Raw genomic sequence first — 144,179 nt, forward strand, 5'->3', positions numbered from 1 at the left:
ATCTCGGTTCTAGTCATTCAATTTTTTCATAAAACTATGTATGTTAACCGAGTCAATGATCATTCTGTCATATATATATATATATATATATATATATAACAGGACTAGAGCTAGCGTTCTCTCTAGCCACGTTCTCTTTTCAGCTGACTCAGACGAAGGCCGCCAGCACATTGTAAACTGGACTCAAACTGCTAACATCCATGTGTGCTACGATGAACTCGAAAGAAAGATTGTTGAATCTAGGGAAATTTCTCTAGATTCCTCTCATATCAACAACAGCCTGAGTTACAATCTCTCTGACGCACACGTTGCTTCTGTTCAGTACTGGCGCACTCGCGACAGCGCGTAGTATTCGTTTGTTTGGAACTCATACTTGCATTTTTTTCAAACACGCTACTGTTTTTTATACTTGTTCTGTTAGTACAATTTTAAATCTCTGTAATTTTTTTATATACTTCTTTGATTATGATACCTGAGGATGTTCATGTAACGAAACTGGTAAACTAGTAGTATCTTGTTAAATATATCTTGTCATCTTTTCTCTCGGTAATAGTCATTAAACCTTTTTTTATACATATATATATATTATATATATATATATGTATGTATGTTTATATATATATGTATGTGTGTATTTGGTGGTGTCTTTGGTGCAGTTAAATTGATATCACTGATATTATAAAAAGCGAATTACAAGTGCATAACAGAAACTAGTGAAAGTGCTTTGGTCTAAAAGTGTTGTCTTTTACTGGTCAAACCGCTTTCGCAATTAACTTTGTTCAATCTCGAAATGGACGGAGAGAACGGTTTCAATTTTGTGCCCAGCATCCATGTTTTCAGGTGTCTTAGTCATCCATCTTCAATTATTGATAAAATTTCAAACTATTATGTTATGCATTTACTTTATTCTTGGCAGAATTATATGGCAAAAGAAGTTCCTTTCATTAGACAGAAAATTTGTTGGGTGCTCGCTATACAGAGTAGCACAGATGCTGGGCCACATCATTAAATTAATGAAACGTAAACGCATCCCATCATTTTCTTCGGGGATGTGTTTTCCAATAATGTCCTGTGTAAAACATCGGAGATAAATTGGGGCTTATATGTTAAGTTGCCCTCGTGGTGCAAGGAAATGTTGGATGAACACGACGGTGTCAATAAACATAAATGTTTCTTTGAAATCACAGCCAGGCTGGGCTTTAAAATGATTCCTGCTGATTATGATTTGTGTATTTTCTTCTAATTCAGAATCCTCTACTTGCGATACACTAACAGTGCATTAATGTTGAACAAATCGGTTAAATGTACAGACTACTAAAATTGTAGAGTTTTACAGAGATGAAATTCCTTTAAGTAATGAATTTGGTTAACTAATCCTAAATATTCATTTGTAGTGCTAAGTGCTGCTCTCTGATATCAGAGCGTACTCTAAAAGCATAAATGAATAAAATAAAAAATAACGTGAATGATTTTATCTTTTGTATAAATAATAAACGTAAATTTGATTACAATTTTAGTTCTTTGAAATATCTTTAAGAAATAAAAGATTCATAGCTGCCAATGCTACTTGCAAATACACATTTTAATTAGCAATAGTTTTTATGCTTTGTTTTCTATTTTCAATAGCACATAGACAGGCATACAACTTAGTTCATTCAAATAGCAACCTGCGATCTTTTAAGAGATTCTGCATTTTAATGTTTCTTTACAATCCTTGAAGTATTTTAAGCCTTCTTTCTCCACTATTTTCTCACGTTCGGCCTTGTGATCGCAATACGTTTATATTAGATTTGTAAGAAGTATAGTTTTCAGTGTTCTATAATTAATAAGTAGAAGAATTCTCTCCTCTAACTGGCCTGTGCCGCTTCATTCTTCGAAGAACTTAATCGATAAAGTAATGAGAACTGTTTCGTTGCAATTATACCGAAATCCAGGATCGATTCTTTTTGTCTAACACATATCTTCTGCTGACATAAACTGGAGTCTACTATAATTCAAATTCCTTACATAATTCGTTAAAATGTCTCATTAATCAGTTGGACCACTCGTTGGTTTGAAATGTTATTTTTCAAAATTCTTCTCAAAATCTTCAAAGCCACCTTGTCAATAGTATTGTCCTCAATATCATTTCTGTTCATTTATTTGAAATTGGCAGAATAGTAGGTTTTGACTGTTACTAATTTGTTAATTTAAATTAAGTGAACTGCCTTCAGTTTACTTTTACCTCAGTAATTCTTATACTGCTAAAATCACACTAGATCTCGTGTCAGTATATTTTAGACGTGGCTATTATGATAGACATTTCTTTTCAGTTGAACTTACAAGATTTACAAACTGTTTTGCAGCTTGTACAAGAGAGTTATCCACTGTTGATTTGCAGAGGTATTTTGAGGGGTTCAATAGAATTCAATTTTTTCTTTAAGACGCCTGATTAGATCAGGTTAACGAAATCAGGATATGCTCTTAGGATCTGCGGACTTGTGATATACTAAAATGTTTCCATTTATTTATACAGTCACTTTTATTATCTCATTTCTTCATATATTCTTCAGTGCCTTGAAAATCCTGTAAAAAATCCTTGAAAATTAAGTAAAAAAAACATATTTTATGGTTATCTTAATACCCGGAAATAAAGACAACTAGGAAAATTTACTGACATTGGATTGTTTGAATTGTGTCCCAAGATAGTTATTCTGTCTTGGAAATTACTGAAGAAAAGATGAGAAAGTTGCTGTAGGAAAAAAGGAATATAAAGAAATGTTCAGAAATAAAAGACATTGGACGGTTGGCTGGTTGCCAGGCTACTGCAGCTGTTTCAGTGGGTTTATAGGAACGAATTAATCTAATTCAAAATGGCAATACTTACGGGAATATTGAAAAGGTATGCAATAGACATTTGTAGTAAGAAAACCAGTTTAAATAAATCTGATGGCCGTTTTGTGATTACTTGAAGATGTCTGGGAGGATTTAAAAGAGTCGACCTGAGACAATTAAAAAAAAAAAGCGAGAGCAGCACTGTGACAGGTAATGGGTTAGCCAATAAGCAGCATGTCAAGATCAGAATAGAAATTATCATTTTCCTTACGGCGGTGTGTGTCTGGGTAGATCAAAATGCCTAAAATGTTAATGTAAGTGTACTAAAGAAAACATCTGTTTTGTTAAAGCAAAATTAGACACGATTTTTTACAATAATGTATAAAATTACTGCTTTCAGATTTTATTTAGGGCGTTATCGTTGTTCCTGGCTAGGTTCGATTCCCGTCGGAGACGTGAGGAGCTGAAGGATCTTCCTCAGTCATAGCCAAGTTAGCCGGTCTTGGGCGTGGATAGCAGGGTTTTTTCCGCCAGTTTATCTGGTGTTTTTCATCCCGCAAACAGGCAAACCGGCCCCTTGAACACACAGGGATACAGCCAAGAATACCTTGAGGCATAGGAGTGACCATTCTATCCTCGTATTTCGGTTACGAAATCCAAGCATGCTTGGAAGGTTATGGGCCTTAAAGGCCTGTTAAAGCCATTGGGATGGATGGATGGATGGTTATCGTTGTTCCGACTTGTAAACGGGATTGTCTTGTATGATTCCTGAAGTGGATCGATAATGTTCTGCACTTTTGAGAACTACCCTGTGTTGCTCGTGCTAATTTTGAGGAAATACATAATATTGCTATGTCGCAGATCTCAACATTCGAACCCAGTTATCAATGCCATGAAACTTATTTGTGTATTGCTATTCTATTGGCAAGAAACATGGAAGAACTGAGAACCAGTCTAAGATGCATCTTAGACTGGTTCTCAGTTCAGTTGATTCTTTAGAGAGAAGCGAACAGTTCGATGCTGCTTCTCTTCAACATAAAGGTTGTCTTGGACTTTGAAAATCTGCGTTTCTACTAGGGTGTAGCAGGTTCATATTAAAATTAAGCTGCATTAATTTCCCAAAAAAAGACGGCTTTTCTAGAACTCTCCAAATCCCTACTACAGTATGTCTTAAAACCATAATAATACGTAGATGTACCCTGATAAAAAAAAATAGAAGACTTAACTCTGTCCGGCCTCTCAAAATTAAATAACCACTTTATTCCATTAATTATATTTTATGGTCTTCATACACTTAATGACTTCTATTCTTATCACTTTATCCTGATCTGTAAAAAAAAAACAAAAAAAAAACATACGCACAATAATAACAGCCACCATCCATTGATGGTTTGGTTCATTTGGTTAATTACTAGTCTTTAATTAGATCGACACGTGAATTTCCAATATGTAAATTCTTTCCAACCATCACATCTTCCAAATGCATTTAGTACTAGCGGTTATCTAAATTCTTTTTTTACAAGCAATGGTCAAGTGGATTCTGAACATTGCATTGTTATAGTTTGAATTTTTATAATGGATTCGTCATAGAATAAAATTAACAAACGTTACACTCAGAAATTAAGTAAAGGGAGTTCTATCACGTATGAAAAATATTTAATAAAGGAAAAATAATTCTTAGGATATAGGGAAAATGATATATGCAAAAGATGTTTTGCATATTTTAATTAATTTTTTTTCATTTTTTGTATTTTCTATTTATGCTTTACATTATCCATAAATCCTGCGCTAGAGACAAAACATAATACTTTTTCAAGCTAATTCCGGCCTCCAAAACGTAGAGCGGTAATCTCGCATCGTCCTGTGAAAGTTATCTAACACTAAACGTATTCACAAAACCCAATGCGCACTGAGGGATTCGAACCAGCAGCCTGTTGGATGAAGCGCAGCCACGCTACCTGCTCGGCCAACCAAGCTGATTAAGTAATCTTAAATACTTCTACAAGCCGGATTAAGTAATTATGATTATATAATTGTGATATTGCTTATGACACGTGCTATTATCTATTTGGACTGAGATTAATCTGAGAGGTAACTACTTGAATTACTCGAGTTTTCTTAATTTATTTATTTCGAATATTTCTTACATAAGTTCTTCTTCCTCCAACATCTTCATGAGAAATCCGTTTCGCTTTAAAGGATCTTTCAGAGAAAATAGATCTTGTAATAGACATAAGCGTTGACTATAAAAGACCGATGAGGAAAAGGACCCATCTTAAAGATCCGAATTTAAGAAATGAAAGTACCAACTTCTGTCTTCCCCCTTCAATGTGTACAAAGAAATTAACCCTTAGTTCCATATCAAACTATTTGGTGTGCTCTTATGTTACCTGCTAGGATAACATGGGAAGAATTGCTATATTTATTATTCAGCTTACATTTCATTTATTTATGTTTTTGAACACGGAGGCTGATGTTGTAATTTCCTTATTAATTACATTCTGTATATTTTACATTGCCTTTCTAAATTGGATTCATGTCCGAACTCTTTTCCGTTTTAAAACTGTATTTATTGCTGAAAACACAAACAGAACACTTAACTCAATTAACCTTCACAATGTTCGCATCCTACTCAAATAATATTTTTCTTGCATAAACAGAAAACGAAACTTTCAGCGCTGACATAATCGCACAAATAAAATGTGCATTTCTTCATGTTTCGTGTTTTAATGCACGAGTCCGTAGAGGTTTCTCTTTTTAATTTCCACGATACTTTTCATAGCCTTGCGGTTAATATTTCAAACGTTTTTATCGCAAACATCTCCGAATAACAGTGGAGAAAAATAACATAAAAAGAAAACGTTGAATTTTCTCAGAGAGGTCTCAGGTGGCCAATTTTTCTCTCTTGTAACGGTCCGCCTGAGACCACTTTCCCTGCGAAATATTTGCTGATTTGTTAAGAGGCAGTTCGTATTTGCAGGTCCCCAAAAAAAACTGCACATGCTGATAGCTGAATAACACATTATACGTTCTTCTAAATAAAGAGACCGATTTCGTTCGTTTCCTTTTTGTAACATGAACATTACGGTGAATTACGACAAGCAGAAACAAAAAAAAACATATGACTGGTCATTGACTATAATCCTTAACTGCTGTTTCGAATCCATAAACTGTTTCATATTCTTTTAAACATAAGAATGTCCACTTTCTGTAATACAGTGCGTTTAAATAATTATGGATTTCTCAAATAACTTCAGGTTTATATATCTAACAATGAACCAACCCATAATACAGCCATGATTGTTGATCTAAGTTATCAAGAAAATCTCATACAGGAAGAAGAATATTTGTTGCTTGGTGTGTATATGAATGTGAATGTTGGATCTCAGCAATCAACTTCTGTCGTTTCTGTTTAATCACAAAAAATAGGGCGGAAATAATTGGACGCACTATTCCTTGGAGTAAGTTATTTCATTTCATTAATTGCTGAATCTGAGCAGTTTAAAGCGGGGGGGAGGATTTAACCACGATCCTTATTATAAAGCGACATTTCCTTTGTGTGCCGATTTTGTTATAGTTAAAGTACAGCCAGATGGACAATTCCGCTCGTTGTGTGGCACTGTTTTATGGGTTAAAAATGTTGATAATGTTATGGTTACTGTTACTTAATTAGGAAAAAGACTTAAATACTGAATGTCAATCAGAATGAGAAAAACGATATACGAGAAAATAGTGCTATGAATAGGAGCTAATAGTAGATATCCAAAAATACGAAAGAAAGTGATTTGTACTTTACAAGCAAAGCTTTTCTGAGGAATAATGAGATACCATAAAAATAAAAATATCTTTTGATAGATGCTACTAAATAAAATTCCGTGTGATGATACAGCGTTCCACCTTTTTACGGGAGTTCACGGTACCATCTAGTTCCCCCCGCCAAAAAAAAAAAAAAAATTTTATCCTGGCTCCAAAACCGGCATAGGTTGACGAATCATACCTATGGCTGGGTTAGTATTCCTGACTGTAATCCGTCTGTGTTCACTGGTCCGATTTTCCTGCTTGCGGGATGAAAAACACCAGACAAACTGGCGGAAAAAACTCTGCTGTCCACGCCCAAGACCGGCTAACTTGGCTAAGGCGCTCCTTATGTAGTTGACGGGAATCGAACCTAGGAAACTCCTTCCCCCGGCATATGGTTGCGATGCGCATAGCCACTAGGCTAACCGCGCGGACTAAATGCTACTGAAACAGACACTCTAGTTATCACGAAATAATGTTCTTTGAATACTGGAAAATTATAAGACCTTTAAAAAAAATTACACCGAGTTAATTCATTTCTCTAAGAAAATCGGCCCAGAATACAGAGAGATTTAGTTGTATGGACGATGCTAATAAGAATCAATAGATTTGAATCAATAGATTTGAATCAATCCTCATCGTCCTTACAGCCAGACGACACTCGAAGTAGGAACATAATACGAGCGCAATGCGGAGAACTATAAATGTGCGAGCAAACCTTTCCAGTGTAATGAATGGAAGTTGAAAAAGTTCGTGCCTGTCAGGAAATGACGCAAGAATTCACATAATTAAGCAGGTGCATATAACAGTAATAAATTTTAAAAAATGTTTTTATAATACCTATTAATGAGAGTCTAGTGTGCGTGTGTGTGTGTGCGCGCCCGCGCGCTAGGCAGTCGTTTAGAGGTTGCACTACTAGTTAATAGCATTCGTGCATTTCAGTTATGCATGAATGCTATAATTTATTTAGCGTATAGCTCACACATGAAAAGTTACATTACATTAATCTTTAATATATATATAAACATAATAATAGACATATGTACTATAATAATACATAATACAGTCATAAAGAGACACTCAGCAATAGACTACAACTATATGTCTAGGTTGATTATCTAGTCAACTGCGCTTGGTGTAGCGTGGATGAAGTCCGACAGGTTTTCGCTGTATGCGCGTTAGGCACGCACGTTGTACTGTAATATGAATAAAGTAATTAAAATCTTAACTAGAAACAAATATAAGGATACTGCAATATGTAATAAATACACCATACTAAACATACTACCCCTTAGATATATATACGTCTATAGGGTACTATTATTCATAAAAAACAACAACGAATACGTAAATATTAAACAAGATACTTTCCTTAGTAGACATGAGGGCCTAAAATATTTAGTTCCAAAAGCAAATAAACAAGCAATACACAAACATTATATTTATTTAGCGCCAAAAGTATTGATCACACTACCTTTAACAATAAGAAATGAAACTAACCCCAACAAATACAAAACTCTAATCAAATAGTATTTATTATCCCACAAAAATAAGGAAGCTCTGTCTGTTCAAAATAACTGCATAAATTATTGGTTTTTAGCATTTTGTATTCAAAATCTTATGTGTAAAATATAAAATGTAAATGCTATTTAACTGCTTTGTTTTATTTTGTTCCTAATTAATTGTTATTCAACTTTCTCTGTATGATGAAATTTTACTTTATCTGCGATTTTATTATGTAATTATATTATAATAATATGTAGTATGTATATTATATGAATGTACATATGTGTATATAATGAAAATGCATTACATAAATTTTTGTAACTTTATGCATATCGTAACCTGGATGAGCTGTTGCTCTTAGGCTACACATATTATGATTCTTCAACATGTTGTACTATAGGAAGCTTACAAATAAACATGATTTTTTGATTTGAAAAAAAAAATAAAATAAAGATTAATTGTCTGACAGGGTGATCCACAGTGAAACCTAGGTAATGCAATCATGCCCCATTTGTGAAGGGGGTCTGCACATCTGCCATGATTGCGGATTCTGTTAAGGATTGACCAAGTTTTCCGAGGTAGGTCAAAACCCGAAGGCATCTGTATTGGATCTACTAATTCACGGAAGTCCCCTGTTGAAGTGTTACACGGACTCTTTCCACTTCTCCTTCATGTTGAAACCTGTCTCCGCAAGATTTTTCGCTTTTAAGATTTGGGGGTGCCTTGACTTTAGCCTATTTATTTCTAGGGGTGGGATGCCTTCGTGGATCGGAGATCTTGGATTTCCATGATTTTGCTGTATTCATGTAGAAGAAAATTGCATCTGCGGATGTGTGAAGGTGGGATGTTACTTAGCTGGGAGCCAGTAGGTTTGGGTTGATTCGCAAAAATAAGGCGCATAGTGGTGTTAAGCTGAGCAACAACTAAGTACACATGGTCGCTGTTCAGCCATACGGGTGAGCAATAGTCAGCTGCAGAATAAAGGGACCAAGATAATTTATAAAATTCATACTGATGTAACGAGATGTTCTTCTCGTATCAACTCAAAATCCGTTTGTTCCACGGACTGTTCAATTCGCGCCATCGTTTGTGCTCTACGAAGTTTTATTAGTGGACGTTTTCTGATTGTGATATCCTTCTGTTAGCACAGTGTTCATCGATCTTCATTAAGAACACGTAGATGTTTGTACGATTTTCACTTCCATTCCCGTATTTCGATGGCTTTTGTGTCATGTCGTCGAAAGATTTTCGATGATGCAAAACATTTCTGCATCGGAGGATTAAAATTTCTGTTAAACGAAAGCATTTCTTCAGCTGAGATCTTTTCCCTCGAAATTCCTTTGGTATTAGCAGCTTAGTGCATCTCTTTATCATTCGTTCTTCTTCGGTATGAAATGGTTATACTTAAGATGACGAAATGGTTTAAGGGATTCTTGAAAAAAACAGACCTACCTACCTGCAATTAAGTTCACAAAGTAATTCACATATAAGTTTATAAATGGAATCTAAACCTTCCATCGCTCCAGTTCGTTCTCTTTTGACTCGGGATGTCTCCTGACAGCCAATAAGCATTTTACACAGACACTCAAGACATGCGCATTTTAAATTTAAAGGTGCGTTACTTCTATTCACATAAACAGGAGTGTAGAAGTTCTTGGAAGATTTCAGTAATAGAAAAGGATCTCCCCTCTCACTCGCATATTGACTTCTCACTCAGAGCATCGATGGCATTTTTATTCATGGGTTGAGAGTGTATTCTGCATTCAGCAAAAGAAATTAATAAAAATAATGTTAAAATCCTTCAATAACTAGAATCTAGGTGCTTCGAGTTAAGTTGGAAAGGGCTATTACTCATCACGCAAAGGACACCTTTGCTTTTTACAAAACGTTATCTAGTAGAATGGAGGGTAGGTGTTCGTAGAAATCACTTGCATTACGAATTGCAATGCAATCGCTTTTCAAATGCTGGCTAAACAGATTATAAAAGATGATGCACTCAAGACTCAACACATCAACATAAACATTACGCATTTTTCTATGCTTAGAGAATGAGCTTAATTCGTATGTTCGTGAATAAACAGCACGAAAAGCAAAGAACTCAAAGACATGAACAAATCAGCGAAACTGACAAACTGTTAGGTAAGAAACTTCAATTATGTATCTATTCAATAATGTTATATGTGATTACTAAGTAAACACATAATATTATTGAATAAGGTAAATATAGTCATAGAAATTAGTGTTTATTAAAAACTCCAAAATATATATTTGTTTCAATGCAACATTGACAACGTATTAGTGGAAGAGATGATTCGCTAACATTTGAAAACTGAAACGCAAGATAGTCACGTATCATATGCTTCCTAGCTCGTATCTCAGTCAACCACATTTGAGTTATCAGTAGAGATCACCACGACCGAGAAAAAAGCTAGTAAAGCACATGCTACGTAGTTCATATTTTGAGTGCGGTTAATTCTTCTGTCCTTGACGATGCCCATATAACACTGAAACTTTTTTGTGAACTTTGTTTTTCATCTTTTCCGTGTGATAGCTTAATATCTAATATCATAAGGAGAGATTTTTTTCCTTGGGGAAGTAAAGTTAGCTTATTGCTAAGATTTGAGAGACTCCTTAGTTCATTTATCTTGTTTATTTAGCTGGAATTATTTTAACCAATAGAGTGTACTGAAAATTAAAGCGCAACCAGGTGATAAAAATTGTTCTCATACTGCATGACATTAAAAAATAAATAAAAAAAAACATAAATAAAATTAAAAATAATCATTATCATCATCATCATACGTATTATCAAGGATTTAGGCCTAGTATGGCCTGTTCCGGCCTTAGAAGTCATCGTTGAATCGTTTAAGAGGAAGTCCTGGTTTTCTTTTTCCTAATGGCTTGTACTTTAAGGCTTGTTTTGGTAATCTTTCTGTTTTCATTCTTTGAACGTGTTCCATCCATCTATGTTTATATTTTTTAATTTTTTCAATTACTGGTTCTTGGTTTAATTCTTTCATAATATCTTCGTTTCTTTTGCGATCAAATAGGGTATACTTTGCAGTTTTTCTCATAAACTTCATTTCTGCTGTTGTTAATCTTTGTTTGTCTTTTTGTTTTATTGTCCAGATTTCGCTTCCATACATTAAGACCGGTAGGGCTAATGTATTGTATGCTTTTAGCCTGGTTTGTTTTTGAACTAGGTTTGGTTTAAATATAGAGTTAATTACTCCTGTTATTTTTAAATATTTTGCAATTTTTACGTTTATATCTTTTTCATTTTCATAAGTGATCATACATCCTAGGTAGTTAAATGAATTCACCTGTTCTAAGATCTTGTTATCTAATACTATTTTAGTTCTTGTTGGATCTTGTCCTTTAAAGGCCATAGTTTTTGATTTTTCCGTTGATATTATCATACTATAATCTTTGGATATCTCATTTAGATTTAAAATAGCTTTCTGTAAGTTATCTTCAGAATTTGTAATTATTATTTGGTTGTCTGCAAAGAGGAGAGTTTAAGTTAACTGTAGGTGTAAATGTCTTCAGAGAATAATGCCTTCAGAATATGATATTATGTTTCCTTTTGTTCAATCTCTGCAAACGTCAAACATTAAAGTGTCGGCGGAAAAGAACATGATAAAAAATAAATGCGAGAAAATGTAAAACTCTTTCAAATTGAATAGGTTTCATTATACGGAACTAAAAAAAAAAAATTAAAAATATTCGAAATGGTAAGAAGCATCACTACCACTAGAAGAATATCTCATCTCATCTTCCTTTTCCCTCTTTTACCTTGCGGTGTGGAGGGTTTATTAATCATCGGACCTCAAACCGTTCACAAAATAAGGTGGTCAGCCTTACGCCCCAGTGTATCCTATGTCCTACGTGTTGAGTTCTCAAAGCCGGTTTGACTGCTTTGCGGATGAAAAACCACAATTTTAAGACATAACTAGTAAATCTCCTTTGATTGTCTATTTCCGACTAGTCTACCGGTTTTAAGGAGTGAAAAAGAAAGAAAAAAATTATTCGCCTTTAGTCGAAATGCAAAACGAAGAAATATAAGACATTCGAAGCAATGTGTTTCCAACCCAGGTGAGATCTCTTAAGGAAGACAAGAAGATGCGATAAGATTAGTGGCCTGGAAAGGTGTGAGCACTATTTCTCAGGAAACCAACTTTCTAAACCAAAATGTGTTTGTTGATTGCTCTGTTAACTAATTGCTAGACTGATATAAACTGCGCAAATAAAATGATTTCTAAAGATCAGAAATTAAATTATCATAAAATGAGCGACAGTCGTTCTTCGAAAATCGTTCTCTGCAAAATCATTTTAAAAGAAATCCCACAAAGCAAAATGAAGCAAAGAAAGGCTGGTATAATCGTATATACAATCGTTGACACGTTTCGCCAGCTAAGTCTGATTGGCTTCTTCAGGACAAGAAATGGGTACACTAACGTTAAATGCTAAAATCGAATGGAGTAACAACAGTTAAATTAATTAAAATTGAATTGACGCGTAGCATCAAGAGCATGGAGCGTGGAGACTTGGGCATTGTTTGTTGATCGCGTTTTATAGTTTTTCGAGAAGTTCAGTTCTGCTAAGCATAGTGAATTTATTAAACTTTTCCAAATGTCTTTTAGTGTCATGCCTTGATTTCTGTTGAGATTGTCTCCTGTCCGGAGTATCACTGCAGCTTCTTTAAAGTTTCTACATCTGAAATCTTCTTCAACGTACGGCATGGAGCTGTTGTCCCAATCGATTTCGAACCACTCCATCGATTGGGACAACAGCTCCATGCCGTACATTGAAGAAGATTTCAGATGTAGAAACTTTAGAAATCAAGTCATGATACTAAAAGACATTTGGAAAAGCTTAATAAACTCACTATGCTTAACATAACTTCGCGAAAAACTATAAAACGCGATCAACAAACAATGACTAAGACTCCACGCTCCACTCTCTTGATTAAAATTGAAATGACGCGTAACACCAAGAGTGTAACATCACGCTCTTGATGTTACGCGTCATTAAATTTTAATTAATTTAACTATTGTTACTCCAATCGTTTTTAGCATTTAACGTTAGTGTATCCATTTCTTGTCCTGAAAAAGCCAGACAGACTCAGCTGGAAAAACTTGTCGACGATTATATATATTTATAAAGAACTATAGTCCACTAATAAATCCAAAAAGAAAATTTCTGATACTTATTTTCCGTTCTTGTTCAAAATTGCCGAAACACACTTCGAGCGCAGATGTTCTGTAATAATGGGATATCTCCTCCCCTTGAGTATTCTAATCCTGAGATCTCAGATGATTCCGAAAAAAAAAATAAACATTTTTCCAATTCTTTCATTTCCTGACATTGATCTCCTCTCACAATCTGTATGGGCTATTTTCACTGCGTTCATACATATATGCTACTTTTTTGCCAATACCAACATGCTTTTTACAATCATAAAACGTAAAAATCAGTAAATCAGTAAATAGTTAGGTCTATTTTTTCATTACAGCACTAGCGTAGCTTTAATTCTCCAGTACGTCATCTGCATTGCCGTAAAAATAAATATGGGACTGCTTTTATTATATCCACCCCAAAGACCCATGAGTTGAGAAGACCTACAACACAACACTGCAGTGTGTAGCAAAGTGGGTAAAGAGGAAAACTTAATAGATTTTTTTTCTATCAGCTGGGGATTGTATTGGGTGAAAACGGTAGGAAAATTAATTTCAATGAAGAGAGATGAACGGCACGAAAGAAGAAGGTACATAGGGAATATTCCCAAGTGCATTATCCCAAATGATTATTTTGATTGCTGTTGTGTAATACGCTACAGAACTGTTTGTTCAGATACGAACTGACCTGTGGTTGAAGTGCCTGGAAGGATGAACCAACAAATAATGTAACATATCTGTATAATGTAAAATGTTTTCCATACTGTAATAGATTTACATAACAGACCCATGTCTGTTTCAATCGCAAAATGGTGTACAACAATCCTAGATTTATCAGGAGTTAACATTAGCCAAAGAAGGGACAATATAGAGGTGTATGTGTGTGATATAAGATAGCCCCAGCCCTTATCTGCTGCGGATTTCCTTCTTGAATACAGGAGATCATGTTCTGCAATGTTCTTGCCTCAATTGCATACGAAATGAGTGGCACGTTAGTAAAGAAAGAATATATTTTCTTTGAAACACTGATGAAAGCAATCAGATTAGCATGTTTATCCTTGGATTTAAATATTGTATTCGTTGCTACCTTATAATTGATTTAGGACGCCTACTTTTACAATAGCTGTTAAGATTTCTTAAGCATGAAAATACGTTTAAGGAGATACTTTCTTTCTATATACTGAGAGAGAGCGATCTTCACCGGAAAGTCTAAAATGCTTGTGTGGGGGTGGCGGACTTAAAACACAGATGAGTTAACTGTGCATAAATGAACTACTTAAAATAATTAAATAAATCTCGTCGACATTGAAGAAAACAATTTGTTAATTTGTTGTGTAAGGGTTAGATGGCAGGAGAATCCAGCAAGAGAATCGCTAAGAAAACAAGGATTGTAAGGTTTATCACTGATAATTTCTTTTCCCCTCGTGTTACTGATTTCTGTTTACCGTAGAAAACTGCTGCATAAGAAACCCATTTTCTCTTTACTTCCCACTTTATTTTTTCTCCCCTAACTTGGTTTTCCTGTGAAATGAAAAATGTTTTTCACAAACAAGATTCGACGCCTTTCCCACGATGTTATACCTACTTTATTCACTTTTGCATAACATTATAACCTCGCCCTACATATGTATAAGGATTGTTTTATTTCCTTTCGCAAAGAAAAACATGTATTTCAAAAAACAAAATCTCTCATGTTAGAGTTACAGGCGGCTGCTTTAATCTGTCAACAAAGATCAAAGAAATCTGTTTTGTTTTTTCTGGTGTAAACATCCCAATGGTTTCTTCTTCGACAGCTACAAGGGAACAACTGAATTGCTGTAGGATCTGGTGGGATTTTTTAAAGTGTTAATTAGAATGATAGACCAAATTTTCAACTTGGCCCAATTAGTCCACGTGCTTCCATAATGCATGTAGAGTAAGTGTTACTGGTTTTGCGTATTTCATTTTATTTTATTTATTCTTTCCTACACCGCAATATCAATGCGTTCTGAAACTTGATTGATTTTGAATCAAATTACTTACTGTCCAAAGTTCTGTCGAAAGAGAGTCGTTCAGAGCAGAATTATCATTTTGAACAGGTGCCACCGAAGAAAAAAAGAGGAAAATGAGAGTGATTGTGAAGCGACCAAGTTTTATTACTTTCCATCCATTGCCAATGAAAATTCCAAAATTTAAAGGAATCAATGAGAAAGATATGGTCACGAAATAATTTTTGAATATCTGAATTAAAGTTATATTGGGGGGTGCTAGGTACAATAAATTATTTTTCTGGTACTTTTATTACCATAAAACAAATTCGACAGATATCTCTAATTAATACGTCAAAATACGGTTTATTTATATCAATAATCTTTTTTTTTTTCTCCAAAAACCTACACTCATGTTTTACTAAGACTGTCATATTTTGCAAAAATAATGTAAAAAATGCCAATATGCTGTCTAAGTTGGAACAAAATGTCTTCTAAACAAAATGTTTGTTCTTGACCAGAGTGTTTTTTACGGGTTTATGTAAATATTTACAAACATAAGATGAACATATGTGATGAACATATTTCTAGAGGCAAGAAAGTATGCATTTTCAGCTCACTATATCTATCTATCTATCCTTCTCATCCGTCCCTTAGTACGGGTTGATTTCCCCCCCCCCCATGTGAGGGCATACGATGAATTAATGCAACCGGTTCGTCACTTCTCTGCTGCATTCCCATAAGGATATTATTCATGACTGTAATCCGTGAGTGTTCACTGGGCCGGTTTGCTTGTCCTGGGAGAGAAAAAACCCGAGTTTCCAGTGAATGCTGCGTTATCCCTGTATGAGACTGGCTAAAACCTTAAGTCGAAAGAGACTATATAAAGGTTCCTCATGACGGTAATCAAACCCAGCTCTTTTCGACCAAAGGACTTCGACTATATCGACTAATCTACGGAAGCTCGCTCAATCTATAGACAATTATAAAGACCATCTGAACGAGGAGTTATAAGAAGTAGAAAAAAAACAGCATGTGGCTATTTAAGTCACTATGTTTGAACTTCCTTGATAAGGAGAAGCCTTCCGTTTACGTCTATATTTTAAACGAGATGTTAAAGCAAAAAATCTATCGCTTCCATTCATTCATTACAAGTGCATTTTCTTGATTGAAATCTCGATTTCTTTCCCAACTCGATTCGGTGCATTTAAGGATTAGCAAGGCAAGAGGATCCATGAGAACCCAAAAACATGGGAAACATTTCCAGTGGATAGAATTCTGATATTCTAACAGATTCCAATTTGCTGGGTTTTTTTTTTTTTTTTTGGAAGCAGAAAGAGTAGAAGATGATGAAGAAAAACAGCAATAAAAGTTGTTAATTCTTATGCTTAAGTTTTGTTAAAATGTTTCATATATACTATTTATTTGGCTATTTCGCTTTTAAAAGTTTTAAATCTATTCTGGTGTTGTTCTTATATAACGGTGCAGTTGTTTGATTTTTATTGTACTGGGATAGTGCAATAAAGATATCCATAGAAACCCAAACTATTCCATGAGTTTCGTTACTTTTTTTTCCGAGAACGCAAATACAGCATTCTACTTTAAACGAACAAAAAAAAAGAAAGAAAAAGGAACAATTCCCTCCCTCTCATGTACATGTCCACTGTGATGGACGGCTACTATTGGCTTTTTAATCACCATTTCAGAAATTCCTGCATGAGAGGGTTAAGTAGAAACTATAACGTCTTCGATTGCTTCTTAAGAGCTTTGTGATTACTTACTTTAAAAGTCGAATGACAAAATAATGTTCCTGTTTTGAATTTGCCTTCACTGTGATAAAATAATTCCTCTTCGTTCTTGCAAAAAACACCGAAAGAAGAAATTCAAATGGAATCGAAAAGCTATTAATCTTAGTATGTGGGCACATTCGGAAACAATTTTGGCCTCTACGGCTGTCAGAATCGGCGTCCGTATATCTAGGACGATAATATTTGTCTTGCAGTTTACTTAATAATGATCTTGAACGTCAATAAAACCAAGGACGTGCATTTTCTTTCTTATTTTTGTGTAAGACACAGTAGTCATTCGAAGAAGGAAATGATTTATGAAGGATTTTATTCGATAAATAATCATTATCGAATGAAAGCAATCGTGTCAATAAGAATGCAAATTGATGTGCACACTTCACTGTGAAGTAAAATTTATTATTTTTCTTTTAATGCAGCCATTAGCGCATTACGTTAAAGTATAAAAATTCGACAACAACAAAAGGAAATATTTTCCATTAGTATGATATGGACATAAACTGATATTTAAGTGACAGAATAGCCATCTCCAACTACAGGAATTTTTACTATTACGGGTTCGTCACGGTTGGCGAAATCTGTGGTTAACATCCTATGTAATAATTCAAAAACTTAAGATTCTTTTATCCCTGTACAAATAAAATAAATTCGAATGCTTTGCTGAAGTACTAATTTAAAAGTACATACATTTGAACTGCAAGAAAGATGGAAAAACACATTCATGAGGGTTGAAATTCCATTCACTGGTTTATTGGCGTATCAGCAGCATTTATAGTTATAATGAGCCATTGCCAATCTTAAAAGGTATCAAATGCATAATATAAAAACATGCATTTTTCCAATGTATATACAGGATAAAATACTCTAAATATTAATATACTAATGTAAACTCGTCTTTGTTATCTATAACCTTTTGCATTCGTATGAACAAACACTGGATGAGATATCGATTTTCGTCCACGAGGTTTAGATTCATTAAATCCTTATTTCTAGATTCATTAACTCTAGGCTAACCGCATGGGTATCCTTTGGAGTACGAGTGCTTATGCAAAAGATGGGATATCTCGAAAAAAAATTATCATTCCAACAATTTTTTATATTTATTACTGAAGCAGCAGCAGGTGGAGGATTCATGGATAACAGTTATCTATTCTTCCTTCGTTCCTCTTATAAACATAAACATGCGCTAATGTCAGAAGTTTCAGATTTCTTAACTATCATCACATGCTTATCAGACTGGCGGTATAAACTAGTACACAAAGAGCTAAATCGGATGTATTATACATAATTATGGTGTTGAATTACCCTGGTTGAAATCAGAGTAAGTACCATCCTTTTAAGGCGTATACTCAATAGCAATTGCACAACGCGTGCCACTTTTTTTTTCTGAAAATTTCTGGAAAGACTGGCCTCTTTGGACAAAGGTCAGTTAGCCGGTATTATATGGAAGCAGAGGGTTTTTCGTTACTCAGAACAGGCAAATCGGCACTTGAACACACACACTCGGATCTACAGTCAAAAATGCATACCTGGAAATCTTTCATTGGAGGACACAACCTCAACCGATCCTAAGAGGACGGATGAGGAAAATTAGGGGAGGGGATCCCCGCACCACAACAACAACCAGAAACCAGAATTCAAATGACACTTTAGCTATAACCAGGTCCGTCATAACCTGCTAAGTTAATGCGTAAGAACTGCAAGTTTGGAGGAAGGTATAAAACTTGAAAAAAATTCTCCATTATATAAACACAATCTTTTTTTAGGAAGGGGGAAGGTATTTCACCTATTTTCTTAAATTTAGGAGCCTAAAATAGTACTTGCCTAGGAACGCCATATACCCGAATAATTCAAAGTAAATTATAGTTCTTGACTATAATTTACTTTCTTCAGCAAGCAGACAAAGTTCTTTTCAGAAATTTCCTGCTTAGAATTTAAATGTATTTATTCTCTTATAAAAACCCATTTGTTGCTTATAAATAGATTACGAATGCAGTCAGCCAACTGGAACCCATCCCTGCACATTTACTCTGGACTTATGGCATTTTTCTTTTTCGATTCAAATATTTAATGCTGCTCATCATCCTTAATAATTTAAGACTTGCTTTCATGAAAATCTCAGAACAAGTAACTTTTGAATAACTTTGTTAAACTATTGAAATGGTAAATGTTGGTGAGGGAAACGAAATACGCTCAGTGCCAAGGTATATTAACATAGAATGGCTTCTGTTTATATTCAGAGAAAATAAGACGCTTTAATCTTAGTGAAAGACTCAGTTTTCTAAATATTTCATATGCCACTAGATGGCGCTGCCATCGTTGAAAGCGCATCAAACAAAGCGGTCGTTTTGTAATAACCATGCGTCATGCTGCACGACTTGGGTTTCTGTAATCACGAAAAATGAGCGCATTTAAAAATGATACTCGACACCTTCGAATGAAACAGTCGCGCGTATCTAAGAGTCCCTAAAATAAATGAAATACATCATTGTTTTGAGCAGTGTAGGTTAAAGCCAAAAATGTGAAATGGCGCTGCAGGATAATTTTTTTCGTCTGAGGTACCTTGAAATGTAGACCACCCTCCCTGAGGTTACGGTGCTGGTCACTGAAACCAATGCAATTTTTATTTTGATGTAAGAAGATAAGTATGCTATGAAGGTAAATATGCCTGACGTTCAGGCGGATTAAGTTAGTGTTTTTAACTGCAGTGAGATTAGGACTGGAGATGTTTAATATTTTGTTGTGTAGACTGTGTAATTTGCCAATTATATGTTCATAGGTTTCCCCCAAGTTACAAATTCCATAGTGAATCCCATTTTTGAATATACCCGTGCGTAATATAGAGTCTGTAAAAAGGCGATACTATGTGTTTACGGTTATGCATTCTACGTAATGGGTACCTTTGTTTATTTGCAATTACCCGGATATGGGATTCCCCATTTTAGATTATGATCTACGTGTATGACCATATACTGGGCATACATTTATCACATAAACGCATTCTGATCATTGGTGCATAAGACCAATTGGGACCAATAATAACATACAATTACAAAAAAACGAATACAAACTCATGCCAAAAGTTGAAATTCACTAAGGAAATGAGGGCTTTAGGAAGAATTTCCTTTTTTTTTTTTTTAATCTAGATAGACACTGAGTCTGGTGCTATCTTGAAAAACGCTTTATAAAATAAACTGTTATTTAAGTGAGCAGACAGAAGCAGAAGATGGTCTTGCAAGGCATCGAAGAGGTAGTCTACAATATGGCAAAACAAGAAAAGAAAATTAACGCGGACTTACATATAAAATATGAACAAAAATAAAGAAAATAGTAATGAAAGCAGTTGGCTGTTATTTCCTTCTTATTCTTTCTTTATTCATTATTATTATTTCGTGACATCTCCAAGGAGTCAAGAATTACTACTAGAAGAATACTTCTAGTAGTAATGTGAATAAAATTGTATCTCCTCCCTTTTCCCTCCACGAAATATGAAATAACGAAACTGGCCGCCTATCTTGTGCAATTCCTGCGAGTCTGAACTTTTAGGAAAGAAACACTGAACAAATCTAGCTTTTAAAGACGGTTATATTGGTGTCTCATTCACAAGTATTGGTAATTCGTCGTTGTGATATATTATCGGTTGAAGCGTAATACGAACAGAAGGAAGAGGCATCCATTTCGAGCAACGTGTTTCTCATTGTTGTTGCTGGTTTGGAAGCATCCGTGGTGCATTGTTCTTGAAACTGATCGTGTAAGGTTCACACAGAAAGTCCCATTCGCAGCGCATGATCAACATACAGATATATTGAAGATTAGCTTGATTCCAATTTATATCCTGAGAGGAATTTGTCTTTGCTAATTGCGCTGCATTAATAATTCTTTCGTCTGTCAGCTGCGAAATTCCATTATGCAATACTCACTAAACTAAGGCCACGCGACGAGTCTTTTACACGAAAACAAGCCATAAGCAATGCACAAAAGCATTTATTGATTCATCATCATCATTATTATTATATTCCCTCCTCCATCCAACTAGGACGGGTTTAGTCTCCCTCCCTACCGAGGAGGGCTTACAGCTAATTAATGCAGCCGGTTCGCCACTCTTGCTACATCCCCTAATGGCAGTATTTCTGACTGTAATCCGTGTATATTCAAGGGGAAGGTTTGCCTGTTTTCTGGGAGACGAAAATCCCGAGTTTCCGGGGAAGGAAATAACCCTACCCCCGTATGAGACCGGCTAACTACCCGTTGTCATAAGACACCAGATAAAGATTCCTCAGGTCTTAGACGGAATCGAGCCCAGGTCTTTCCGACTTCGTCTATACTGCTAAGGAGGCTCTATTGCTTCTTACAAGTGGGTTATCTTATCACGATTCTTTAAGACGTGTGATTTGCCATAAAAGCAAAACGTCCCCTTAAAAAATTCGACTCATTAAGCGAAAAAAAACTGCATGCGGCGGTGAATATTACAATTTTAATATCTTTCTATTATGATAAGATGTTTACTCATCATTCACTAAGACGTGGTAAGCTGTATCGAGTGAGTACTTCGGTGACAAGCTCAGTAAATATAATTATCTATCTTTCAGATCACTGCCTTAATGTTTGGAAGCGGTGGTGTCTATCGCATTTGCGGAATCAGTATGAAAAATATAAACTGAAAAAAAGGAAATCAGAGCATTGAAATTTTAACCTGTTCTTTTAACTTCTCTGAAGTTTCATAAAGCTTAGGGAAAAATTAAAATTTCTTGGAAATTAAATGAACAGGCAAATATAAATGCAATACGTCTTTCCATTGGCAAGACCAGATTTCAATTCTCCTCATGCGGGAAGGTAATTCTTTATAAACACTCAACTAAAGCTGAATTAGCCAATATTCTTTTGTCTACCAACTACAGAGGGGGCTATTAATGTATAATTAAGATGTTAATTAAACCAGTAATAGGGTTTGGTTTTATCACTTGTGGAGCATTTTATTGCAAATGTCCCTAACACGTTCAGGCGTGTTCAGGTTTGTTTTATACCAGCGTATCTTTCTTGCTGGAAGTAAAAGAGCAGTGAATGTTTTCTTTTTATTAATTTATTTTTATAGCAAATCCATCATTATAGAGATGAGGCTGCATAAATATTAATAAGAGTTTGACCTCCCCCCTCAGAATACCGCTGGATTACCTGAGGTTGCTCAGGTGTTCGCGCTGATATGTATAACAAATTTAAAATTCCGAAGTCGACCGCCATTTGTTTTCTTTCGAGTGCACACAAAATGAACGACGCAAAATCCGTACGGAGGCATATTTTATCGAAATAACTTTTCTTTGAACATATTTCAGTGTTTACGGAATTCAATGTATGCACCATGTTTGGTTAATGTCTCATATTTCATGTGCGTAGCGCTCCATTCCATTAGAGGATGAAAGCTTTACAATATCGAAAAACAAAACGAAATTCTAAGCTTTGTTTCATTGTTTTCTCCCTCGGTATACTTTTAATGCAAATTACTTTGATTTAAAATTCAATTTTTATTATTTAATTTAATTTTTCACTGCAATTTATCAGGAGAATCTTAAACCATAAAACATATACCTTTTTTTTATAGCTAATCATACTTAATCATACTAATCATACTTAATCCTCTTCCCCCGATACAAAGTAGAACATACTGAGAAAAATAATTTTGGAAGATCGCCTGTCTAGAAGACTTTCATGTGATTTAAATTTGATACAATTAGAGGAGTTAAAAGTCATCTGAACAATACAAAGTCGACTGATGGATGTGTGAATATTATTTAACTTGCAATTAGTGAACAACTAAAAAACAGAAGCTTAATTGGAAAAATCTGTCGAACGAACTGTGAAAATATGCACTGATTACTTTCCAACAGTAAATTGTGGCTATATTAACTACCGTATATTGTAGAATAAAAGACAAAAGGCTTTTATTCTACAATTTGTATCCCCTTCATTATTACCGTATATTGTATGAACTGCTATACAGAGTTCGACTTGTGTAATTCCAGATACAAGCTGTGCTTCAATATTTCTGCAAAATTGAAGAATCATTTATTAGTCGTTTAATTCAAGAATTAAATTTACACACACACACACACACACACACACACACACACACACACACACACACACACACACACACACACACACACACACACACAGAATGTACGATCTGTTTGCCAGTATGCAGTTCTGAAATATTTAGTCCTACTACAATAATCACGCTTTTTTTTTAACATGGCTAATCTAATAAATTTTACACATTTGCATTAAAAAAGCAAATTACAGGAGAACACCAACAGCTATTGGGTGTCCTCACTTATAATTTGATTGCATCATCTCCGTCAGCACTGTTTTTTAAATTGAAGTTTCAAACAGCTCTGGGAAACTGCTTACCATTTGAACCGTATTATTTGGAGAGATCTCATTCAGAACATTTAGAAGTTAACTCCTCTAATCTTATGACTCATCATGGATAATTCGTTTAACTTCAGTAAACTGTTCTGACAATTGGATTGACGGATGAAGAACCAATGATCAGAGCTTCGAAATGCGAATATTATTCATAAAGAAGATTCATATGATCCTCTCTTGTTTGCTTTTAAAATGAGAGAAATCCTCTAGAATATTTTCATTCTTCCAAGAGAATAGCAGCACTCTTTTAGTCCAGGAAATGTGAAGGCAGCCAATCTCTGCCTTTCACCTTCACTCTAGCTAAAAGTAATTTTGCAACTTAAGTTGGGATAAAGACAATGCTCGTAATCCTAACTTGTACTTATATGCATATATTCACGAATGTGTGGTATACAGTAGAGGAAAACCCTACTTACTCCAAAGTAACTCTAGAATCACCTGTGAGACTTTCTTCTTCAGACCTAAGGTATGCAACCATTTATAATCAGCTGATTGAACCCTCAATCGATCTTGCGTTATAATTACGGTAACTATACGTCCTTTATTTAAGAGGATAGTCCTATATTTCATTGCTTCCTTTAGATTTTTTTTTCTAAAATGGCCATTTTGTCCTTTATTTTGTGAATTGAAATAGTAAATTGAATATTAGGGCGCAGGACACGGCCCATAGAAACACGAAATGTCATTTCACCGGAACGCGCTAGTGGCGCGGCATATATATGGCTGCGTACACATTCACACACACAGTGTGCGTAGTGTAGAAGCTGTGGTAGGAGTAAGTGGATGTAAACACATATCTTTTAAAAACATTTTAAAAATTGTTGATTTATGCTTATGTCTCCCTAGATCTAATGCCCCCATTGAACAGATATTTTCATTAGTGAACAATATGTGGACTAGTGGAAAAAAACAATTAATAATCGAAACATTGAAAACATGCATTTATACCAAATGGAACTTTGACATGAATTCTATACAGTTTTATGAATTTTTAAGACACAAACCTGATTTAAAAAAAGTTCATTCTTGTGAAAAGTATCAATTAATTTTTAAGTAATAATATGATTGTTTAAAATGCTTATATATATGCTTATATTTTATAATAAATGTTATAAAGCTTTTTAGTTTTAGTGAAACAAATAAAGGCAACCTGCTTTTTTTTTATTATGAAACAATTTCTGATTTGTCCTTTATTTTCTCCAAAAAAATATGGTCGCTGTAGTTATAATCAACAATGTTTTCAATAAACGTGTATCAAGTACCATATGTCCTTCAGTTTATAAACATCAACTTTTGTTTTAATGTGCTGGTGAATGCAAGAAAACGTTTTATCACATAAGTCAATTGAATATACCATAATTTATACAAAATTCGATCAGTCCTGGTGTCTCTTCGTACTTTAAGCATTATCACATCATTGAACTTGTTTAACCTCAGAAAAAAATTGATATAACGTAGCATTCAGCGTTCTCAATACAAATTAAGCAAATCATATATTGGTTAAGAAAACTAAGGTAACTGGGCTTTAAGCAATGCTATTACGAATGTAAATTTCATGTCTTTTCTGACAAGCTATTTTACAGGAGGACATAAGCCATGACATTGTCTTAACACGAATCTCTCCTCAACTCGAAAGGTTGTGATAAATGCTCCGAACTGAGGTTTTTCTAATCGAAGGCCAAATGTTGCGCCCCACTCAGGAGGATATTATGCAGTTATTATCGTTGTTGTTAATCACGGTACTCTCTGGTTTTCTGTACTCTTGAGGTTTTCCCTTGATCCTGTTATTTTATTGATGCTTATCCTTTTTGTCCATTCATGTAAAAGATAAAATATTACCTCGAACAGAGTGCAGTAACGTAAATGAAGTTATTTCATCAAAATCGGATTCACAACAAATAATTAAAATTTAAGACCTGCACATTTTTGCTCGTGATGGTAAAAATGTGTATTTCATCCACCACTGTTCCCTCTCCTTTTTTTTTTCTCTTTAAAACGTGAATTTTTCTTGAATAAAAGAATGATGTACGAAAATTGAGCCGTGTAGCTTTGTGAAGCTTGTATTCATGCATGACCATCCACCCTGCTCCTGATGTCAGGAACTTAACAGTATCGCTGCACGGCTGAGAAGTTAATTACTGCTTGCACTTCTTTGTCCACAAAATAAGTAAGTATTTTTATAGCGAAGTGAATAGATTTAATGAAGGTGTGTCAAAATGTAAGTTAAGTTCGCTGCCAGAGGATTCAAGTCCTCCGAGCGCTATCAGTCCTCAACGAACAAAAATTGTTCCAGTCAGTTCACAGCGATATTATAACACTGAGATGTAGTCAGCGCCAGGGAAGATCCCGATTCCATGAGTACAGAACTTCAGTAGAATCCATACGGATGGAAAACAATGCTCTTGTGGTGCTCTATGGCAGAATGTAATCGTTTTGCGCATTTTCTTGTCACCCGGTTGTATTATACTCTGATTATCTGAAGTGTAATAAAGTGCACATTTTTCACAGCAATAGTTTAGATGTTAATTACAGAGAAGTTAACTGGAGTGCAAAGGAAAGGATGAACTCAAAACTCATTTTATTTTTAAAATGATAGCAGAACAAGATTTAACTATTAGTTTGAACGAGCAGGGGATGACTGCTCGTTCAAACTAATTTATTTGTAAAAACTGCATTATTTGTAAAAACTCTTTTCTCAAAGTGCAAACTGTAATAAACTTAGCATCACATAAACTGTGCCTAGTACCTTAGCAAAACTAAATTAGTTAATGATACATTAAATTAAATATTCTTCTATTAAGGGGATAATAAATCCCTCATTATTTTTCAAGCCGAATAACGAAACTCGAAATCTACGATCTAAGAGTTTCATGCCGAAGAACTATCGGCGAATCCCAAGCGTAAGTCATCACTTACGCTTCATGTCTTCATGAAACCTACTAACGAATTGCCAGAGCGGTGTACCCATGTATTATTATTTTTACTAAGATAAAGAACCAAAGCAGGGGTATATGTAAGTTCGGTTCACTTGAACCCTTGGTATTCCAGGTCTACCTACTCACTGATGAGACCTCAATAAAGGTCGAAACCTGTCTAGGTAGTGATCTCTCCTCATAATGTAAAACAGTAATACATCTCCTAGGAGCTGCGTTTTGCATTATGACAAAATATTAAGGATAGTGACGGAGCTTGCTCAACCTTTGACACGAGTTGCCCTAGTGTTGTATTACCCAAGTGATGACTTACGCTTGGGAATCGCCGATAGTTCTTCGGCATGAAACTCTTAGATCGTTGATTTTGATCTCCGAGTTTCGTTATTCGGCTTGAAAAATAATAAGGGATTTATTATCCTCTTAACTTAATTTACGCCGCCGAAAAAATAGCCTCTTGGCTCTTTATCATAAATATTCTTCTCTGAAATGTTTAATTCTGAATAAAGCAAAAAAAAAAAAAGATAAGGACAAATCATTAAGTCTGTTTAGGCAAATACTTTTACAATAATTAATACCTTTTTATTTTAATCCTAGCTATGACAAGTTCAAATCTTTTTATTATATTAATATTAAGATTGTCAAGATTCAAATAAATCGTCAATCCCTCCAATGAAATTATAACCTGCTTTTTTGCTATTTACATCTCCAACAGGCGAGAAGTATTAGAATCTTCTACTATTAGGGTTAAAGTATTATTGATATCTGACTATTTTTTGCTTTATGGTAATCAAAGACGTTCCCGGCTAAGAGAAACGGCTTTCTTTGCCCCCCCCACCACCACACGCACACCCTCTAGAATCAACAAAATCATAAGTGGCCTAAAGATAACCACCGCACACCGCATGTCAAAACTTTTCTAGCTTTCAAGTACCTGTTTTTGAACTGTCCTTAATTTTCTTCTAAGAGGGCAGGTCTTGCTGGTGAAAGTGATGGTCGACTAATTACTTCACGGGTACTCAGAATGGAGCTAATCAAACACATTAAAGGGTAGATCCTCTTTCTCCACACACCAAGCTGTCATTTTTGAACTGACAGCCACGTTAAAAAGACGCAAGTAAACAAAACCTTAATTAAGCGATCCAAGAAAGCAATTTCTTCACGCTATATTTTCATTGTAGCTTTAAGTAATGTCTTGTGCAACAACAGAATATGGAGTATGCTCCATAAAGAGACCACTGACAGATGGTGTGTCATCAGCGCAGTTTATAAATTAAATGCAAACTTTTCGGTCAACGAGATTAATTCTTTCAGTAATAAATGAACTCAGACCGGGCGATGACGATAATAATGTGCATATTAGTGTGGCAAAAATTTCCCCATTCCAGCTATTAAAACTCCCATTCACAATTTTAACAACGCCAGAGATTCCGCGAATTTTCCATACACATTTAATAGCTGTGAGTTACAATAATTCTCTCGTTTTAACCCAATACAGAAATTACATTGTTAGTCACTTGAAAGTGACTGACCGACCGCCATATCAATGATAGTTCATAACAAAAACGCCTTGAACTTGATATTATTAGCATTTAGGAGTGTGTGTGTGAGTTTGGTATCCTAAACAGATTGGAAGAGAGAAGGTTAGGAAAACAATTTTTTTTTTTTTTTTTCAGGACCTGAAGCAAGGCCAAGATGCACTGATATTGAAGTCCTGACATAAGATTAATTTGGAGGAAAATCGTTGATAGTAATATGCAAATTTTTACTTCGGGTTGTAATAATATCCTATATATTTCTTCAGGATACATATCAGGGGAATAATGAAGCGCCTAGAAGACAATGAGGAAAGAAACAGTTTCCTTGTTATATGAGTTATTAGTTTGAGGCAAGAATTAAAAATCGAATACTAATTAAATTATGTTTCACTAAATTCTAAAATTGGTTTGTTCGCTGGCTGACTTTTTTTTTTACTGAAATACGAATCTTGTTTATATTAGAAGCGTGAAGCTACTTTAAAATATTGTTATACCAACAGTCGCGTTATCCATAGGATTTACTGGAAAATGTCCATTTTATTTATTCCTGAGTTTAACCTTAAGTGACCTTCTTTGGTAATTCGGTTGTACTTCGATATATCCAAAATGCCCAGGATCGATTTGTCTTTCTTCCTTTTCTTTCAGCTCTTCACAATGGTAGAGATGAATTTTTGCGAACAACCGTCCATTCTTGAATAAGCCCCTCCCTTTCGTGATCTGCTCTAAGAAGAGGTGTTCATCCGAAATCCTACTCCGATAAGAGAGCGTCTATGATGAAGGAATATTTCAGTTTTATCGGCTATCGAACTTTTATATCCAATTTTACTCTTACTATAACAGATAGTCGAAAAATATTGAACGATATTTGAATTCAACTGACAATGAGTTTGTTCCCGTAGGTGCACTGTTCACGGTTTTTCATGGTTTCCTGACGATATTAGCAGAATCTTTGTTGACCCAGGCCCAGCCGCAAGCAATTTCCTCATGTTTTACCATCATGATTGCTTCTAATTCACTTGGTCATGAATGTCTGAGTAGCAAACTCCGCTTTTTGACTTTCCAACACTGTTCGGATAAACTTTTCAACTAAAACTTTTGTACTGGAGTTGTAGCCATAGCTTGAACCGAAGTAATATAAATATAATGGAAATGCTTTGAAACAGAGAAAGGTTTTTGTTGGAATGAAGATTAAACTGCAAATCACTCATACTGTTCGGTTAATAGGGGGGAAATAAAGGGCTTTGAAATCAGCATCAGAATAATATAAGAAACTATTTTATCTGTTAAAGAAAATCGCTATTACTTAATTGAAAATCCATGGATTAAATTCCAACAATATTTTTCAACTTTACATAAATAGAAATGGGATTTGAAGGCAAAGGCAATTACTTGGTTTATAAGGACGAATTCATTTGGGATATTCTTTACCAACTTAAAGTGTATGAATTACTTAAATCTGATTTCCTGAAATGAATAAATATCTCTCTCTCAATAAAGTTTTAAGAGGAAAAAATGAACGTATAATCTATCCTGCGGTATTTGAATGTAAGCGCATTCATAAAGAAATCACGTGAATTTCGTGATTTCTTTACGAGCAGAATGGAATCAAGCACACCAGGAAAGCAACGCTGTGCATTCGTTTGCAAATTGAAATCCATTCAAATGTTAGAAATTTGAAGACGTTGTAAAGAAGGCAATAGGCAATCAGCCTGGAATCAATGTCAATGGTTTAAACATAAATAATATCAAATATGTGGAGGATCTTGTCCTTATTGCAAGATCCCCGAATGAACTACAAATGTTGATAAACAAGCTGAACGAAACCTGTAAACATATGACATGACAATAAATATACAAAAGACAAAAATGATGAAAATAGGGAGAAACAGAACTACCATCTCAACCACCCTAAATGGAGAACAAACAGAACAAGAAGACAACTTCATATATCTTGGATCAAAACTTTGATCCAATGCTTTGAAACAGAGAAAGGTTTTTGTTGGAATGAAGATTAAACTGCAAATCACTCATACTGTTCGGTTAATAGGGGGGAAATAAAGGGCTTTGAAATCAGCATCAGAATAATATAAGAAACTATTTTATCTGTTAAAGAAAATCGCTATTACTTAATTGAAAATCCATGGATTAAATTCCAACAATATTTTTCAACTTTACATAAATAGAAATGGGATTTGAAGGCAAAGGCAATTACTTGGTTTATAAGGACGAATTCATTTGGGATATTCTTTACCAACTTAAAGTGTATGAATTACTTAAATCTGATTTCCTGAAATGAATAAATATCTCTCTCTCAATAAAGTTTTAAGAGGAAAAAATGAACGTATAATCTATCCTGCGGTATTTGAATGTAAGCGCATTCATAAAGAAATCACGTGAATTTCGTGATTTCTTTACGAGCAGAATGGAATCAAGCACACCAGGAAAGCAACGCTGTGCATTCGTTTGCAAATTGAAATCCATTCAAATGTTAGAAATTTGAAGACGTTGTAAAGAAGGCAATAGGCAATCAGCCTGGAATCAATGTCAATGGTTTAAACATAAATAATATCAAATATGTGGAGGATCTTGTCCTTATTGCAAGATCCCCGAATGAACTACAAATGTTGATAAACAAGCTGAACGAAACCTGTAAACATATGACATGACAATAAATATACAAAAGACAAAAATGATGAAAATAGGGAGAAACAGAACTACCATCTCAACCACCCTAAATGGAGAACAAACAGAACAAGAAGACAACTTCATATATCTTGGATCAAAACTAACAGAAACAATAGATGAACCCGAAACCATCAAACACAGAATAGCGATAGGATGGATCACCATGGGAAAATTAAAGAAAATCTGGAAAACAAACAAGATCTCTAAGCAAGCTAAAATCAAATTATATGAATCAATAATTATTGCAACAATCATGTATGGAGCAGAAGCGTGGACAGTTAAGAAAAGAGAGGAGAAAAACTGCTAGCATTTGAAATGAAATGTTTAAGAAAAATAAATAGAACAAGTTGGAGAGAAAGAAAATAAACAGCACAGTCAGACAATAATTAGTTATAAGACAATACTAAAAAATATTAGAAAACAACAACTGAGATCGTTTCGCCACAATGGACGCAGGCATTCCCAACGTCCTATTCAGTACTTTTCCAGTTGATAAAAGAAGACCTGGAAGACCAAGAATTACCTGGCTGAAATTAATAAAGAACATTTCGGGATGCAGGATATATAAGGAACTTTCGCAAACAGCAAGGAATAGAGAAGACCGGAAGATCCTGCTAAAGGGAAGACTGAACCAGTCTTAGACGGAAGAGAAGAGCGAATATCCTCTCGTTAAGAATATTTCTTTCTTTATTTTTTTTCTGTAGTTCCTAAATCAGTGAGCCTTTTATGGTACTGAAGAAGGAGTAAAGATTTGGTGTTTTGTGTAGTTTAAGCGCCATATTTTATTGATTTATTGTAGGTGATAGTTAACTTTAAAAAAAATGGGTTTTCCATCATCCTGGAAAGAGCTAAGTTTTTTCAAACGCTGTTTTATTTTGTTCTCTGTTCGCTGCTCTGTTAGAAATATGCCAAAGAAAAATCCACGAAGAAAGTGGAATTATGTGCGTAAATTATGCACTATTGTTAGCTGATACGAGTCCCTTTTATTAGGAAAGTATGGATAATATGCGCGAAATAGTTTTGTCTGTAGGCGAATGGCTATCTATCATAATTGTAATCATAATTGGTGGTGGTGGTGGTGGTGGTGATCTCACGGCCGGGAGTAAATCTCTACTACTCAAAGAAGTACCGTAAATAGGAGCGGATATCATCTCTATTCTCCAATCTTCTAAACATACTACAAATGCTATTAATGTTCCAATAATTCTCACTTTAACTGCAAATGTAATTGTATGATTTAAAATTAATTTAAATAATAAAAAAATGATTTAAAGATTTTGCACGTAATGCCGTGTTCATTCTTCACAGTGGACAATCAATTTAGAGAAAAATCTATTCATCCCTCAGAGTTATAACAATGTCTTTCAGTATTCTTCATCCACAGTTTGATCTATAAAGGTAAGCAAAATACTTGTATCTAATCAAATCTTAGTGGTAGTTTAATTTACGACTTCATTTACCAGTCTGAATATCGCTCTATAATTGTATACAGAGTGGTTCAAAAGCCCACCTACGAACTTTGAAGGAAGGTAGAGAACATCAAAATCATCCATATTCACATAGGAAAGCATGACCGGAAAAGTCACCCGAAAGTGATAGGTGGGGCTGTTCGCTAGCTCTCCAGGTGAGCAGTTGGGGACTTCCTCATTCAAGTTTTCACGTCGTACGAAGAACATGCGTCGTTTAACGAACGCTGAGATGGCAGACATGACCTCGTTTACCATATTATGTCTCCAACTACTAGTGAACTGTTCAGTTATGCCTAATCAAGTTTTTTACACTACTTACTGCCTTGTGTTATTTCTGTATCTTTGTGTCCTTGTTAGTGCCTTCCGGTGGCGTTTCCGGTCATGCATTCCTATGTGAATATGGTTGATTATATGTTCTCTACCTCCCCTCAAAGTTTGTACGTGGAATTTTGAACCACCTTGTGTGTGCAAACTATAAGTTGTCAAAAAATCTTTAGTGGAATCGGGAATCGATGCAACTGAGTTATGTCTTTATTGCAAAATTTGATTGAAGTATTTGATTGAACTATTTGATTGAAGTATTTAATAAGAGGACTGGTGTCCATCCTTAGGTTATATAAACGATAGCAGACATTTCTTCATTAAACTGATCACATGACAACAAAATTATATTTATTCTTCTTGGAATCAAAATGCAGTCTCCGCATGTTGAATATTTTTTGTAGTTTTCTTCTTATTTAAAATCCATCGTGTAAAGCTTCTCCCCACTGAATATTAAGCTTCTTCTTCAAAAAATTATGTTTTATTCAAATTGAACTTTTATACCCTTTCTCCGAGGAATGGAAGGGAACTGGAAGTCTTTTTTTCTTCATCCATCATTCTTACTGACACAAAAGTCTTTACTTTTAACGAACCACGTTCAACAGAGGTCTGTTTTTATCGCGCAACTACCGTGACAAGAGCGTGCTGTTTATCTGCAGCGTCAACAATCGATATATCACGTGTGTCGATATCAACCGTGCCAAAGAAAGAAGAGAAAAATCTACATTCAGCCTGGTGTTTGCAGAACACTTCTGTTTCTTGCTATTCGTTTCCTAAAATTTAATAACTCGTATTACAGATTGCACGAAGTTTATAAACTGCGGCATTCGCATCGGTACGTACATCGGTAAAGTTGTTCAGCACAGATTAAACCCGTCACCGAAATGGAAAGAAGAAGTTAAAGAATCAAAGATAAGGCGAAGTGTGCGAGATGCAAGCAGAGAAATGGGAACGGATGCTTCTTTTCGGCTCAATATGGAAAAAACACAACTGGAACCAAATTACTTGAGTAATATTTCGTGAAATGTGAAATGATTCGATATCACCCATTATCATTGTCAGTACTAAGTAGAGGAAACTGAGAGCAATTTCATTCTTTATTCCATTTTTGTTACATTTATTAATTCTTCTATGAAGAATGCGTGAAAGTGAGAATGTTATACTTAAAAAATAAACCAATACTGGCACTTTGTTCAAAATCCGTTCAGAGCTGACTCAGTATTCACTACACGTTTCCATTACAAAAACTACTTTAATAATTTCGCATTAAAACGAAGAGCCGATTGGACAAAGATAAGCGCCAGATGAGTCAACAAATTATATGCATAAAATATATCCTCCATACGTTAAATTGCATAAAATTTACTTTTCTTAAACGCAATTTACATTTTGTGGCTCCTACTTATGGAAGGTTGTAAACCTTAATAAATGGGACAGAGTTGTGTCGCACTGGATGATGAAATTCATCTACCTGAAAACATTCACAAACTTCGATAACCAATAAATAAATAATTTATTGGCAATATCTTTCGCACAAACCCAAGCTAAAAGCAACAAATGCTGCCTAAAGAAGCCATCCACTGGGGAATTTCCAATCCATGGAATTAAATGGATTACTATCTACCTCGGCATTTTACTATTATGCCAACATCCACGCTTTGTATGTTCGCTGTTCACACAAAATAATTATCATTAAGGTAAATTATTTTGCCTGTGATTAGTTTAAATCGACTCTCATTGTTTCTTCTTCGAAATAGTTTTATCGCAAAGATAGTGAGATAGCATCTAAGTTTTAAGAATAAATACGAATTTTATGGAATAAGAAGTGGGGAAGGTTCAGTGACAAGAATCCCTGTAAGCCGAATGCAGTGTTTAAAATTATTTCTCCGTATAAAAGTTCTTAATATTTCTAATGAGGAAGTGAGTGGACAGACGCAATCAAGATCATGTTTTTTTTTTGTTATTGTTGCTTGCAAAACTTAACGATGGTTACGTTTTGCAAGCAACAGACCTCGTGTGCGTAAAATTAAGCAAGATTATCAAGGATGCTACTTAACTGATCTTAGCTTATAATGGTAGTAACTGGCCTTATTTTCACAGCGATATTCCATAGTGCTTCGACAACCAATTATTAAAATGTACATATTTTTAGGATACGTGGCAATAGAATCACCAGTGAAGTCAACTTGTTTCATGACAGCTTTTATGTTGAATTTTGCCTTCTCCTCCCCATATTTTAGATAGTTATATTTCTTGGATTAGAACAGAATAGTATTGATGAAGTACTGTTGAAAAACGCAATGCCCTATGTCTACACTAGTATTGAGTTTACGTGATGCTTGGTTTGTCTTAATTAAAATGACACGAAGTTAGAAACTGGTAACATAAGGAACTTTGTAACCAAAGTTGCCAGTTCACTTTTTTTTTAGTTTTTTAAATTTCTGTTGTATTCTGATGAGTAGAATATTATTGGTATTGTCCTTAAAATGTGCCATAGAAGAATACATAGAAACTAATTTTTGACCAGCTTCTTAACGCCTTCTGTTTGCCGTCTAAAAACAGTTTTCAGCCACCATAGGAATGCTTGCACTAGCTTGTGTATGAAAGACCCGCTAGGAAATCCCTTATTGCATCCAACCCTACCACAGAATTCGTTGTCCGCATGGAAGACCCTAATTTTCGAAATAGGAAAAGAAAAAAGGGTTTCCTCTCTGACTCAGCGACATCATAACTGCATTCGAAATTACGAGCATACTATATCGTAGTGAATATGTAGACGTAAAGATCAAAATTATCATACACACACTTTTTTAATTATCGTTTTATTTTATTTAAATTGTTTGTTTAAATTATTATTTTATAGAAAAATATTACTTTTCCCAAAGCATTTTGGAATTTGTTTTATATTTTATTTATTTATTTATTTTTAATAAAAACTATGTTAGAAACAGTTGAATTTATAATATATTTTCTTGAAGTTTCTAAATACATACATACATACATCTTCAAGGCCCACTTTTCGTAATTGGGTTGTGGGGGCAACAGCTGCAAGAGGAACTTCCAATGGTCATGATCCTCTGCCACCAAGATCAGGTGTTCTGGTGGGATTCCCAAACATGTCCACCCAAGGTTTTGGATACAATCTATCCAGCGAATCCTTGGCCTTCCACGTGGCCTCCCACCCCCTGGCTTGGCAAAGAGGGCCTGCTGAGGGAGCCTCTCTTATGGTATTCTGACCAGGTGCCAGTACCAAAGTAACTGTGATCTCTCAACACAGAGAAGCAGCGGTTGAGTATTGAGGGTTTCCCGAATTGCAGAGCTTCTGACTCTATCGAGTCTTGTCAGCCCCGCAACCCATCGAAGGAACCTCATTTCAGTTTATGCGGACACAAATCGCTTGGATTTGTGTCCGCATTCTTTCTGTCATTACCCAACTCTCATGACTACAGGTGAGGATGGGGACATAGACTATATTGAAGACAGCCAGCTTTGCCTTCTGGCCTAACTACCTCTTCAGTACTACCAAACGGCCAAGCTCCCACAATATTAAGTTTGCTAAGCCAATTAGAGTATCTAGCTCTACGTCCCAATTTCCAGCATTCGTGAATATGGACCCAAGGTATTTAAACTTCTCCACCTGCCTCATTGGGACTCCACTTACATGTAGAGTGCACTGGGATGGCTGTCTTGAGACCACAAATGTTTCAGTTTTGGCCACACTGATCTTCATTCCGGCGTCTGCACAAACATATCCAGGGTCCGCTGGAGGTCATCTGTGGAAGAGTTAAGCAACTAGGTCATCTGCAAAAAGCAGACGTCCAATGCTACATCTTCCAATTCTAACATACTCACTGCTTCGGATGTGCCTATCAATCGGGTCCATAAATATTATTAAAAGGAGGGGTGACAAAACACACCCTTGGCGGAGGCCAACGGAGACTGTGAAAGGTTCAGATTTTGTGCTGTATATCCTGACACAAAACTCTGGGCATTCATACAGGGACTTGATGGCAGTTAATAGTTGGCCATCCACTCCATACTCCTGTACTACTTGCCAAAGCTTATCCCGAGGAACCCGGTCATATGCCTTCTCCAAGTCCACAAAACATGTGTAGACATTCTTGGCATATTCCCAAGATTTCTCAACGACTTGCCTTAAAGTGAAGATTTGGTCAATTGTGCTTTTACCAGGACGAAAGCCACGTTGTTCTTCCTGGAACTTTGACTCAACTATGCTCCTGCACTGTCTTTCCAAGCACCTAGTATACACTTTCCCAGGCAGGCTGAGCAGAGAGATGCCACGATAGTTACTGCAATCCTTCTGGTCTCCCTTCTTGAAGTCTGGTATTATTATGCCTGTCTGCCATTGCATTGGTGCTCGCCCAGATATCCAAGCAGCCTGACACACTCGAGTCACCCAGAGAACACCGTCTCGATTTAAGGCTTTAGCATTGCGGGCCGAATTTCATTCACCAGCAGCCTTGCCCGATTTTAGCGATTTTATTGCTAAAATCGGGCAAGGCTGCTGGCGATGATGGAAAAAAACTTTCTAAATTTATAAACAAAACTTTAAATGTTATATATATTCCTGTTGTACTAATTGGCCTTTATATATAAAGAGACATTATGTGACAATAAAATCTGCCATCTCTAACTCCTGATAATTTCTTTCAAGCTAACAGAGAAGATGAGTATGGGTCAATCCAGGCTTAAAATCATTTTGCACTTATTTCTTTCATTAAAAGAACCAAAAAATACAAAGTTTTCGAAACTCTGAAAAGAGAAATATTCTTTCCAATCTAATCAGAAGTGAAGTTTTATTTTTCCGTTTATGGAGAAGTGTTGTGTAATTTTTGAAAGCCAGCATTTACTAGCTCTCTTTTGTTTGGAAAATTTCCCTTTCACCTTCTCACAAAGATTATCAGATATCTCGCGTTGCTCCTCAAGTTTCACCCCCGATGTCTACTCTAAATTTTATGAACGTACAATCCCTGAACGAATATATGTAAAAGCTGGTACCATGTTTACGGCGCACAACCTGATTCATTCTCGCCAGGCATAATAAGAAGCAAAGTCCCCTCAAAGTTCTCTCAAAAAAAAAAAAAAAACTAAAACACTTCTCTTCATGCTGCAAGTTCCATGCCTTCTTTCTCTTTTATTATAGAAAAAGCTATCTGTTGAACGAAAACACGGCAACAGCAATTGTGCTCAGATAATAAGATATTTATGTGATACCAGCTACATGGTGACCTTACGTTACTACGTCGTTACTTTTAAAGATTTTATTTTTCTTTGGGGATTGAATGAGATTGAATAAATGAGAAATGGGATTGAATAAATGTTCGGCTAGTATGTCGAACAGAACATTTCAATGTGCTTCTCCTTTTCGGTGGCAATCTGTCAGAAATGAAGATCCATTTCTCTAACATAAGAAAAGAAAATGATCCGTGCATTAAAAAGAATATCTACTACCGGTTCAGGATTCAAAGTCTTTCACTGTAGTCCATTTCATTCAGAAATTACACATCGGTCGGGGAGAAATTTTGGCTTCAGAATATTGCGAATAAACTTTATTGCGCATATCAAAGTACATTTAATCATGGCATAACACTAGAACTCGTCAGTTAGTAATTAAAATGATCACAAAGGAGGACAACTATTGGACGGTGTAGATATCTGAAATACTGAACTCCACTCATTCTTCTTAGAATAATAATAAATCTAATGTAAAACAACCTAACAACTATTGAAGGATAGGATTTCAAAATACTGAATGTTAGGAACTTTTATGCTACATATTCCTCTTGAGAATTTATCATTGCAAAATAAAATTCGTACTTTTAGTTTCTTCTTGTTAATGCAAAACTATTCTCTTAACCATAGACAATAGAAATTCAGATAATGACTAATGGTTCATTAACGGCTTACATGGATTGATATTTAAATGATGGAGTGAATGAGTGCCTCACTTATCGTGCCTCACATAGTCCTTAACAAGTGGCAACTAATCGATAATCTTTCATTCTATGCTTCTTCCTTAAGGGCGTTAATTATATCTTGGAACATTCACGTTTCCTAAAGTGAACGAAGGTTGTAATGGAAAAATTAATTAGGCGTAATTCGCTTAAAACGGATGCAACACGGAAAGGATATAATCACGAGAGGTGTGTGCTTCCTTTTATGGATTTGTACGAGTAGATTGCTATCAATGAACTTCCAGGTAAGATATAAAGACAACACTATCTATCCATATGTATGCATGCGGGATTCATTATTTACATGATACAGTGCGATCCTGCCACCTACCTTTGGAGGGACAGTTGTAGCTCTACATTCATCCCTAACAAGACAGTAAATGTTAAAGTAATAAAGATTATCTATTAATAGTTCTGGATTGTTTTAGAATTAAGGCGGCGATACAAAAGTGTCTAACTAATTAACTATTTCTATGCAAATGAATTTTGTACCAAAGATTCTTTAATGGTCACTACCATAGTAGTCAATCCCATCCTTTACGATAATTGAGTTTAATGAGAGGATTCAAATTACTCGTTTCCAAAGCCTTGCCAGCAGACAGAGTTCGGGTCTCGTACCACCATTGAGAGAATCCACACAAACTCTTATATTTCAATCATTGCTGTGTGTTTAGCAGGCATTGTCTAAAAACATTTCTTTAAGATGCCTTGACGGGTTTCCCTCCCTTAGGAAAATTTTTGGAGAAATAACATTGAACCAACTGGTTGGACTTTATTAAATATTTTAATGATAAATTTGAGGAAGTCTAAGAATTCTTCTTACATCAATTTTATAAAACTCAAAACTACCGATTATGTAAAACATGTTTGCATTCTTTTAATACTTAAAAGTATGCTTTTCGCCCCAAACCACTTTTCGAACTGAAATAAGCTTCAAATGTGGAAATTCCCTAGAAATAATTTTAAGCAGATTAAGAGAAGTCATTTTTATATTTTTGCATTTAATCAAAGAAAAATTTCTAACGCAACGCCAGACGATTCATCCTATTTCGAAGGTGAAAGAACTTTCATTCAAATCTTTTCTGAGCACACTGAATATAGACTTCACAAGTTTATTGTTACTCTTATAAACGCTATCAATTCTTTTTTGGTTAAGGCCATTCACTCTTAAGAAACCACGTGGAGCAAATATTTTCAGTAAAACGGACGTATGTAGTCAATACTCCAAGGAACTGCGAAAATAAAAGAAACCCACAGGACATTCTTCAAAGAAATACTTCATACGAAAAACTCAATACAAAATTCTTTCTCATTGAGAGAATTTTTTATTGAGTTTTATATATCAGTTAACCGTATTTTGTAGTTTGTTTTTTCATTTTTCTTTTCTTTAAACAGTTACAGATTACATATAATTTGCCTAATTCCAGTCTCGTGAACAATGCGATTAGATTCTGATAATAATATGGTGCGTTTAAGCTGCATGGGACGGATTCTCTAATGAGTCAATAAATACTATTCAATACTAAAACCAGGGAATTCTGTAACTTTAGTGTTTCTGTTCTTCTATTTATTATAATAATTTGAATCCTAGGAAATAGAATGTGAATGCACATTACTTTTAAGTAATGTGCATTCAAAATCTTGGTTACAACAGAAAAGATAATAAGAAAAATCAGTTTTCGTTTTACAAGTCTGTGACCAAGAAAAGCAATTAGCCAAAATGCGTATCAAAGTTTCTTAAATAACTTGCTTAAATATCAAGCACGTTGCTTAATTATTAAGTATCCTCGTATACTCAGAAACGATGGAAAATATTATAAATCTAGAAAAAATAAAGAAAAACTTAAAATACGCACATTCGCAGTATGTTGGAATTATGCAATGGTCCGAGTATTTATAAGAAATAGCAGCACACTTCCTTTTTGAACAAAACGCGGGGCAAGATATATAGTTCTCATGGGGGGGGGGGGTTGAGACAGCCTTCCCGTGCCCTCCCCGCCAGTAGTGTTGCCTTGTGGCACATTGTTGGTGCTTCAGACAAAAGACCAGAGATGAATCACAGGCAACATGAAGCTAATGTCTCAAACAAGGCGTCCAAAGGTTTCCAAACCTCCTGGAATACTTACATTATGATGAATACAAAAGTTATAAAGTTCCATGCTGGCTCGATCGTCGCCCGGAAAAACAAGGATCGCGTCGCTTGTTTAGGTGGAGGGCAAGCTTCGAAAAATATGTTACAGTCCCCCAATCAACACTACCTCAAGATATGTTCCCTAAACATAGAAGGGATATCTAAATCCAAAATCGAAGTCATCGGAAAAATAGCCAAAGATAAAGCAATTGATGTTTTGACCCTCGGGGAAACACATGTGCTTGACACAGCCCTCAATAGACTAAAGATCCCAGGACTCATTCTAGTGTCTTATAACTGCCACCTCAAGCATGACCTAGCAACCTATATCCAGGCTGGTCTCAAGGATATAATCCAAAGTGTTCCTAATACAGAATCTCCATAGGCATTAAAGTTCAATATTTCACCATCTACAATGTCTACAAACCTCCATCGCAATCCTGGCCTGATGAGATGGACCGACCTCCTCTTCACCCTGCTATCTATGTTGATGACTTCAATTCCCATCACACCATGTGGTGCTATTCCTATTACAACCGGGATGGTTATAATCTAGCTAACTGGATGGACACATATAATTTTTATTTGAATTATGATGCCAAGCAAGATGGCACTTTTTACTCAACCACATGGAACAGACCTACACCCCAGATCTGTGCATAGGCACTAAAGACTCCGAAGACCACCCTCTTCCATCAACCCAAACCATCCTTAACAGATTCCCTAATAGTCAACATCGTCCTACATTAATCGAGATAGGAACATCAATCCCAGTCATCAGCGGAACACCAATCGTTAGATGGAATCTCCGCAGATCCAACTGGTCTGCATTTCAGAAACAAATCGAGCAAACCATTAGAGCAATTGCATCCACTCCTAATTGCTATCCTAGATTTGTAAAACTACTCAAATCTGCAGCAAAACCCTATCCCTAGAGGCTGAAAAAAACAATTTATCCAATGTTGGAGTAAAGAAAGAGGAACTCCTAGCCAAATATGAGGAAACTGAAGATCCAGCTATTGCTCAGGAGCTCATATCAACCCGGGATAAAAACAGAAAGGAAAGATGGAGCTCAACGATCAATGAACTCGATTTCGTCACATCTATTCAGAGAAGTTGGTCACTTCTGAGAAAACTAGGTGGATTAGAGCCAGCGACACACAAAACAACAGAGATAACTTGTGATCAAATTGCTAACTATTTATTGAAAACCTCCAAGATTCATCTCAGCTCCACCAGGAAAATTTCTGTACAAGCTTTCATTAGACAAAACCTGAAGACGGAACCCGAGCTTCCTGAACCCATACACCCAATATCTCGGGAAGAGGTATAAATAGTCTTAAAACTTACCAAGAATGGCAAAGCTGCAGGTGTGGATGGTATATTCGCTGAGTTCCAAAAACATCTTGGTCAACATGGCCAAACATGGCTAGCTGCCATTTTCTAAGAAATCATCATGACTGGAAAATTACCAAAGCTGTGGTGGGAAGTCAAAATAATTGTTGTGCCCAAACCAGGGGAAGATCGAAATGAAGTGAAATACCAACGACCTATCTCTTTGTTTTGCACCACCTTTAAGCTCTTTGAAAGAATTCTCCTTAAAAGAATTTCACCACTCCTTGAAAGAGCACTCCTGGCTGAACAAGTTGGCTTCAAGCCAGGAAGATGTTGCTGTGACCAGGTCCTGGCCTGACAACTCAAATTGAAGCAGGCTTCCAGAAGAAACTTAAATCGGGAGCAACTTTCATTAACCTAACATCTGCTTATGACACTGTCTGGATCAGCGGCCTTCTCCTAAAACTATGATATATTATAAAATGTAAAAAACTCTACAACTTTTTGAATCTATTCTCTCCAACAGAAAGATCCGGATCCATATTGCTGGAAAAAGAGCAGGTCCAGATTCCTTCACAACGGTCTTTCTTAGGGGTCTGTGTTATCCCCTATACTTTTTAACATCTATGTGTATGATAAACCTCATACCAGATCAAGAAAGTTTATGTACACCGATGACCTAGAGATCTTACATGAATCCACCTTCTTTACCAACTTAGAATCAACATTGAATACAGACCTGAACACTCTGGAAGAGTACTTCAAGCAGTGGTACTTGAAGCCAAATCCAACGAAAACAGTTCCCTGTACAATGTAGAGGAGTGAGCCTGGACAGAAGCCTAATCTAGAAAAGGCATATCATCAACCTCTCCAATAAAATTAAAACCAGAAATATCATAATTTAAAGGCTTGCTGGAACAACCTGGGGTTGTGGTCCAGAAGTCCTAAGGTCGTCTGCGCTAGCCCTCGCATTCTCTGTAGCAGAATACTGTGCCCCTGTCTAGGAATAACGTACACACACACACACACACACACACACACACACACACACACACACACACACACACACACACACACACACACACACACACACACACACACACACACATTATCGACACCCAGCTGAACTCTACCATGCACACAATTAGTGGGACAGTGAGAAGCACCCCTCTCTCCTGGCTGCCTGTTCTATCTAACATTGCACCACCACACATACGGAGAAGACAAGCCTCGATGAAGGAATTTAATAAAGCAATGAGCAACCTTCTCCTACCCTACACCAGACTCTCATAAATCCACCTAGTCTTTGCCTAAACTCTAGAAAGCCTCTCTGGTACATGGACCAACTCTCTTTAGCTGCACTGCCATCAATATCTGTCATATCGAGAGAATACTGGTCCAACAATCTCCCAACAAACGGCTTCCTGGTAGAAGATCCCTGTGCTCCGCAGACTGGTTTTGGTCTTCCTAGGAAGATTTGGTCATCCATAAACAGAATCAAACTAGTCAGGGCAGATGTGGCTATCTTCTACATAAATGGCGGCTGTCAGGTCACCCTGATCTCACCACGTCTCACCACGGAGACGATATTCTAGTAGTCACTCTCATAGTCCTCGTCATAGTATCAGCAGAACTCCTCATTTTCGAAGATGATGATACAGTGTGAAATGGTCCTCCTCTAATGGATCAAGTTTTCTTTCACAAGACACAACTGCTTTCTACTTAAACCTCGGATACAGCCACTTTTATGTTGTAAAGTCTTGTGAGAACATACAGTCTTGTCATACTTGGTGCACCAGGCTGATAATTGTCCCTAGCTTAATTATGACAAGTTACGTTTGCTTTATATTTACAAAAAAAAGAGAAATGCTTAGTAAGCAGGTTGTGCCTTTTATGTAATGAACTTTTATATTTTAAGATTTTCAACATTTGTTTCTGGAAACTGTGATTGTATTTTCACTTACCAGTTTCATGTAGCCATAAGCATAAATAAATAAATAAAATTACTTGTCGAGTTGTAATGTTTGGATCATTTATTAAATGAAATATTTGAATCCTTTACAAAATGTTCATCATTGTCGAAGTAATTAAATTTAATTGCTGAAATCAAGAGGATATTAAATCCCACGTTATCTCAAAGCCGAAAAAGAAATTCAAAGATAGGACTCAAAGAGTTTCATGCCGAATATAGCAAACTATAAAAGTTTCGGCGAATTGTAGCCTAAGCTAAAGCACATAGTTTAACACTAGGGCAACTCGTTGCAAAGGAAGAGAAACTTGTGATCACTATTCTCAATAAAAGTTCACTAACTGGTCCGGGTAGTAAGCTTTTACCATAACAGTAGTATACAAGGCACTTCTGACAAGATCAAGATCAACATAAGATAAGGAATCCTGACATCATTGGTTGATAAGATGCTGATGTCATGGTGTGCGTGACATCATGAGTTTGGAATGTTTCGGATTTCCCTGGGGACATATGTCTCAATGGCTTCAGTTCCGGTGTTTTGGTTTGTGTATGGAATTATCGGCGATGGTAGAGATAAGGATACGTGTTGTGATTGGCAGGGCACTTCTGACCAGATCAAGATCAAGATAAGATAAGGAATCGTGTTGGGGTTGAGTGTTGTTATCAGATGCAGATAAGTGACATCTTTGTTAGTTGTATATAAGTGACGTTATTGTATTGAATGGAAAGGAAGATATATTAGTGGATAAGGATTCGTGTTATGATTGGTGGGACACTTTTAACCAGATCAAGAACAAAATAAGATAAGAAATCCTGTCGCGGGTGCGCGTTGCTATCAGATGTAGATAACTGATGGCATTTGTTAGTTGAAAGTAAGTGATGTAATCTGTTAGTTGTAAATAAGTGATGTAATTTGTTAGTTGTAAATAAGTGACATTATTGTTTTGAATGGAAAAGGGAGATATATAAGTGGATAAGGGATCATGTTGTGATTGGTGGGACACTATGAACAAAATAGGGGTAGGGTGAAAGGGGAAGGGACATCAGTGTCCTGGATGTGTGTTGTTGTTGTGAGATGTAGATAAGTAAATTGTTTGCATATGGCATTATGGGTGATGAATAGTGATAAGATAAAGATTGGAATGTTTGAAATTTCGCTGGGGGCAACCCTTCTGTCAGCGACATCATGGGGTATGTTTGGTTTGCGTAAAGCATTGTAGATGATGTTTAGAGATAAGGAATCATGATGTTAAGTGTTTGGAAATTTCAGGGGAACATATATCACTGTGATATCACATGGTGTTTTGGTTTGCCTATGGAATTGTAGGTGATGTTTTTGAGATAAGATATCTTGTAATTTTCCCAGGGTGACAGACATCCATCACTGTTGTCATGTTTTCTCTTTGGTTGTCTATAGATGGCAGAACTAATTTTCCAATACAGTTTGGAGTATTTCTTACCTGTTAAAAGACTATATGAATTCTTATAGTGTAGTAGTCTAGTAGAGGCAGCAGTTAGGCTTTTCTGAATAATTTAATTATATGCTGGTGTCCCACAAACACACACTTTTTTTTCTCATATACATAACTTAACTTAACCCGAATATTTTGATTTGTGTACATTTAAGATAATAAACTTCATTACTTTTCTAATTAACCTTATCTTTTTAAAAAAATGTTTGGCTATAGGTATTTTTCACTTTACAGTCAAGAGAAAAACTAAATGGAATTTAAAAAATAAATTAAAATTAACAGACAGTTAAATGGATTTCAAAATCTTTTGTACGTATTCTAGAAATTCTAATGAAAATGTAAATTACTTACAGTCTTTCCAGAATGGCTCTTCTAAATTCGATTATTCAAAAAAAGATATTCCAAAATAGTTGAATTTTATATCCACAGCACAACACAAACACCCACACATGAGTTGACAGAACAATATTTCTGTAAATATCCAGAAAATCTAGTTGTCTACTTCCTTTAGATTTCAAACGTTTGGTTCTGTTCGTTAATTCCTTCCCACAGTTCTCATGCTAGGTTTTTCCCAACCTATCTGTCCCCAATGACATCATATTGTTGATCTTACTACCGACTTCCTGTTTTTGGAATTCTGGTAGTTTGTTATTAAGACTCGAAATTTTTTTCTCTCTATTTTACTTTAAAATCAGTTAACTACATTTTTTTATCCAGAATAATTGACCAATAAATAAATAAATAAATAACTGTGTGTGAATTTTTTCCCCACAGTGTTTATGTTTTCATTAGTCTTTCTTGAAGATCATTAATTTCTGCTCTTAGTTTTCGATTCTCTTTCAGTTCCCATGGTGCCTCATGAGTTCTATAGTAGAGGCAACAATTATCCATTAACTCAACATACTTTTCCTGACTAATGCGGTTCGTTTATTTCCTACACTCATGGTGGCTCAATATATGTTTTTTTTACACGGTAGCTCAATGTGTCTTGTCATGGGTAAAATCAGCCAGCAACTGTATTTGCCAAATTGTTGTGTAGACGTTTGAACTTTTCTGACCGGTGGGGATTATAATTCTCCTGGTCTTACTTGAGGGTTGATAATACACCCACACAACAATCCAAATGTCACCTTTTTCTTGACTCATATCCTCCCTTTGATGTTTTGCATGATATTATCAGTTCATGGTTTGAATATGTGAACGAAATGTTTACAGATAACTCAAACATTGTCAATAGTTAGCATTATACAATTTTCTAAAATAATTAATTATAGGATATCAGAGCCCCCAGTTTTTTTCTTCTTTTCTACACCAACCTTTTTTAAGAGTTTGTTATTGTGATGGGTTAGAATATCAACAGTCTCTCTCTGTAAAATAACCAATTTCTAACAGTCACACTTAAAGTACGACTGTTTCTTCTAGTCAGTTGGAGGATCAACAGATATAATAAATAAATTTACACTTTTAAGGTGAAATATCCTCCACTAAAATTCTGACAGTTAATTTAATATGTGATTCCTTTTGCTTTCCAAGAGTTGACACAGTTTCTTGAAATATTTGAGAGTATTCATGAACAAATAAAACTTTTAATTCACTGAGTGGATTTTCAAAAAAAATGCCTCCGGTTAGTTTGTTAAATTTCACAAGAAAAAAATATATTTGTACTTCATTCATTGCAAAAAACACAATTATATTATTAGCTAAGACATCTGTCTTTATTTTTTTTTCTTTTTTTGTTCTCCTAATGGAATAGCATGTGTTGTCAAGTTTTGAAAAAAAAAGTTTCAACTGCCGGTCATATGTCTTTAAACGTTTATCATGTACAAATGTTTAAATCAAATATTACTCGCCAAAGGAAGAGAAAAATCAAAAACATTAACAAGTTTAATAAGGAAGCCTGTTCTTGATTTAAATGTAATTGGATGCCCAAAACGCCAAAAGATAATGTGTGCTTTTGGAAACATAGCGAACGTTTCTGTGCTTTTAATAGTGCTCAAAAATATATGTATTGGTTTCAAAAAAATAAAAATGTGACCCTTAATTTTACAACAGTAATAAATTCCCAACGATCACAAATGTCAAAAACTACATGATTGCAATTCCTCAACCATGGGAAGACCTTTTGAACAAAAACACAAAATTAACAATAAGCAGTTTAAGGACCAAAAAATATGATTGTATTTTTCACTTTATTTATTTTCTGTATGTTAGATTCACTAAATACGATTGTAAGTAATATTTCATTCAAATAAAATGTGTAAATTAAAATGAACAAAATGGTCTCGTTGATGTGTTATGCAATTTTAAGTAAGACCATATATATATATATATATATATATATATATATATATATATATATGTATATGGTCTTACTTAAATTATTTTCTTTCCTTGTGAAATTTCTTGCCACAAATTAACCAGAGACTTTTCTTTCTTTCTTTCTTGTTTTCTTTTTTTTTCCTCTTGTAAAATTTCTTGCCATGAACTAACCAGACCCTTTTTTCTTGAAAATCCACTCAGTGAATTAAAAGCCTTATTTGTTCATGCAAGACCTCAAATATTTCAAGAAACTGTGTCATTTCTTGGAAGCAAAAGGAATCAGGTATTAAATTAATAGCCAGAATTTCAGTGGAGAATATTTCACCTGAAAAGTGACAATTTATTTATTATATATGTAGATACCTCCAACCGAGTTCGACTGTTTTTTCTAGTCGATTAGAGTAACATAACCAAATTCTAACCAAACTGTTAGAATTTGGTTATGTTACAGAGAGATACTGTAGATATTTTAACCCATCACATTATCAAACTCTTAAAAAAGGTTGGAGTAGAAAAGAAGAACAAAAACTGGGGAAACTGACATCCTGTCATTAATTATTTTAGAAAATTTTCTAATGCTACCTATTGACAATGTTTGAGTTATCTGTAAACATTGGGTTCGCATATTCAAACCCTGAACTGATAAACCATGCGAAACATCAAAGGGAGGATATGAGTCATGAAAAAGGTGACGTTTGGATTGTCGTGTGGGAAGTATTATCAAACCCTCAAATAAGACCTGGAGAATTCCAATCCCCCCCACTCACAAAAGTTCACAAGTAGACACAACAATTTGCAAATATGGTCGCTGGCTGATATGACAAGACACATTGAGCTACCGTGTAAAAAAAACATATATTGAGCCACCATGAGTGTAGTTAATAAACGAACCGCATTAGTCAGGAAAAGACATGTTGAGTTAATCGATAATTGTTGCCTCTACTGTAAAACTCAAGAGTCACCATGGGAACCGAAAGACGATCAAAAACTAAGAGCGGAAATTAATGACTAATCTTCAGGAAAGACTAATGGAAATATAAACTCTGTGGGGAAAAAAATTCACACACAGTTATTTATTTATTTATTTGTTTATTTATTTATTGATCAATTATTCTGAGTAGAAAATATGTAGTTAACTGATTTTAAAGCAAAATAGAGAGAGAAAAAAATTTTGAGTCTTAATAACAAACTACCAGAATTCCTAAAACAGGAAGTCGGTAATAAGATCAACAATATGATGTCATTGGGGACAGATTGGTTGGGAAAAGCATAGCATGAGAACTGTGGGAAGGAATTAACGAACAGAAGCAAATGGTTTGAAATCTAAAGGAAGTAGATATTATTGTTCATGCAAGACCTCAAATATTTCAAGAAACTGTGTCATTTCTTGGAAGCAAAAGGAATCGGGTATTAAATTAATAGCCAGAATTTCAGTGGAGAATATTTCACCTGAAAAGTGACAGTAGATACAGAAATATTGTTCTGTCAACTCAGGTGTGGGTGTTTGTGTTGTGCTGTGGATATAAAATTCAACTATTTTGGAATATCTTTTTTTGAATAATCGAATTTAGAAGAGCCATGTAAGTAATTTAAATTATCCTTAGAATTTCTAGAATACATACAAGAGGTTTTAAAATCCATTTAATTGTCTGTTGATTTTAATTTATTTTTTAAATGCCGTTTAGTATTTCTCTTGATTGTAAAGTGAAAAATACCTATAGCCAAACATTTTGTAAAAAAGATAAGGTTAATTAGAAAAGTAATGAAGTTTATTATCTTAAATGTACACAAATCAAAATATTCGGATAAGTTATGTATATGAGGAAAAAAAGTGTGTGTTTGAAGGACACCAGCATATAATTAAATTATTCAAAAAAGCCTAACTGCTGCCACCACTAGACTCTACTATACTCTGAGAATTCCGATAGTCTTTTAACAGGTAAGAAATACCCCAAACTGTATTGGAAAATTAGTACTGCCATCTATAGACAACCAAAGACAAAACATGACAATAGTGTTGGATGTCTGCCACCCTAGGAAAATTCCAAGATATCTTATGTCAAAAACATCGCCTACAATTCCATAGGCAAACCAAAACACCATGATATCACAGTGACATATGTTCCCCCCATAATTTCCAAACACATAACGTCACGATTCCTTTTCTCAAAACGCATGTACAATGTTATACGCGAACCAACCACACCATGTGATGTCTCTGACATAAGGGGATTCCCCCAATGAAATGCCAGACATTCCAAAGTTAATCTTATCACTTTCCATCACCCATAATGCCATACGCAAACCATTTACCTATCTACATCTCACAACAACACACATCCAGGACACTGATGTTGCTTCCCCTTTTACCCTACCCTTATTTAGTTCATAGTGTCCCACCAATTACAACATGATCCCTTATCCACTTATATATCTCCCTTTTCCATTCAAAACAATAACGTCACTTATTTACGACTAACAAATTACATCACTTATTTATAACTAACAGATTACTTCACTTAATTACAACTAGCAAATGACATCACTTATCTGCATCTGATAACAACACTCACTCCCAACACGATTCCTTATCTTATCTTGATCTCGATCTGGTTAGAAGTGCCCCACCAATCACGACATGAATCCTTATCCACTAATATATCTTCCTTTCCATTCAATACAATAACGTCACTTATATGCAACTAACAAATGATGTCACTTATCTGCATCTGATAACAACACTCAACCCCAACACGATTCCTTATCTTATATTGATCTTGATCTGGTTAGAAGTGCCCCACCAATCACAACACGAATCCTAATCTCTGCCATCACCCATAATTCCATACGCGAACCAAAACACAGGAACTGAAGCCATTGAGACATATGATCCCCAGGTTAATTCCAAACATTCCAAACTTATGACGTCACGAACACCATAACGTCATCAGGTTATCAACGAATGACGTCACGATTCCTTATCTTATCTTGATCTTCTCAGAAGTGCCTGGTATACTACTCATTACGTATAACATCATACATATTCTAGGAGATGTGTTTTACATTATGGGGAATACTAAGAATAGTGATCAGAACTCTCTCCACCTTTGAACGATTTACCCTAGTGTTGAACTATGTGCTTTAGCTTACGCTAGGATTCGCCGAAACTTTTATACTTTGCTATATTCGGCATGAAACTCTTTGATTCCTATCTTTGAGTTTCTTATTCGGCTTTGAAATAATTTGGGATTTAATATCTCCTTAATATAAATAATTGTTATATCGCCGAAGTGAAGCCTATTGGCTCTTTATTTTAAGTAAGTTAATGGCTGATTTATTTCTCCATTTAAAACTACGCAACTATTTTGGCATTCGGTTAGATTAGTTTCTTCATTCTTTAAATTTACAACTTCTATTATTAGCGCGATACCAGTGCATTGAGTATCACTGTATTTGATTACTTACTATTGAGATTCTTTGCAATCTTTTTTATTATTGATAAACTACTATTATTTGAGATCTTCTAAAAAAAAAAGTCTCTGCCTCTTTAAAATATACGGTTTATAGTTTGTATTGTGATTGAATAAGTTCAATTTTATCCTTTCACACCCCTTAATATTAAACGCAATACCGTTGCATTGTGAAGCATTAAGTTGAGCTATTTTCTTGACATTTTAATAATCTCGAACACGTGAAATCTTAATTCCTAAAGCTTCTTTTATTCGAATCATCCTGAGTTGTTCGATAACCTGGCTTGCACATCAGACCTCTCTGTCTCTCTCAATGCAAGTTTCCTGGTCGATATTAAGAAAAGTTTGAAAAGCGCTATGAATTGTCGTTTTTTTGTAAACGTTCAACTCATATATCGGCACGGCGCTCAAATTTAGTCTCGAAATATTATATATTGCGAAAAAATTAGAGGCAGAAACGACCGTAATGAAACGGAGTGCTCCGGAATAAGGGGATGCATTTTCGTTTCCCCCGTACCAGGCTTTCATCCGTGAACGAGCGGGCGATGATTGCCGCCAACCTATTAATGGTCACATTTTAACTTTCTCGCCTGCAGAATTCGGAAAGCATTAAATACAACGATAGTGAAAAAAATACGAAGCGGTGGGCACGAGAAGGAATGAATAAATAGAATGGTAATTATCTCGTGCAGTTTTTTTATTCGTGTAGCTGTTTCATCACAGCTAAATGTGTGGATCGATGTGATAACCCGTAAAAGCTGTGCTGTAACGTCCGCACGGTTAGCTTAGTGGCTTTGCGCCTCGCAACTATGTGCCTTGGGAAGGAGTATCTTGCGTTCGAATCCCGTCGCCGACGTGAGGAGCTTAAGGATTTTCCTCAGCCATAGCCAAGTTAGCCGTTCTTGGGCGTGAACAGCAGGGATTTTTCCGCCAGTTTATCTGGGGGTTTCATCCCGCAAGCAGGCAAACCGGCCCCATGAACACACGGATCTACAGCCATAAATACTTAACCCTCCATGAGGGGGCTCAACTCGCCCCAATAGGGACGAGGGAGAAAAGGGAGGAAACTCCATATGAATAAATAAATAAAGTGCCGTAACGAGGTCTTGGCGAAAGAGTTGCTGGCGCAACTAGGCTTGGGGCTCAAAACGTTAAAAATAAATAAATAGATACAAAAGTGTTATTTTATATTGTATTTTTAAATTTCGGCAATATGCCGCTTTAGATACACAAATTCTGCAACTCATTTGCATGGGGTTAATAGTAAGTATTTAACATATTGCTTTTAGTAAAATTTAGCTTGTTACATTTAAATTTTTCGAACTTTTTGTCATTTTTGGGTTAGGGAAAGCAAGTTAGACACTTTTGGGTTGGGGGGGGCGCAAGTTAGACACTTGCCACACGCGCTTCATACTCTCTTTATTGAACTGGGTAAAAGTGCCGATGTTTTAGGATAAACTGTTCAATCAACAATCAGAGCTGCCTCGTCAGCTTTGCTGAAAATTTTCTGATTGCGCCTCAGAGGGGACGGGGGGTTAAAGAGACTTACATGATTTCAACACGTCTACTCTCAGCGTATGTATATTATCGTATTTACTGTTGTGTTTTGTTTCATTCGCAAATGTTTCCCAAAGAGCAGTTATCGCCATGAATAAAACACCCACCGAAATACTTCCTCCTTTATCTCCCGAAATATTACAAGAATCACCTAAAACCATATATTTTACTTCTATTTTACAAAGACAGATGAACTTCACATTGCTAAGAAAGATGCAACTAAATCAGCTTCAATTTGAACGGACTTAGCAACTCTCGAACCCAAGTTGCAGACAAACATACCTACCTCATTAAAATCAACGAATTTTCAATAGGCCGATTTTCTCATATACCACATTCTTATCATGTGCGTAAATTTAAAATATTGCTAATATATAGAAAATTATTGTTCGGTTTCAAAGTCTTTATTAATAATTCACGATTTATAGAAAGGAATGCTCCGTACAATAATAATTATTCGATTTAAATCTGCGATTTATTTATATATTTAAACTTGATTCAGAAACATATTTGTATTTAAATTCTTACGTACTAAATTTCATGAAAGTAGATATCGGTATGAATAAATCTGGAAATGGTCCAAATGTATTTTTGATATTTACAAAATCCACTGCAGAATTATTCAGATGACATTTTATTTAATATTGAATTTTTAAAATTTATTAAACGATTATCAACAGAAGCGATTTTTCATAACGTAATTAGGCAAAATCACCGCGTACCTAACATCAAGAATTCTTTCACCCACAACCAGAAGCCGCGCAGATTTATCCCGTAATTTTAGAATATTTCTTCGTCGTGTTGGATTTTTCCTCACCTGTTTCTTGTGTTTAAATTCTTCTACAGCCAAAGATTATTTTAATTGCGATTACTCAATTTGCTCTACTTTAAAAAATAAATAAAACATCTACGCAATCCGCTTGTTAATATCCAACTTACATTGTAAGTTGGTTTTTTGTTTGTTTTCGCGATTAAAGAATTTCAAAATTTCTCATTAGTTCTTCTGCATGCATAAAGCAGGCGACGTACTTAACAAAAGTTGAAGGTTCTAAATCAAGGGCCTGCGATCAAATTTCACATCTAAACAAGCTTCTTAAAATCGGATTGCTGCTATACGGAACAGGAAATAAAATGATACATCTTGATGACAACCAAAAGGTTCCCATTCAGAATCAGGACTCATGTCCTGAAGATCCTTATTACTATCACACCTTCTGGAGATAAACCTGTTCAGAGTCTAGAAATAAAATTACAACAGAAAGAAATAATTGCTTGGTTTGATTTATTCAAATTTCAACAATGATCATCAGTGTTCCGCTTATGAGCCAACCAATTCTATTGAGATGGATTAAGAAATTGTTGAAATTAAAAACTTGTAGGGGTCTCTACAGAGGCAGTCATGTGGGAGACAACGTGCTCAGCAGATTTACGAAGGCTTGTATTTAAACCCTGATTGTGCAACAGATTTTTAACTCAGACTAAAATATTAATAGAAATATCTGTCATTACTACTGACTTGATTTTGTAGAGGAGCAAATTATTCATGGGACCTCAGTAACTTTTGGAAAAAACTGGATATGAAAGTGGGGAGTGATTTATAACAATGGAAATATGCATAATCTGGAGAGAAGATGAATGTAAATGAATACAAAATGAATGGAAAGGCATTAAGAGTTAATGAATATAACGATCTGAGTATTGTGTTCCACAAAGAAAATCTCAGCACAGCAAGCAGACAATCAAAGGATCAACTGCTTTTGATTTGATTCCAAGAACCTTCATTTCTAAGAAGAACGATTTTTATAAAATCCTTATGTAAGTCTAGTGTTGGATTACAATTAAACTGCTGGATTACATATTTGCAATGGATGCCGAGAATTAAAAAAGGTATTTCGAAGAAGATTTAGAAAGCGCTTTAAAGCACTGTATCACGGATTACATATTGTCGATGCCAGACTTTATTATATTTTGCAAAAAAAAAATAAATAAATAAATAAATAAAAAGTAGAATAGTAAGTTAGAGTAAATTATTAGAACTCAAACACTAAAAATTTAGGTCAATTAATTAGTATTAAAAATGTATTAGATAAATGGTGTAAATGGAAGGTAGATAGATGACAAATAACATCTACTGATGCGTAGATGATTAGCATACTCAGAAATTATACAGCAGTTAATTAATATCGGATTAACTCAAGAAATTTAGTATACACATTTAGTTTGTAAATGAACTTAATTTTGAACACGCAATGGTTTATTAATTCTGTCGTGGATTATAACTTAATGACAATTGCATAGATATTAATTAGTGGAACTGATTACTAACTAATAGTGGGTGTTATTCTTAAAGTGGTTACCGTTAAATTCCAGTTCGTAAGATAATTAGCATGCAACCGGTTCCTGTTTAAATAGTTGCATTATTAGTGATCAAGCTGCGAAAGTGCATTTCCTACCTACACAACACTAAAACACGATTATGATAAATGATACCAGTACGATTTGGACATGACTAACAGGACACTGCCCACCTCCGAATCCAACAGCATACTCCATAGAGAACACTTAAATTAAGCAACTGACACGTTCAATGGATGAATACATTGTAACCAAGAAAGTATTCGCATAAAAACTATTTTTTTTCTTCATGAAACTTTATTCTAACTGCGAAGGCAGCGGGTTTATACTGCCAAATAATCTAAAAATCTCATTTATTATCCAGCACTAAATAATGGCTTAGAACATTTTTCGCACAGCGCGCTGATTTTAAAATTACATGAAAAAAATAAAATTAAAAAATTAAAAAAATGCTATTTGCTCTTTTTCTCTGAAATTATAAGATTTACCCTGCGAGGTGAAAAAAAAAATACTAAAATGTGTTAATATTATCGTGAAACTTAACTTTATTATACTGATATTAAATGCCAACAGTAATTATTGATAACAGTTAAATATGATAGGAGTTGGGATGGTCTGGGAAGTTCAGATGAACACCGGGAACAAAAATGATATTAAAGCAACTGATATAACCACAAGGAAGAACTATTAAATAATTAATTAGTTATTAGAAAAATTAATAAAAGATTTCTTCAAGTGCTCCGGCTTTCCCTTCAATCGTAGCATTAAATTTACTTCAGCAGCAGGCTCGTGGAGTTTATGCTTGTTGCCATCCTGGAATAAAATAATAATATTGTATTTTAATGTGAGAATATTTTATGCACCTGCGTCCATTCCATGTGAACACCTGGAGGAGACACGCGTATTATCAAGGAGAACAAATGATTTGTAACACCACTACCCTAAAAGAAAAAAAAAAAAAAAGAAAAGAAAAAAACGTGATATAAATCTCAGTAAGGAAGAAAGATTAAACATTCTACATCAACTTCTACCTTGCAAACTGCCAATTTATTTATGTTACGCATGAAATGTAATTGTCTGAAAAGGACGATGACGATATTGAATTTTTAGACCACCCACGACAATCTCGATAGCTAAGATACCTGGAAGACGAATCTATCCGAAGATATTACCAGGAGGATTTCCATATGCTGTCATCTTCCTATTCAAGACCAAGCCGAACTAATAGCAGTTCTCAGTTGAGTGCATCAAAATGATCTAATAAAAGAAAAAATTGAAATACTATGAGTAATTGAAATTTATAATAAAACGAACTTTCAATTGTTAATATTTAAAATGAATCAAAAGAAACTCAGTTTTTCTAAAGTCCGAATAAAGGGATGATACTACATTTTGTCTATCTAGTAACAGGATGCACAACCTTTTTATTCATGATATCTGAATATGGAAACATATTTTACTTCTGGGCTCATCGATTGAAAGTTACAATTTTAAATCGAAATTGGAATATTTTCTTGCTAACAGGGAAAAAAAACTGCATTTATCTTACGGACGCACGTTAACGTGCGTCCGTAAGAAAAAGATTGCAGATATCCGCAAATTATATTTTAAAATATCAAAAAAATTAAAACCGCTCAGATTTCCAAATAATTTTCATTAAAGCAGAGAAAAAATGTAGTTAATGTTGTCATATATTGAATTAAAATAAGTAAAATATACACGAAAAGAAGTTGGGCAATTTCTTTTATCAAATTATGTTTTTTCCTAAGATTGATCAATATTTCTGAAAATTATTTTGATTAAATAAAAAAGAATTTGGATTAAAAGATTAAAAAGGAAATAATACTTTTAGTTTTACTTTGTATGTAAACATTTCCTAAATGTATAACGAAAATATATTATTTCTTGTAATTAGAAATTTCTTTACTAATGTTGCATACTGTATATGAGAAATCTTTGTATAGTTACGGCATGTGGCAAACTGTTTGATTGCGATATTTATTTGTAAAACGACTCGCTTCTATTTTTTTTTTTTGTAATGTATACTTGAGAAGAAAATATTGAACTTTCCGACGATATTTACTAGTAATTAAAGAACTGTAGTCTTGTTTACAAGTGAATCGGGTTTCGTCCCCATGTTGCTTATCGGATAGAGCAGTAACGCACTTACGCGAAGTTTATATTTCCAAAAAAGGAAGTTGAATTAGTGCGAAAGAAGAATAGAACAGCTGTTGCATTCATCAGAACGGAGACGTTCTGAAAAGTTGGGCATTTAGGAAAGAAACATAGTTTAAAGGAATTCTTAAGCTAAGACGTGGAAAAGAGCGTTATGAGGGCAAGGAACAGTTAACCCAAAATTCATGGATGAATTTTAAAAAGGAAGCTAAGTTTTAGTTACATAAAAGTAATATATGGTTTCCCCCTAAGCAACGGAGAGTTGCTTTTGATACGGTATGCAGCAAATGCATCCTAGTTAAGCGCTCTAAACCTGAAAAGAGGTGAATTCTTTTTTGTGTTCATGGATAAGGAAGAAGTTTCCACAAGGGAAATGGCACTTTAAAATTATTTTTGTATTTCAAGGAAATAGAAAAAACCGACATTTAATGGCCATAATTTACAACAGGCTGGTCTGGTTGGCCGAGTGGTTAGCATATCCGCTTTCCAGCCTAGAGGCTGCGCGTTCGAATCCCGTCATAGACGCTTGTGATCGTCTTCCTTTCTGCGAAAAGGGTATCTGTGATCTTACCACTTCTTCTAGCAGAAGACATCACTCACATAACTCGGTGAGGTACAACAGTGACCAGATGGCATCTATGGACGTCAAATGTTTTTTTGTTTTTTTTTGCGCGAGAGCAGAAGAAACTGTTTTATAAGTTTGAAGCTTGTATATTCTCATCAAATCCTGTGATCGGGAAGAGAAGACAAGAAATCTTAGTTTCAATTTAGTTTACATTTTATTTTATTTTATAAAAATAAAATTTTAAAAAAATTATTTTTTTTTAAATTTTATTTAAAAAAAATAAATATTATAAAAATTTATAATATTTATTAATAAATATTATAAATTTATTAATAAATGTATTTATTAATAAATAAATAAATAAATAAATTTATTTATTATTTAGATAAATAAAACAAATGTTATTTATTTATTTAAATAAATAAATAAAATCTATTTATTTAGATTTTAATCTAATCTAAATAAATAGGTTAGATTAAAATCTAATCCATTTTATTAATAGATTAGTAAATAGATTTACTAATCTATTAGTAAATCTATTTATTAATAGATTATAAAATAATCTATTAGTAAATAAATCTACTAATAGATTATTTATAATGCAATCTCAGGATCGCTCGTAGGAATTTTGCCGCCCCTTCTCCATAATTTTTCGTTTAGTTTATGCTAACTTCGCTGCCCCAAAAAAACTTACCGCCCCGTGCAAATGCACGTCTTGCACCGTCGGTAGAGCCTGCCCTGTGCAATCTGTATGCAGCCCTTGAGAAACAAACACACACATTAAAATAATACCATAAATTTACACTAATATTAATTGTCTTAAATAAAGAAATTACTTTTTGTATTTTCCATGTCTAACACTCAATATCTTAAGTTATTATAATAATAATATCCCGGATCCGAGGGAGAAGAGAAACAAGTTGGTGTTGAGTTTAACAGGCAGGCATTACTGCTAGTGTTTCCTTTAATTTAATTCCGTTGATAAAAATCCATGAAATGCAACATCAAGCTCTGTAAATACGTTAGTTATTGAAATAAAATGATATATACAAAGAAGCAATACTACTAAATGTATTTTTGCACTGTTGCATCTTTGTAAGAAATATTTTCGTCTATCGGACGAAAATATGCCATAACCATTTCAGTGACTATTGTAATATATTATAATCCTCTTCGTACTGAAACTCTCCTCCCATCGAAGTTCGTTCTTATTGAACTCCGCTAGATTATTGCAACGTATCTGGCATCAGAGTTTTATAACTCTCACTTCAAGGATGTACTCACTTTTGTTATCTTCAACAGGCGTTTGATTTCGATATGCATTGTTTTTCAAAATCTGGTCTTTACCTACATTTCCATTTATATTTTAAGTCTGAATTTATTTTGAAACTCCATGGCACTTAATCTCTCTCTCTTGCCATCTTCGTTAAGATCAACAAACATATCTATATAGTTTTTATGCATCTCAAAGCTTACTGAAGATCCAATATTGCATCTTAGAAAACTGAGTTTTTGTTAAACGAACTAATGTGAAACAAGCCTTCCACATAAATAACCAACATAATTGATACGTGCCAAACTCCGAAGGTACAAGAGCCTAGTTTTTATAAATTCGCTTCATCACACGAGGAAATGTATAGTTATATTGGATAAATGTCTCTTGGACGAATAAATTATCTCGTGTCTTGCAAGATGAATTTACAGTACGCCCTCTACTTATTATCTATCGGATTGGGACTATTATCTAATCCAAACTGCTACGTTTAAATAAATTTATAATACGCAGAACTTCTAGTAATATTTTACTGGAAGTTCAGAAGTACAGAATAAATAAATAAATACCATATATCTTTTAACGATACCCATATATCTTTTATGAAGTGAAAAGAGTATCGCATTTATAAAATTTAACTTTTCTAGTTTTTGTACCAACAAATAAAGAATTATAAACCAAAATCACATCGAGATATCATTTAGAATGGTAAAAAAAAATGTACTAACCTACTTTATCCTTACTGCTCAAAATTATTATTATTACATAACACCTCCAGGGAGTCCAAAGACTCATCGAGGGAGGGTACCTACTCTACAACTCTCCGTCTCCACCAATGCACCAACCGCAACTACCAACGCCATCTACCGCCGACCATATCACCACCACTCTTATTTTCACAGACAATCATAAACATCCATGCCCACGGAATTCGAACCCGCAGCCTTTTGGCTGGAAAACAGAGAAGTTAACGACTCGACCAACCAGGCCGGCACAATCACAAACATCCATGCCCACAACGTTTGCCTTTATTTTCGTATAAAGGAAACAGTCTGATAACCAACCAGAATAAAATCACTGGAAAAAATCCTTAACTTGATTTTTCCATCCTGTGGCATTCATATTTTCATACAGAGAGATTTCTTTCAGAAAGAGAATGTCATTTCTGTTGATACACTTGAATAAATACTTTGTTGATGAACGCGTTTCTGTCAAAGATAACCATTAGTCACTTGATTTCAAACACCTCTGCTGCTTGATGGAAGTCTGCGTCTGTAGAAGTTTAAGAAGAATAACACGATTTTGGAGAGACCAAATAAAGTTACAGAAAGAAAAAGACGACACAGAAAGGAAAAAGCATTGCAAGCAACCACAAAGATTCATTATAGCGTGAAGTTCATCAACATATAAAATGATTTATTCATTCGTTGAGTGTGTTATTGCAGTGACTGAGCCTTCTAAAGGAAGATTTAACATGAACAAGAGTCTGAAAGACTAATTATTAGCATACGAATGCTGAAAGTCTATTAATTATTATTGAGTAATTATTGAGAGTAATTATTGAGAGTCCAGCACTTTACAGTATCTAAAATGTAGATTTAACTTCTTAGTGTCTAATCTAATACGAGGAGCTGTACGCTTTTTCTTTTGAGTGGAGGGAAGCAGAAAGCTTTACTGAGTGAGAGGCGTTATCTCGTTTCTCCATAGTGAATGGCGCTGCGATCGTCCACACGAGGTTAAATTAGCGGCTATATTTATGCATTTGGCTTTCGATCTTCCACTAGTTCTATATATGAATGAGTTTACGAAAGTAATGCCCTCATTTTCCTCCCTCAGAAAATATAATTTATTTAACAGGTATCAAACGGCTATCTTTCGTGAGCATTCTCATTTTTTCTACAGTCTCCATCATTCTGCATACATTTTCGCTATAGCTATTTTGTTGCAGATGCCAGCCCAATGAATATACATGCCCATCTGAAAAATGTCTATGGAGACGATAACCTTAACTTCGGCACAGTTATATTCAGTTTTTAGGCACTTCAGTGGTTGGGCCAAAGTCGCAGACGAGCTTCACACCAATTTTTCCAAAAGAGGCACAATTGCAACATTTGGCTAAGATTTATCGATCCCAGATTCTGTCTACCACTTGCGTAGCCCTCCGAAGGATCAAAGGATGGAATATTGGGGATGACTGGCAAAATATTATTTTTGATAATTATTCAATTTCTTGGAAAAATCGCATCTAACGAAAAATTGAGATCTTTTTTTTTAAGGGATCTTAATCCAATCCGCCTTTATCCAATTATTTTTACAACTTCAGTTTCGATAGACAGGATTAAAAACTTTTCAATTTAGAACCTGGTATGTTACAGACAAATCCTTTCCATGGAATCGAAAAAAGGCACTATTGCAAAGTTAGCAGTTGAAATCCACTGCTGCTCTTTGGAACCACTTTGTATTTCATTATAAAAGACAAACAGTTTGCATTCAAGTTCCAATACTAACGGTTTTCTTTCATTAGAACTTTTCAACCAGAAATGCACATTTATAATGAAAAATCCATTGTTTGTATCTCTATTAACTGGAAAGTTCTTTCCTGTCTTTAGTAACTTGAATACAAAGTAGTAAGTTTTCGTTGGGACCGAATGTAAAACAAATTAGGACCGAATTTCCTTCAGACACTGATCTATATGTAAGAATCAACTTCCTTACAGAACTTAACGAAATTATACTTGTGTCCCATCCAAAAATAAGTTTACGTAATTCTTAACGGTGGCATAAAGATATGTTCGTTAGTATGTTGTGTTCACTTTTAAACAAAATTCAAAAAAGAAATCATGATGAGTATTATAAGCAATGTGTGCTTAAAATACTCATCATATATTATGAGCACACATTGCTCATAATACATGATGAGCAATGTGTGAGCAGACTGATTTACAAAAATGAAAAAAAATTAAAAAGCAAAAATTGTTAAATGAACGAAGGAAAAGAGCACATTGGTCCTCCCACTTCCCCCGCCGAAGACAAATATATCTCATCAACACCTCTGAATTTTAAGTGAGAGAAAAACAAACCCGATGAACCAACTGCCTTATTTTTCTTGCCGCTATTTTGAAGTGATTGATTCCCAAGAGCTTAGGTTTTTTATTCTTCCTTTAGCCTTGGAATGCTAACTAGGCCATTACAAAATTAGCTAAGACATTATTGTATTTCGAATGACAAAGAAGTTTGCATTTAATTGACACGTTTTAAAGAGATAAAAATAAGGTTTTCCCCTCCCTACCAGTCAGTAACATAATATGTCTTAAAGTATGAATGAAACCAAACCTAGGAAATCAACGACAACAATAATAAAAAGATATTTGCAGAATGTTGGAATCGAAGTAACCTTACTTTGCACACATACTTAAGATATCCGAGTCTTATTTATCTTGAATAGGATTCTTAGCAGACAAAATATAATCTTCAAGAAACTTTTATGTCACGGTTATATCTGTGACAAGATAAATAACTTTGCTTTTAAGAATCTTTCTACGAACTAAGATTTCTTTTCTAGTAGATTGCTCTACTGCGTCAATGCCATTCTAGAAACGAGTTTGAGCGTCACTTACGGAGTCCATCTGCTTTTCTTGTGCGCACGCAAGCTACTGCATGTTATTTTTTGTTCTCATTTATGAAGAGATATTTTCTTAGTGCCGTGAACTGTTTGTTTGTCTGTAGGAAGATTATTAGGAAGTGAGTTTTCTACGTCTTTCGAGTTTTGGCAAAACCTTTTCTTAAATAGATTTAAAGTTTTCTTCAATGGCTTACTGGTAAATGACCATTACGCTAAAAAAAAGTGGTATTATGGCCATCTCACGATGGATAGAGTTCAATTCTGCTAGCTTTATACGAGTTAATTCGCATTACATTTGTGTTCTCACATTAAATTCTTCTTTCCTCTAGTGCTGCGTTCTCTTGCTTTGTTAGTCAAAATAATGGCGTCCCTACCGTTCTCGATCGCCATCATCCAGTTAAGAATAACGGACGGCTGCCATTTGAAAAGGTTACAAAATTTACTAATTAAGAAGGATTTTTTTTCTTGCAACATTGACAAATCTACAGTACGTGCACTGGAGTAATTAAAAAGAAATTTCTGAGACGTGCCAGTGTTTTTTTTTTTTTTTTTTTTTTTTTTTTTTTTTTTTTACAAAGTCACAACACAATATAAAAGAGAATAAAGAGAATTTTGTTTTTATTTATTTGAACAATATACACAAGTGGAAGCCACAAAGTGTTTTTTGAATTAAGATTTTCGTTAATAAGTGCGGAAAAAAATAACGAAATTTATATCGATTAGCAGCTTGATAAAGTATTCATGCAAATAAACCACCCATCAACCGTACATTTCAATTCAATATCGCAGCTATGTTGTGTGAATTGCGATGCACTATCTCTGTTACTATTAATCCTTGTTTGACAGGATAACAGGATCTATTCAACACAATCCAAATTTGACTGTAAACGGTGAAGATTTCACAGCATTAAGTAAAAAATAATAAACGAAAAAGTACTAAACATAAACCAGAAAGGATTCAAATTTCATAGGCAAGTCTAAAAATAAAGACTTGAAAAGGAAAAAAAAAACCTACCAGAGTTTATGAAAATATAACTTTCGTCATTGGATGTCTTAAAAGACAAATTCCACCCGGGTGTCCGTACGTTTATCCTTTTATTAGTGCTTATATTTGGTTTCACTGGTATGACAAGCAGTTTCTAACTGTTAGTCCTCATCAGAGACTCGACAGAAACGTAGAGAACAAAAACTATCTTAGTAATCGTGTGTCAAAAAAAAATTAAACATAAGTGAACTCTAGGCTGAGTCTTAGTAGTCTCTGGGACTGCAAGACGCCATTCTGAACTGACTCCCCAACTTTGCGGAAATCCAAGGTTCCTCTGACAGCCGCGATTAATATTCATTGGAAATACAGAAATAACTGCAGTGGTGTAGGGGTGCTTCGTCACTCTCCAAAAGTGGGAAAGTATGAGGCAGTCGTCCTTGTTTTAAGAGCAAGAAAATAGGTAAATTATAGTAACTGATTTAAATTTTCGTGTCATATCTTCCCTTCTTACGATGTAATTCGTCTTTTCTATCACGAGACTCCCCCAACGTGTTGCTCATAAACATGAGTAGAAAGCAAGCAATAAACACATTAAAAGTATAAATTCTGTATTTTAATGTAAGTTATATATGAACATATATTAATATAAAACGGCCTCATACTATTCAACACGATTAATGCTGTGCAAAACAGCTATAATTTCTTAGCTTTTTCTAAGGCTATACTTTGGACTATACTTACTAGTATATAATTTCTTTGGACTATAGTAGTAAGCAAATCACGTTTCATGCTAATAACATTCCATTTCGCGACAAGTTTAACTGTTATTTGGAAGACAACCAACAAACCTTTGTCTCCGAGAACATTTTTCTTTAACGGAGGAAAAAAAAAAATTGAAATTTTTTCATAAATATTTAATTTATATTATTAAAGGATAATAATACATTACGGCTATTTTTCACTTTTTTGTTTGACTCTTTTTTGTCTATGCTGAATTATTACATGAAAATAAATAGCGTTTTTACCGAAATGAAAGAATGAATGTTATTCACCGGTTTAAAAAGGCGAAAGGTGAAAATTTCATTCTTCTTTTCAGCGACATACTTCATCTTGAATTATTCACAGTGCCGGCTCTACCGACGGTGCAAAACGTGCATTTACACTGGGCGGCAAGTTTTTTTGGGGGGCGGCAAAGTTAGCATAAACTATACGAAAAATAAGGGCGAAGGGGCAGCAAATTTCCTACGGCAGCCGTGATCATTCAAAACTTACTGAGACCATTTCATATAAGTCCAGTGGTATTTTAATAGCGAAAACGTGGGTCATAGTTGATTAGATTTATTTTAAACAGCGGAAATATCTTCTCTGATTAAAGTGCCAGGATTTTGTGATATAGATGCTTCCTACATTCGCAAAGAACTATAAATGGATCAGATAGTGTTGCAGTTTTACAATATTCTGATACATAAATAGTTTAAGTTCACAAAACGTCTTTAACGTACAAATTTGATTTATAAGTTTCAAATTTACTCGAGCAATTTTACCGTACTAAAAATTATCACTTCAAATTTGTTGTTTTTTATGCATGGTAATTGAAGTTTCTTATACGCGTGAAGGTCGATTATGAGTTTGAAGATGCTTCGTTGAAATAACTGTAATTACTGTTAAACTAGAACGAATAAATGAAAAAAAAAATAATTTGGGACTGCTTAGAACAGTTTGTTTGGAACACAAACGAACAAGTGTTATGTCAGTTTGAGTGTGTGTAAAACAAATTTCCAAGATTTGAGGTAATTCCAAGACCTTGAGCTCCCTTTGATATTATCTCAGTGTCATTTGAAAGCCCTTAAAGTTTATTCGGGTCGTATTTGAGCGACTTGAACCTAGATTTTTCCAACCAGAGAGCATCGAGTAAACTATGAAGTCCCTGAAACTACCCAAACCAAAATAAAATATGAAAATTCTTATTTACTGAACTTGTTTTAAAAATATTTCTTAAAGAACTCGTGGTTATCAGTAACGTGGTATTCTTAAATTCTCATAATACTTTTAATTTCATTTTTTTTATACTCATTCCTAAATTTTCATTGCGAAGTTTTCATTTTCGAATAATAAAAGTATTTAATATTCGAAATGATAATCTTTCACCATTATAACCTCAATCAAAACTATTTCTATTAATTTTGCATGACGAATCTCGGTGATAATATCACTATAGTAATATTAGGATGTTTATTCTTACTAGTAAGGATTAAACGATCGAGGTAATTCGAATATAAACCAAATTTAAAAATAAGACTGCACAATTTTTAGTATGAATGCGTCTTATAAAGAAATAATTTCAAAATAACTCTCTCGTCTGAAATTTACAGATTAGGAGAAACTGGATCTGCTCTTGACACTATAATTCATCTGAATTGTTCTGAAGGAAGTACAGTAAATTAAAGTAAATGTAAAACATTTTGTGAAACTGCGAAAATGCTGATGCATTGAAACAACTGTTATAAGAATGCAGCTAAATGTGCTCATCACAACTCTACTTTAAAAAAGCTTCCACAACTTGACTTTCCTGTAAATTGCGAAGCCATCGTTAATTAATTTGCAGTGCAGCAAACGTAGCCAAATATCCTTCATGCGTTAATTCGCTGCAGTGACTTGGAAATCACTTTAACAAACTGTGTGCTCCACAATTTGTCACTGCTTTCTCTATGAATAACAAAAATTAATATTTTAATGTTTCTGTGTAATTTAATTATTTTTTTCTTATTATATATGAAAATATCGCTTGAGGTATTCATATGCATGAGAAGTTCATAAAGTGGATTCCCGAAGAATTAAAAACAAGCTACTATTTTATTATTATAGTACTGGAAAGAAATGTTTGGTTTGCTAAAATAAACACTTAAAAAGGATTAAAATAGATGCAACTGAAAGGAACGCTTAGCATTGATTGACAGTGATTAAACGATTTCAGAGAAACTAAGGAATTTGGGGCATGCCGGAGTTATTCCGATAATTTAAGCTCCGGCTTACGCTTGCAAGAGTCAGAGCAAAGCAATACACTGATAGCAACTATGCACTCGTTATAAGCATCTCCAAACCCGGAAAGAATCCCGACGTTCTTTTTTTTTAATACGAATATAACAACAGAAGTTCTTAGCCCCTGGTACTCGAGGTAGGCTACAGTTCGATAAATTGAAACCCGTGATAGAGAACCAGACCTGTACTTTCTACATAAATACATTTCGATAAATAGTTGAAGTAATTATCGAAGACTGACTAAATTGCAATATATGTCCTACTTCCCTTGGATCTCATTCAACAGACAGCCCATTCACCCCTCTCCAAAGCAAAATAGCTAGTCCTCACATAGCCTTGATCCTCGCACTCTCGCTGAATTTTCGGGAATGATGCCGGTTCCCTTACCCAGTTACTCATATAAAGAAACACAGTTTAGGAGTATCTGACCATCATGCACACTTCTATACATCAATAACTATAAACCCAAACCTATTTATTCTCATTTCTTCAAGATTTCTAGGCGGTATCCTGTTATACGCGTTTCCAATGTCCAGCAGTATCCCTGTTTATCCATTATCATTATCCACCCAGCCGTTATTTAAATATGAAAAAGAATAAATTACCTAGGCTTGACCTGTCTTTCAGGAACCAATGCTATCTCAATACAGTACCCTATCCACCATTCAGAATTTGGCCGTTATCCAAATTCTGAATGGTGGAACCTTGGACCTGCTCTTTTCCTAAGGTGCTGATCAGTCAGTGATTTGCTACTCGCTTCTTGGGCTTCCTTTATGGAATGGAAATATTTTCAACCTACCTGTGTTGAGACGAAATCGAATCGAGGCCACTGCCAATTCCCTAACATAATGTCTTAGTATCCGAACTAATTATAAACCCTAAATCCACAGCTGTATTCACATGAAGATCTTGTAAGATCATATGCGTCTATTTCCACATCAGCTTCTGTCATCTTTTATTGGTCAATATTTCCATCCCAAATGATACTGAGTGATTACTTTGAAAAAGTGTAATTCAAGTATTTTCGTCTGCTTCACCGACTCTCCTATCTTCAGCAGTCATCAAGTCTCATAGTGAAAAATTCTTTCTAAGACTCTCGTTAGCTCGCTCAGCAAATTTCATCTGGAGATCGGATTTTTCCTTCCTCACTCTTCTAATATTTCTTTATACTGATCATGAATTTTCTTATGATTTTGCTTTTTAAATTTCTCCACAAATGTCTTTTCTTTGTGCAGCTACTCAAACAGTTAAACCACATTTCCTATGCATTTGCAGCGTCTCTCTGAGAAAACTAAGGGAGAGTTGCAAGTAATTGAAATAAACAGCGTATACGACTACCGTGCAAATTATGTGATGTTATTTGAATATTTTGCCTTCCCTCCCACCATCCCACTTTGGAAAATATTGCACATATGCAGCACGTAATTCAAGAATTAAATTATTTTGTATATTGTACAGTTATGTATGAAAAAGATAGAACGATATAAAGACGACCACTTGCCGAAAAATTGCGTAAAATAATTTTAAAATATCACAAAAAGTATTTCTTACACAATATTTTGTTTGATTGTTGAAATGAGAAACTATATTTGAAAATTATTTGAATTGGAATAATTTTTTTTTTCCTTAAACCACTAGAAAAATGTAAATGACTGCTTGTGAAGAATCTACCTGGAAGTAACGAATAATTGTTTTTTTTTTTTTACTTTTTACACCAGCAGTGTGGAACTATAAACTAGTTTCTGTTTCATAATAGCTTGGCTGCGTAATAATAAAGGTTTTGTTGCATTAAAAAGAGCATGGAAACAAATATTAACTTTTTATTGTATGATGGCGCTAAGAATAAAACAATGTTTACTGCCTATGAAGTAAGCGAGTTTTTTTGTTTTTTTTCAAATGCCATTAATGTTGACGTGTGTAAAACGTTTTCTTTTGTTCTCTTCAATATTATCGACATTGTGGAAGAATAAAGATGTTTTTATGCTCAGAATTATGTACTGCTACTGTTCTGCATATGCAATACCTTGAAATATTTTAACTGCATGTCACAACTTCTTAAAACATTCTAGAGAAGCGGACGAAGAATAAAATGGTTTATCTAAGTGATTTTTTAATAATGAATCCTATTAACATTAAAAACGAATCGGGAGATGATTTTTTAATGTAACTTAAAGTGGTTAGTTTATTATGAGGAGGGTCCATTAGCAGATTGTCAACAGTGAATGCATTCAAAATATTACTGTAGATACAAAACAGACCTGATTAAGTCGTACTGAGTACATTCCTTGGAATTAATAACATTTCTCTGTTAGTTCTGAAAGTTCATTTAATTAGAATTATGACAGAAGCAACTAACTGTGTACATACATTACTGTTATTCTTAGTCAAAGTCGTCGGTTATGTCTATCCCCGGTACGTATTTTAATAATCAATTATTTCTAGAGATCTTTTATATTTCTATCTGTTCACTAATTGCATTTCGTGTCACTGAGTTTCTTTTATTGCGTACGCATCAAATCTTTGACATAAACATGGAAACAAATTGAAAAAAAAAAAGAAAAGAAAAATAAATTAATGTGAACATTCTTTCTTTCCATCGTAAAAATATTAATTAAGATTGAAGCCTTTAGTCAAGTAATGGATATTGCTGGACGCATGTTTGAAGCAGTTAGTTATAGAAGCAAGCAACCTGTCTACATTTCCGTGCAACAGCGTTCTGCATCGACAAATGTTATGCGGTATTTATGCTGCTAATAAGATTTTACCTTAAACAGATACTATTTCTTGCCTCTAGACCCAATATTTATCACGGAAGTTGCTGGCACACAATAAGATGTGCTCGCAATGTGTAGCTTTAGTTACTATGATCATTAACTTAATGTACGGGCGAATATACCGATGATGGTGGCCACCTGCACACGTAATTTGCTTCCGCACTTGAGAACATGATAAGGAGACCTTCTCCATTAACAAATCGGCATAGGAGGAAAGCTGATATCTTCGAGTAGAAATATTTCTCCGGAACGACGCTTGATCGCTGCGCCCGTCTGATAAATCTGCTGATATCTAATTTAATGACTCGGAAATTAAAGTAAACTCCCTCTGCCTGAAGTTAGATTGCACGAGTTTCTTACACGCATTACATCTTCTCTAAAAAAAGACATCCAGAAATGAATGCCTACAATGAGACCGATATCAGGTTTCATAATGAGTTTTAAATCACTCGACTCGATTCTTTACGTTGATAAGGAAAGTGTGACGACTTACTACGAAAAAAACACAGATTGCTTGCGGAAAGATTTATTTTTCAATAGGATAATGCTTACTCAATGTTTTACCTGGAAAAAAAGTGGATAATATCAGACAATTCGTATATTGAAGATTTAGTCTATTGAAGAGAGTACTGGATACATTGTTAACCCTCTAGAAATGCAGACAAATGTCAGAATATTGTATTCTATAAACGCCACATTCAGTTTAAATCACAGCGTAATTTAGTCTAGGTTGTAAAACTTTCCAAGTTTATGCAGATGCCAACACTGTCAGAAGCCGAAAGAATCCTCCTATTGCTGTTGCCCATTCTATTCAATCACTGTGTCAATAAAGACTAGTTAACCAATTATAAACAACCCCCAACACACACACACACACACACACACACACACACACACACACACACACACACACACACACACACACACACATACACACACACTATTAATTTCTTTAAGTTGAGACAACGGATGAATAAAAGATGTATAAATAATTAACTCCACGTTCAATTTTTAGCTGCACCACTACAACTTGCTCAAAATGATCTCCTATTGTCACGTGATCAATGTCTATTTTAATTAAAAGTACCGGGAATGCTCACTGAAATTGCTTTCCGTCCTCATTTACTTGGCTTCTTTGCATGTTCTTTTTGCATTTCAGGCGCAATATCTGAAAAAAAAATCACTTTTGCTAATTTAAGAAGTAGGCCAGAGATCACCCTCAACTATACATGGACAACGACATGAGCAAACATTCAACATAAGAAAGATTTCTTCCAAATCGAATGGGCATTTTCTTCGGGGAGACTACAGCATGACAAATTATCAGATCTTAAGAAGTTGAGAGGGAAAAAATAAGCAATGCATTCTTATTAAATTTTACCTTAAGGTGAAGTTGTTTTTTTTTTTTTTTTTTCGCGAATGCGAATTTCAAAGAAAGGAAAAAATCCATTTAAGATGGATGTAATTAATGGCTGCTTCAACTCAAGTCGTTGTGGAGGGATGTGTTTAGGATGATGTACTAAGTTGCTCGTATTATTAAAAGATACCGTATTAAGACTATAACTCTTCGAGAAACGTGACTTCCTTCTCGGACGCTTGCGCTCCGTACTATGCGGTTGTAACATAAAGCCTTGCATGTGTAGATTTAAAGGCTATCGTCGAAAAATTAGCTAATCTTAGATTCATTCTCTACAAGAAGTATATGTACATTCTCTTAAACGATATCCATTCAGTAAGAATAAATACTAATAAGAAAAGTCAAAATGTATCGAAGCTATTAAATGAACATCTTAGATAGAACTGATTATTCGTCTTAAATGGTTTTATTTAAAGAAGTGTTTTAATAAGAATATAAGGGATACACAAGAATAATCATCCTTCTGTCTCATGTATCGATAAGAATTCAGTTCTGTGTAATTTTTTCACTGTGAAATATTTTAGCAAAAGTTGCGTTATGTTCAAAATTTTATCGTCCTATACGGAACTTATAGGGCGACAAAATCTTTTCTCTTATGAGCAGCACGATCAACTTCGTTTAGACCCCACAACAGTTTCTCTTTTTCCATGTTTTATATATTTCAGGTTACACACCATCTACAAAGTATTTCACTTTCCATTCGTTTTACTACCAGAATGTAAAAGGGGATATCATGAGTTAGTCATATAAGAGTGCAGCTGGGACTTTTTTAAGCAAATTTTTTTTTTATTACCAGCTTTCTTGTTGAATTTGCTTGAAGGTTGATAAATGCCTTAAGTCTTGCTCGCTTCTAGAATTTGTTCAAGAGGCCGCTAGTAATTGGTGGTTCTTTTTATTAAAAAGTATTAAAATGTTTAATAAAATGTTTTATTAAAATGTATAATAAATAAATGCCATAACAGATTTAATAATTGTGTTCGTGCTGTATACATACACTGACTATGATGATGAAAATATCGAAACTCTGACAGTTCCACAGATAATGCTCACATTTGTCTTGGTGGCAGTAAAACGCTTCTAGTTTATACTAGAAGTATAAAACAGGTAGTATAAAACAGTCTAGTTAACACGTGAAATGATGAGGTTACCAGCTGAGAATTTTTCCAGGTATTAATTTTCGTTCCTCTTAGAAAAATAAAGAAAAAATTATAATTTAGCAGTCCATCGTTTATGACTGCAAAATTTCCATTTAACAGTCATAAACGAGGATCGAAGGATCGAAGAGATAAAACTTATTTAACATTACTCATTATTAGTAATTACTTCCCACTTTAGAGGTAATTGATTGGAAGAATCGACTCATTTTTTGTGTGAAACCCATCTGCTGAGGGCATTCAAAAACATCTGCTGAGGTAAAATCCGAGGTAAAATCTGCTGAGGGCATTCATTCGTTGGGGAGCGTATGCTATCCACTCAGGCAGCCAGTGAGAGCAAGGTATATAATAAATATAATATAATAAATGATCGTCATCATGCATTTCAAGGATTTATGCTTTGAATAGCCTGTTCCGGTCTCAGAAATCGTTGAATCTCTTTAGAGAACGTCATGGTTTCATTTTCCTAATGGTTTGTAATTCGAGGCTTGTTTTGGTAAATCTTTCTGTTTTCATTCCTTCAACGTGTTTCATCCATCTATGTTTACACACACACACGAGTCTCTCTGTATATCAGTAGTTATGAACAGTCGTTCAACAATGCCTCACTACTTTAAACCAAGGTATCGCCTACTCGTAATGTCTGCATCTCACATACGCGCGCGTTGTTTTTAACGAATTCCTCTACCAAACAGATTCAACGGTCTTTATTATCTGTTTTTTTTATTCGTTCTTTTTTTCCTTAACGTTAAAAGGCCTGATACTTTATTCACTACCTTGGCTACTTATATTACACTGTGTACCTGATGAGCTAGAGAATTAAATTGTAAGAAATGATTAAAAATACGCATATGATCTCAAGCTCGTTAATTTTAATGAGCATGTTAACACACCACATCATGAAGTAAGCGTTAATAAATCTGTTCATCCCATTGAACTTTGAAAGGAATAAGCAACCTTTGCACAAAAGATCAGTAACATTCCCAATCTTTCAGATGCAATTAATAAATTTTTCCTTCTAATTTTTCCTTAAAAAAAAACATTCAAGACACAGGCGAGAACTCGCCACACCAATCGAAATCATAACAAGTACCACACATATTTATATATGAAGTTTTCAGGAAAATAGGGAGAGATTAAAATAACTCAATTCTTAATACTAAAGATATAGTCGGATAATCAATACATAAAACCATGCATTTTCTACGATATATGAGATGTATCGAAATTTATAACTATATAAACGCATGTAATCGAATTTCAATCAATAAGGAGAGGAGGAAATTATTAGTGTTTATATTCAAATTGAAAGCGCAATGAGAAAACGTGCTGACTACCTCTAATAATGCAACTTAGAATGCGAGAGATATTTCTAATAAATTCTGGACCTGCCTCCCTGAGTTCAATGAAGGTCACATCTCCAGAATACTCAATGAATAACAAATGTTTTTGAGAGATAAGTCATCCCTCTTTCTCTTTCCGATTGCTTTGCCACATCAATGTTAAGAGCTGCTTGCATACAAGATGAGTGCACTACAACACGTTCCCCTTTACAGCTCTCCTTGTAGAGAAACGGCAAACTCATCACTGCTTCTTCTTGGAAATCTGGCATCCACACGGTGAAGGAATCTCACAACACAGGCAAACTAAACCGTCTAATAACACATGTTCTTTTCTAGTCGCTAAGGTTACCATTACTAGTGACCTTAGCGACTAGAATGACCTTGGAATTTTCTTGAAGCTATACTAGTGCCGGTAAAATATGGGGTTCAACACTAACCCCTTATACTGACCTCGATTTCTAATATTAACAAGTCCTGCTTCAGCGTTACTAAGAATTCATTTTAGGGATGTTTGACTTCCATTTCTTCTTATGGCATCCATTAACCTCAGTATGTGATGACTATCATTTTCTTACCCCCTTAAGATTTTTTTTTTTTTTGTTGTTAAACCCAACTAACCTCTGCCTTGATGTTGGGGAATCTCATTCTGTGGCAACCACATGAGAGAAGTCTTTTGTCAGCTGTATTTACTAAATCCATACTCTCCGCTTACACTTACTCTGTTTTAAAGTACTGAAAGTATTAAGGAACTGAGAGCATAGAATATCGAAATGAAAAAACATGGAAAGAGAAATGAAACCTCAAATAACTGAATCCTCACTACAAATGAAATCCCACTGACCTACCCACAGCTGTAGTGTGTTCATTTGTCTTCGATCCCAGAATGATGATGTGAGAAAGATTTTCACAGATGTGTAAGGCAAGCAGTATCCCTTCCTCCTTGCAGCAGAAGAAAAGCATGTCATTTCAGGTGTTACACACTCTACTCCTGTTGCTAAATCAAACATTTGACATTCATTTATGGGTGTTCAAAATAATCTCCATTACACCTTATCACTGATGCCTAATTTGGATAAGTTATGCCAGCAAGCGTTTTATTTTATACGCTTGATAAATCGGATCACTTCTGCAGACACTTCAGCAATGGTACTGGTGGTTATTTCAATTTAAGATCCATATAAAGACTTTCGGTTGGGGGCGGGGGTATTCGACGAGTAAGATTCTTCCTTAAGTGTGAAACCACACGACGTTTTCAAATTTTTAGTTTTACTAATTTTTTACATAGCACTCCGTAGGAATGCACTCAACCTCGGTGATAGCGAAAGGTATAGGTAGGTCCAAGTGTCACAGCATTTGGAAATCGAGTGATAGTCATCTGGAATCGAAAAGGAGTTGGATTATTTTTTATTTTATTTTATTATTATTTTTTTTTTGAATTGCTATTTCTTAAATTAAACAAGAGGTATTTTGCTAGGTAGACAAATTTTTCTTAAATTTCCTAAGCAATGTAATTGATAGGCTTAATTCATACTTTTGCAAATTCGTGTTTTCATTGATTCATCAGTCGAATCTTTAGTGAATTATCGAAGCATATTGGACGAATTTATTACTTCAAATGAAAGGCAAGAAGACAAGCACAGCCATACATTAAGTCTTTCTTCTTCACCCCCCCCCCCCCACCACGTATCAATGAAGTTTGGTTTACGTCTCTACTGCAGATCAAGCTGGAATTGGATCGTAAATAAAGCAGACAGCCTTGATTTAGTGCGAGCACATGTTACTTAAAGAACTCCGTTTACGGGGCAAATGGATGGATCCCGTCCCTTCATAAATCTCTCCCAGGGATCTAGGGGAGATTAACGGTGGTGTTCATGGAAGTTAAACGAAAATGTTCTTTTGACTTTTACCGCATCCGTAAATAGATGCTAACGGCATTTCATGTAATCCTCCGCATAACTGCCGGATGGTAGATGTAAAAATATACACAGCAATCCTTTCAGCGTCCTTGGGGTTTGTTTTTAGTTACAGAGCTTTTCTAAACAACAGCTTTCCACTACATCCTAACTTCAGCTAAACAGGACAAGTCATCATTGCATGAGGAAATTTCAGAATTTTTGATATTAAATCTATAAGCCGTTAATACTCATCATTGAGTGATCAAATCTCTCAAGTATCATTGTGGAAAATTTACCATCATAAGTTTATAAACACTGCGCACTATACAATATAACTATTGCATTCTAGCCGGGAAATTTCACTGAATTTTTTTATTCAAGTTATAACTTATATATTTTTTTAATTATCATCTGTTAATTCTATCATGCGAGTTATAAATACTCAGTTTTAACAGGGACAATTAATTTAATCAATTGATATAATGAAGCGGCTACGCCCTGCATTATAATTGCTGGATGGTGAATGTAAAAATATACCCAGCAATCCTTTCAATGTGCGATTTAATTCAAATGAACTTGCAGAATCCTATTGCAAATTTAAAGCAATAATTTTGTTAAAACGGTACTGTCAAAAGGATTACGAAATATTTAAAGGATCTGTACATTCAACTTCAAACACGAAAATAATAAAATTCAATTTCTGCGATATTAGTTTGTTAGTTTTCAGTACGAATCAAGAAATAAATGCTGTAACAATGAAGGTATCAAATATACAAACACAAACAACACCTGTATTTGCATGTTAACTTATCCTTTTACGGTGTTAAAGCTATCCAATCGACATCCATAAGGAATGTCGCTTTAATTTCAAAGAAAACTTTGATTAGGAAAAATAAACATCGCTGGCTTCCAATCCATTTGAGACACGAAATCACTTTTGTGTCTCGGAATGGGAAATCCCAGAAACGCATTGTTTTATAACTGAAACAAACCAGCTTCAGCCCAATGTCTATTCTATTCCCGCTAGTGGGGGTAGCTATATGCTACCATACTAGGGAAATGACTATGAGCAAGGTGGTTTCCCGTTGCCTTCTTCGCCGTACTATATCCTATGACTGTATCTTGTGTGTTCACGGGCCGGTTTGCCTGCTTGCGGAATGAAAAACCCCAGATAAACTGATAGAAAAAACCCTGCTGTCTACGCCCAAGACCGGCTAACTTGGCTGTGGCTGAGGAATTCGTCGACGGAAATCGATCCTAGGATACTTCTTCCCCAGGCATATGGTTGCGAAGCGCATAGCCGCTAGGCTAACCACGCGGACCTTCAGCCCACAAAAAACAGAAATAATACACCATAGTGAAGTGGCCATGCTGTCACGAATCTATGCAAGAGAACCAAAATATAATGAGTTCTTCCATGTGTCGAACCCATGAGAGAAGTAATTTTTTTTCTGTATAGAAGTTATAATCGTAAATTAAATGGTTGCGAAAGGAGAAATGCAAATAACAAGACGATTAATTAGATTTGGAATATTGCTCAAGAGTGACCAAAACATGTGGTCGGCTAAAGAACTGGAGCACACTCACCCGGTAAAAAAATTCCTTCCAACTTTGAATTTGATTGCCTTATCTGAAGCGAAGATTTCTTCCATACGCAAGAAAAAAGTGAAACTCAATCTTTTTGAATTAAACGAAGGTCAAATATTTCATTTTAGCATAGCCCACTCCATTGATGCGAAGTTACTAAGCTCTATATACCAGTCTCCCAGCGAGAACTATGTTTGCTTAAACTTGGATAAAGGATTACAAAAGAATAATTTGTTAGCAAGTTTAATTCCATTTCTTGCAGCTAATGAACAACTGCTAACATCTCCAGTGTGTTGGTGCCAAAATGTGGTTTTTCTAGAATCTTATCTACTTTGGTAAACGCATATTTTTTGAATTACGCAGGACTCGCCAATGTCCTCGCTTTTTCATTCTTTGGTCACGATTTCCTCCAAATTTACGTTCTAATAAATTTCAATTTGTTGATCAAAACGATTTTTCTCTCAATCAAACAACTTATTGAAAGGAAGTGCTGCTTGGGAATACTATGGAATTATTAATATCACCATTAGGAGCGGATATAGTATATTACATCTTCATAATAACAAGGCTGTATCTGTTTCGGCGATTTAATAAATTCCTTTTGCTAATATTCGCATTTTTACTGAACGTAACGTTTGATAGATAGCTAAGCGACGTTTTGTCTGTAAGCCACAGAGCAGAAGGTGGTGGAGTCTCATGAACACAGCCTGCCGACTGAAAAATGTCCAGTCATCAAGACTGAATATTTGGCTAGCCAATCTCATGGCCAATCCCACGAACCTATCCACTACCCTCACTAACTCGCGTTAGATGAGGGGTCACTGTTTCCTATAAGGGAAACAGTTAGTGGTTCAGTAAGAGCGCGAGCTCTTTTCGTCCAACGTAATAATTAAAAAAAAATTAAAAAAAGACTTCCAATGGCGTACTAATGTACTATAGGTCCATCTTTCATACTTTACAAAGATATTGAAAAACTCAGAATATTTACAGGCGTCCAAATGAAAAATTGGTGAGCTATAAAATTCTACTGTAATCGGCCTTCAGAATCCACCTTCCTGTGTGACCGAATATGAAAATACCAAACTAAAAGGTCTTACAAATAAACGTATGAGAATAAAGGAATCAGTGACAGAACTAAGTATTTACAATACCCGTTTGTAAAAAACAAAAAAAAAACATTTTTGTTCTGTAGTACGCGGTATGCCTCTCAGTTGTGAACGCGTTTCGTTCAAAAAAACGTCTGGAGGTCATAGATAATATATCCTGTACGTCATCTTAAAATGCTTCCGTGATTTTAGTTGCATTTCGAAGACATTACGATTAATTCGTTACCTGACGAAGTCGAGTGTCAGAATCAAATGTTTGAATCTGAAATGTAATCAATTCCTTCAATGGGATCCAGTGCACTTTCAATGAACTTGACATGATGCTGAAAGAGATACCCGAAACTTACATGAAATCCGAGTATCAGTTTGAGAATAATTCGATAGTGGAAAAAAAAAATCAAGACATTCTTTGGGTCAGATTATTGAAATACAGGGGCATTAAACTGCAGGCAGCTGAGGGAGATCCATTCTGCGACTTGCGCTGATCAGATTCCAGCACTAACGTATGATGAATACTTGTCTGTGCAAATCTACATCTAAGTTTTGTATTCATCATAGTTGCTGTAAGTGGTCCAGGAGGCTTGATACCTTGGGACGCCTTGTTTGAGACATTAGCTTCATGTTACCTGTGATTCATCTCTGGGGCTTCTTTTATCTGAAGCACCAGCAATGTACTACAAAGTAACACTACTGGCGAGGGGGACCGGGAAGGCTGTCTCAATCCCTCACTTTCATTGACCTAACATCAGCTTATGACACAGTTTGGATCAGGGGTCAGTCTGGATCAAAAAAATATAGGAAATATTATAAGGAGCAAAAAACTTTCCAGCTTTTTGAATTCATTCTCTCCAACAGAATTATCCGGGTCCATATTGGCGGAAAAAAGAGTAGGCCTAGTTCTTCACAACAGTCTCCCAAAGGACTCTATGTTATCCTCTTTACTTTTTAACATATACGTGTACGACGTACCAGCTCAAGCAAGTATATGTACGCTGATGACCTAGCGATCCTACATCAATCTACCTCCTTTGCCAATCTGGAATCAACCTTGAACACGGACCTGAACATTCTGGAAACGTACTTCAAGTAGTGGTACTTGAAGCCAAATCTAACAAAAACTGTGTCTACAATATTTCACCTGAACAATGCAGAGGCGAATCGAGACCTCAGCCTTTCTTTCTGTGGAAAAATTTTAGAACACCCGAAATACCTTGGAGTGATCTTGGACAGAAGCCTAACCTATAAAAGGCACATCACCAAAGTTAAAACGAGAAACAATATCATTTCAAGGCTTGCTGGAACAACCTGAGGTTGTGGTGCAGAAGTCCTAAAGTCGTCTGCACTAGCCCTCGCATTCTCTGCAACAGAATATTGTGCCCCTGTCTGGGAAAGAAGTGCACACACTAGCATTATAGACACTCAGCTAAACTCTACCATGCGCACAATTAGTGGGACAGTGAGAAACACCCCTCTCTCCAGGCTGCCTGTCCTATCTAACACTGCTCCACCAAACATAAGGAGAAGACAATCCTCGATTAAAGAATTTAATAAAGCAATGAGCAACCCACTCCTGCCCCTGCACCAGACGCTCATAATCCACCTAGTCTGCGAGTAAAATCTAGAAAGCCTTTCTGGTCCATGGACGAACTCTCTTCAGCTGCCTTGCCATCAACACCTGACATGCGGAGAGGATACTGGTCCAACAATCTCCCAACAAACGGCTTCCTGGTAGAAGATCCCTGTGCTCCCCAGCCTGGTTTTTCTCTTCCTAGGAAGATTTGGTCATCAATCAACAGGATCAGAACTAACACCAGGGCAGATGTGGCTGACTACTACATAAATGGAGGCTGTTAGATCACCCTTATTGTGATTGTTTTCCCGTGGCTCAGACGATTACTCATATTGTGAAAGACTGCCCAAGGCGCCAATTTCACCGTGGTTTTCTACAGGACACCACAATGTGACAGATGAGGCCTTGGATTAGCTTTCCAGACTGGACATTGACCTGTAGTTGTTCTGTATTCCTTTTGCCATAAGAATAAATAAATAAAATAAATCTAAGTGAAACATTGACTGAGTAAACATGTTAAGAAATTTAAAAAGCCTTTTAGACATGTTCAGTGGCTTTTGAATTCTCTCATGCAAGCCTATCGGAATACAGGCCATGACTAAGCAGATTGCTTCCACTTGAGAATTTTTGTGCAGTTGAATTTACTCCGTAAATTGGATTCAGCGATACTATTGTAAGCCTTGTGATGTCTTTCATACTCATACTTTGAAGATCAGAGATATCCGCTGGAATTTTTTTAATACGCTGCATTAGAAAATACAACAGCTGTTGTCTGATGACTACACAACACACGTTTTCTGAGTAGTTCATCTTCCTCTAATGAGGATAAAAATGCAATACACTGCTAAGAAAACCAAGAAAGTCATTTGGATTAGCATATCATTTACGATTGGACCGAAGAAAGACATTAAATCAAAACACTGAGAAAGTTGAGGAAGTATTCTTTTAAGCTGTACTTCAAGTTTACTTCCAACAAACAGCTCTTCGACTAACAAGAAAAGATAGCTATTGTGGAATTGTTCTTATTGTAAAGCCCAAACGCCGCCATTACAAACAGCCACAAAACAGCTAAAGTTGGATATTGTATAAACGTATAATTTAAATAAATGTAAGTATTTTTAGAACTATTTATTCAGTTTGACTTTGCCAAAAAAGTTTGTAAAGCAACAGTACACTGGTGAGGATACAGCAGTACAGTGGACTAAGGTTTTTATTAGTGTTATATCAGGAGCGAATATTCCAGGTGTGCGGTGCTCATCCACCGAAAAGCAATATCACCGATATTATATTGTTGCATTTATTCCTGTTTAGACTCCCCCAATTGTTTCCAGACTTCGTGAGATTCCTAAAAGTAAACACAATATAATAATGCTTCATGTAGAGTACACTTTTCGACGCGTAAACATTGCATCACATTCGCGTTAATAGCCCGGGTGTGCGTTCAAAATGCATACACCTTTGAGCCCTTTCATCATACGTATTGATCGCGCAGTGGGTCAAATGCTTAGCGCTCTAGTAGTTTTAAATTGCTTAGAAGGCGAGGCAGAGTTAACTCTGAGACAATAGCACCTAAATGCTGTCATTGGTTATTGTGTCAACCGATGTAATTGAACATTGTCATTTGTCATGAGTTGCCCTTTTTGTTTTCATCTGTTGTTTTGCATGCGAAGTGTGAACTGTCGTGGTAGGCAAGGTACGTATAAATTTTCGATACATTTATAACATTTTTGACCATATTTACAATGGTAAACAGTACTGTAGTGGAAAGAGGTGAGCCTCGTCCTCCTGTTCCAAATTTTACACCTTTGAGTAATTCCAATGTACCAACCAATTATAGCAATTTCCTTCATTATTGCTTTCTAATATACAGTATCTTAAAACAAATACATTTTCTCCCGCTCTGAGCCGATTTGGTTAAAATTAATTGATAAATGAAAAGTATTCAAAGTTATCGTACAATTAATTGCATTGCACCAATCAAGTTGAGCACTGATGCGTTAGCCACTCTTAAAACTTTCATACATTGATAAAAATGTAATCATGCGGTTTGATTGCCGGTTTGAATCCAGCCATGTACATAACAATTGTTTTTTTTTTAATTTTCTTTAATTGAATTAATATCTGGGGTTGTCATTTGAACGACAATAGTCACAATTAACTGTTTACGTAGTCAGAATAACTGATGAGCATAAAAGGTTTTTTTAAAAAAGTCACATTACATCAAACGAATATACCGGAACAAGACAGGAAAATCAAGGGGGGGAGATTTTTAACTAGGAATTGCAGTTACGTACAGAGCAATTTTATTTAAGAATATTAATGTCATACTTCGTATCTGAGTGTGCTTACTCACCACTTAGCCTTGTTTAAAAAACAGATTTATGATGGTTTTCAGTTTTGTTTCATTAGTAAGACCTGGGTTCGAAACCAGTGTAGGACGCAAACAAAGTGAGATTTTCTACTTATTAGCTAAAATTGAAACTATGAAAAAAAAAATGGAATTTCTAGTACTTTGTTCACAGAAAGTTTAAACCTCCTTTCTGTTTGTTCGCACTGATGCCTTCCTGTTTCTAACTGTGACTTCCTTCTCCACTTCTCCATTTCTTGATATTGTCCATTCCACTACAAATGTTTTACGTTTGCATTCCCACTGGTGTCCAAATGCTAAGGACGAACTACATTTTTACCTGTATATGAAAAATATTTTCATCATTACAACCAGATGTAGACGTAAATTTATTGCCAGCATACTAATAAATTATATTACAAAAAAATGTGTATATTTCGTAAAACTTAACTTGAAATACGTTTTTGGCAGAAGTTACTAAATTCTTAAGGAGGTACTTAAGGAATTAAAGTAAAGTGCTTATATAAAACTGTGCGGAGAGATATTTCAATACGGAATATGTCCACCGCCAACTGCAATCCAGCTCTCACAACATCGCACCATGCTTAGCACCAAACGATTCAGGAGATCTGGAAGCAAAATGTCCATTCCACCTTCAGAGCAAGGATAAGTTCTTGTTGGTTTTCTGGTGCGGAGCAAAAATGTTGATCCAATAAGGAGACATTAAAGGGAGTATTTGATAACGTCGCTCCACCTACGAGAGGTTATATGCTAACCTATAATACATTTTATATACAGTGTACGCGCTAATGATTTTTGAAGTTGCATATATATATTTATATACAAGCATATTTCAGCTGAAATATGCGTATATGTAAATACATTTTCAGCATATTTCAGCTGAATATTTCAGCTGGTATTTCATATGGATCAGCTGATATTTTCAAACCACTACAGGGTGAAGGACTCTCCCATTGAGAGAGGGTTGTGCGTACTTCTTTCATGATGACCCAGTCCATCTTGGGAGAGTGTATACATATTACTATGAATGAATGTATGAAGGTGGAAGACAATCACAAACAGCCATGCCTAGGCGGGATTCGAACCCGCAGCCTCTTGGCTGGAGAGCGAATACGCTAACCATTCGGCCAAAAACCATTCGCTAACCATTCGTGAAAAAAACATTCTCGCCGGGGAATCGACTATAATACCGAGTAATTTCCTAAGGGAACTGCGGTTGGAGTGAAATGAATACAATTCATCGTTATAACCGTGGAATTCTTATATAAAAATCATTTTGCTCTGACCATTACCGAACCTGGTGTATAATTCATAGCACCTTAACGTTTCTTACACCATTCGCTAACTCATATAGGGAGATATATATCGAGCATACACGTGAGAGAAATTTATATATTTATATATCTCAGATATCTATCAGCAGTTATCAGTTTTCTGAACTAAAGATCAGGAAATTAATATTTTAATTAAAGCCATTTAACGTTTTTTTTTTTTTTTTTTTTTTTTTTTTGAACTGACATTGAATTGTACTTTCATGAGAAGCCGTCTTGCTTCCTTTTGGTTAAATATTTGTTTTGACATACACCAACTGTTTTAATCTTTATAAAACTAGGTAGGTATTTGATCAAGAGTGGACGGATGTAGACGAGAGGCTCTCCGTTTCAGTGCCGCATTGTTTCGCATGGAATGTATCGTGTTGTCAGTGGCATATTGCTAGATACGCGCAAAGTGGACATTAGTAATTATTTGGCGTAAATCATCTCCTTTCAAACTACTGAAATCTGATTGTAAAATAGAGAAGGATGCACGTGACTATAAAACTGATTAGTAAAGCTATACGGCAGTGAGGGTTCGTATTTCACATGAACATTCCTACGGCATTTCTTAGCGGCGAACAAGCAAGAAAGCTAATGATACCATCCTGACTCGTACAAAAGCAAGTGTAAATTTTGCTGTCGTCACATCATCCGTGTACTGCCTAAGGAACGCAATCGCGTATAGAAAATCACGGAGTATCAAAGAGGGTGTTGACATGAGATCATCTCCACCCCCATCCCATCGCGTACACAACACACACTCGACGCCTGCGGATGTTTGGCAAGGTTCGATGCACCGTAATAGTATTTAATTCGATAACAGCCATCGAGTTTAATTTTCGTGTTTCGAAGATGAAAGACCTTCTGAGACCCAACTGCGACCTTCCAGGAGTCGTGTCGCTTTTCTTGAAACAAACAAAACGACGACAGTTACGTTCTACCATCGAGATTAATATCGATGTCAAGTCTAGTCATTGTATGTTTTCTAGTGACAGCTCTGTGCTCGCGAGAATTAAACGTGTTTATCGCGCAGGACGATAATGAGTGGAAATTATATTGAATTCTAGAAATGTTTTTGATGGCGGTTGGAAATGCGCGTGCCGTTGCTGCTTTCAATATATACCGTGATATACAATAATTGCTTTATTGCAATGATTGCGTTTCCTTTGCTGACAAGATGCTTCCAACAGATAAATAAACCTCGCACTTGACAAGCGATTCTACAGTAAATAAATTGTAGTATAAATTACGGTTACGAAAAACTAAGGCAAACACGAATCCATCCACAGAAGAAGAAATGACGAAAATCTATTCATAAAGCTGAAATAAAATGTTGCATTTAATGAGTCGAAGAAAAACGGATGGAAATAAATGCCAACCCCTATGGGTGCCTTATTAGGGCTCATAACAGTAAGTGTCACAGACCGCGTGCTCTTTCCTGGGCTACTTTCAGCAACTGGTCTGGAGAAACGATTCTGTCACCTACAGTATAAAGGTAAAAGATCTATCTAAGAATATTTATTCTAGCAAAAGGGCGGCAACTATACCGTTTAGTCCATTGGAATCGTAAGCTGACCCTAACGCTTGAAATCAGGAAACTTTATTCGAGTTAATTCTATTTTAATGTTCACCAATTAAATTCTTGCACACTGAAGTAAAATTCTAACATCACATGAATTAATTATCTTGGTATTCGGTTGATATTCTGAATTATTTCTAAAGTAAACGTAATTTTTATTATTCGTTTTTTCATATTTCTCAAGTAAACTATTAATTTTATGTATTCCCCCCACCCCTCCAGAGCAATAGATATGATTCTTTCAAATTATGTATTCGATTTTTGGTGTGCGCTTGGCAGCAACTTTAAAATGTTACACGATTTGAAAGTATAATATTTTCGAGATGTTATCTTTCTCTTAAAGATCAGAATAAGCTCACGTTTTTCAAGATGAAATGGTGGATTGCGCGAGCGCATGTGTTATCAATCTCGTTCCTTTGCTGTAAAGGTTAAACCAATTCTTTGCCTTAACTTTTTAATGCAACCGTAAAAAGTAAAAAAAAAAAAAATGCAAAGGAATATTTCTCGAGCTCGCGCACGTATAGTTATACTGCACACCAGCGCAGATGCATTGTAATTGTGGTTTTAAAGCAAAGCAAAAAAACTGCCTTATTCTTCTTCGGTATTTTAAAGACATTCTTTATGGAAAAGGTTTGTTTTCTTTAAGATTTGATTCTCAAGCCAATATGTTTCGAAAACGTAGAAAATGTTAGAATTAAAAATGCATACTTTCAATTTTAAATACCGTTTTTGCAGGGGACTTTATTGCATAGCACCCCTCTTCAACGTCACCAAGATTTCTGCACTTTCACAGAAAAAGTCACGCTCTTCCATATTTAAACGAAATATCTTGAAATCTCCATAAATATTGACAGTTTATACTCTCATTCCTGCATGATCAGATTTAGCCAGTAACAGAATGGATTTTTCTATATATATTGTTAAGACTAATTTTCATTCAAGCTCGTGCCACTCGCGTTTTAGAATTCCGTCTTTCCTGTAAAATATGTAACACTCAAATGATTTTCTTCTGCTGGTGCTTATTTTTAAAAAGTAAGCAGTTATTTCAGAAAATCTGTTAAATAACTACGCTAAAATATTTTAAATATAAATTCAATTTTCTCTTCCCTGTTATTAGATGGGAAATGTCCTAAAAATCTTAGAAATTCGTTTTGGCTAGCATTTGTCTGATGCACCAATTTCGTGCCACTGATTTTGTGTGTGTGTGTATTTAGTACAAATACTTATATTTGATATATATATATATATATATATATATATATATATATCCCTCACAGCAATAATACACACAGGGAGATGAAATTCATTTCTCGCCTTAAGATAATCAGAACCATCTTCATACCCACAGCAGGTTTTGAACATCACAGGCTGTTTATTGGAGTAGTACAGGCCAATACCTCTCAGGCAACTTGGGTGCGTTATGTATACTTACAAGTAGGTGAGGACTGAAAATCCAGACGAGTATGCCAGCGATATTTAAATTGGTACCTTTGTCTAATTTCGAGGACAAAGGAACTCGGATTCAAATCAATTGGAGAAGATGCTGAATAAATCAATCGTCAAATTCACTCCCAACATACAATTATGTTTAATTGAATTTTCTCATCTTAACAGATTTAAATAAACGAGCGAAGACGCTGGTACTCATTGCTCAGTTTTTTATTCCCAATGACGCACCGACGTGCATTCAAAGGAAGCGCTCACAGCTGTGACCTGCTTAATACGTTCGTCAGATGACTGCTGCAACAAATTAATGCTAGCTCATATCAAGTGCTAATCGAATAACATACGGCCAACAGCTTGTACGAGATTACGTATGTGAATCCTATGAATGTGCCGGAAATTAAAGCAAGCAGTTGTTCCTTAGTTCCTCAATCTTCAATGTCTCATAATTAGAAGGAACACGTTTAAGGAAATGATTAACGAATTTGATAACATTTTGTTTATTTGGTTATTAGAGTAATAACGAATTTATTCTAGTTTAACCAGAAGTCCTGAAATTTTATAGAATATCTTTCCTCCAGCATTTGTGAAATATTTTGAATGTGATATTTGTTCTTATGGCCTAATCATGACTGACTTCTTGCATAACATAACACTTCAGGCTCCTTAAGTTTAAAAGCTATACATATTGAAAAGAAAGCAGAGCATCTCAATTCCAAAATCACTTAATATCCCATAAATTCATTAAAAATTAAATCCCCCACATAATAATTTCATTTGAATTCACATTCAACAAGAAAAGAATTCTTATTTATTTTGAACAAAAGATCTATTCAAAATTTAGGCTAGAGTGAGAAGCTATGAATAAAACAGACGATATGAAGCTGGCAATGCTCAGTAAATAAATTGCAAATAAATTGCACTTATAAGTAAATAAATTGCAAATTTATTTACTTATAAGTGCGTGTGTTCTTCCTGTCGGTTTCGCGGGAAAGAAGAAGCTACTTCCTTATTAAACTGGTCAATCACATTCAATTGAGGAGGAAATGAATAATTACTTAAATAAATGCATGATTACTTAATTTTATTACTTATTACTAGTAATCAACAATCTTCTATTCTCGAAGTTATGCACTAAACCCCCTTTGGATCCCATGTTGCATCTTGTCATAAATGAAGTATCATTGAAAATTCTGCCCCGCCAACATGATTACGTTTCCTACCAGTGTTGAAAGTATCTGTTCATCAGCTTGGTAGGCAGTTCAAAATTTGAAAATGAAGGATTTTAAAGTTCGTTAATAAAATTATTCTTTAAAAGTGGCCTTGATGTACATCTTATGTGGCAGTGGAACAATTTTGTGTGCGTTGTGCGTGGGGTTTCCTACTTTTAACCGAAAGCTTACTAAGCAGATATTTTTTCTCGTTTGAATACGGGTTAGTTTCATATGCAGATGAGAGTATCCACGTACGAAGAAGCTCGAAAATACACAACATATAGAGAAACACTTAATGATAAACCAATTAAGGCTTCGAGATGCAATCTCAAATCAAAGTTCCTAATGTGGGAGGTACGTGCATCCATTGCACTCTTAAGCAGTCATAATAACTAAAGTGCTCAAATTCTGTTGGTGGCTAATACGAGTAATAAGACAAATCTTATTTGTCACTAGGCACACTTCTGCAATTGTGAAGAAATCTTTTCTAGAAGAAATCTTTTCGTAAGTCATACGACTTACGAAACTTGTCGGGTTATTTTTTATTCTTATTTATCGTAATAAACATGTGGTCCAATTACCGGAATCTTTCTTATGAATTGATAAACCACAGAAATCTTCGTATACAATTTGTAGCTACGTTATGTCCATATACTTCCATACATTGACTTGTCTCATTCTAATTATTGCTGGGAAAAATAACTAACAATCGAAATACTGCGGTTATTTACAATGATCCTAGCACTGTGCATCTCAAAAATGATCAGGAAAGTTTCTTCCATCCACTAGGGACATAATTCACGACTTTTTTATTCAGAATACAGTAAGAGAAATACTGATGCCCGAATATCATGGAAGGAGATTCACTCCAATAAATGCATCGAGCTATGTTGAATAATATGTCTGTGTCAAAACCTAATGCTGAGGAATAGCCACCCTAGTAAGAAATTGGGGGAAAAGTCATCAGGAAAAGCAAGACGGATTAATCTTCAACAAACATCACAAAAATCGACTGAAGGTTCCTCATTCATCGCTCAGTTTTCTTCTTGCAGTGGAGAAATGATGAACATAGCAGAAAGATAATGATTGGTTCCTGTTGTCAGGTAAGGAGAGAGAGAGAAGTCAAGACTGTTATTTTGAATTTCCCAGATACCAGTCTAAGAATCTTAGCTAAAACAATAAAGAATGCCTTAGAATACTTGGAAATATGACATCATATCATCACACAGCAGAGATATCTCAAACAGGAAGAGACTCGAGACAACCCGTCATGCTTATGCAAATCAACTGGAACTTCTTACAGTGATCGTGTTATCAAATATGAAGAAGAACAATATAAAAAGGGCCTTAGGATTTATTGCAGACTTATGTTTCAGCTTGTAAGGGGAAATTTAAAGTCAACAGGAAGAACAGTTTCAGTGAACGTAACGAAATACTCATTAACTGACCGATATTGGTTTATTCAGCAACCGGATAAGCATCAGTTATCAATTCCATAAAAATAAATCTGAATAATTTCAAATTATCCTATCTAGTCCCATTTTGTCTTACGAGCATCAAACTCAGAATGCGATTAGTATAAATGCCTAATCACGAGGATTTGAATATAATCAGCAAGCAGTTTGTGGAGGAAATTTAAAAACAGTTTGCTGAAGTTTATTTTGGTTCAGGCACAACAGCTGACTCAATATTTCCTTCGCTAATTATCAATTTCCTGTGCGCAGTGCGATACGATTCGCATCATTTGCCAAACATATGCGTGTTATGGAGTTAAATACCCCGATAATGCATTAGAGGAGAATATTATACTGAAGTGAGAGATGTTAGCAGATGTAAAGCACTACACTAAAAGATTTAAGCCAATGTGTTAAGTGAGCCTCCGTAGGCATAGATGAAGCCCTTAGGTCGGAAGGACCTACGTTCGATTCCCGTTAATTACGTGAGAAACCTTTATCTGGTCTCTTTCGACTAAAAGGTAAGTTAGCCGGTCTCATACGGACGTAGTGGAGAGAATTTTCTCACCAGGAAACCCGGGTTTTTCGTCTCCCAGAACAGGCAAACCGGTCCCATGAACACACGCTACTACAGTCAAAAATACATTCCCCGCCAGTCAGCGGCAGGCCGGCCGGGGATTGTACTAACAAAGTCGTATCTATGTAACACGCGGAACCTGCAGTGGAAGCGGGAAAAACGCGCAGAGGAAGAAGCGAATGTGTCACGTTTACTATTCCGCCATCGTCTAATGGAAGTGTGTTCTGATTAATAAAAATTAAAAAAACGGACAGCTTTGGTCACACAACAGACAAACGACATCGGCAACAGCATTTCGAACTTTTTTTTAGATCGGCTGAGATTGCAATTATCACGCAGACTCCCCAAGATGACTATGGAAGTGCCTGTAAAATAGTAATAATAAAACGTTCCTTCGCCACATTACTAGAAGTAACCTTGAACCAGGCACCATTAGCTTCTTTTTCACGATGTTACACTACTTCATTTATCACAAAGTGTACTCGTCCACAGCACAAACCTTAATTTTATAACTTTCAGTGAAAAGAATGAAAATTGAACAGGCATACCACATTGCTTCAAATAATCCCCTCTCGCAAATATAAGTGGGTTCAAAATTACACCGTTTTATGACCAATGCGGCATCGTATATGTTATTTTGGATTGTAACTTATATGGATATTGACTTGACGTTGAAACACGGATTTATCGCTCTTGACAGCTTCCTGAAGCGCGCTTGTCCTAGCGGAATCCTCTTTCAACCCCCCCCCCCCCGAATATAGTTGCGGGCGTACACCATACAGGGGGGAAATTTGAATATTTTAGGAGGGCAATTAGAAAATGATGTTGCATTCGTCTTCATAACCGATATGTCGGTGATAAATTATCGATGTTGTAATCCTGACTTTCCGAGAAAAAAAAAAAGCTGGCAACACTAGTACAGCAGTCAGTCAACAAACATAAATTCTTGGCAGCGCGAGTATGTCAAGGTTAGATCGTAGCACCTTTTACTTCTGAAAACTAAACGGTGCCAATTTAACTTTGTGCAGATTTTGTTGTAGAAACAACAAGGCAAGTTTGTTTAATTTTTTTATGTATATTGTCAGTGTTTTTTTATGCTAGAAGACGTTTTCATATAACCTTTTTTTACGAGTATATTTACAAATACTCGTACATGTCGTTAGTTTTCTATTAGCTTTCTCCAGTTATAATAGTAAGCAAACCTTATCAGCATACTGTTTATAAGTCTCCATATTTTTTTTCAAGTGAAATACAAAAACGACTAAAGGAACGCTGTTAAAGAAACACGCAACAGGAAGCGATGTATTCGACGTCTGTGATGTCATTAATGCCCCCAACTGAATGCAGATATTGTACAGTTCGGTGTCCGTGGAAGAACAAAGAAGTTCTGCTTCTTGTTTATGTCATCAAACTCCCCCCCCCCCCCCCAAAAAAAAGGTAAAAACTTAAAGGAAGTATACAAAATAATGAAACTACTTGCATGTGTATTAACAAAAGGAATGAGAGTCCAGAAGGGTCTGGATTGAAAACGGTATTTATAGTACAAAATACATACTTTATAGTGTAGAAATAGAAAGACATCAGAAGAATACGGAAGCGCTTTCATAACTGATTCAGTACGTATCACCTCGGCTGCTGTCGAAATTTCAGCTGCAGGATTAACGCCCAATCCATATTGTCTGGCAAGTTGACAGTCAAGCTGAGCAATGATGTCCCATTCGCTATTATTATGGTGAGTGTGGCAGATGTGGGAAGCTAGGCCTGATCTCTCTTCTACTGCTATTCGCATCTCCAATATGTGTTTTTGTCTGATTTCTAAACTTCTAGACGTTCTATGTAAGAAAGGCCACATGAACATGGAATATTATAAATTCCAGGATGTTTAAAAATAGTTTCGCCCTTAGGTGAACTTAATAGAGCTCGGGTACTGACAATGGGTTTGAAAACCATTCTTTTGTCATGAGATTTCAGGAGATTGGAGATTTTGAGAGAACGTCTACCAATATGAGGGATGGAAACCGGGACTCTGTAGCTAATGTCTATAATCTATTCTGGAGCAGGAGTATAAAATAGTAACTTAATTTTTTTATATGTGGTGCAATGAACAGGAAGGTGTGTAATGACTTATATGATTGGGGTTACGGCTATGAGAGACACTTCCTTCTGCTTTTCTAAAACTAAAATATCTAGGAATGGTAATGTTCTTCATTTTCAAGTTCTGATGTGAATTGAATTTTATGATGGAAAGATTCGATAGAGGAAAGAAAATTTTGCAGCAGCAATGCTATTTCCATATAATCTACGTATCTCAACCAAAGTGAATGCTGAATGCTTTTGATTTGTAGATGCAAAGAAATGTTTTTTAAAGTTTTCCATGAATAGGTCAGCACATGAAGGACACAGATGCCTTCCCATTGCAAGGTCAGAAAGCTGCCTGTTAAGTTCTCCATTCCATTTGAAATGACTTGACTGAAGACAATGCCTAAATAGCTTGGATATGTCAGAAGATAAAACAGATCGTCTATAATTGCTATAATTTACCACAGGAACATTTTTGAACACGGATACAATATCCAGACTAGCTAGAATACCACGATGGTAAGCTGGAAATGTCTCGTGATTTTTGAACTAAGTGTTACTAGATTTTGATGAAATCATGTAATATTACGGCTTAATAAAACCCAATGTCAGTTCTTTCTTTTAAGACTGGAGATCTGGACTTATTCAAGCACGTGTGTTGTGTCTTCATAAATTGTTCACTATGAACCCAATGTCAGTTGTTTAAAATCATATTTATATTTTGGTCGAAATTCTACATACCCATCACTAAAGTTCATTCTTTATTAAATATTTATTATAAAAAATATTAAACGGAAAGAGCAACTTTTTATATGCAAAAGAGCAACGAAGTCCAGAAGCAATTACTATTTAATGTGTATAATAAAATTGCTTCACACATTTTTCATTAGGTTTATGCCCCTGTTGGTATCAGACTCCAGATAAGGGCAGATGTTGCTGAGATGTGTGTAATAATTTATTCAAAATCACTCCCAGCATGAAATTATTGTTAGAATGGAAGTGTCCTTGAAAATGCATCTCATGATTATTAGAAAAGGAAACCCAGAAGTCGCAACTTCTCACGTCTCTTCTCTGGAGATAACAAGGAAAGCGAGCAAGAATATCTGCCATTCTCTTTCTAGATTACCCCCTTCTCACGAGGGGGACGTGCTCGCAAAGATCCGACTTGGTCCTTGGGGGGGGGATCAGTGTGGGAAAATTAGATAGTGTTCATTACGAATGCAGTTTCCATTGAGATAAGCATGCCAAAACATCCCTTCCCCCCTCCTCCTTTCCTTGGTTTAATTAATCTTTCGCGGGTATTAACATGACTGAAGTCCGAAAGCAATCACGGGGTAAGCGAGATGGCACAGCAGGAGATGAGATTTCCTACGAAGCCCTAATCCTTTGAGTTCATTACAAGAGATTCAATTTTCGTTGATGACATTATCAAGATACCCAACATAACCAAAATAACTGGTTTATCTATAAGTCGCTTGTCACTGCTAAGAGAACGGTCGTGCTAATGTGGTTAGCAATTGCTGATGCACATTGAAAAGGAGTCTGTGACGATCTCATCGACTTATAGAAAACTAAACGAATGCGGTTCACAAAGAAACTCTTTGTGAATTTTAGAAAAAAAATATTATGCATATAGCTTCTTATTTAACGATAGTATGTAACGCAAGGCTTCTTTATATGGAGTAATCCCAAATTATCCAACATACTAAAGGCTAATCTCAAAATATTTTACTGATTAAATTTTATTTTATTTTTAATGTTTTTTTTTTCACCAGATCAATAATTTGCTGTACAACTTGGATATGGTCCATTGTACTAAAGTTCTTCGAAAGCCTGCCTGCTCTTTTGGTTGTGCTAGTTCCGGAGGCTCACAAAGCCTATGAGTTAGGACTTTCGTAAACACTTTGTAAACCACTGATACTAGACTGATAGGTCGATAGTTCGAAAAGTTTTCTATCGCACCTTTTTCATGTATCAGAATTAGGGTAGCCTTCTTTCATGAATTAGGGTAGCGTGTTGTTGGCACATCATTTTTCTCCAGGCATAAAGTAAATAGTTTTGCTAATAGTTTGTAGATTATTTCTCCATCTGTTTTTAGAAATTCAGCTATAACTCCATCTTCACCTTCAGATTTCCCATTCTGCAAGCTTCAGATGCTCCACCTAACTTCTGTTGAATCTGTGGTGTTTCAGCTATATCGTAGTAGTCTTCTTCTTCATTTAATTCATCATCCTGATATAATACTGAGTAAAATTCTTCAACCCGTTTTGCTATAGCATATCTATCTCTGGTGATGGTCCCGTCTTGTAGTTTGACTGCAACCACCTGTTTGCTGTTCATCAATTGCTGTTTGGCTTTTTTGAGACTATGGTTGTTTTCAATTGTTTGTTGTATGAATTTGCAATTGAATTTTCTTATTTCTTCTGTGATTCGTTTTGATTGCTTCATTTCTCTTCGCTTCTTCATAAGCTGTTTTGTTTCTTCAGAGATTTTGTTTTGTTTCTGTTCTGTGGTACCAGCTATTTCAAGTGACATTATAAAAGATTTTGGGTAATAATGTCATTATTTTCTGAGAGATCAGCTTTGTCTATAATAAGATGCTTAAATCTATTGTTTAGTTCGTGTTGGAATATATCTTTTTTAATATTGAGTTTGTGCACATCTATGTTTTGCTTTGATCTCCAAAACATTTTCTCCTTTCTTTTTGGCAGTTTATTTGAATCTTACCATGTAGCATACGATGGTCACTTCCAATGTTGAAGGTGTTTTTCTTATTGCTAAGGATGAAGTCAATTTCACTAGTTTTTCCATTTGGACTTTTCCATGTCCATTTTCTATTTTTTTTCTTGAAAAAGGAATTCGTGATACACAGGTTTTCGTTTTCTGCAAATTCTATTAACCTTATTCCTCTGTAGTCTCTCATGCCATATCCATAATTTCCCATTTGAGCTTTCATCTGAATGTCAAATACCAATTCTAGCATTAAACTCTCCCATAACAATTCTGAAATATTTTCCTTTATTTTAGAATTGGATATATCATGATAGAAGGCTTCAGTTTCTTCGTTACTATGACATTGTTGGTGGATAGACTTGGATGATCTTAAGAGTGTATCTTTTCAAGATTTGAACAACAATACACTTGCTATTAGATCGGATACACTGTCAAATTTTATTATGTTGTTCTTCAGTTTTTTGTTTATCAAGAATCCAACTCCAGTGATTCTTTTCTTATCTTACCCTCTATAATATAATATGTCTCCATTTTTTAATTGAAGGACTTCTTCACCATTACGTCTAACTTCGCACAGTCCAAGAATGTCCCAAGTTAGTTGTTTTAGCTCTTCAGTTAGTTCAGTTATCCGTGCTTCACTGCTTAGAGTCCTACAGTTTCCTGTTGCAAGGTCTATTTCCAATGGCAGCATGATGTGGTTACCCCGGGATTCTTAGCACCCTCTGCCTTCATGTTTAACTGCCTGCTGCCATAGATGGTAGCAATCCGGCCTCCGGGGAATGGGGGCCATTTTATTTCTGTCGTATTCATCTTGGAAGGTTAGTCCATAAATTCACCACGCTGGCCAAGTTCGGGTTGGTGAATGGCAATATTTTCACATGGGATCGCAAGTCCCAAAACCTCTGGTTCCACGACTCTCTATTCAATATATTCAGAGCTACCCTGATATCCACCGGATGGTAGTCATGATTATCCTCTATCTGCCACCTAGGAGATGCACTCGGTACCCCGTGGGGGCCCCGAGTTATGGGAGTAAACTTTAAAATAATAAAAAGGTGTTCTGATATCTTTTAGAATAACTTGGAAAAAATTTGAAAATGAAGGCATAATAATAAAATTTAGGTGAATAATTAAACTTATAATTTGGGATTCTTTCCGATAAATTATACTGTTCTCGTGACAAGTAAATTCAGCATTAGATTCTGTTCTAATGAGAAGTCAAAGTAAGAGTGTGTCGATTTAAATTGCTAATACTTTTTATGTATTTAAATATACAGCAAATGATTTGGGTGTGAGAGATGATTAACACATGTTCAATATATGTAACCGCAGACATGGAAGAATAGTTGTATTCAACCGTTAAATATTGAAACTATTTCACTCAATTATATCAAATATTTACAATTCTGATGGAACAATGCAGTTTGTGTTACGCCTTCACCAACTACGTGATAAATGTTTCTTTACAAACTGCGATATCCAATGTAAATAATCTTTGCCAAGATCCCATTTCTTTAACGATAACGTCTAGAAAAGTAATTCAAAATAAAACATTAAGAAAATTTAAAATAGAATTTCGTGAACAGGTCTTCATGTTCAAATTTCCGACCTGCACTTCACTTTAAGCAAGTCTCCGATTGCAGTTCTTGGTTTGTCAGTATCAAAAGGTTTAAGTTGTTTTTCCTTATTTTCTTGGCAAAGTGTTATTGACTGCAGATGGTGTGCCATTTTTGACATGCATTGAGTTTTATTGTTCTCTTAAAAACCACTTTTGGTCCATGCGTTCTCCCAACAAATGTGTTACAATTCTTCTAAGTTTCATTTCGAATCTCGTGTAACATTCTTGCATGCTAAATATTTGCACAAAGTGGTCATTTCGGTATTTCAATATTTGCCATCTGCTGGCAAAGAGAAAATTAGTTTTGTTTCATTTTTTATCGGAAACCAATACAGATTATAAAATTGCATAAATTGTGATATATAATAGTTTTATTAGGAAAAAAATGTTTTAAATGACATCTATGGCGTTCGTTTTTCTTAAGCTTTTATGGTTTATATGAAATGAATCCAACCTTAAAGTTTTTCTTTATTATTATTTCTTTCAGGAAACAATACTCATCGGGTCTAAGATTGATAATGGAATTTTCTCTTATTACATCGCCGTTGGAACCCCATCTTCGTGGAGTTTGTCGCACGTATGAATGGATTTCAGTGATACCGGTTCAAAGTTTCTGCTAGGAAGCATAGAAGATATCAATATCCTTCAATCAATACTGGGACACCAATCTGACGCTTTTGCACGGTTTTCCCTCCCGGAAACCGGAGTTATTTGTCTTTTCCGACAACGTTGAAACTTTGTCACCAAATGTATGCTCTCTCCCGAATCCTACAAATCTCCTCAAGAAAAGAGAAAGGACAAAATTCAAGCTGAAAATGCAAGTGAATTGCAGCAAAATATGACCTGATTTATTACTTATTTCTGATGAATTGTTACCGCATAATTCTCAATTAGAATTCTTATCTGTAATTTGTAGATCCAGCATAGAATAAAATGTGTATGTATTTCCACATTTGGTTACTTATTAAGCCAAGCACGTGATATTTCGCTTTCCACAGGTTGCATGAACTAATTTAGTTTCAGTTCATCGACTGTAACAGGTTAGCCATCACAAAATAGTATATTAAACTTGTTACATTCCTCTTCACCCTTCTGTCGTCCACTAAAATCGGCATCACTATTTTCTATATTTCATACGCTATGGAAAACTTAGCACATTTACGTAACAACACGCACTGCTTTAGGTGAATTACAAATACGTTGTTATAAGGCGAACTCGAGTCGCAACAGACAGGAGAAAAATAAATAAATAAAATACAACAGATCTCAAATACGCAAACGTGTTAAAGAACTAAATTTAGAATAAGGTGAAAAAAATTAAAGAAAACCATGCGAAAAATAGTAGTGATAATTAAGAAGAATAATGAAAGATTATTCTTCTTAATTATTATATGTTTAATTTCATATAAATACGTTATTATATGAAAGTATTCAAGTATTTCTCGTATTAAACGAGTGAAAGGATCAGTTAAACGGATTTTTATTCTGAACATAAACTCACCTCTCAGGGGACCCTGTAACCCCTAGAGAGCGCGTCCCCTGGCGGATAGGGGAGTTCAACATGTGTATATATATATATATATATATATATATATATATATATATAATATATATATAGGCAATTCGAAGCAAAGGTGGAGCAAGTTCCCTCACTATTCTTGATATTCTCTCATAATGTAAAACACAGCGCCTAGGATATGTAATACTGTCATTACATTATGAGGAGAGGTCACTACCCAGACCAGTTTCAACCTTTTTTGAGGTCTCATCAGTGAGTAGGTAGACCTGGATGATGATATCAAATTTAAGTGAAAAGATCTTACATACCTTCACTATACGAATGCCATAAAGGTGTGCTTTATGGTGTAGTGAAGGTACACCATAAAGTGAAGGTACACTGGTTTCAACCTTTTTTGAGGTCTCACTGATGAGACCTCAAAAAAGGTTGAAACCGGTCTGGGTAGTGACCTCTCCTCATAATGTAATGACAGTATTACATCTCCTAGGCGCTGTGTTTTACATTATGAGAGAATATCAAGAATAGTGAGGGAGCTTGCTCCACCTTTGCTTCGAATTGCCTTCGCCGATAGTTTTTCGGCATTGAAACTCATAGATCGTAGTTCTCGATCTTGAGTTTCACTTACTGGCTATATAAAAACATAGGATTTTATCCCTTTAATAACTATTAAGTTGCCAGAAAACTAGCCATTTGGCTTTTCATTTTAATTACAAAATAGAAGGTCCACTTACTTTAATCTTTCCTATAAGGCCTTATCAGCCAACTCTTCTTACTTTTTATGACCCTTATGCTATTAGAGTACTCGAGGGCCATGGGATCTTTTCATTTCTGGCCTTACAACTATGCCCTCTCTATAAACCTTACTATATTTCTTCTATAATCTACTCTTTCCCCTTCAATATACCCTATTCCTCCTATGGGTTCAAATTCGGAAGAAGGCCAGTTCAGAAGCCTTAAAGTAGCAGCCCTACCACTGAACTATTCCATCGTCAGGCTAGTCCCCTGACATGGAGAACATAATCCTACTTGTAAGCCGACAGAAAAAGATAATCGGATTGAATCTATGGGAAACGACCCTGGAATGGAAAAGGGAAAACGAAAATGGAAACGACAAAATATAATACACATAGCAAACTGGAATGTAAGAAGAATAGCATATAAAGAAATAGAATTAGACCAGTTACTAAATGAAAGAAATTTTAAAATAGCAGTAATCATTGAAACAAAAAAGAAATTAAAAGGAACTATGAGAACTGAAAGTTTTAATGTGATATACAGTGAAGTCGACAGAGACCAAACAGCACCATCAGGAGTCATGATTTGGATTCATAACTCCCTTTCAAAACAGTTAAAACATTATAAATTATGGAATGAAAGAATAATAGAAGCTAGAATAAAAATAGATAGAGGCTATTTAACAATAATTGGTTTATATGCCCCAGAAGAAGGAAGAGAACAGGATAATATTGATTTTTATAATCAGCTACAATACATATATAATAAAATAAATAAAAATGAGACTTAAATGCAAGAATTGGAAACACGAAAATTAATAATAATATAGGAATACATGGAGAACACACTCTAAACAGAAATGGTAAAAAACTGATTGACTTTGTAGTTTATAATAACCTAAAAATAATGAATTCCTTCTATAAACATAAAGACATACATAAATATACTTGGGCAGCAAGAGGATGGAAATCAATATTAGATTACTTCATATTAAATGAAAAGACATCAAAATTTTCACTAGATGTTAGAATTCACAGAGGATATGAAATAAGCAGTGACCACTTCCTTGTTAAAATAAAATTAAGATTACCACCTAAATGGCTACAAGTAACAAGAACAGAAAGAAAAATTGAAACATTTGTTTATAAAACTAGACTATTGAATGACACAAAAGTACAATGGCTATATGAACAAGGAATTAACCAATATTTAGATAAAATAAAACAAAATGAAGAAATAGAAATAGAATGGCTTAATATAAAAACGATACTAAATGCAGCAGCAAATGAAAGCTTAGGAAAGACCAAAAAATTCAATAAAAGAAAAAAGTTTAGAATAAATATTTAAATAGTAATTTCTAAATTAAGGAATAATAAATAATTTTTATACAAATCATGATTAATACATGATAAACAATGTTAAATGTGAATGAGAAAAAATAAATTACACAACGTAGTTTCATTCACAATTTAACACTATCATATACAAGAGAGATAAACCAAGGGGTCCGACAGGGATGTCCCCTCTCAGCAACTCTTTTTAATATCTACTTAAATGAAATAATAATAAAATGGAGTAAAAATTTACACCAAGGGATTAAACTTTCACCTACAGTTAACTTAAACACTCTCCTCTTTGCAGACGACCAAATAATAATTACAAATTCTGAAGATAACTTACAGAAAGCTATTTTAGATCTAAATGAGATATCCAAAGATTATGGTATGATAATATCAACGGAAAAATCAAAATCTATGGCCTTTAAAGGACATGATCCAGTAAGAACTAAAATAATAATAGATAACAAGATCTTAGAACAGGTGAATTCATTTAACTACCTAGGATGTATGATCACATATGAAAATGAAAAAGATATAAACGTAAAAATTGCAAAATATTTAAAAATAAGAGGTGTAATTAACTCTATATTTAAACCAAACCTAGTTCAAAAACCAACCAGGCTAAAAGTATAGAATACATTAGCCTTACCGGTCTTAATGTATGGAAGCGAAATCTGGACAATAAAACAAAAAGGCAAACAAAGATTAACAACAGCAGAAATGAAGTTTATGAGAAAAACTGTAAAGTATACCCTATTTGATCGCAAAAGAAACGAAGATATTATGAAAGAATTAAACCAAGAACCAGTCATAGAAAAAATTAAAAAAATATAAACATAAATGGATGGAACACGTTCAAAGAATGAAAACAGAAAGATTACCAAAACAAGCCTTAAAGTACAAGCCATTAGGAAAAAGAAAACCAGGACGTCCTCTTAAACGATTAAACGATGACTTCTAAGGCCGGACAAGGCCATGCTAAGCCTAAATCCTTGATACGTATGACGATGATGACATAAACTCACGCTGTCATCATTATTATCGCTGTGATAAGAATGTCTACTGCTGATGAGGAAAATCAAATATGACGCAGCACAATTCGAAGAGAACGGGCTACCAATGCTCTATGAGACTTCCGTTTAGCATCTTTCAGCAAATCATTCTCGCAGATCATGTTAATTCTTAGGTCAATGGTGTGAGCACGAAATTCCCTTTATGCGTAGACACAAAATATTTTATATTTTTAAGTTCTCTCATATCGATTTCCTTAATACACTCCTTCCTTAGTCCAACTTTTTTTTTTTTTGCATAAATATCTTATGTACACATTTCAGCATGGCAAAGGCCAGGTTTTAGTAACTGGACTGAAGTGTCCTCGGCAGCTGAGATGAAATAGGAAAAAAGTAGACCTCTTTTCTTTCCAAGTGTAATGACACCTGGAAAGTAAAGGGGTCGGAGTCTAGCTTTTAAAAAAATACACTCCAAAAATTGCTCAATATAAATATCAAATTAGTTCTTGCAATTCATGAATCTCACAAGACCACTTAGTTTAATTCAGAGGGTCGCAGAAAGGCATATGATGTGTAGCATTTTTTTAATTTCTTGCCTTTTAGTCTCCATCTGAATCTCCGTAGCTCAGTCGGAAAGACAAGGGTTATTCGATTCTCGTCCCTGATGTGAGGAGCCTCTATCTGGACTCTTTCGACTAAAGGTGAGTTAGCCATATGGAGCCAAAGGTCTACCTCATACGGAGGTAGACCTTTTTTCTCCAGGAAACAAGGGTTTTTAGTCTCCCTTGACCAGGCAAACTGGCCCGTTAACCCACATAAATCTACAGTCATAAAATGCATACGTAATCCCTAATTAGCAGGGTTCAACCGTACCAGAAAAGTAATATTTTAGCACAAGAAAAAACTTGTTTCCAAGGAAAGGATAAACAAACTAAATGCATCGAAAAGTCAAAATATTTTTGAGGCACTCATGGATAAAGTAATTTAGTTGTCCTACTGCAGTGAGCTATTTATCTCAGAAGTTATCTTAACGCAAAGATATTTCATAGGAAACTAAAGACAACGGCAATAAATTAGTTATCATACAACAAAACGTTATTCCCCCGCCTCTAAGTGATTTCAACACTATAATGATATAACATTCGAGATGACATCAGCTTTACCTTAGGCTATGCTTGTATACACGCAAATGCCCCTATCATTATTCTTTATGACTATTACAAGATCGAATAATTTAGATCATTTACGACAGTCGAAGATTTCATAGCAACCGCATTTCGGTTGTTGTTGCTCTTGTTTCGATATTGAAGTTAACTATTTTTAGCGAACGAGTAAACTGAAACGCCTGGTTGAAATCAAACTCATTTCATCGCAAGAAAAAAACAATATATTGCTTTTCTTTATGATTTCCACATTTGTGTTACGAATACCTCTCAGGAAGCTTCAGCAATATGGATTTTTTAACAAAATAGCTGGACATTTATTGATTCGTTTAAATATACAGGATGCTGCAGATTTGTGGAACAAGAACATAATGAAAAGTATGCCACTGGCAGATCGGAAAAGTGAGTGGCAAAATAAATAGGCTTAAATTTCAGTGGACCAGAAAGTGCAGAATTACTGATGATTATGATACAACAGTAATGTAATCAGTGTTCTACGTTAGAATAGCAAATCGATTAGTGAGACGCAGTGGAAGATGTGAGTAGTTCCTAGCCAAGTGGCTCTAAGTGTTCGACATTCCCACTAGCAATATTCATACCCACGATGGTATGAATATATTTCGGTGGTAAATCATATAGATAGGTTAGCTTGTGACCATTACCTCGTTTACTGGTAATGGTCAGTGGTATCTGAAACATCATTTTAGTGTAAAGACTCGAAAAAGGAAAACCTATAAGAATGCTTTCAATAGGAGTTTACCTTAGGATTTGCCATTCTTAAGAAGCTCGCTGAGTACAGATCACTCTACATTCCTCAAGTTCTCGGATATGTACGTTTTTTTTTCTTTCAAGTGTAATAAAGTTAATACTAACCATTAAACGAAGTTCAGATTCCTCTTAGAATATCAGGAGCATAACCACACATCTAAGAAAACAGTCCCAGCGATGTTAAATGAAATTCCCAAAATCCACTTGCGGCTTACACCAAACTCCACATTTATTCAATTTTTCTACTTAATAATTTACAATTTTACGGACTCTTACAGAGTTACTTGAAATTAGAAAATATGACATTGTTCAATAACATTATTTGCTACACTTCGCGAGGAATTCCAAAAGATATTCGAATCAGCCCAATGAGGAAATCTTACGGTGCTAATAGAAGACGACATCCCTTAATTGTTTTAGTGGCGTCTGGATCGATTCATCTATTTTCAACGCCGTTGTGGTGATATTGTGCAGAGAAACCATCACAGATCTGTCGATATTAAGCAGAGATTACATGTTTATTTCTGGAAAAGCAGTTACTTTTCTAAGAAAGCAAATTTTCTAAGAACAGGCTTAAAAAAATGGGATTTACAGGAATTACTGGATTAGATGGAAAATACCTTATTACAACCGGAGCAGCCGTAGAAGTGTCTTCATTTCTCAAGGTGTTATAATGTCAGCTGCTGCTGCCACGGCAGATAAAGGTTTCTGATATCTAAAGCATGTATCCCAAGAAATCATGTAGAGCATGCAATTTTATTTAGCAGTACGCGAAGCCACGCGTGGATCCTACAGAATCCAGTGGAAACTCCTTCGTGGCGGGGTTGCCGAAGTGAAAATTCTTCCAAGAGACAAACCAAAAGGTCCGTGAGCGAAACGAATATGTGGAACTTGGCTGGGTGACTTTGAGACATCCAGAAACAAACGTGTGCTCGTTAGTCAAGTCTGGTACAATGCGATGATTGAGTATAATTCATAAACGGTCGGAGAGAAAATTCATTTTAATCTACTGCGTCGTATTAAAAATTTTTCCTCTTTTCAACTTTCTTCAAGAGTTATCACGATTGCGGTACAATAACAATTCATTGCGTAATGTACACAATATTGCACTATTAAATTATAAAGGTTGCAGCTGTTAATATTACTCAGGGCTAGCGGTTGCATTTGGTTTTCCTAAACAGGGATTTCAGTGTGAGATATTAACGAAACATTGGACTGACAACACTCAACAGTATCGAGAGTGGCTCAAAGGAAACTTGGACACCTCTCTTTACGGAAAGGTTATCTATGCAGGAGTTAATCGAAGCGAGCTATCGCTATAAAATTGTAAATGACCTAAAATGCACCGAATATACGTATACCACAACTGACCGACCTCAAGATTATACCGAAACAGTTGCAATGAAATTATCAATGCATCGTTCAACTGATTCCCAAAGAGCAGTTAAAATGCATCGAGTCCAAATGGCATTGTACTTTTTGGTCTCTTGCCGAAGCAATTTGCCGTAACTTTTGCCAAACACATGGTGAATTACTCACTAAGGTCGCTAAGTGCACAGGGATCTTGGAAATTACTGCCCCACAGGAAAGTGCCTACATATTTCTAAGAGAGGGGCTAAATTTATCCTGTTGAATCCAGCATGAACAGTTCTTCATACCATCAGGAAAACCGGGTATTATCAATTTTCGCTTAGACACAAACAACAAACACCTGTTTGTTGTTTGTGTCTAAGCGAAATTTGATAAAAAGTTGTTCCCTCTCTGTCGAAATCGAAACCTAGTTGATTTGAGGTTCCCTTTTGGCGTCAGAGCCAACTATCTTTCAAGAAACACAAAGACCATGGCTACTTGGGATGACTGTTTGTGATGAAACCAGAAGAATATGTTATTTTCGCAATTCCATTAACGTGTTTGTAATGTTATGTAAACTACACATATGCTAATGATTTTGGTATTTTTTACAACTTTTTTACTTGCCTAATCAAAAACATCACATTCATTCACGAGCTTGCATTTTACACACTAACAGCAAAACTATTGCTATTGACATTGACATAATATTATCGTTTACTATAATGCTAAAGTAATAATTGGTAGTGGCTATTGCGTCATGTCATACAAAAGAATGGACAGCGAGCCAAATGCTATAAAAATTACAAAAGTTAATTTCATAACTTTCCTGTTAGCAATTTATATTTTCCATTGGCTAAACTAATTTGTTATAAGACAATACACGCTAAGTGTACCATTCACAAATTTTACTCAAGGAGGTAAATATTTGCCTGTTCCAATTTTTAAAAAAAATCTCATATAGTTAAAAAACATATAAACGTGTCTATACACCCTACAAGCCGCGTAGCATATTTCAGCCACACATACATCGCCTTTAAGAAGGTAAAAGTATTATTAAGAAAAAAAAATATTACCACTGGGTAGTGACCCTTCCCTTATTGCATAGAAGTATAAATGTCCGCAAGGAGATGTGCTTTGCATTATGGGAGATACTGAGACAAGGATTGATATGTGCTTGGTCCACCTTTGCTCGGAGTTGCCTGGTGTTGCACTACCTTACCTTAGTCCTGAAGATATTTTCAGGCGCAAACTTTGTTTGCTCACACTTGGATAAAGGATTAAACTAAATTTATTATATTATTTATGATATATACCCACGCGAATTCTTTTGTATTATAGTATTTTAGTATTATAGTCAGAAGATTTTTATCGCATTTATCATTGATAAATATATCTCTGGTCTTAAAAAAATCAGCAAACACGATCCAATCTGGTCTACATATCTTAGCAAAGTTCTCTGCATCACATACACACATTGGACGATGAAATTCATCTCCCACTAAAAGACAATCAGAGTTGGAACAAATGTATTCAATTAGTAGAATCCTAATGGAACATTCACAAAAATACAAGTAAACAAACGAAATTTCGCGCAATGATTAGTTATAAATATTTATTAATATTTTTGAAATATTTTCCAAGGAATCTCATGTCGCCATGTGATATCTTATTACAGAAATCTTTCTAATAGTTCAAACAACAGCCCCATGTAATTAAACTGATTTACTTAACTATACATTACGATAAACTTCATAAGGAAAATCTTAATTTTCATCGCAACCCACGATACACTAACAAATGCTTCTCTTAATTTTTTTCAACAGATTCCTAACACTGTTAAGGAGTGTTTTTCTAATCGAACGACCAAGGAATTATGATATTAAGAAATATTAAAAAAATCAGAATATTTTACAAATATTTATTCAATGTGCACATGGCAGAGGAAAAGTAGAGTAAATCAAGGCACTGATTTGTTATGAACGTGCAAGTAATAGGATTTAAGAAACCTATGGAAGAATAATGTTCGCGGAATATTCAAATCTTGGCGAGTATCATTTATGTAGCGCAACACATACACGCAACTCAGAAAAGCACGCGCTTATTTATTTTCATTTTTATTTGCGAAAAGTTATCTTGAGTAATTGATTGGTTTCGAAATCGTTGACAACTTAAGGATAGATTATTTTACATGTGGAAAATGTTTTAAGAGCTTTAAGAATCGATTAGCGATGATATTATCTCTTCTATGGTTGGAATTATGGGCGAGGTAATTAAAGTGACGAGGCCATTGTGTAGATTGCTATTCATATGTTACGTCACTGGAACCCTTATGATCACTCCTGTACACTATTTGACTTCAGGAGTAAATTCTCTGATGAAAAAATAAGCGGTTAATTCTGAGATGCTTTCTTTATGACAAAATCACCCCCATTCATGCCATGGGGGGATTACAGCCCACATCTTTGTCTGTGAAGAGCAGGTACATATACGCTCAGTCAACTGAGCTGTAGGATATCTGTCAACTGCGTGTGTTCTTCTGGTTGGTTTGCCTGTTTTGCGGGGGGGAAGAAAACTGATGTTTCTGGACGCCTTTGCCCCATCCGATTAAAGTAATAATATAATCTATTCAAAGACATTCATCCCTCGACTTATGTCCGTTCGAAGATATGTCATGATCCCATAAGGGAATAAATAACATTGTCGACTATAATTTCAAACTAGACGCATGCGAGCGTAAAGTAAAAAGATTTTTATTTAGAAACAAGCATCATGCGCAGTGACATCATAGCGCATTCAGCGGCAATCGGCACCTGTCTTCAACAGTTACTCTGCTGATTGTGTGTGTTTGATAAATCAGTTATTTGTCTGTTTATCGTTAAATATTTCGCGAGATTTTGTGCAACATGGCTCCTCGCCCCCTATATGTCCAATAAAAAAACGTAGTGAAGAATTACAGAAAAAGAGGTGAGCAATTGAATCTTAAAACGAATGTGCAAAGTTATAAAAAAACATGAGGCTAGTAAGCCCAGCGGTGTGATCGCACATCACTTCGGATGGTCTCATTCTACAGTGACGACCAATTTGAAAAATAAGGATAAAATCGTAGAGACTGTGAAAGGATCTGCTTCCATTAAATTGACGAAGCAACGACAAGGTCCTATCAGTGATTGGAAAAACTAGTTCCATCATGCATAGAGGACCTGGACCAAACGCATCTACTCCTTAGCACTATGACCATAACCGCTAAAGGCACTAAGTCTCTTCAATATGTTGAATGAGAAAGATGACGGAGAATTCGATTAGTGACTACGAGTTCATCACTTCTTCCTGTTGATTCATGAAATTCAAGCAGAGTTTTGCGCTGCATTTATGGTGAATCTGCAAATGCTGGTGAGTAGCCTGCCAAGGAGTTTGCGGAGAAACTGGATAAAAGTATTAGGGAGGAAAATTATTTGCCATAGCAAATATTTAATGTGGATATTTATTTAAAGCCTTGTTTTGGAAAAATATTCCCGAACAGACATTCACCCACCGAAAGGTAAAATATATGTCTGGTTTCAAATCTCTTAATGCCCCTGTTACGATTCTGTTTTATAAGTAATGTGGCTGGATATAAACTGAAACCATTTGGCACAGTGAGAATCCAAGAGCCTTCAAAATCATTAGGAAGCATACACTTCCAGTTCATTATCGAGGAAATAAGAAGTCGTGGGTGGCTCAAAAATTGAGAATGCCTAAATCAACTGCTATGCGAGTGAAATGGAAAGATATTGTGTGAAAGAAAATGTAGAATTTAAAATTTTATTAATTCTAGATAATGCTCCAGTTCATCCACCTTACATCGATTATCTTCATCCCAATTCAAAGTCATGTTACTCCCTCCAAACACTAGTTCACTGATCCACTCGATGGTTCAGGGGGTTATTTAGTTTTAAGGCTTATTATCTGCGGAACACTTTCACAAGCTATTTCTGTTACTGAAGGAAATTATCACCCTCATGCAATTCTGGAAAGCATTCAATATTTATCAAGCTATTAAAAATATTGCTGTCGCTTGGGACGAAGTGACCTCTCAGTGCGTGAGTGGCATGTGGAAAAAGACATTAAAAATTTGTGCAAAATTTTGGAAGTTTTGAGAACTATGTTCTCAAAATGGCTGCAAACACCAATAGTAAATGCTACCCATTAGTAGAAAGGAAAGTACATGATGCGTTCGTTTGCTATAAACAAATTTATGATGAAAAGAAGAAGAGGAATAAGCAAAATAAGATAAGAATAACCAAAACACATCGGACATTTAAATAAAAAAAAGAGGTTACACCAGAAGAGCCGTAGCCTGGTCTTTCACATAGGGAAGGTAATGAAAATGTGTATAGAGAAAGATTTGGGTGATTATTCTCCTGTTTTATAGTGGCATTAACCTACAGTACAGTTTTATGAGGTTTAAAAAGTAAAATGACAGTATACTTATTACAGTTAAGTCCCTCACTCCTATAACTCGTTGATTTAATGTATCGACTTACGTCCTATCAGGGAGAACGGAAACCCATCGTTAGTCGAGGGATGACTGTACTTAAATCTGTTTCCCCTGTAAACATGGCTTTTCATCGTGGCTCTGATAATCAGCAGAGACTAACCACTGGAACAAACGGAAGTCAAGAACTCAGTGATAATTGCTTCATGTTTATAAAAGGTTTGACGAATCTCGATTTCAATTTCCATGCTGAGTATCAATTCGAATTTTTGTTTGTCGAATCTGAGAAAACTGGTTCGACTAATTTCTTTTTCACACTAAGATATTCTTTTTTTGAATGTGGTTCTGTTATTTCAGAACCTAAATTGAAATACTTCGAAGTAATGAAATAATTTAAGTAGAGTAAAATAAAACAACTGTAAGCATTCTTACCTTAAGTTGTTCCATAGGCCGCCTCGTCAGACAAATTATGAAATCTTTACGAAACTATAATATAATTTTATTATTCATTTTTAGGGAAAAGAATCGCATTTTCAATCCAGTGGGCTGTCATTACAGGTACGCATGTTTTGTCAAATGGAATGAACTCTTAGGCTAAGTTATCATCTTCTCTACGGAACTTGGATTAAACTTATACTAAGCGAGTACGTCATAACTTTATGCCTTGCACGGCCTGATTAATATATTGCTTGAGATATGTATTTAGTAATGTGGATGTCCTCCTTTCCAGAATTTTCGAACTTGAATTGAGTTGTCGATCGTACTCAATCTCTGATTTTTAGCTTTAAAAAAAATCAGAACCTAAAACTTTATTTTAAAGTTTCAGCATTCTCACTTAAGCTGTTTACTTTCCTCAAGAAATACTAACGTTGGTCACGAGATTGTGAAGGATTAGAATTTCGATTAAAGCAGCGAAGACTATGCCTCTAAAATATTATAACTGCGTGTTTTATTCTGGTTTGCTTGTTAAAACAACCGGATAAAAACCTACACTTCTGAAGGAGACCGTTTAACTTACCTTCAGATGAAAAACCTATAAGAAAGTTCTATGCGTCCTAGACTGGATTCATACCTTTGTCCTTTCAATTGAAGGGCATCGTAGAGCCCAAATCGATTACCGAGGGTACTCTAGCGAAGAAATATAAAACTCTTTCCTGCAGGCTGTGAGTGTATAATTTACGAATTATTCTCAGATGACAGTTATTATAAATGCAAATAGTTTGAAACGTGCCTGACCTCGGTTTGAACCGTCATTTTACTTTCTTTAATTTCAGTTTGAAAAAAAAAAATAATATGCGGGTTGCATACCTATACCAAAATAACTAAAAAGGAGTATTACGTTCTATCCACTCTCAATCAACATGCTGCGGTTCGAATTTTACTGTGATGTTAGTTTAGGTGGAAGATAGTTTTAAAACTACGTAAGACCACTAAGGGCCTGCTTCGTGAAGCCTCTTCAGGATTCCAATAAATTCTGTTCGGTCGTTAGAGGAACTAATTTCCGAATATTTACAGATTCGTCCTCCCACGCTATTAATGTACTGTCAACTTCGTTTCGTGGGTAGCATTCACAATTATAATCACTGCTTTTTCCAAATTCAACCCCTTCACTGTCAACTAGCATGCTCGTATTTCAACACTACTGGGCCTTTCTCAAGAAGGGGATTACAACCACAGTTATCCACGACATTTCATGATGACAGCAACCGTAAGACACTATCGATGTGGTCTTATGAACCACCATCCTAGTGACCTACTTTCCGTATTTCATTGTAAATACGTCATCTAGGACTCAAATAACATTAATCAACTGAAAGTGAGTTACATTTTCGAGCAAGAAACTCGAGATGAAAATATGCCCGCAAGAACTCAATGAATACACACAAATAGCAGACTATGGGAATAAACCTAATCTCCAACTGGCTGGATCAGGTTTCGTCGGTGTGAATAATACGATGTGACTCAAAGCGTACTCACGAAACAGAAGAATTCTGCATTAGAATGAAGAGTAAATATGCACGAAAAATTGCAATTTGCATAAAATGAGAGCCTGAGTGTTAGGAAAAATACAATCCGATTCATCTTTGTTTAACTTTGGTCAGTGTGGATGATGTAGTTAAAATCAAGGAAATATAAATTATCCTGGATTCTAAAAGGAATACATCCCTTTCATTCACTGCCGCTATTAACAGAAGATTAGAATTTCCTCATAAACGTTAAGGAAAAGGCTTCCTTAAAAATGTCATCTTGTAAAATTTCGGAGGTATCATTAAAACAATTTCACTCCTCACTCGGACACTCTGATTGCCTTCCAGCTTTACAGTGTCACTAAATTTCAGGAGGTTTCTAGTACGTGAAAAAAATAAAACGAGGGGACAATATTTATTCCCATTCCTCATTGTATGCTCTCTTTAATACTTCCAAATTATGAGCTTTTGCTGAATAGTGAAGGAAATTTAAAACATGAAAAATGAAATAGTATTGAACGCAGATATAGTTCATCAGGTTGAATTAGATTTTATGTCAGTAATTTATAACTGAGAATGAACTTAGAAAAATATTGTCAACTAGGAAAGTACATAAGGTGCGGACGAGGAGGGGAGATTGCAAGGAATATCCCATTCGATTATATCCAAGGAAAGTGATGATCAATGTGTTCGTTTTAATAACGAAGACTTGAGTTCCAAGGGCGAATGTTATTTCGATCCATAAACGAGGATCGAAAAGTAAAATAGAGAACTAGAAGTTTAATATTCCTAGCCGTATTTTTGTAACACGGAATTTAGTGAAATTATTGCAATATTTCTATTAAAAAGAAACGAAATTAGAATCATAATGGAAGAAATATACACTTGAGAATGAAGTTAATACGAAGGGTAAAAATAGGATCTGAAAACGATTATGGCTGATGATTAATGAACGCAAAAATAATGAAAGTTATTAATTGATGACATGTCGCTGGTTTAAACTATTCCATTTTATTTTTTTATACCGTGAATAATTAAAAAGTGAGAAAATGCGTTTTAACGCCTTGCAACAATACATCATTAACAATGCCGGCGCAAAAGTGAAATTCATCATTGGTAATTGTTACCCAATAGAACAATGCCAAACGAAATAAAGTCATTTTGCAGTGTTTGTTTACGAGCGCAAATATCTGTAGTGAGTACTTTGATTATTAGAAGAACAGAAAATGTCTGAATGCGTGATTGGCACGATAATTCTTCGCTGTTCAGAGCTTTCCAGCTACAAAAGGGCAATGGTGAGTATAATTTCTAATACAATTTATTACTTAAAAATTATAAAAGGTATAACAAGTACAAAGAATAAACTTTGTGTAAGAGTGAGACTGATAATCTGCATTATTGAATGTTCGGGCTAATAATTGAGGTTTATTTAATAGATCGACTTAGTTTAATAAACATAACACTGGTTAATTTAAAGATACCTTTATGACTATTCCGCCATCTAGGACTGTTTAAATCAGCCTCGTTTGGTGATCTGCAGTACCCGATGAAATAGAAAGTGCGCCGAAGGTAATTTAGAAGTATAGCACCGCAATGAAGTGTTTTATTGATCACATTATAAAATTAATATCATATGCTAATCTTGTTCCTTGAAGTAATTTCAAAGGCTGTCATAATAAAAATCGCATTACAAAATTTCTCAGGTATCGCTGAAGTGCAATGGGAGAAAAAAGTAAACTGACTCAAAATCCTTATTTTTACCAGTGAAGGAAAGAAGAAATAAAAGCAAGATCAGCCGTAAGTACATTAAGATAGATTTTACTAAATATTTGAAATGGTATTTAAATGTTTATTTTTCTTTAGGAATAAATAAAATATTATCGCATTTTATTGTGTGCATAGTGAATGCAGTTCAGACAACTAATCATGATAATTATACTGTTCCGATGTAGAGTGCATTGTTTGCTTAGAAACGGTTAAATATTTCCATTTTAACATATTTAGTTCTCTTTCTGATGTACTAGTTGTGGCCTCCTGAGCAAATTACGAATATAAGCTCATTGCAAAGACTGCCTGAAGTGCATTCGATACACATAAGTTTTTCAAGTGTTGTTATTCCTACGAAAGTCAATACAGATTCAGGTTTATAAAAATTTAGAGTGATAATATAAAGGTGTACACCTTCTCATCATATTGTATGTAGAGCACACAGACACACAAACACACATAATTGTCCTCCAATAAACGGATGGTAATAAAATAATTAGATATGTCCATATGAAAGGAAATAAGAACACTTCGAAAAGACGCAATCTTTAGTTAATATGAATCCTCATAAATAATAAAAATAAGACTAACAACGCCAACCAAATAAAGTATAAACCGAGAATATATTATCAATTGTTTATAAAGAGAGAGAAAAAGGAAAAAACTCACTACACACAAGAGGTTCACTTTGCTGATCCAAAAGCTACAGCAGTTGAAACAGCATTAACAACCGTAAAATGAAAAACATTTTGCATATAAAATATAATCTAATACAACACATTGAACAAAGACGGCTCCAATAGGTACAACATAAAGGTGAACACAAATAAAACCGCATATAGTTCCTACTGAAATTCATAAAAAAAAACAAGGAACCTCCTTAAAATATAAAAGACGAATAAAATGCACAAACCTTATGAAGATAATAGAATTACAGTTAATAAGCAGAACGATTCCAGGAAACAGAAAAAGAAGAAAAAATAAACTCAGATAACTTTCCAAAATTAAAAATTAAAATATAATTACGACAATACGAAAGAAAAAAAAAAACGATGAAGATAATAACTGTCACCAGAAATTTTACACTTGAAAAAAATAGAACAAATAAAAAAGGATAACACAGCAATAAGTAAGATCAAAAACTTACCAAGATGGATATTTTGGATATTTTAAGTTAAAATGTGTATATAAAAAACAAATAGATATGGAAATAAAATCAACAACCTCAATTAGTAAAACATGCATTGTAAACAATATTTCACATATTAACAGATAATATGTAAGAATAACAAGGTATCACAGGTTTAGATATTCATTAACAAAGTGTACATATTTATACCGAGATGGGAACCGGAATACACTCACTAAATTATTACAAGGTGTTTTGCAAAAGCTAGTGGATATGTTAGCATAGAGCATCAAATACATATAACATCTCAACGTTTAAGATATTAGAATATTCTTGACCATACAGAGATCAAAACAACAATAGAATCACTTATTTAATATAGAGGTACGTGCCAGTATCTGTTGCCATCGTAGCATTATACATCTAATGATTAAAACGTCTCAAAGTTAAGATATTTCGATATATTCTTATCTAAAGTGTGTATATACATAGAGTTCGTAACGTAAATACACTCACTTAAATTGTATAAGGTGTTTCCAAATGATTGCTGACATCGTAGCATTATATATGTAATGATTATAACGTCTCAAATGTAAAGATATTTCGATATTCTTATCTAAAGTGTGTATATACATAGAGTTCGTAACCTAAATACACTCACTTAATTTGTATAAGGTGTTTGCAAATGTTTGTTCACATCGTATCATTGTATATGTAATGATTATAACGTCTCAAAGGTAGAGATATTTCGATATTCTTATCTAAAGTGTGTATATACATACAGCGTTCGTAACCTAAATACACTCACTTCATTTGTATAAGGTGTTTCCAAATATTTGCTGACATCGTAGCATTGTATATGTAATGATTATAACGTCTCAGAGTTAAAGATATTTCGATATTCTTATCTAAAGTGTGTATATACATACAGAGTTCGTAACCTAAATACACTCACTTAATTTGTATAAGGTGTTTCCAAATGTTTGCTGACATCGTAGCATTGTATATGTAATGATTATAACGTCTCAGAGGTAAAGGTATTTCGATATTCTTATCTAAAGTGTGTATATACATACAGAGTTCGTAACCTAAATACACACACTTAATTTGTATAAGGTGTTTGCAAATGTTTGTTCACATCGTATCATTGTATATGTAATGATTATAACGTCTCAGAGGTAAAGATATTTCGATATTCTTATCTAAAGTGTGTATATACATATAGAGTTCGTAACCTAAATACACACACTTAATTTGTATAAGGTGTTTGCAAATGTTTGTTCACATCGTATCATTGTATATATAATGATTATAACGTCTCAAAGGTAAAGATATTTCGATATTCTTATCTAAAGTGTGTACATACATATAGAGTTCGTAACCTAAATACACACACTTAATTTGTATAAGGTGTTTGCAAATGTTTGTTTACATCGTATCATTGTATATGTAATGATTATACCGTCTCAAAGGTAAAGATATTTCGATATTCTTATCTAAAGTGTGTATATACATTCAGAGTTCGTAACCTAAATACACTCACTTAATTTGTATAAGGTGTTTGCAAATGTTTGTTCACATCGTATCATTGTATATGTAATGATTATAACGTCTCAAAGGTAAAGATATTTCGATATTCTTATCTAAAGTGTGTATATACATATAGAGTTCGTAACCTAAATACACACACTTAATTTGTATAAGGTGTTTGCAAATGTTTGTTCACTTTGTATTATTGTATATGTAATGATTATAACGTCTCAAAGGTAAAGATATTTCGATATTTTTATCTAAAGTGTGTATATACATATAGAGTTCGTAACCTAAATACACTCACTTAATTTGTATAAGGTGCTTCCAAATGTTTGTTCACATCGTATCATTGTATATGTAATGATTATAACGTCTCAAAGGTAAAGATATTTCGATATTCTTATTTAAAGTGTGTATATCCATATAGAGTTCGTAACCTAAATTCACTCACTTAATTTGTATAAGGTGTTTCCAAATGTTTGCTGACATCGTAGCATTGTATATGTAATGATTATAACGTCTCAGAGGTAAAGATATTTCCATATTCTTATCTAAAGTGTGTATATACATACAGAGTTCGTAACCTAAATACACTCACTTAATTTGTATAAGGTGTTTCCACATGTTTGCTGACATCGTAGCATTGTATATGTAATGATTATAACGTCTCAGAGGTAAAGATATTTCGATATTCTTATCTAATGTGTGTATATACATATAGAGTTCGTAACCTAAATACACTCACTTAATTTGTATAAGGTGTTTCCAAATGTTTGCTGACATCGTATCATTGTATATGTAATGATTATAACGTCTCAAATGTAAAGATATTTCGATATTCTTATGTAAAGTGTGTATATACATATAGAGTTCGTAACCTAAATACACTCACTTAATTTGTATAAGGTGTTTCCAAATGTTTGCTGACATCGTAGCATTGTATATGTCATGATTATAACGTCTCAGAGGTAAAGATATTTCGATATTCTTATCTAAAGTGTGTATATACATACAGAGTTCGTAACCTAAATACACGCACTTAATTTGTATAAGGAGTTTGCAAATGTTTGTTCACATCGTATCATTGCATATGTAATGATTATAACGTCTCAAAGGTAAAGATATTTCGATATTCTTATCTAAAGTGTGTATATACATATAGAGTTGGTAACCTAAATACACTCAATTAATTTGTATAAGGTGCTTCCAAATGTTTGCTGACATCGTAGCATTGTATATGTAATGATTATAACGTCTCAGAGGTAAAGATATTTCGATATTTTTATCTAAAGTGTGTATATACATATAGAGTTCGTAACCTAAATACACTCACTTAATTTGTATAAGGTGCTTCCAAATGTTTGGTGACATCGTAGCATTGTATATGTAATGATTATAACGTCTCAGAGGTAAAGATATTTCGATATTCATATCTAAAGTGTGTATATACATACAGAGTTCATAACCTAAATACACACACTTAATTTGTATAAGGTGTTTGCAAATGTTTGTTCACATCGTATCATTGTATATATAATGATTATAACGTCTCAAAGGTAAAGATTTTTCGATATTCTTATCTAAAGTGTGTATATACATATAGAGTTCGTAACCTAAATACACACACTTAATTTGTATAAGGTGTTTGCAAATGTTTGTTCACATCGTATCATTGTATATGTAATGATTATAACGTCTCAAAGGTAAAGATATTTCGATATTCTTATCTAAAGTGTGTATATACATACAGAGTTCGTAACCTAAATACACTCACTTAATTTGTATAAGGTACTTCCAAATGTTTGCGGACATCGTAGCATTGTATATGTAATGATTATAACGTCTCAGAGGTAAAGATATTTCGATATTCTTATCTAAAGTGTGTATATACATACAGAGTTCGTAACCTAAATACACTCACTTAATTTGTATAAGGTGTTTCCACATGTTTGCTGACATCGTAGCATTGTATATGTAATGATTATAACGTCTCAGAGGTAAAGATATTTCGATATTCTTATCTAAAGTGTGTATATACATATAGAGTTCGTAACCTAAATACACTCACTTAATTTGTATAAGGTGTTTCCAAATGTTTGCTGACATCGTATCATTGTATATGTAATGATTATAACATCTCAAATGTAAAGATATTTCGATATTCTTATGTAAAGTGTGTATATACATATAGAGTTCGTAACCTAAATACACTCACTTAATTTGTATAAGGTGTTTGCAAATGTTTGTTCACATCGTATCATTGTATATGTAATGATTATAACGTCTCAAAGGTAAAGATATTTCGATATTCTTATTTAAAGTGTGTATATCCATATAGAGTTCGTAACCTAAATTCACTCACTTAATTTGTATAAGGTGTTTCCAAATGTTTGCTGACATCGTAGCATTGTATATGTAATGATTATAACGTCTCAGAGGTAAAGATATTTCGATATTCTTATCTAAAGTGTGTATATACATACAGAGTTCGTAACCTAAATACACTCACTTAATTTGTATAAGGTGTTTCCACATGTTTGCTGACATCGTAGCATTGTATATGTAATGATTATAACGTCTCAGAGGTAAAGATATTTCGATATTCTTATCTAATGTGTGTATATACATATAGAGTTCGTAACCTAAATACACTCACTTAATTTGTATAAGGTGTTTCCAAATGTTTGCTGACATCGTATCATTGTATATGTAATGATTATAACATCTCAAATGTAAAGATATTTCGATATTCCTATGTAAAGTGTGTATATACATATAGAGTTCGTAACCTAAATACACTCACTTAATTTGTATAAGGTGCTTCCAAATGTTTGCGGACATCGTAGCATTGTATATGTAATGATTATAACGTCTCAGAGGTAAAGATATTTCGATATTCTTATCTAATGTGTGTATATACATACAGAGTTCGTAACCTAAATACACACACTTAATTTGTATAAGGTGTTTGCAAATGTTTGTTCACATCGTATCATTGTATATGTAATGATTATAACGTCTCAAAGGTAAAGATATTTCGATATTTTTATCTAAAGTGTGTATATACATATAGAGTTCGTAACTGAAATGCACTCACTTAATTTGTATAAGGTGCTTCCAAATGTTTGCTGACATCGTAGCATTGTATATGTAATGATTATAACGTCTCAGAGGTAAAGATATTTCGATATTCTTATCTAAAGTGTGTATATACATACAGAGTTCGTAACCTAAATACACACACTTAATTTGTATAAGGTGTTTGCAAATGTTTGTTCACATCGTATCATTGTATATATAATGATTATAACGTCTCAAAGGTAAAGATATTTCGATATTCTTATCTAAAGTGTGTATATACATATAGAGTTCGTAACCTAAATACACACACTTAATTTGTATAAGGTGTTTGCAAATGTTTGTTCACATCGTATCATTGTATATGTAATGATTATAACGTCTCAAAGGTAAAGATATTTCGATATTCTTATCTAAAGTGTGTATATACATATAGAGTTGGTAACCTAAATACACTCAATTAATTTGTATAAGGTGCTTCGAAATGTTTGCTGACATCGTAGCATTGTATATGTAATGATTATAACGTCTCAGAGGTAAAGATATTTCGATATTTTTATCTAAAGTGTGTATATTCATATAGAGTTCGTAACCTAAATACACTCACTTAATTTGTATAAGGTGCTTCCAAATGTTTGCTGACATCGTAGCATTGTATATGTAATGATTATAACGTCTCAAAGGTAAAGATATTTCGATATTCTTATCTAAAGTGTGTATATACATACAGAGTTCGTAACCTAAATACACACACTTAATTTGTATAAGGTGTTTGCAAATGTTTGTTCACATCGTATCATTGTATATATAATGGTTATAACGTCTCAAAGGTAAAGATTTTTCGATATTCTTATCTAAAGTGTGTATATACATATAGAGTTCGTAACCTAAATACACACACTTAATTTGTATAAGGTGTTTGCAAATGTTTGTTCACATCGTATCATTGTATATGTAATGATTATAACGTCTCAAAGGTAAAGATATTTCGATATTTTTATCTAAAGTGTGTATATACATATAGAGTTCGTAACCTAAATACACTCACTTAATTTGTATAAGGTGCTTCCAAATGTTTGCGGACATCGTAGCATTGTATATGTAATGATTATAACGTCTCAGAGGTAAAGATATTTCGATATTCTTATCTAATGTGTGTATATACATATAGAGTTCGTAACCTAAATACACTCACTTAATTTGTATAAGGTGTTTCCAAATGTTTGCTGACATCGTATCATTGTATATGTAATGATTATAACGTCTCAAAGGTAAAGATATTTCGATATTCTTATCTAAAGTGTGTATATACATATAGAGTTCGTAACCTAAATACACTCACTTAATTTGTATAAGGTGTTTCCAAATGTTTGCTAACATCGTAGCATTGTATATGTAATGATTATAACGTCTCAGAGGTAAAGATATTTCGATATTCTTATCTAAAGTGTGTATATACATACAGAGTTCGTAACCTAAATACACTCACTTAATTTGTATAAGGTGTTTCCACATGTTTGCTGACATCGTAGCATTGTATATGTAATGATTATAACGTCTCAGAGGTAAAGATATTTCGATATTCTTATCTAATGTGTGTATATACATATAGAGTTCGTAACCTAAATACACTCACTTAATTTGTATAAGGTGTTTCCAAATGTTTGCTGACATCGTATCATTGTATATGTAATGATTATAACGTCTCAAAGGTAAAGATATTTCGATATTCTTATCTAAAGTGTGTATATACATATAGAGTTCGTAACCTAAATACACTCACTTAATTTGTATAAGGTGTTTCCAAATGTTTGCTGACATCGTAGCATTGTATATGTAATGATTATAACGTCTCAGAGGTAAAGATATTTCGATATTTTTATCTAAAGTGTGTATATACATACAGAGTTCGTAACCTAAATACACACACTTAATTTGTATAAGGTGTTTGCAAATGTTTGTTCACATCGTATCATTGTATATGTAATGATTATAACGTCTCAAAAGTAAAGATATTTCGATATTTTTATCTAAAGTGTGTATATACATATAGAGTTCGTAACCTAAATACACTCACTTAATTTGTATAAGGTGTTTCCAAATGTTTGTTGACATCGTATATGTAATGATTATAACGTCTGAAAGGTAAAGATATTTCGATATTCTTATCTAAAGTTTGTATATACATACAGAGATCGCAACGTGAATATATACTGACTTAATTAGTATAAGGTGTTTGCCAACGTTTGTTTACATCGTAGCACTGAATATATAATAATTATAACGTCAAAGGTAAAGATATTTCGGTATTCTTATCAGAAATGTGTATGTATATATGTACAGAGATCGTAACATAACTACGCTCACATAAATTTTATACGGTTCCTCGCAAACTTTTATCATTCGAGAAAAGTTTATGTGCAAGTTATTTCTAGGGATAATAATATTTTAATACTATGTTAGTGTGTGTTTTTGTCATTTATTTCTGAATCGATGTGATCTTTATGTTTTGTGATATAATGAATTTCTTATTTTATTTATTAAATGAACCTAATTTTTTTTAAAAAATGTTACCTGTACATGGTGAATAGGTAGTTTGTTTGGTTATGATTTAAGGTCTTATTTGTCTCTGTTTATTTTGTGTTAAATAAATATCCGCTTTTATTTGATAATTATTATTTTATTAATTCTTTGGATAATTTATTTTCCCTCTTGTTTTATTTTATCTTTCTTCCCCTGTCAGTAATTTCCGTTTGGGTTTATTTTTTGATACTCTATTACATTTTGATGCATTTCCCTCTTATAAATATATTCAATGATATGCTACTATGAAGAGAAAATAATATAACTCAGATTATTTGTGGAAGTAATTTCACTTGGTTATACTATAAATTATATATTTGGTTTAATCCTTTATCGATGAAAATGCTTTCAAGATCTTACTCGAATCCAGAATAATTTATCAATGAGTTGTGACATCTTTTTGCAACTCATATGAAAATGTGTGTTCTGCATTGCTTCAACCTTAGTATCACGTCTGGGTCCGACTCCCGTTCAAGAGACCTCAATAAAGTTCGAAAGCGGTCTAGGTAGTGACCCATCCCATAACGCTTAGCATTATACATATCTGCAAGGAGATGCGATTTGAATTATGGGTTAGAACTCATTTCACGTTTGTCACGACTTCCCCAGTCTTGAAGATACTTCAGGTGCAAACTTTGTTTGCTTACACCTGGATAAAGGATTAAACCAAATATATAATTTATAGCTTAGGTTATTTGTTTTTTCCATAGTTCAATATTAAGTTAACGAAATTTGCAATTTGGTTTCGTGTATTGTTAGTCTTAGGTATTTTGTTTCTTTTGTAATTTCCTAATAGTGTATCTACTCTTTCATTATCAGGTACATGGACGTCCTGGATTTTCATTCATTTTCTTGCTTTGCATACCTTCACCACTCCTTTATAAAACCTGTTTTTTCCATTTGCTGATTTTTCAATTTATGTGGCACTATTGGTCCCGAATATGAAGAGAAGAAATTCTAGATATTCTAAATAAATAACGCATGTCACTTCACATGCGTTATTTATTTAAATGTTTTATTACGATATCCTCTCCCTCGTAATGATATTAAACAACTTTATTTTTTTGTTTTAACCAGATTTCTTTTTTCTTTAATCCAGTCAATCCATTGAATTTATAATTTAGAAAGAAGCGGGTTAAGTAAATCTGCTAATGATTATTTTGTTACACTGCTAACCCGTATTTCTGTCCTCATTAACGTTGTTTTTGTTTTATCTCCCGCCCACTTAACTGGAGTTCTCAAGCCATTACTATTTAAAGACAGTCAATATGGACTATTTTGGAAGAAGCTGTGCTCAGTTATTTCTCGTCCTCAAGAAGTGCGCTCTCATATAAGAGACCAATGAATTGCAGGTAATTATAAGAAATAAATATATTTTTGTAATCTTTCAATAACATTAAATATATTTTTGCATGTTTTGTTTATCAACTTGCATTCTTTAATCCCTAGATAATTAATTCCTATTCTTATTTCGGAATTATCAATCTTATTCCGGTTATTCTTAAAACGTCAATGCAATGCCAAAATCTCTGGTTGGATTCTTGCGAAATACTGCAATTATAAGCAGAATGTTTTAAGATTCTCACATGTATATTCGGCATATATTCGGGATATATGTCAGGATCTTAAGATTTCAACACGCGTTCTCGTCATTTGCAAATAATAAATTTCAAATGTGCGCTTTTTGATATGTTTTGCTATATTTCGTTAATTTGTTTTGAGATGTAACGTTTTCTTTATTTTGTTATTTCCTCATTGAATTTATAATTTAGAATGTGTTTGATTATCTGTTTCCGTTTTATATATATTATGTATTTTTTGTAATTCTGCTATGTTTTATTTCACTAATTTTTAAAATCATTTTTGCATTTATGTCCATAGTGTTATGGGCCTTTTGTTCTCTAGATAGCGATTAATTCATATTAATTTCATTTTTTATAAATATAGTATAAATCATTCACGTTTAGTTACGTCTCTTTCTTTATCACTTTCCAGATAAATTTTGAACACTGGGAAAATAATCGCATTATTCTCATTTTAAACCACTACATGTCTTCAAATTGACTCTCCGTTCTTCACGTAACTATAACACCTTTACTTAATAATGAATGAATAGCAGTGAGAATAACAGTGAATAAAGTAATGTCTCAAAGAATTACTTAAAAGATTTTGTTTTCTTTGATATCAAAATTTGAATCAGATTGATATGTTGGTGTAGTATAACTGTGCATGAAATTTTGTAATCTCTTGAGCTAATTCTAATGTTTCTAAAATTTTGTAATAACTAAAAACGTGTTTGAATACCATTTCAAAGAACTTCAACGTAGTTTAGAAAATTATTGGAATAAAGAATATTTAGTATACCAATTATATTTTTAAAACGTTTTCTGGAAAAGTAGGATAAATTCGTTTGGTTGGCTGACACTTTTCACCAGCCAACTAAAGTCGACATTCACTCGTTATAATTTCTAAACAATAATCCTGCTTTATATCATACAGTCATATATAAGTCTGAAAAAAAATTAAATGATAGTTTACGGTATTCTTTCTTCCTTGAGGTTTTAGGGTTTATCTAATATAAACGAAAGTCTGAAATTGTTCTTAAATATTCTTTCTTTCAGGAAACATAGCTCATCTGATCTTAGATCAATAATGAAGTTCTGTCCCATTACAGCACCTTTCCAAGTCTTCCTAGTTTTCTGCACGCATGCGTGGATTTCAATGATGCCGATGCAAGGTCTCCGGTATGAAAGAGATGATTTCTCTGCCCTTCTCCGAGATAAACCATTCTTGAGCGGATTTTGCAAGATTTTTATCCTAGAAACTGAGGTTTTAAATCCTGGAAAATAAGCCAACTTCCTTGGCAATCTAGTTAAAGGAAAGAAGAGAAAACTCCATACCTAAACTGCTTATATTTTGACTTCTTGTCACCAAAAATATTTGACATCGCGAATCCCGTTAATCGTGTCCGAAAATGTATAAAATAAGGAATGGACAAAATTGAAAAACTGAAAATCAAAAGAATTGCAGCAGCAAAATGTGTACTCATTACCTATTTTTGAGGAATTGTGGCTGTATATAATTCTCAACTGTAGAATGCTTATCTGTAATTTACAAATCAAGCATCGAATAAAAATATGCACCATTCAGTGTGAATTCCCATGTTTACTTAGTAAAAAAAGTACGTAACAGTTCACTGTCTACAAGTTGCGTGAAATAATCGAATCCCAATTCATTAATTGTAACGTTAGCCATCACAAAATAGCACAATAATTTTATTTCTTGCTGTCTGTTCCCCCCTCTCTCATCTTTAACTCAAAATAGCTTCCACGTTCTTTTTTGTTTTAAGTGCAATGAATCGCTTATGATATTCATTTAAAAACAATCTCATAGCGCCTTTTAAATGAATACAATCATACTGCATAAAGAAAAAGGCACGAGTTGCAATACATTAGAGAAAACCAGCATTTTTTAAATAAAATACGTAAATTACAATATATCAAAATACAATGAAGCAAATTATGAGAATAATCAGTCAATTGAATTATCTAGTTTTATTCTGAGAATAAACGCACGCTGTCATTACTATCGCTGTGATACGAGTGTCCACTGATGGCGAGTGGATATCAAATATGGAGCAGCACAATGCAAAGAGACCAGGCAATGGTGTACACTGTACAACGAAGACTTCCTTGTCACATAATGCAACTCTTGATACATTATTCTGGCAGATTATGTTAAGTCTGATGTCAATGGTTTAACCACGAAGTTCCCTTATACGTAGCCACAAAATACTTCCTATTTTTAAGTTTTCTCGTATCAGTTAAATATTGATTATATAACTAATTGTGCTGTTATTTTTGACAAATCCTTATGCAACCGGTATAAACTTTAAAATTTGAGTTTAGGATTTCATTGTTTAGGGTGGTTCTAAATAACGGAGGTCAATTGACCCACCTTGTTGAATTTTTGAAAAATACTGGATTATTAGGCAGTGTTTTATAACATCTAGAACACTCAAGCTATTAATTTTCCATCCACCGCAATGCCAAAAACATCCGAAGTTCAGCTTATGTTTTATGCAGATATACACATACACTGCTATCCCAGAAACTGTGAAATAGAATAAAGCAACACGATCACATAAAATTTCCCATAGCTTTGGACAGCAAGGCAACATTAATATCACTTCTGTTATATACTAGCCGGATAAAGACGACTTCAGATCCACGGAGCTTGTTACAGGTGTAGTGCACACTTTTCATGCAATGTACCACTCAGACATCCATATCGACGAAATATCCTAACTAATTTATGCTTTGTATCCATACTGTTTCAATAGTATCCAAGGATTATTTATCTGCCAATGGGTAGCGCTTCACATCCGTGTAATTATGTGTGTGCATGTTACTAAGACATGCACACATATTAAAAAGCTGTTATATGTTAAAAAGCAGTTATTTGTGAAGAGTAGAAAGTAACATATTACATATAAATGAATATCAATTTTGGAGGGATCGAGGATTCTACGAAAAGTCATTTTTATTCCTGGCATGATGAATCAAACTCCCGTGATCTATCGTCCTGTAGATTATGCTTGTCGTAATATTGGTCACTCGCATTTTCCACCAATCTTAGAAAACTGCTTCATTGACTACCACTGTTCATAAAAGACATGCAGTCATTATATGATCAGAAACTGCTTATCCTCATGGAATTCTTTGGCGAAGGCCGCCTTCCAATATGAGGCCATAACTTAGTTGAAATTGGTATCTAAGATTGCAGGCTTACAACGCTTCCTCCTCCTAGACGGTGTTTATTACTGTAATTCCACAATATAGAAGGATATGGGAGCTTCTCTGATTACGAGACACGGTCAAAATCCATTTATCTTCAGTATATTTTTTCCCCTAGTTCCACCCTAAAGTTTGTGAAAAGAAAAAAACTTCCTAAATAAATTATGAATCTAGTGCTAACACGAAACAATTACAATTCCTAAACTCCATTCTGATGCTTCTGTGTTGCGGAATAAAGAGCTAAGAATACTTAATATCTTCTAAGCACGTTTGTTCACAGCTGCTCTCATGCCAAAATTGGTTTATTTATCTTAATATTTCGTAGACTTATAATGCAAAAGACAGTGAAGGAAACTATTAAGAATGATTTTAATTTAATTAAGTTGATTTAGTTAAAGTTCTTCGATGTTTCTAAATTACTTTTCTAATCATTCTCAGGTTATTTGTCAAATGAGCGAGTGTTGACTGCGACAGCTGAATATCAACTCATAAACAGTTCGTAAGTCTGATAGCTGGCTTATAAGCCCTTTGGCGATATTTGACGAAATATATGTAGATACAATTAAATATTATGTGGGAGTAGTATTCTTATTGTTCATGGGAAAAAAAAAACTGGTGAATTTATTAACACTAAACCACGGATTTCAGTACTCGACATACTTTACTTTTTTTGATGTTGTTTACTAAAGAGAATGGTATTGATTCCTAGGAAGACTAATAAGAGAAGTACGATGAAAGTTAAGATCGGAATTGATAAAAGAGTACCGAGTTAGTGGAATTTATAGAATGAGACTTCACTAAAATCGCACATGAGGATATAAAAAAATTTTAAGTTGTGGGGGATATTAAAAAAAGTTTTAATAAATCAGTTTACATGGGCAGAAGTTGAGATATATACGAAGCATTTTGCAGTTTGTTTTCTTGTAACGTCGTTTCTATTCTGCAGTGAGTGCCCTGCAAGTCCCTTTTAACCCTAACATTTCGGAATCGGTTAGTGACCTTTGATTCTCTCCTTAAACCAGAGGTTTGGGTGCGTACTGTGGTGTGCTAGATAAGATGTGAAGCTTCTTAGTCCTAAGTTGTATTTATCTTTCGTGTGCGAGGTATCCCTGCAGATATTCCAGTGTTAAAATCTCGCAGCTCTTCTGAAAGGGATTTAAGAAACCTGCAATAAACTTGGGGTAGCTCTCAAATCAAAGGAAAAGACCTACATTATAAAGTTCCTCTAGATGGAGATCAGAATCAGATTTATAACGATGACGGCATTTCTGTGTGCGAAGAAATGTCACAATGGATTATGCATTTAGAAAGCGTGGCAATGAGATTAATGACGAGAATGCTGAGGGAGTAAAAGAAGATTACAGACAAGGTGGGCTGAGTATGCTAGGAATATTTAGTTGATCCTTGTTAGCTTTTTTTGGACTTATTGATCGTTATTGTTGGCTGTAAAATCTAGCGTGAGGGTATGCTTCACAAGACTCGTGACCTATGCTGACCCGAGCCTTAGTACAATAGTTATTAGTAAGTTTTTTGCATATACATTTGCAAATTACCTTCCAGAATACGCTTTAGGCGCAGTATTAACTTTTAGGAATGTGAGTGTTAATTTTTAATCACCCAATTTAATTTGCAGTGTCTTGTTGCTCAGGAAAACCACCGGAAATTAAAATTAAAATGTCGCTTAAGTCTTCGTAATAATTAAGGAAAAGTGAGGTACATTGGTCAGGCTAGCAAAGCAATACCTGGGTCCGGAACGAAAAAAAAAGTTTTAAGGTCCGTGTTTCAATTAAAGCTGAAAATCAACTAATTTAAAATAAGTTAAGATTAAATAGATTTATCATAAATAATGCCAATATCGTAATACATATAATGTTTATGATACATATGTGTATACATATACATCTCTTACTATTATTATATCTTGTATATATGATTGTCGGAAAGTGACCTGATAGGTTAGCAAAGAGCAGCGGACTGACAGGAAATAATAAGAGTTCGATATTGATTTCTTAACAGCCCTTCCAAATATTTTGTATTTTTCATGATTTAATAAAATACAATTTATAAGCCAACTATATTTTTACAGCATGTAAAAATTTTGCTGTAAAGTTTTAACAAGTAAAATTTCCAAATTTTCAGATTTCTCCTAAACCTCCAGGCTTCGTACTTCCCTTTCCGTTGAGCAGCAATGCAGGCGAAAACTATATGTAGAGTTGCCGAGTTATTAAAATACTGATATTTAGATACTGGTTTAGATATTTACTATTATTATGTGAATTTTTTATTTCAGTAATTATGTTAATTTAGAATAATCTGCCACATTCCTTTATTTATTTATACCTTAAGATCTAAAGAGAAAAAATACTAATTTTTCTCTTTTGATCAGACTTTAGGTTGCCAATTACGCAACCTGAAGTTGCTTAACGTTTTTTCCCCTCTTAATATTCCAAGAAAAATCAATTACCAAATTATCACATTAATCAAACTTTACACTGAACAGATTTCTTACTAGATTTACGAATAAGGTAGATATGTTGTAGATTAGGGTCTCAGGCTGCAAGAAGCTTCTGCCAGAGTATATCCGTTTACTCTTTGGACATCATCAGATGCTGTATGGTCACTCATTTCCTCGGAGATGTTTCACAGCACCCCTTGCTGTGAAACATCCCCTTCACTAAACTCTCTGAAGATTAGTCACTGCAGACGCTATCTATTCGTCTCAATGAAGATCTACCCCCCCTTATTCTTTATCCAGGAACTTTTGTCTTGCTATGAGCGAGTTCAAGTCTTCTGTTGTTAGTGATCTCATAAACTTTAAGAATTCGTTTTAGTTCTTCTTTGTCATTACAAAGGAGTGCTCTATCACCAGCTAACCTCAGATCACTCATCAATCTGCCACCTATCCTAATTGCTAAGTGCATCTAATACTTCACTCATGATGTCCTCAGCATAGTTACTAGACTAGTAACGAGAAGTAGTCATCTTTTCCCAACTCGTTTGACGACATGAAGCCAATCAGTTAATCAAACACCTGTTCTTACCATGGCTTCTTGCTTTCTGTACAAGGTAGCAATCAACTTGATAATGTGTTAAGGAAAACCCATTCATTTCATTACTTAACACTATTGTATATACAATATATTGTATATATTGTATATACCTTTGGAGTAGGCTATGAAACACATTATCATACAGAGTTTAAATTCTTTATACTTTTCGGTGATCTGTCTAAGGTAAAGGATCGGATCTCTTGTATCCTTTCCATTTCTAAAATGTATCCTTGTATCCTTTCCATTCCTGTTTTTCATGCATCTCTGCCTCAACTTTGGACTCATTCCTGTTCAGAATGATATTTAATAAAATCTTGTTTGCATGAAAGATTAAACTAATAGTTCTATAGTTTTTGCAATCCTTTATAACTTCCTTCTTGTAGAATGCTATGAACACAGACTACGTCCAGTCTCTAGGCCATGACCTGCCTCCCATGTCCTTGTAATCAATCTATTAAATACTGTTATCCCTACCTTCCCTGAGGCCTTATTTACTCTGCTAGGATTTCATCTACGCCGGGGTGCCAATGTATAGATAACCTAAAATTTATTCCATAGATGAGTCTCTTATTAAAAGTTATAGTTTAAGGGACACAACAACCTTAAATTTGTGCTTGCACAGTTGTCATTTCCCCTAAAATCTTAATTTAGGAACCTCCTCCGGACAAATATTAAAAACGGAAATATACATACAGGGTAACTGATACGTCATGGAACGGCCCGTGTTTTTTTTTAAAGCCGAAAATGGAAGGTGTTTTAATGATATGGTTTTTCCATTACTAATAAAAAATCTGGTGACGTTATAAAACTTACGCGTTTGTTCACAAAGATGGAGTCTTTCTACGGTTTATTACATGGCTTATGGGCCACCCTGTACTATAGTAGAACTTGTAACAAAATTGTTAAGGAGATTTCAGTGTAATAAATATGTGCTGGACCACTCAGAAGGTGCAGAACAGGAGAAAAACAATGCACAGCACAGAATCCTTCCAAAAGAATCCTACAATCGACTAGGTTTTCCTCCGACCACGAAATTTTAAAGAAATTCAAGAAAACATCTTTAAATTAGAATTTAAACTTTTCTTTTTGAAACAGCACAATAACACTCCCTACACAAAAAACGGCAATCTATCCTCCCTGAAGTACCTGGTTCAGTCTATTCCAACCCTTGAATCATCCAACTGTTATCTCCAAAGTGAATTTAATCATGATCATCAATATTTTCCTGTAAACAAGACATTATACGGATTATACAGATTATAAATGAATAATTACTTCTACAAATGCCTGGAATATGCAAGCTGTGTATGCGATTTTGTCCTACGATCGCAAACTTAGATGACCAGACACGTTAATCTGCATTAGCACACAGCTGACTAATACTGGATAATCTGATCTCGATTCCAAAGACTGCTGTACTTTTTAAATTTCATCTGATTTGGTGCTCAGGGTACAAAGAACCCTATTTAAGATTTCAAAAACTTTTATTTAATCACAGCTAGTAAGAACGGAATAGAGTACTAACACAGAATTCTCTAAGTAGTGCACTGTCACCCCAATGTTATTGTAGTTACCTTACGACAAGCTGAAATTTTTACGGTTCTTTGTTGTCCTCCGTATGTGAAGAGATGCTAACTATGCTGATATTTGATGTAACTACTAGAAGAAAACTTTGTTCTTTATATGAGAAGAAACTCCGCCAAGAACCATAAATAACATACTTGAGAGACTTTATGCGATCCAATTATAACACATCGGTGTATACTGAGGCGACAAATGTGTCTGGTGCATTTGCTGATCGTCAGCAAAATGTGTTTTTTGACATTCGTCTCATCATATACAAAAAAGTTTGTTTATTTCTTATACGGACAGTGCATTTGTTCTTTGAAGTTCATGTAAGTGTTTCATCTGTGGATAGGTGTAGATAGCGTCAGTGAGTGCCAGGAATGTGCTAGTCGCAATAAAATCAGTTACGTGATTTCAGCATTAAATTCGATATCTAATATGTATAAAGCTTATCTAACAATTCACCTTTGATTAAGGATCCATTCGGTATCAGAGGGAAGCTAATCTATTACTTTTATGACGTTTTTAATACGTGATCTATCTCCGTTAAAAATTACCTAACATCCTTGCAGAAATTAAAATACGCTTAAAACATGAATATTTCGAATCGTCTAATTTTCGTATTCTATAACATCATACGCATAACATCAATATTAACCATCTATTCGTATTTCTGTAGGAGATTTTAGAAATTTATTTAATTTTCGTTAGAATTCGATAAGAATAGTTGGCAAATTATTTTCAACAAATTAAGTTATAAATGATTCTGTGTGTAGGTATGCTCGCTCGTGTGAATAATTACTTCAAGCGAGTAGCAAAGAGGAAATGGTTATGAACATGGATTAGAAATGTATGGGTCATCTCACTTATAGATCTGCTGCTATGATGTGGAAGACCTTATCGAGTCCTGATCCCATTGTATAAAATGTATTAAGTAGCATGTGAAATACTGAGAACAATATTGTTGATTATTATTATTATGATTAGGAGAGACCTCCAAGTAGTTAGGAACTCATCGAGGGAGGCCACACTATTCGCACCATCTGTCATACCTGTTCATGAATTCATTCACACCACTTGCACCACACTATGAGACTAAAATCTAGACCTAACCCCCTTCTTGACAGCATTCATTCTCAACTTCCAAGGATGCCTTCGCTTTCTTTCTCAACCTTGCTTAAAATGAAAAATTCCATCTACTGCGATTCTGTGTAACCCTTTCAGAAGCATGTAAGTCTCAATCATATCACCCCTTTTTCTATATACCTGTTTTATGTGTCTACAGCCAACAGTTTTGAATCTGTTTTCATAATCAGTATTTCACGGTCCTGGGATCATTTTTAACACCTTCCTTTGCACTGCACTCTCTCCACTCTATCAGAATCATAACGGAAACCAGGAGACAAGTACTGCGCAAAATATTCTGAGTGAGGTCTTATCAAGACCATGCAAAGAGGCAAAATGCTATCGTTATCTTTACATGTTAAATTTCGTTTCAGAATTGCAATTACCTTTTGAGTTGTATTTGTAATCTTGGCTACATTGCCCCTGAACTTCAACTTCCTATCTACTAACACTCCAAGATCCCTAGCCTGAGCAGTTAGTTCTAGCATACTCCCACCAATATAACATTGCATATCGAATCACGTCAAAGTGCATGACATTGCATTTACTAACATTGAACTGACATCCATTTTCCCATGGTCACAATTCCAGCCTATTCAAATAATTCTGCAAGTACTGTATATCAGCATTAATCCTAATTATTCTGCCTATATTTGCATCATCATCAAATAACTGTATGTCGCTTGTCAAATCCTTCCCAATATCATTAATGTACAGATTGAATAACAGTGGACCAAGCACTGATCCTTGTAGTACACCACTAGTTACCTTAATTCTTGCAGACTTACATCCCACGTATATCTCTTTTTATATCTATCAGTTAGTAATCCTCTTACCACGCTATTATTTTATAGCCCAAACCTATATTCTGTATTATGTCAAAATCCTTAGCAAAATTATCATTGCGTATCCATTCCCATTGTCTAACCGAATGGTAACATTACTATAGAATGTGAGAAAGTTGCTAAAACATGACCTTCCCTAGGTAAACCTATGCTGTTCTTTACAAAGTAGAGATTCTCTGTCAACCCATTTATGAATGCAAGTACTACCCAACTTTTTCAAAATCTTCACCACCACTGCTGTGATACTGATTGGTCGATAGTTGGATAGATAGCCGGTCTTTACATCGTCCTTGTGCAATGGGATCGCTATACAGTCTTTCCACTCCTGCGGAATCTCCCTTGTTCTGAGACTCAAAAGACTCATATTCTTGAAAGGTCCAAAGATTAGTTAGTAAAACAACATTTTGAGCTTAGTAGATAAAAGATGAAAAGCTAAATTTAGGCTAAGTTACGTAAGAAATTGTAGATACAGGAGAGACATATTGTACAGAATTCTAAAATAACACGTGTTATGACTGCAATAATTTTAGAATTTTTGGAGATAGGTAACTTCATCGTTTTAAGTAGATGAAACTAATATAAATTGTATTGGTAAAAGTAGCAAGTATAGCGTATCCATCTGGCACTATAAACCAACTTTGTTTCATATAAAGATCAAGAGTTGAGTGATTCGAATTTATTTTAATTTGAATTTCTATAAATTAACGCATAATTATTAAGGAGTACAATGGCAGACAGTCTCATTATCCCTTAAATATTTATTCTTAAGAAACATTAGTTAGAATAAGTAACGTCAGTGTAGACTGCAAATGTTGCTTCCCATGGATGGCGAGAAAAAATGTTTTACGGCTGTTTGTTAAAAATGCGATGAACAAAAATATTAAACCTACGTAGAAATTACAGTGTTAGCTGAATCCAGAACTTTTGGAAAGGGATGATGCAGTTTTTCCTCAAATATTCTTGAAGTTTTATCTTATTCTTTCCATCTGCGTACCAGAAAAGGGGAAAGGTAAGTATAGTGCAGTGTATGTTGATAATGATACATCACGCAAGGTATTTTCTAATTTTCACTGCGTTTAAGAGGTTGCTGTGGTAACTTCATTCCAGGTTGTTTATTATAGTGAATTAAATATATGATTGTGTACCTGAAAGGAAATAAAAGTTAGCACATCTAATGCATGAGGTAATAAAGGCAACTCTTTGATAAGACACTTTAAATTGCTTTGTATTTGTTCCCCCCTTTATGCAAATAATGGCCCGAAGTTGTCTCGAGCTTAATTAAATTCGATAAATCATACACGGAAACTAGAATGCCTGGTTGAATTAAAATATTGTGGCGGGTATAAAATATTTAATTGAAGGAAGGAAGCACACACATGATTTTGTTTATTCGTTGTCGGATATTCGTTAATAGCGAAACTGGCACGACTAGCTAACCTCAACGAATAGTTACATAAATAAGTACTCTGAACTTCGCTGCATCTCTATCAGCATTTGAATCTGAATTTCAAATGTTTATGGCAAAGGAGAGCTTCTTTCAGAATTAGATGCATCAGTCACATTTTCAAAGTGGTTTGGAAAGTCCACAGTTTATCGATTATGTCTGAATTTGTTTTCATTTGCTTAATAAACTACCATCTCACGCCACACCGTTTATTTTTTAATGTATTAGAACATAATATTTATCAGGAGTAATCTAATTTCCATTTGATGAATTTGGAACAACGCTAAATGTATTACTCAACTTTATATATTAGTGTTTTCGGAAGCGATGAAAAGTTTATGTTTTATTAACCTGGGGAAACCAGATAGAAAATTTTAAAACATTTTCAGATTTGAGGAAAAGAAATTTGTTCAAGCGCGCGTCAGAGAGGGGTTAAAGATCGTGATTTCTTGAAGTGCATGTAGATCAATGTCTCCTTGCTGCTTTTAATTTATTCTGATTAATCAGAATCAAATGGTACAGCACATGTCATTTACTCTACAATGGCAGACGTTTGATCATATTCCGAAATGCCTTTTCAGGTTTCTAACATTTTTATTGTTTCTTGTTCTGTTTTAATTTAAAAGACGTTAGTAGTAGGGGTGTCACTTCTGACAAGATCAAGATCAAGATAAGATAAAGAATCGTGACGTGATTGGTTGATGACGTCATTGTGTGCATGGCTTCATGGGTCTGGAATGTTTGGAATTTCCGTGTGGGCAAGTGTGTCACTGGCTTCAGTTCTTCTGTTTTGGTTCGCGTATGGTATTATGGGTGATGGTAGAGATAAGGATTCGTGTTGTGATTGGTGGTGCAGTTCTGACAAGATGAAGATCAAGATAAGATAAGTAATGGTGACGTGGGTGTGTGTTGTTTTCAGATGTAGATAAGTGACGTCATTTGTTATTTGTAAATAAATGTCGTCATTTGTAAATAAGTGACGTTGTTGTTTTGAATGGAAAGGATGATATTAGTGGATAAGAAATCGTGTCGTGATTGGTGCTCACTTCTGACAAGATCAAGATCAAGATAAGATAAGGAATCGTGTCGTGGGTGTGTGTTGTTTTCAGATGTAGATAAGTGACGTCATTTGTTAGTTGTAAATAAATGTCGTCATTTGTTATTTGTAAATAAGTGACGTTGTTGTTTTGAATGGAAAGGATGATATTAGTGGATAAGAAATCGTGTCTCCCCCCCCCCCACCCCCCCCCCCCCCCACCCCCCCCCCCCCCCACCCCCCCCCCCCCCCACCCCCCCCCCCCCCCACCCCCCCCCCCCCCCACCCCCCCCCCCCCCCACCCCCCCCCCCCCCCACCCCCCCCCCCCCCCACCCCCCCCCCCCCCCACCCCCCCCCCCCCCCACCCCCCCCCCCCCCCACCCCCCCCCCCCCCCACCCCCCCCCCCCCCCACCCCCCCCCCCCCCCACCCCCCCCCCCCCCCACCCCCCCCCCCCCCCACCCCCCCCCCCCCCCACCCCCCCCCCCCCCCACCCCCCCCCCCCCCCACCCCCCCCCCCCCCCACCCCCCCCCCCCCCCACCCCCCCCCCCCCCCACCCCCCCCCCCCCCCACCCCCCCCCCCCCCCACCCCCCCCCCCCCCCACCCCCCCCCCCCCCCACCCCCCCCCCCCCCCACCCCCCCCCCCCCCCACCCCCCCCCCCCCCCACCCCCCCCCCCCCCCACCCCCCCACTCGTTGATTCCGTTAAATTTTGGAATTTTCATTGGCAATGGATGGAAAGTAATAAAATTTGGTCACCTCACAATCACTCTCATTTTCCTCTTTTTTCTTCGGTGTCAGATATTCAAAATGATCACTTACTCTAAATACATTATGGAAGCACTTAGACTAATTGGGACAAGTAGAAAATTTTGGTCTATCATTCTAATTAACACTCTAAAAAATCCCACCAGATCCTACAGCAGTTCAGTTGTTCCCTTGGAGCTATCGAAGAAGAACCCATTGGGTTGTTTACACTAAAAATAAAAAATAAAAATAAATAAAAAGATTTCTTTGATCTTTGTTGACAGAATATAGCGACCACCCGTTACTCTAACACGAGAGATTTCTTATCTCGGAATACATGTTTTTCTTTGCGAACGGAAACAAAATAATCCCCATAACATATGCAGGGCGAACTTCTTCCCAACGCTGAGTTATTCCAAAGTGAATAAAGTAGGTTTGACATCGGGGGAAAGGCGTCGAAACTTTTTTGTAAAAACAATTTTTACATTTCACAGGAAAACGAAGTTAGGAGGAAGAAAAACAAAGTGGGAAGAAAAGAGAAAATGGGTTTCTTATGCAGCAGTTTTCTAGGGTAAACAGAAATCAGTAACACGAGGGGAAAAGAAAATATCAGTGATAAACCTTACAATCCTTGTTTTCTTAGAGATTCTCTTACTAGTTACTCCTGCCATTTAACCCTTACACAACAAAATTAATTTTTTCAATGTCGACGAGGTTTATTTAAATTATTTTCTTTAGTTCATTTATGCACAGTTAAGTCCTCCACCCTAACACAAATATTTTAGACTTTCCGGTGAAGATAGCTCTCTCTCAGTATACAGAAAGAAAGTATCTCCTTAAAAGCATTTTCATGCTTAAGATAACAGCTATTGGAAAAGTAGGCGTCCTAAATCATTTACCAGGTAGTAAGGAATACAATATTTAAATACAAGGGTAAACATGCTTATCCGATTGCTTTCATCAGTGTTTCAAAGAAAATCTATTCTTTCTTTACTAACGTGCCACTCATTTCGTTGGCAATTGAGGCAAGAACACTGCAGAACATGATCTCCTGTATCCAAGAAGGTAATCCGCAACAGATAACCACTGGGGCAATCTTATATCACACACACACACACACACACACACACACACACACACACACACACACACACACACACACACACACACACACACACACACACACACACACACACACACACACACACCTCTATATTGTCCATTTTTTTGGCTAAGGTTATTTTCCGATAAATCTAGGAATGTTGTACACCATTTTGCGATTGAAACAGACATGGGTAAACAAATGTTACATTATTTGTTGGTTCATCCTTGCAGGCACTTCAACCACAGGTCAGTCCGTACCTGAATAAACAAATCTGTAACATATTACACAACCGCGATCAAAATCATTATTTGGGATAATGGACTTGGAACTTCTACTTTCGTGCCATTCAGCTCTCTCATCGAAAGTGATTTTCCCACCTTTTTCACCCAATACAATCTCCAGCTGATAGAAAAAAAAATCTATTAACAAGTTTTCCTGTTAATAGATTTTTTGCTGCACACTGCAGTGTTGTGTTATAGATCTTCTCAACTCATTAGTCTTTAGGGTGGATATAATAAAAGCAGTCCCATATTTGTTATTACGGCAATGCAAATCACGTCTGGGCAATCTAAGCGACGCCAGTCCTGTAATGAAAGAACAGACCTAACTATTTACTGATTTTTACGTTGTCTGAATGTGGAAAGCATGTTCGTATTGCAAAAAGCTTAGCGTACGCATGAAACGCAATGAAAATAGTCTATTCAGATTATGAGAGGTGACCAATATCAAGAAATGAAAGAATTAAAAAATAAGTTCAGTTTTTTCAAAATCATCTGAGATATTCTCAGGATTAGAATGTTGAAGGGGGTGGAGATATTCCGTTATTGAACATCTGCGCTCGAAGTGCATTTCGGCAATTTTGAACAATAACGGAAATTGATTATTATAACAGCCTTCCTTCGCTTGATTCTGTGCAAATTCTTTTATCATAATGCTCAAAAATGATTTTGCAGAGAACGATTTTCGAAGAATCACTGAGGCTCATTTTATGACAATTTAATTCCTGATCTTTAGAAATCATTTTATATGCGCAGTTTATATCAGTCAAGCAATTACTTTAACAGAACAAGCATCTTTAAATTTTCGTATATTCTGTATATGTGATATTTTTTTAAAAATATATTTGTTCGGAAAGTTGGTTTCCTGAAAAACAGTGCTCACACCTTTTCAGCCCAGTAATCTTATCGCATCTCCTTGTCCTCCTCGTGAGATCTCACGTTGGTTGGAAACACAACGGTTCGAATGTCTTCTGTCCCTTCGTTTTGCGTTTCGACTAAAGGTGAATAAAAAAAGTTTTTTTTTTTACACTCCTTAAAATTGGTAGACTAGTCGGAAATAGACAATCAAGGGAGATTTACTAGTTATGGCTTAAAGTTGCACCTTCTCTGTCCATTAATATCTCACTACAATTAGAAATGTGGAACATGGTGCTTATCGTAAAATCTACTAACTGCTTTACTATACGGTTATGTTAAGTTTATTTATTATTATTTTTTTATAAAATCTCATTCGGTCGAAAATACTCTTGAATTCGAATCCAAGTCCTTAAAAGGACTTGGATTCGAATTCCTCCTGGAATGCGAAGAACATTTGTAAGCCTTTATTTAAGTAAAAGGTGAATTGGATAGTCTTATACGCAGGTGCGAGGCTTCTCTATCAGAAAGCGGGGTCTCTAAGAGATTAAAGTTTCAAGATGCCGTTGAAGTGAACAAAATCACAAATGAATTTAAACAGGAACGATGGCTTAATTTTAAGCGTGCTTCCATATCTGGAACTATTCCATGGAAGGTTAAAAATGGAAAACTGATTTCAAGGTTTCGGCATATTTAATTGAGATTGCACTTTAGTTAAGATAACAAACTGAAGCGGTTTAATATTGACCTTAACCTCGATGATGCCGCATGCGAGAAACTTGTTCATACATAGCCTCTGAATAAAAGTTTTGAATAAAGGAAAATAGCTTTTCGACCTTATGAACCACAGGAAATATGAAATAAAAACATACTTCTGCCCATATATTAGGCTTTATAAATGCTTTAGAGGGAACGTTTTGAAAAAATCGCTTTACCGCAGTTATTTTAACGCTTCTTTTTAAGGTAGTGCTGCTGCTGAACGTTTTGTGAATATTTTCAATTTTTTTTTTAGTTCCGTGTAACAAACCTTTTAATGTTGGAAGTTTTTTTCCCACTTGGTTAGATTATAATAAATTTAGTTTAATCCTTTATCCAAGTGTAAGCAAACAAAGTTTGCGCCTGGAGTATCTTCAGGACTGAGGCAACTCGTGATAAAGGTGGACCAAGATCTCATCACTACTTGTCTTAATATCTCCCATAATGCAAAGCACATCTCCTTGCGGACATGTATAATACTATGCATTATGGGAAGGGCCGCTACACAGACTGGTTTCGACCTTTATTGAGGTCTCGTCAGTGGGAGCCAGACTTAGAGGTGGTGATACTAAAGTGGAAGCAATGAAGAAGTCATATTTACCTATAAGCAAGGAGATGTGCTTTGCATTATGGGAGATACTAAGACAAGTAGAGATGAGAGCTTGGTCCACCTTAACCACGAGTTGTCTCAGTCCTAAAGGCACTTTAGGCACAAACTTTGTTTGCTTACACTTGGAAAAAGGATTAAACTAAATTTATTAAAACTTTTTAATTATGAAAAGGTTTTGTTATATTTTCTCGCATTTATTTTTTGTCAGGTGCTTTTCCCCAGAGACTATAAGGCTTGGCTTTTGCAGAGATTGAAAAAAAGAAATATAATATCCTAATCTGAAGGCATTATTATCTGAAGACATTTATTGCATTGAAAGGCGATCTGGAGTGAGTGTGCACAGAAACCATAAAAGAGAAGTCGCTCACTTCTGAAAATAATAATGAATGTTTGAAAGAGCAGAGATCATATACCGTACATTCAGAAAACATCAAATTCCCCAGAGAATGAGCTAGATGAAACAAGTCCATCCTATCCTGATATTCGAACTCTCGCAGCAAGAGAAGCACTTAATAAATTCATTTTTTATAACAGGCGATATATCTGATATTTCTTTGGTGCAGGCTTAGATTCTGTGAAGCCTGTTTCGCTTCCAATTTCATTTTCCAATATCATTTTGTGTCCTAATAAAACCATAAATGTTAAATAATAAGAGATATCGTAATGTGTATTTTTTGCACAAGGAGGACGTCAAATATATGGAACTATAAAGCAACGCTTTTAACCTTTAATCTAAAGGAAGGTTTTCATTTCTAAGTGCTGTACTTGCAAGGCATCAAAGATGGAAATTGTTGATATTTTATTACATAAAATATAAAGGATTATTCTAGTGACTGAAGAAGATCATGTGGCGCAACTGATACACCTTTCAAAACTAAAACTGCAAGACATGCTAAAGTGGAAAACGTCAAGTTGAGATAAATTAGGTAACTCTTCATTTATCAAGATTATTAAAGAACGTAGAAAATAATATGAACGAGAGAACGTGTGAGAATCACCGTATAAATTGTTGATCGGCAAAAGGGGGATCGTCTTGTTTTGATCTTTATGTAAAATGGTAGATATTTGCAGTTTAACGAACTGCAGTTGCTACTAGGCATTTTTTTTCAGTAATCAGTTTTCTTAAAATCAAGTTAAAGTTATTCTTCTTACGTGGATAGACATGATGTAGCTAATCGGGTGCTCTTCGTGAATGCGCCTAAAAATGAGAGTAGTCGTTTTATAGGTGATTTATTTTACCCCCCCCCCCCTCATTCAAAAAAAAAACTCATTCATCTGTATCAACATAGTCGTTTTCATTATCCTGACATCAGGGAAACTTCGCTGCGATGAGCGCCATCCTTCTCTTCTCCCACCTTCCATTTGTACTTCAGAGTGAATTGGACTTCCGGGAATCGTCATATTAATACTGCAGTGCAATTACTATTATTACATAATGACAGGGTATTGAAAGATTACATGTTTTTAAAATTTGAAATGCAGGTGACGAGGGTCACCTGCATTATCGATGAAACAAATGATAAACATAAAATTAACGATAAGCATATAAACGATGAAACAAATGCATACTATAAAAGTATAAAATTACAAATTTTACGTAAAGTTCATTGCACATAATACATAAATGTTTTAGGCAAAATAAAATAAAGTGCATATTTTAATCGCCATCACTGTCTTCAAAAATAACATTTCATATACGAGTGGAGAGACGTTGTCATCACTTGAAATCATTTGTATAATTCTCATTGCATACGTCGGCTAGTTTAGTTATCAAGAAGTCAGTAATAAGACCTTGCTTACTACTATGCTGCAATTTTTCGATGTTCAATGTTTTTCAATGTGACCAGGTGTTCGATGTGGATGAATCCGCATTGAACACTTGGTCTGCACTATAACCACCTTCTTCAAAGATTTTTAGAAGTTCTCCTTGGTATTTCCGCACAGCTTCTACGTCTTCTGATGCTGATTCTCCCTGGATTTTAAGATTATGCAAAGATTATGCCTTTTAAAGTTTTCGAACCAACTGGCACAAAATCCATGCTGAGAGCTTTCTTCTGAAGAATTTTGATCAAATTCTTTTAAATGTTTATAAACTTTGAGAGTTTTTATATAATAAGATTTCCATCCAAAGGAATTTTCTTCTATCCAAATCGTTAGAGATTTCTCCATTTTTGCCATTAGAATATCGCGCACGGGCATATGTACTCAGTATTGCAAAATATTCTCAAATAAACTTCGCAGTTTATTAAAATGGATTGGTCAAATTTGCATCTAGTCTTACGTAAGCTGAACATGAGGAGATAGTGTATTAATCGTCCCGTTCGGATAATCTTTCTTGCATTTGCTCCTTCTTATACGGAGGTCGCTAAACTGTCCAATGGAATCGGATTCCATTTCCAATAAATATGCTTCGTTAATTGAGAAGAGATCTTGTTAGCTTGCGCTGCGTAAAAATGTTTTTAAAATCTCTCTTCATGTAATGCAGCTCACTCAGTAATAGAAAGAGAGAAGAAATTTCTCTTCAGAATTTAAAACATTCAGAAATTACTCTCAAGTAACCTTAATATTTTTTTTCTGTATTTGCTGTTTTATACTTAACTACCATTCTTCGGAAGAATACTGAATACAAGACTTCGCTGTTTTTAAATAAATACTTAGAGTAGGCATTACGGAAGTGTTGTACAGATATTGCGAACAGGTGTAATAGATATGCTATACATTTACGATGGAAATTTATACGTAACGTTACGACATATATATATATCAAAAATTTATAATTTATTAAAAACTCCATATTTTGTTTTATAATGGGGATCGTCATGGATAGAAGGGGGACAGTTAACCGCACTCAAAATATGAACTACGTAGCATGTGCTTTACTATCTTGTTTCTCGGTCTTGGTGATCTCTAGTGATAACTCAAATATGACTGACCAAGACACGAGCTAGGAAACATATGCCACGTGACTAATATCTTGTGATTCATCTTTCGAATGTTAACGAATCATCTCTTCCACTAAGACGTTGTCCATGTAGTATTGAAACAAATATATATTTTGGAGTTTTAATAAACACTAAATTCTATAACTGTATTTACCGTCGTAAACAAATACAATATTATTAGATAAATATACATGGTTTATGTTTCTTACTTAATTGTTTGTCAGTATAGTTGGTGTGGGTTAGTTTTGTCCGCGTAGAGTAGTCTTCGAGTTCTTTGCCTTTCGCCCTGTATATTCACGAACATAAGAGTTAAGCTCATTCTCTAAACTTAAAAATTACGTAATGTTTAAGTTGATGTCTTGAGTCTTGAGTGTATCATCTTTGATAATCTGTTTTGCCAGCATTTCAAAAGCTGCATTGCAATTCGTAATGCAAGTGATTTCTACGAACACCTACTCTCCTAGATAACTCTTTGTAAAAAGAAAAGGTGTCCTTTGAGTGATGAGTAATAGCCCTTACCTACTTAACTTTAAGCAGCTAGATTCTAGTTATTGCAGGATTTTCACATTATTTTATTAATTTCTTTTGCTCAATACAAAATGCATTCTCAACCGATCAATGTAAAAGCTATTGATGAATGACTTCTCGAAGTCATCAATAGCGTTCTTCTCGGAGTCATCTCGGAGTCTTCTTACTCGCATATTGACTTCTCACTCCGATGCTCGGAGTGAGAAGTCAATATGCGAGTAAGAAGACTCCGAGATGACTCCGAGAACTTCTACATTCCTGTTTATTTGCTGCAAAAAAGTAAGTAACCTTAAAAGGAATTTTAATCCTTCAATGCAGAAATGTTTTGCATTCATCGAAAATCTTTCGACGATATGACCCGAAACTCAACGAAATACGTCAATGGGAGTGAAAGTCGTACAAACATTTACGTGTTCTGTTCTTAATGAAGATCGATGAACCCTGACAGAAGGATTTCACAATCAGAAAACTTCGTAGAGCACAAACGATGGCGCGAATTGAACAATCACACGCTGACCAAATAGTTTTTTGTTCGTGGTACAAACTGATTTTGAGTTGACACAAGAAGGACAGTTCTTTACATCAGTATAATTGTTTATAATTTATGCATAACTGAAATGCATGAATGCTATTAACTAATAGTGCATCCTCTAAATGTAATGAGCAATGGCTGCCTAGCGCACTCGCGTGCCCACATTCACACTAGTTGTCGTTAATGTCTTATAAAAATATTTTTATAAACTTATTGTTGTTATATGCATCAGCGAAATGAAGTGAGTTCTTACTTCATTTCCGGGCAGGCACGAACTTTCTCAGCTTCCATCCATTATATTGGAAAAGTTTGCTCGCACATTTATAGTTCTCCGCAATGCGCGCGTATTATGTTCCCACTTCGAGTGTTCTCTGGCTATAAGGACGGTGAGTATTGATTCAGGCCTATTGATCCTTCTGAGTATCGTCCATACAACTAAATCTCTCTTTATCTCTCTTTCTCTCTGTCCCTCTGTATTCCGGGCCCATTTTCTTAGAGAAATGAATTCACTTGGTATAAGTTTTAAAATAAAGGTCTTATAATTTTCCAGCATTCAAAGAACATTATTTCGTGATAACTGCAGTATCTGTTTCACTAGCATCTAAAAAAAGACTGATAATGGTTCACTTTACATGAGTATACTTTTTTTCGGTTTCTGCAAATATTTTTCCGACTGGCTTACAGACAAGCATGAAGACATCATTTAGAAATACATATTCCCATCTTGATTAAATATTGGAATATGTATTTCCATCTTTAATATTTAATATTTAATAATTGCCTTCCAAGAAACAGCAAAAGTCTTCGAACCTTACTATGTCCAATATAGTAATTGATATGCAAATAACATCAAATATTTTTCTTCAGCTTGTAAATAGAAATGCACAAGTAACTCCCCCCCCCCTCCCACTCTGCATTACTAGTTCCTTCCAAATTTTGTGGAGAGAGACGGTAGGAAGTCGATTATCAAAAAATGATCTACTCAGCTGAATTTCAATCATTACGTAGTAGTTAGGTTTGCATTTTCTGAAAAACTAAATTCTACACGTTTTTCCAAATTCAATATGCATTCAATCTGTTTAAACTTAGTATTGAATATTGGTGTTAAAATGTGTTCACGTATTCAATATTTGAACCAGCTTTATTATCTAAACTACAAAAAAAATATTTAATTACTGTGTTCGGTATTATTCCTATGTTTATGATGGTTGGTGTGCAAATCAGAAGTTTATTTATAATTTTTACATCGTGTGAATAAGCTGATAGCGATCTGTTGGGTAAGCGTTCTTATGCGATCTAATTGTGTGTCCCTTTCAGTGTTTCATGATATTTGAATCTCGGGTATGTCTCCTAGCAGACGTGACACACCAGAAGGTTTTTGATTAAACCTTCTGTCTCTGCTAATCGTATCTGTATGGATCAGCCAGTAATGAAAGATGGAAAATTCGATTGGAAGCTTCCTCGTAATTAAGCTAATAACAGAATAATGTAGCCTCTGTGGACAATTTGCGAATATTTTTAACAGGTGTAATAAAATATTAGATAGAAATAATATTATTGTATTTAAAAGTACAAAAAATTAGCAAAACTTGCGCCTCAGCCTTCATTCACAGAGCTATTCCTTCACCATGAGTTACACGAA

This window comes from Typopeltis vanoorti, chromosome 16, assembly GCF_054136105.1.
Source record: "Typopeltis vanoorti isolate ZY-2024b chromosome 16, IOZ_Tvanoo_1.0, whole genome shotgun sequence".
Lineage (NCBI taxonomy): Eukaryota > Metazoa > Arthropoda > Arachnida > Uropygi > Thelyphonidae > Typopeltis > Typopeltis vanoorti.